The sequence below is a fragment of the Saccopteryx bilineata genome, chromosome 3 (assembly GCF_036850765.1).
Source record: "Saccopteryx bilineata isolate mSacBil1 chromosome 3, mSacBil1_pri_phased_curated, whole genome shotgun sequence".
Classification (NCBI taxonomy): Eukaryota; Metazoa; Chordata; class Mammalia; order Chiroptera; family Emballonuridae; genus Saccopteryx; species Saccopteryx bilineata.
In genome coordinates, this window is record NC_089492.1 from 144,919,972 (window position 1) to 145,059,405 (window position 139,434).

General features: G+C 47.5%; 8 protein-coding genes and 1 pseudogene across 10 annotated transcripts; 6 read left to right on the forward strand and 3 right to left on the reverse strand.

The window, feature by feature from the left end:
• Positions 1-859: 859 nt before the first annotated feature.
• On the forward strand, positions 860-4,007 carry VAMP8 (vesicle associated membrane protein 8). The gene is made up of 3 exons (XM_066264804.1): positions 860-1,008; positions 2,356-2,514; positions 3,561-4,007. The coding sequence occupies exons 1-3, from the start codon at positions 1,006-1,008 to the stop codon at positions 3,699-3,701; spliced, it is 303 nt and encodes a 100-aa protein (XP_066120901.1). The 5' UTR covers positions 860-1,005; the 3' UTR covers positions 3,702-4,007.
• Positions 4,008-7,523: 3,516 nt separating this feature from the next.
• Positions 7,524-17,491, forward strand: VAMP5 (vesicle associated membrane protein 5). The gene is made up of 3 exons (XM_066267596.1): positions 7,524-7,610; positions 14,425-14,562; positions 14,963-17,491. The coding sequence occupies exons 1-3, from the start codon at positions 7,608-7,610 to the stop codon at positions 15,170-15,172; spliced, it is 351 nt and encodes a 116-aa protein (XP_066123693.1). The 5' UTR covers positions 7,524-7,607; the 3' UTR covers positions 15,173-17,491.
• Positions 17,492-18,867: 1,376 nt separating this feature from the next.
• RNF181 (ring finger protein 181) lies at positions 18,868-20,701 on the forward strand. 2 transcript variants are annotated; one of them, XM_066267598.1, is made up of 5 exons: positions 18,868-19,018; positions 19,640-19,770; positions 19,956-20,065; positions 20,240-20,326; positions 20,559-20,701. In XM_066267598.1, exons 1-5 carry the CDS (start codon positions 18,933-18,935, stop codon positions 20,616-20,618), a joined length of 474 nt encoding a protein of 157 aa, XP_066123695.1. In that variant the 5' UTR covers positions 18,868-18,932; the 3' UTR covers positions 20,619-20,701. The 2 variants fall into 2 exon arrangements, with proteins under 2 accessions (XP_066123695.1, XP_066123697.1); XM_066267600.1 differs by having other exon boundaries at positions 20,240-20,314.
• A 585-nt stretch (positions 20,702-21,286) lies between these two features.
• TMEM150A (transmembrane protein 150A) lies at positions 21,287-25,621 on the reverse strand. The gene is made up of 8 exons (XM_066267597.1): positions 25,517-25,621; positions 24,785-24,967; positions 24,301-24,348; positions 23,876-23,962; positions 23,108-23,175; positions 22,654-22,781; positions 22,249-22,426; positions 21,287-22,031 (listed from the first exon to the last, which is right to left on the reverse strand). Exons 2-8 carry the CDS (start codon positions 24,847-24,849, stop codon positions 21,793-21,795), a joined length of 813 nt encoding a protein of 270 aa, XP_066123694.1. The 5' UTR covers positions 24,850-24,967; positions 25,517-25,621; the 3' UTR covers positions 21,287-21,792.
• Positions 25,622-27,521: 1,900 nt separating this feature from the next.
• Positions 27,522-32,806, reverse strand: C3H2orf68 (chromosome 3 C2orf68 homolog). The gene is made up of 4 exons (XM_066267601.1): positions 32,612-32,806; positions 32,410-32,528; positions 31,414-31,565; positions 27,522-31,049 (listed from the first exon to the last, which is right to left on the reverse strand). The coding sequence occupies exons 1-4, from the start codon at positions 32,716-32,718 to the stop codon at positions 30,927-30,929; spliced, it is 501 nt and encodes a 166-aa protein (XP_066123698.1). The 5' UTR covers positions 32,719-32,806; the 3' UTR covers positions 27,522-30,926.
• Positions 32,807-38,190: 5,384 nt separating this feature from the next.
• USP39 (ubiquitin specific peptidase 39) lies at positions 38,191-80,624 on the forward strand. The gene is made up of 13 exons (XM_066267602.1): positions 38,191-38,573; positions 45,079-45,148; positions 49,338-49,432; positions 50,438-50,574; positions 53,258-53,410; positions 56,005-56,230; positions 59,168-59,245; positions 62,337-62,404; positions 62,896-63,084; positions 66,176-66,318; positions 75,817-75,952; positions 78,821-78,907; positions 80,131-80,624. Exons 1-13 carry the CDS (start codon positions 38,303-38,305, stop codon positions 80,176-80,178), a joined length of 1,701 nt encoding a protein of 566 aa, XP_066123699.1. The 5' UTR covers positions 38,191-38,302; the 3' UTR covers positions 80,179-80,624.
• A 6,863-nt stretch (positions 80,625-87,487) lies between these two features.
• SFTPB (surfactant protein B) lies at positions 87,488-96,210 on the reverse strand. The gene is made up of 10 exons (XM_066264805.1): positions 96,147-96,210; positions 95,290-95,420; positions 94,994-95,065; positions 94,477-94,602; positions 93,779-93,931; positions 93,468-93,557; positions 88,989-89,172; positions 88,685-88,845; positions 87,993-88,073; positions 87,488-87,550 (listed from the first exon to the last, which is right to left on the reverse strand). The coding sequence occupies exons 1-10, from the start codon at positions 96,208-96,210 to the stop codon at positions 87,488-87,490; spliced, it is 1,125 nt and encodes a 374-aa protein (XP_066120902.1).
• An 8,891-nt stretch (positions 96,211-105,101) lies between these two features.
• On the forward strand, positions 105,102-106,436 carry LOC136329899 (fibroleukin pseudogene; annotated as a pseudogene).
• A 25,434-nt stretch (positions 106,437-131,870) lies between these two features.
• On the forward strand, positions 131,871-135,861 carry GNLY (granulysin). Of its 2 annotated transcripts, none has more exons than XM_066264807.1 (5): positions 131,871-132,001; positions 132,871-132,974; positions 133,431-133,532; positions 134,566-134,734; positions 135,685-135,861. In XM_066264807.1, the coding sequence occupies exons 1-5, from the start codon at positions 131,929-131,931 to the stop codon at positions 135,687-135,689; spliced, it is 453 nt and encodes a 150-aa protein (XP_066120904.1). In that variant the 5' UTR covers positions 131,871-131,928; the 3' UTR covers positions 135,690-135,861. The 2 variants fall into 2 exon arrangements, with proteins under 2 accessions (XP_066120904.1, XP_066120903.1); XM_066264806.1 differs by having other exon boundaries at positions 135,690-135,861.
• The last annotated feature ends 3,573 nt before the right edge of the window (positions 135,862-139,434 follow it).

Genomic DNA, 139,434 nt, shown 5'->3' on the forward strand with positions numbered 1-139,434 from the left:
GAAGAGAGATAGGAAGCATCAATTTTCAGTTTTTCATTGCAACACCTTAGTTGTTCATTGATTGCTTTCTCATATGTGCCTTGACCACGGGCCTTCAGCAGACCGAGTAACCCCTTGCTCAAGCCAGTGACTTTGGGCTCAAGCTGGTGAGCTTTGCTCAAACCAGATGAGCTCTCAGTCTCGAACCTGGGTCTTCCGCATCCCAGTCCGACGCTCTATCCACTGCGCCACTGCCCGGTCAGGCTAGAAACCTTTGATTCTAGGAAACTCGGATAAGTCAGTAGCTTTGTGAGCACTGAATGAGTGGGTTTTGGAGCCCAGTGTGTTTTTACTTGCCCGCCGGGTGCAAGCTAGGATTAAAGACGATGGTCCACCAGTTCTTGGCTCCATTGTTTCATTACCGTCTGTCTGAATCTAATGCGAACCTGCATGGGCTAGGCGGCTGTGATGGTGGCTGTGCCCACTGGCCTTACAATGGCACTCTAGACTTTGGGGGAATAGTGCTTTCTGCCCACCCATGGACATGGGAGCAAGGGTTGTCCAGCAAGAAATGTGTATATATGCTTTCTGCTTCCATGTGAACTAGGTTGGGCAGGGTGTTTACAGTTGGTTTCAGTCTCTAGATTGGGGTCGGACACTAGGACATAAAAAAAAAAAAAAAAAAGAAGCCGGCTGCCCTTTCTACATCAGGGGTCCAGCCTCAGGAAACCTGGGAGGGCTGCTTCCACTTCCTTCTCTGATTCCTGACAAGTTAGAAGACTTTGGGTACCATGGACCCTGTTGCTTTAAGCCTAAACCTAGGTTTGCTAGGAGACTGGGAGGGCAGCAGAGGGTGCCCGCCTACCTGGGGAACCTGCAGTGAGGTGTGGCTGCAGCCGCCCGGGATGCGAGGTAGGAGGGGGCGGGCTGAAAGTTGGAGCAAGCAGGAAGTGAACCCAGGGCCGCCCAGAGAGGAAACAGACCAGGCGAGTTCTGCTGCTGCTGACAGGCCTGAGCCGCTGAGACATGGTGAGCGAGCTGGGAACTAACTAGGAAGGGGCTCATTTAAAGACAAGCCAGAGAGGGCTGGGGATCAGGAAAGGGGAGTAGGTGGCAAGTTAGAGGACTGGGCCGGTGCTGACTGTGACCTCTGTTTGACAACTGGATGCAAATAGCTCTGAGCTGCCCAAGCTGGTGTTCCTGTCCCTTCTCTACTCCTTTCCTCCCATGACCTCTGTGCGGGCTGGAGCAGGGCTTCCGTGGGGGTGGGGAATCCGAATTCCCGGCAAGGAGATGCCTGAAGGGCCCTTCATCTCCTCCTCCAGTCCCCCGCCACCCGGCCCCTCCACTCCGCCCAAGCTCGGTGTTGTGACATTCCTGGGCAGCGCCCCTGCTGTTCCCAGTGCAAATTCCAGCCCAGTGAAGCTCTCCCCTGTGCTTTTCACTTTATCCCATAGAGAAACCCAAAGAATTTGTCTCTGAATCCAAGGAACTGGCCTCTTCTCTATAAACACAAGAAAGAATAAGGGTTTGAAACAGAACCAGAGTTGGTTCTCTGTTATAATTTACTTTGAACCCACACCGTGCTCTGTTTCTGGAGAGCCAGTGGGTCAGGGGAGGGAGGAGCTTACTAACGTTTTTCCCTCCTTGTTCAAAAACCTTATCTTGAAGTCTGGGGATGAAGCTTTAAGCCGGGAGACCTTGCCCTCCATTTCCCCCAACGCCCAGGCTGCTGTTTTTTTAATTTAATATCTGCTTAACTGGTGGTGGCTTGGTTCCTGCACATGGTGCTAAGTGGGGGGAAGAGGGAGAAGCAGAAGTTTGTGGCCCAACGGCTCTCTCATGGGCCTGTGAGGAACTTGGAGGCTGGCTGCTGGTGCTCTGGGTCATAGCAGTTAGGCTGCCCAGGAGGCCAGTGCCCAAGAAGGGCCTTTTCAGCTGCCTTCTTGGAGAGAGGGAGGGTTGGGCCAGGTAAGGGTATGCTACTGGCCAGCACAGTCATTTTTTTAATGAAGGCCCTGTGAGATCTGGTAAATAGTGGTGGAGTTCTGCATTGGCTGGTGGAGATGCCAGCCCAGCCAGCTGTCTTCTCTGAGCAAGAAAGGAGTGGGGAGGCATTCAGCGGTGTGTTTCTTTTCATGGTCAGAGGTCCTGAGAACCTGAAAAGAAGTGTGATCTAGTCTAGTAGCATCAGGGGCTTAAAAATCCATTTATTTTTAATTACATGAGTAGTACATGAAAACATTCTCTTTGTAAACAGTTCAAGCATTACAAAAAGTAAAGCTAAAGTTCACCCTAAACCTTCCCCTCCTCTGGCCTCTGGTGCTGTGTCTCAGTTCCTCTACCACTTGGCTTAAACCCTGTGTTGCTGCCCAGGAGGAGGCGAGTGGAGGTGGAGGAAATGACCGAGTGCGGAACCTGCAGAGCGAGGTGGAGGGAGTCAAGAATATTATGACCCAGAATGTGGAGCGGATCCTGGCTCGAGGAGAAAACTTGGACCATCTTCGCAACAAGACAGAGGATCTGGAAGCCACAGTGAGATGCGGAGCCCACTGGAGACAAGAGGAAGAGAGGGAGGGAGGACCTTTGGGGATTTGGGGGTTGGTAGTATAGGGGGCAAAATGATCAGGAAGGAAGTCTGCCTCTTCACCTGTTTTGGGAATTGATGTAAGCTGAGTCCCCATTTCTGATCCTTTGTACTCCTCTGATTAGTATGAGTCAGGAAACGAGTCCAATGACTGGGGTTGGTGGGTAGGAGCTGACCCACGGAGGCATTTTCTGACATAGAATGATGGTGCAGTGAATCCAGGCTTCTTAGTCTTTTCTCCTATGAAACGGATTTTTCCTTTGAAGACTGCCGTTGACAATCATTTGAAACTAACCTCCCCAGGGCAAAATATTGGCTTTGGAAAATCCTCCTAGGGCCTTTGACTTTCTCCAGGGGTTATTAGATAGGGGGTGAAAAACTGTTAAGAGTCTTGCTGAGTCAGCTTTAAAAAGAAGCTGAGAAGAGCAGTTCAATTCTTTGATGGGGTCCCCTGCTAGCTAAAGGCACGAAAAATACCTCCCACACATCTTGCTAGACCTCATTCTTTTCTCTCTCTCCAGTCAGGGGCAAAGCCAGGTGTTCAGGAAGGGAGTAACTAAAGTTCAACAAAGGCTGGAGGCTAAAGTCCCTTGTCCATGGGGAGACAGTGTGGCTTTTTGAGTCCTGTGCCTGTGTGTAATCTTGGGCATAGCTCCTTTGTCTCCTTGGGACTTACTGCTTCTTTCCACAGCCTAACCTGGGGAGCATGGCACAGTGAAATTTAGTTTGAGCATGTGTAAAAGTCCCTACAAGGTGCATGACAGTGCAGGGGTGAGAAGAGAAGAAGGCAGGCATGGCGCTAGGGAGAGCCCAAGATTTCTAAATTCAAAGATGGCCCACCAGATGGTTATGAAAATATATTTGTTAAGGTAGAAAGACAGGGCATTTTCTATTTAACAGTCTGTTATCTCAATTTATCACTTAAATATTTAGATGTATGGCATGTGGACCTGTGTTTATATTCTTCTGAGTTACTCTAACTTATCCCCTGCAGTCCGAGCACTTCAAGACAACATCACAGAAGGTGGCGCGAAAGTTCTGGTGGAAGAACGTGAAGATGATTGTCCTCATCTGTGTGATTGTTTCTATCATCATCATCTTCATCGCACTCTTTGCTTCTGGTGTCATCCCCTAAGGAACTTAGGGGGCCTCCCACCCTGCCCTCCTCTTTGAGGCATCCCTCCATGGGGAGCATCAAGAGGGGCCCTCTCTCCCGTCCTTCTCTACGGAGTATGCTGCTCAGTCCTCTGGCCCCTCACTCTGAGGCCCCTCTGTCACACTGTCTGCCCAGGGAAGTACCTTGGTCCCCCAGAAGGAGAGAGCTGAACTGTGGCTGCCTTTCACGGTCCTCAAGAGTTGGTTGGAGAAACCCAGAGAGCTCAGCATCTGGCTGGGACACTGATGGTGGCTGGTAGGCAATAAAGACCCTTCAGAATCCCTACATTTGTGAGATGTTTTCTCTCTTTGCATTTGGTGTTTGGCCCTTTTCTGCCTGAGGACACCCTCTGGCTGAGATTCTCTCATTTGTGGCTAAAGTTGCTGGAGGGGCAGAGAGAGCATGTTTGGAGAAGAAAGACGGAGCCCCCTAGTTTTCTTTATTCCTCCTCCTTCCATTCATTGTCATAGGTCTCAAGAACAAAAATTTTCTTGGAGCCTTGGAACATGAAAATTTTTAAATCTTCATAGTATTTTATTTATTCATTTTTAAAGAGGAGAGAGAGAGGGAGAGAGAGATAGAGAGGGAGAGAGAGAGGAGGGGGGAGGAGCTGGAAGCATCAACTCCCATATGTGCCTTGACCAGGCAAGCCCAGGGTTTCGAACAGGTGACCTCAGCATTTCCAGGTCGACGCTTTATCCACTGCGCCACCACAGGTCAGGCAATCTTCACAGTATTTTAAGGTGGTATGCAAGACTCCTACGTGTTCAACTTGGGTCTTGCCATGTTGCCTTATTACTTTTCTGCTGCAAGTGTTAACTGAGACATGAGGCCTACGTGGACCAAGCGTTCAGGAATCTGGTTAAGGGACTCCTGCCCCTCCCATCACTGCCATTTCTCTCCTGTGGCCCTCTTGTAGTTTAGTGCAGGGGTTAGAGGAACTGGACTGCTTTTCCTTCTTTTGTGGTTCTGCAACTTCTGTTTGTCTTTTGTCTGCTCCTGACTTTCTGAGGTTTAGCAAGGACTCTGGGTCTTAGCTGTCTTAAGTGAGTGGGCATTTCCCTCCCATATCCCATGGCAAAGCACAGTTAGTATCACAGGACAGAGCCTATGGCTCTCCTTCCCCTCCATGTACAACGGGACTCTGTTTTAAGCCTTCCTCCCCACCAGGTTCCATCGTCATTGTCACTTTTCAGTGCCCAATCTTCCTTGGTTTGGGGGAAGGGTTTGAGCTATCTCTGTCCCTATTTCCCCCATAGGCTTTCCAAAATTGAAAATAACCTGTTTTTGCCTGACCAAGTGGTGGCGTAGTGGGTGGAGGGTTGACCTGGAATGCTGAGGACCCAGGTTTGATGCCCTGAGGTAGCCAGCTTGAGCACGAGGCTCACCAGCTTGAGCATGGGGACGCTGGCTTGAGCGTGGGATCATAGACATGACCCCATGGTCGCTGGCTAGAGCAAGAGGTCACTTGCTCGGTTGTAGCCCCCTGGTCTATGCACATATGAGAAAGCAGTCAATGAACAACTAAAGTGCCTCAGCGATGAGTTGATACTTCTCATCTCTCTCCCTCAAAAAAAAAAAAATACCAAAAACAAACAAACAAAAAAATGAAGAAGGAAAGAAAATAACCTGTTTTGGGGAGGGACAGGGTTGAGAGACAGAACTTGGAACTAGTACTGTCAATCAGGTTCTGGAATCCTGCTCTAGAAACTGGGGAGGGAAGAGGAAAGCACAGAAGAGACTCTCTGGTAATCTTTGCCCTGGCAATGTCCATCCTGTCTCCTCTGTCCACTCCTGAACTTCAGGGCCAAGTAACTGGGGTGAAACCTCTTCCTTGGGAACCAGACCGTCTAGGATGAGGTTTGGGTCTGTGTTTACAGGGGCTCAACCCCAGGGAGGGAAGCTTTCAACCCTCTTCAAAAGGGCCCATATATGAGATGGGGTGGCATGGGGTATGGTGAACAGGTAGCTATTGACTTCTGTGCAGCAATGAGGAGAGGATGAGGATGGGAATATTCACCTCAGGAAGGCTCTGGAGAGCCAGTAAACACACCAGCCTCACACATCTTCTAACTGATGGGCAGGATTATATCAGGCCAGGGCTGTACTTGCCCTCCTGGGGAATACAGAAAAGCTAAAGCTGGCACCTTCTCATGATGCTCTGTTTTCTATTTTAATTGAGATGAAATTGATATAACACAGATTGATCATTTTAAAATATACAATTCAGGACCTGTGGTAGCGCAGTGGGTAAAGCGTTGACCTGGAACGCTGAGGTCGCCGGTTCAAAACCCTGCACTTGTCTGGTCAAGGCACATATGGGAGTTGATGCTTCCTGCTCCTCTCCCTTTCTCTCTCTCTGTCTCTCTCTCTCTCTCACTCTCCTATCTAAAATAATGAATAAATTAAAATATACAATTCAGGCCCTGGCCGGTTGGCTCAGTGGTAGAGTGTCGGCCTGGCGTGCAGGAGTCCCAGCTTCGATTCCCGGCCAGGGCACACAGGAAAAGCGCCCATCTGCTTCTCCACCCCTCCCCCTCTCCTTCCTCTCTGTCTCTTTCCCTCCTGCAGCCAAGGCTCCATTGGAGCAAAGTTGGCCCGGGCACTGAGGATGGCTCTGTGGCCTCTGCCTCAGGTGCTAGAATGGCTCTGGTTGCAACAGAGCAACACCCCAGATGGGCAGAGCATCGCTCCCTGGTGGGCATGCTGGGTGGATCCCGGTCAGGTGCATGCGGGAGTCTGACTGCCTCCCCGTTTCCAACTTCAGAAAAATACAAAAAAAAAAAAAAAAAAAATACACACACACACACAATTCAGGGCCCTGATCAGATAGTTTGGTTGGTTAAAGTATCGTCCCAAAGTGCAGGGAGGTTGCTTGTTCAGTCCCTGGTCACGGCACATACAGGATCAAATCAATGTTCCTGTCTCCTTCCCTTCCTCTCTTGCAAAAATCAATAAATAAATTTTTTTTTTAAAAATCACAATTCAGTGGCAGGTAGTTCAGTTCTGTTGGTAGATCGTTGTCCCAAGATACCGAGGTTGCTATGGGTTCAATCCACAGTCAGGGCACATATGGAAAGCAGCCATTGGGAACAACAGGTGGATGCTTCTCTCTCTGTGACTTTATAATATCAATCAATTAAATAAATTTTTTAAGTTCAAAACTTTTTGGGGATCTGTTTTTCTTTATAGGTGAGATGCACTCACCAAGGTGGCAAAGTCCCTAACTGGCTCTTCAAGGTGTCTCTAGCACCTAGCACAGTGTACAACAATAGTGCTCATACAGTTTTTTTGAAAAACTCTTATTCATTGATTGTAGAGAGAGAAACGTCGATTGTTTCACTTATTTATGCATTCATTGGTTGATTCTTGTATGTGCCCTAACCTGGAGGATCGAACCAGCAACCATGGCATATTGGGTTGATGGTCTAATCAACTGAACTCCCCCGCCAGGGCACAGTTGCTTCTTTGGACAAAGGAATCCTGCCTCCCCAGGTCAGCCCCAATCTACCTGATCTGGGATGCAGCCCCAGACATGCCTCTCTGAGCCGGCTTCGGATCCCACTCCATTGAGCCCATTTCATAGATTGGGCCCCGAGATGTGGCCAGCGTGTAAGACCTGGTTCCTGGCTTCTCAGGCTTAGCCCCAATTAATGCACAAGGCTGGGAGTCACCCGAAGCTGGGTGCCCGCAGCCCGGGAGGAGGCGCCCTAAGAACCGTGGTCGCTGTAGCCGACTGCTTTCGATTTGAACTCGTTTCGGTTGTTGGGGAAGGCGGCCCCCCTCCGCCCCCGCCCCGCCCCGCCCCTTTGCTTCCTCCAGGGCTCTGGCACCAGGGCCGCCCCGGGCAGAGCAGCTGGACCCGGCCAGGCAGCGGCAGCAGCTATGGTGAGGGCAAGGGCTGGGTAGGGCAGACCGGGTGAGGGGCAGAGGGCGAGCGAAGTGGTGCGAGGCAGTCCGTCGGTGGGGGCGTCCTCCAGGACCCCAGGTCCCTAGCGAGGCGACAGCTCCAGGAGCATAGCTGGGGCCAGACTCTCCACTGCCCTTGAGGCTAGGGAGGGAAAGTGTGGCGTGAGCTTTATCAGGGCTGCCAGGCAGCCTGCCCCTCAGGGAATAAGCGGGATTTGGCTTCCACTTACCTGAGCCAAGTGCTTATGAGCATGGGCCTCAGAGTCATGCTGAGAACCTGGTAGGTCCACTTATTGGCTCTGTGACCTTCCTAGGGCAAGTTACTTAACCTCCCTGAGCCTCCTTTTCCTCATCCATGAAGTGGGGTCAGCAATACCTGCCACCATGCTGGGTCCGTGCGAGGTTAAAGGAGATAGGATGGCAGATATCTACCTGGATGGCACTCAGAACATGCTTCTGAGAAGCAGTAGGTAATATGATGACCTCTTCAGTCCTTCCTGGGGCTGTGAGGAGTTGAGCCTGGCCTGGGAGTTGGAAACCTGAGCAGGTGGAATGGTTGGAGATTGAGCCAACCATGGCATGCTGTTAGAAGGATAAGAGAAAGGAAGATGTTTACTATAAAAGTTCCACTGAAGTTATCAGACTGTGGCATAGGCCCGACTCCCTCCTAACCCCTATCTGGGGACACATTCCTGAGTTGAGTCATCCACCGCTCGGCTGCAGATTCCAGCCTCTGCCCTCACTTGCCATCCACAAGGCAAAGGTGTCAGGAACAGGTGGTGCCAGTTGCTGTCCCCCCCCCCCCCTTGGGAATATTCCAGAAGGAAGCAGGCTTGGTGCTTTAAGATTCTGCTGTAGAGAAGCTGGCAGAGATGTGATGGAAGGGCCTAGCTTGGGGTTGCCATGCCTGGATGGCCTCTTCTCCAGGGAACTGGAGTCAGGAAGAGGAAGCTGGGCAGGAAGGCAGTGCTCAGCTCTACAGCCATGCCAGGAAACTGAGGGAGGCTCTGGGAATGGGACAGAATCCAGAGCCCACTTCCCAGTGTGCAGGGCAAGAGATTAGGCAGGGACAGGGACAGCTCCAGCTGGCCCTTTGCATTTGGGGAGAAGAAGAGACTTCTGAATTGAAGGCAGAGGGAGGGATAATTTATGGTGGGAAACTGGGAAACTCTGGGACTCTCACAGGTTCATTGAGGCAAAGAGTAGATCAGAGCTTGGGAAAGGTCCATTGATCTCTACCACCGACCTCCTATCCTCACTCCACTGTTCATTCACTCTTACCCCTTTTGCTGACCCCAGGTCTTTCTCAACTTCCCATTCTCTTTCCCTACCTGGTCCTTCTTCCTTTCCCTTCTCCTCTTTTCTGATTCATTCAATCAAATATTTCTTGTGTGATTCCTTTGTGCCAGCTATGGTGATGGATATTAGGGGTAGAGTAGGAATAGTGATGGGAAAGATAGAAATTGAATGGATAATGACTTGAATTCATTCATCTTGTAGATGTCCTCTCTCATGTACTGTCCAAATGTTTTGGGTTTTGGCCTCCTTCATATGTCCACAAGTTGAGTTGGCAGTATCAAAAAGTCTGGTGAGTTTTTAGCCAGCCAAAGCATTCAGTTTAGCACAGGTGTTAAGAATGTGATCTCAGCCTGACCTGTGGTGGCGCAGTGGATAAAGCATTGACCTGGAACACTGAGGTCACCAGTTAAAACTCTGGGCTTGCCTGGTAAAGGCATATATGGGAGTTGATGCTTTCTGCTCCTCCCCCGTTTCTCTCTCTCTCTCTCATTCTAACTCTCTCTCCTCTCTAAAATGAATAAATAAATTAAAATTAAAAAAAAAGAAAAAATAATGTGATCTTGGAGTCTATGTTGGTTCAACTCCCAGGTCCTCTACCCCCTGGCTCTGTGACCTTAGATGGGTGAGCCTCAGTTTCTTATAAAAACTGGAATAATAGTACTGTTCTCAATAGACTGTTGTGAAGATTATATGAGATAAAGTGAACATACAGCTAGCAGCACAGTGCTTAGCTCATAGTAGTGTCGATTGAATGGTGGCTGTTGTTATTGTCAGGATGTAAAACCTTCTCAACAGCCTATAATTCCTGATGGCAATAAATTAGATGCAGGTCCTCAAAAGCCCATGGAAAGTTCTGCACTTAGATTAGAAACAATTAAGGACACAATTTGACCATAAGGAAGAGCTTGCTTGTCTGTGTAGTTTGTAAAAATATCTAAAAGGTTGTATTGTGTAGTTTTGGGCATCTGGCTGCTAAAGAAAAAGCTAGGGAAAGTTCAGCTAAATCAATAATAATAGCTATTATTTACTGAGCATCTAGTATGTGTCAGGAAATGTGCTAAGCACTTTATAATATGTCACATGTCTTTGCTAACATTATAGTAGATATTATGGTCTGGTCACCACTTTTTAGATGAGAAAGTGGGAGGTCAGAAAGATCATGTCCTCAGTTTTCATTCATTTAGCTGGTGCGTAGCAGAGGCAGGATTTGAAAGAACCCAGTGCTGCAATGCAGAGAGCCCTAATCCTAGTCTCTGAGCTGGTGAGTTCTTTCCAGGAAGGAGTTGATACACTGGTCGCTGACCAGGTCTCTCTGACTACAACGATAATAGCTACAATAAGGTTTCTTAGACACTAACCAAGAGAGGCAGGAAAGTTAGGAAAGGGAGGTTTTGAGATCTTTGTTCTCAGAAGAACCAAGAGCATTTGGCCTGGAAGAACCTGAGGGGACATTTGAGCATCAAAGGAGGGGTATTCTGTACAGAGGATCGCTGTCAAGAACATTTCCTATATAACTGCTGCTCCCCTCTCCTCTGGTTCACAGCCTCAAGCTCTCAGGCTCCTGGCAGGGCTGGAAAGTGCCTCTTTCTCCCATCCATCCTTTACATTCTCTACTCTCTCCAGCCTGGTGGACATCTTACAGCCTTGCTGATGGCACTTCTCATCCCTTCTGGCTGGCCTCTCTGCTATAAGTTTTCTCACTTTATTTTCTTTCTTTCTTTTTTTTCAAATGAGAGGAGGGGAGATAGTGTGACAGACTCCCGCATGCACCTCGACCAGGATCTACCCGGTATCCCAGTCTGGGGCTGATGCTTGAATCAATCGAGATATTTTTGGCACCTGAGGCTGATGCGCTTGGACCAACCGAGCCAACCTCAGTGTCTGGAGCCACACTCAAATCAATCGAGCCACTGGCTGCAGAAGGGAAAGAGGGAGAGAAGGAGGAGAGAGAAGCAGATGGTTGTTTCTCCTGTGTGCCCTTACAGGGAATCGAACCCGGTACATCCATATGCCAGGTTGACGCTCAATCCACTGAGTCATTGGCCAGGGCCAGTTTTCTCACTTTCATCCATGCCAGTCTACCACCAACAGAGAAATTGTCCCAAAGCACTGCTACAGTGTTGCCCTTGGCTCTGAAACCTATACTATTTTGTGTTCTATCCGTCCCTCCAAGTGAACTTCTCTTCTTGATTTTTACTGCTTTCTCTGGGCCACCTTGCCCCTCCACCCTTACCCTCTGCCTGGTCCTTCCCTGTCCCAAGTGTGTCTCTGACTCTCTATGCCTAGAATGCTCCAGCTCTACCCCATCCTTCAAGGGCTCACCCCACCCTATAATGGAGATTCTCAGGGATCAACCCTCTGCTGGCATCGCCAACACTCATTCTATGTATCTCCCAGTATAACTCCTTACTCTTCTCTAATTGTATTCTATTTGTCTCTTTCCTCAGCCTTTGGGGATTTTCTTCAGAACAGGCACAATTCATTCAGAAAATATATTCCAGGTGGCTTCTGTGTGCAGCAGGCAGCTTGACCTTGACCTCTGGCTCCTACTTCCTTCCACATCCTGTAGTTCTTTAGTTGAGTGTGGCCAAGTAACACCTGAGGTTGATGCGCTCGGACCAGCCAAGCTATCCTCAGCACCTAGGGCCACGCTCAGACAAATCGAGCCACTGAGTCCAAGAGTGGAAGAGAGAGAGAAGGGGGAGAGGGAGAAGGAGAGAAGCAAATGGTTGCTCCTCCTGTGTGCTCTGACTGGGAATTGAACCTGGGACGTCCATACACTGGGCTGATGCTCTATCCACTGAACAACCGGCCATGGCCACTCCTGCTCTCTTTGTAATTCCTCTTTGTTCCTCAGTTACTGCTTCCCCTGACCTGTGAGCACAACTGTCTACCATGGTTTACCTGTCCCCTCTTGAAGCAAATATTGCTTCTCTAGCTTATGAGCAAAGGTTGGCCTACTTGTATTTCAGATGCTACTCCTAGAAGCTCCTGCTGGAGTAGATAAACACACTGGGATAACAGCTTTATTTATTTATTTTTTAAATTTTATTTATTCATTTTAGAGAGGAGAGAGAGAGAGAGAGAGGAAGAGAGAGAGAGGAGAGAGAGAGAAGGGGGGGAGGAGCTAGAAGCATCAACTCCCACATGTGCCTTGACCAGGCAAGCCCAGGGTTTTGAACCGGCGACCTCAGCATTTCCAGGTCAATGCTTTATCCACCTGCGCCACCACAGGTCAGGCCGGATAACGGCTTTTAAAAATAAGAGTTGCTGCCCTGGCTGTTTGGCTCAGCAGTAGAGTGTCGGCCTGGCGTGCAGAAGTCCTGGGTTCGATTCCCGGCCAGGGCACACAGGAGAAGCACCCATCTGCTTCTCCACCCCTCCCCCTCTCCTTCCTCTCTGTCTCTCTCTTCCCCTCCCGCAGCCGAGGCTCCATAGGAGCAAAGATGGCCCGGGCGCTGGGGATGGCTCTGTGGCCTCTGCCTCAGGCGCTAGATAGAATGGCTCTGGATGCGACAGAGCAACGCCCCAGAGGGGCAGAGAATCGCCCCCTGGTGGGCGTGCCAGGTGGATTCCGGTGGGGCGCATGCGGGAGTCTGTCTGACTGCCTCCCTGTTTCCAGCTTCGGAAAAATGAAAAAAAATAAAAAATAAAAATAAGAGTTGCTTGTGGTAGAGCGTCGGCCTGGTGTGCAGGAGTCCCGGGTTCGATTCCTGGCCAGGGCACACAGGAGAAGCACCCATCTGCTTCTCCACCCCTCCCCCTCTCCTTCCTCTCTGTCTCTCTCTTCCCCTCCCACAGCCAAGGCTCCATTGGAACAAAGTTGGCCCGGGTGCTGAGGTTGGCTCCATGGCCTCTGACTCAGGTGTTAGAATGGCTCTGGTTGCAACAGAGCGAAGCCCCAAATGGGCAGAGCATCGCCACCTGGTGGGTGTGCCGGGTGGATCCCGGTCAGGTGCATGCGGGAGTCTGTCTGACTGCCTCCCCGTTTCCAACTTCAGAAAAATACAAAAAAAAAAAAAAAAAGAATAAGAGTTGCTTTTGGATAGGCTATAATGCAACTGACCCACTCACTGAGTCCTTGCAGTCATCAGGCCTCCCAGGGCTCTGATTCCAGGCAGACAAAGGAAGGGCACTGGGCCCTGCCCTCCCTCTGGAACCTTTTGGCCCAGTTGGGGTGTTAGGTCTCATGAATTTGGAATGCCTAGAGGTTATGTGCAAGGCACTTATAAAGATTCTGAATGAAGATTTTTGCCTGAGTAGGAGGTGGCTCTCTATGACCAACAGATCTCTTCCCTTTCTGTGGTTTTAAATGCCACAGCGTCTGCTGCAGACAATGGGCAATATGGTATGGCAGAAAAGGGAGACTGGCCACTGCTCTGTGGGGAGGAGATGAGAAGAGGGATGGACTTGGGGGGGCTAGACTAGGAGGAGGGAATTGTGGCTTGTTTTCTTCTCATACTCATCTCCCTGATCTGTCCCTGGACCTAGTCCTGGACCTCCTGCTTGCCCCAGGATCTCCTGTCCCAGGTCTCTCTTGGTTACATGTGTCCTGTGTCCATAGCTCAGTTCCTTTCTTGTTTGTGACCCATGTAGTTTTCCTCTCCCCTGTCCTCTTAAAAATCCCCAGCCTGGGCCCTGCACCCTCCTTCCCAGTCCTCTGAAATATGCTGGGGTACTTTAGTCCGGTAAGGCCACTGCTCGGGCTGGGAGATCCAAGGCTTGATTTCATGTGTGACTTGGATACAAGTGAAGATCCTCATGAGCTAGAAGGCTGGAGATCAGAGGCCAGAAAGGTTGAGATTCCAGGCAGAAAGGAAATAAACTTTGAGCATTGATGTGGGAGCAGGTCAGGCCAGGAGGCAGAACTGGCCTGACCAGTCAGAGGCTCAAGGAGGGAAATCTGATCTCAGTTTGTGTCTGTGTATGTATTTGTGGGTTAGGCAGAGGCTGACGTATGATGGTCCAAAGCTGCCTCTCTAGCTAGCTCTGTGAGGTGGATCTTTCTGTCTGGCTTCTAGCCAAGTAGCTTAGTTCTCCTTTGCTGAGGGAAGCCACAGAGCAGGTATGCATCGGTTAGAGGCCATCCTAGAGCAGGTGAACAAAGTATCTGCTTTGTGTGTGTGTGTGTGTGTGTGGGTCCTGGGAAGGTCCCATCCCGGGTCACCGTAGAGGAAGTGGAGATGTAGAAGCCAAGGCTGACCTAGGACCTTTCTTGATGGGCAAGAGGAGGGGCCTGTGAAACCCAGGTGAGCCACACACACCAAGGAGGCCAGCCTTTATTCCACACATATTACATCCTTAATGAAATGCTGCTTCCCCTACTATACATTACAGAGGCACACACACACACACTCACACACACACACACTCACACACACACACACTCACACACACACACACACAGTGGGAGCAAGGAGACCTCCTGGTCTCAGGACCAGGAGAGGGCAAGGTCGGGGCTTCATTTAACCTTGACCTTGGCCTTGGTACCCAGGCAGGGAAAGAGTTGGAGCAGTGCCAGCGGCAGGCAGACGAAGTGACGGAAATCATGCTGAACAACTTTGACAAAGTCCTGGAGCGTGATGGGAAGCTGGCGGAGCTGGAGCAGCGTTCAGACCAACTCCTGGACATGGTGTGAGGCCTGGGGAAACCGAAGGGGGTGAGGCTAGGAGGAGCCCTCAGAGGGAGCTTAGGCTGAGCTTGGCCCCTTGGTGGGGTCTGGGGGCCTTTGTGGGGCCTGTGGGTTTCTTGGGGCACCACTAGCTGAGATATGCAATGGACATGCCTTGGTTTGAAGCTTTGGAGCTTCTTAAAGGTTGAGGACTGGCATTGTTAACTGGGGATGAGCCCCATAAAGCTGCAAGTCAAGGGCTACACCAGCATCTGAGCCCAGGAGTGAGGCTGGGAGGGTTTTAAGGCAGGCTAAGTGGGGAAAGGTAACATGTGGAGGGAAAGGGACAGGGTTGGGAGGAGCTGGCTCCGGGGCTCTGGGGAACTACTAACTCCCATCCTGTGTCTGGGGGCGTCCACAGAGCTCAGCTTTCAGCAAGACAACCAAGACCCTGGCCCAGAAGAAGCGCTGGGAGAACATCCGTTGGCGTACCTACCTGGGGCTGGTGGTGGGCGGCGGCTTGCTCATCATCCTGATTGTGTTGCTGGCCATCTTTCTCCCACAGAGAAATGAGGGCAGCAGTGCCCCACAGGCCCAGGACGCGAGTGCTGCCTCGGGGCCGGGTGACTGACCCAGTTGGGCCTGGAGGAGAGACCAACTGGCCGCATTGGCTAGTTCTGGTCTCCAAAGAACCTTGGCATTCACTCCCATCTGAGCCACCCCAGTGAGCGCCTAAAGGGCAGCCCCGAAGTGTGCACCTTTGCATCTCTTATCACGCCACAGACTGGCCCTTGAGGGCAGGCTATTGCACTGACCATGCAAGGTCAGCTCCACTTGGAGCTCAGTAAACTCTGCTGCTTGGTTAAAAGCTGCTGTTTGGTTAACAGCTGGTGTGTGTGTGTGTGTGTGTGTGGGGGGGGTGTCTCTAGTTGATTCATTCTTCTCTGCCTCCACCCCTTGGGCTGCTTAGAAAGGCTACCATCTAAAGTACTCTGTATGTGGGAAGTGGCCCCTTCCTCTCACTTTCCTACTTGATTCAACCCTACACAGACAGAACCTTCTGGAGTGTCAGTGTAAAGACACAACAGTCCCCAAATCAGACCCTTCAACTAGTGCCCTCCCTGATAATGAAATTTATTATTCTGATGGCCTGGGGATGCTCAGAGAACAAATGGAACTCCAGATAGGATGACAAACAGGAAAGCACTTCAGAGATTTTTATATCATGAGGCTCTCACCTTCAGATATATTTTTTTGTCCTTTGAACACATCATCCTCCCCAATTTCTCTGCCCATGTTTATCCTCAAGCTTCACATCAGATCACAGATGAGGCAGGTGACAGTGAAACAGGAAGGGTTTCTGTGGTGCTGTGGTACAGTCACAAAGAATGATCTGGAGTTGGCTCGGTAGGAAAGAATTTGGGCTGTTTAAAGCTCTAGGGCCACACAGGGCCTAGTAGTCAGTGCCTCCAGGGCCACAGGAAGTATCACTGGGTAAAGGCCATGGAAGAAGGAAAGAGGCCTTGTCAAGACTACAGAAGCAGCCTGACCAGGTGGTGGCGCAGTGGATAGAGCATAGAACTGGGATGCCGAGGACCCAGGTTCGAGGCCCTGTGGTCACCAGCTTGAGTGCAGGCTCATCTGGTTTGAGCAAAGCTCACCAGCTTGGACCCAGGGTCACTGGGTTGAGCAAGGGGTTGCTTGGCCTGCAGGCCCATGGTCAGGGCACATATGAGAAAGCAATCAATGAACAAAGATACATGCATGCTCACACACACAATAAAAGAAAAAAAAAAAAAAAGACTACAGAAGCAGAGTAGCCCACGCCTGGCTACTTAATTGCATTTCAAACTGAAGTGTGGGTGGGAAGAGGAATTCAGGGTCACATGTGTAACATAAACAGTTCCTTGTTAGGTAGAGAGAGGGCTACTGACAGAGAAACAAGAACAAACACAAGAGTTGCATGGACTCTTCACAGAGCTTGTTACTTCTGAGGCAGGATAGTAAAAACTAGGAAAATTCCTTGGCAAGTGGAATGGGGAAACTGAGACAGCTGAACAAACTGGCTGAGCAATTTACAGCCAGACACAGAAGGTTACCATGGCAGAAAGCCTTAGGTGCCCAGCAATGGGCAAAATGTGCTGGCCCCCAGGGTGGCCTTTCCTCCCCTGGTGTATTCCTGGCCATGTAGTTTAGACCCCCAGACCTTTCATATCATTGATCATGATTCAAATCTCCCCTTGACCTCTCCTGCCTAGAAATAATAACTAGGCCTCAGTTGTATTTCAGCTCCAGGTCCAGAAAAGCAACAAAACCAGGCAGGTGACACTAGGACTAGCTGTGATGACTAATGACCTATCCCCTGGTGCCAACCATTCAGTGGGGACCATGACATTGAAAGGATACACCCTGAAAAGCTGATGAATATTCTATTAAGATCATTCCCTAAAACTTCCCCTAATATCCCAGCCTTTAAAAATCCTCAAAATGGCCTGGCCTATGGTGGCGCAGTGGATAGACCTTTGGCCTGGAATGCCAAGGTTGCCGGTTTGAAACCCTGGGCTTCCCTGGTCAAGGCACATACAGCAAGCAAGCAACGAACAACTAACATGAAGCAACTATGAGTTGTTCCCATTCCATGCTCCCATTTCTCTCCTGTCTGTAAAATCAATAAAGTATTTTTTTTTTTAAATCCTCAAAATGCAGGTCCCAGTGCACACTCTCCCAGAAACATGCGCAAGCTTTTCCCTCCCCACTCTTTTTCCTGCACAGGTGTGTATCACCTAAGCTCTAAGGGACCACACAGACTTGCAACCAAGGGCTCATTTCTTTCCCATGTTTCTGGAAAGCCAAAGCAACCCTGCCTATGCTCTCTTTGGTTGCTTCTTCCATCCTAACCCCTTCCTTTTTATCACTGCCCCCAGCTTTAATAAACATACTCTTAAAATCACCTGGACTCAAGTTGTCAAATCTTTCCTGATGAAGTCAAGAACCCACATGTTACAGGCCAACCGAAAGCAGACCTGCTCTGGGGCTGTCTCTGTCCAGTAATACCATCACTGGGGTCATTACCATCTTTCTTTTCCTGAGGAAGATGGAAGAGAGCACTTGGCCTTCACTTAAAGACCATCTGAATTCCGGCAAGCCACTTACCTGACTTGGGTTTTATGTAAATAAAAAGGGATAATTATACTTAGCTCCCAGGACTATCATGAGGATTATTTATATTGTGTGTAAAATAGCCATCAAAGTCAAGTTTCTAGATGCCATGTGATTTAGTGCTGTGGTTCTCAACCTGCCTCACGTTAGAATCACATGTAGAAGTTATAAAAATACCATACCGAGGCCTAGATCACTTAAATCAGAATCTTTGAAGGTTAAATATCAGACTTCTTTTGTTCCCTGAAGCTGCAACCCCTCCTTTCCTCTCTCCAGGAGATTTCTGGGTAGATAGGGAAGCTACCCAAGGCAGTAGTCCTTCAGGAGCTAAGTGACAAGCTGAGTAAAGGGTTGAAGGTCACATTGATAGCCCTATGAGCAAGTCAAGCCCCAGATTCCCCAGCAAGGACCCTCCCACTCTTGGTTGGGGATGTTTGCCCCGCCCTTTACTTTTACACCCAACGCGGAAGAAATAAGCAGAAAGTTTTTGTATTTGGTGAGTCATGAAGGAATCAAAAGCCAACCCCTGAACCAACTAGAGCTCAGGGTGCATTAATGCCCCGTGGGCCGTAGGCAGAATAGCAGGAAGTGCCCTAACTCCAGGCCGCCCCCCCCCCCCCGAAAACCCCTGAGCTCCGGGGGCCAGGGCATCCCTCTCTGAGGGGCACTTTTTTTTTTTCCTGCCTGAGAGTCCTTTTTCACTGTCTGTCTGAGAAACCTTCAACATCAGCATTGCCGAGGCCCTCTGAGCCCTAGAGCTCAGTCACTGGGCTTTTCAGGGAGCTACTGATGCAGTCCACACATTCCCATGTACTTATCTACCCTAGGCACACAGCTCGAACTCCAAAAGAGGAGTTTTACTTTATTTTTAAAATATTTTAATTTCAGAAAGAGGAAGAGAGAAAGGGGGGGCAAGCCCCGGGCTCCAAACCAATGACCTCAGCATTCCAGATGGATGCTTTACCCACTGCCCACTGTAGGTTAGGCAAAACAGAAAATTTCTGATCAACTCCCGTCCTCTGCTATTGGCGTTAGCCTTTGGTCACCTGACTTAGTCGAGCCAATGAGAGCTGACAGGATTAATACTTCCGCTTTCTGTATGTCTAATGAACCACTGCTCTGCTTTTCGGGTGCTATGATTGGCTATTTTCTCTCAACTCAGCAGTTTATTGGCCAGCACCGCAAAGCCGCAGTCCATAGGGTCTGAGGGCTGCTGTGTCAGGCCGTCTGCCATGGCGTCTTACTTTGATGAGCACGACTGCGAGCCGCTGGACTCCGAGCAGGAAGCCCGAACCAACATGCTTCTAGAGCTCGCGAGGTGGGTGCGCGGGGCTGGAAGGTGGGGCCAGGTAGCAGGTGTCTTGAGTTGGGTCTGGCTGGAGAAGGAGAATTACCTGGGTTGGCATATTCGGGAGAGGACGGATGAATGATCTGGAGAGTTAGTTCGGAGGCTAGATTGGACAGGAAGTCGGTAATTTGGCTCGTCCTTGCGACCCCCCGGGTAAGGGGATTCTGGGAAAGACTGGAGCTGGGTGGGGTTGGGGAAGTCGGTGGCAGGAGGGCAGTGGGTTCTATTCTAGAAGGTACAGAAGGCTAGCCATGGGGGAGGAGCAGGAGCCGTGTGGGTGTGAGTAGGTACATTGGTTAGGAACACCAGTTCTCACACTGCCACTGGAATCTGGCTTTACCAGGTCATCCCTGTGTGGCCTGAGTAACTTCTCTGAGCCTGTTGACTCCTATGTAAAATGGGAATAAACAGCCTGTGTGCTTGGGAGTGTCTTGGGGATAGCAGCTGGAAACCATTTCTCATTCTGCTTTTAATCTAGTGAGCACTACTGATTGGGGTAGCTATTATTACTACTAGCTGCACAGGGTATTTACCTGTTGATGCAAAGAGAAAGTATGGTTTTCTTTGGTTCTGACCTTGTGTCCTTCCCAGATCACTTTTCAATAATATGGACTTTGAAGCCACGGGATTGGTAATAGATTGGGATCACCACCTGCCTCCACCTGCTGCCAAGACTGTGGTGGAACACCTCCCCAGGACAGTCATCAGGGGCTCGCAGTCTGGTGAGAACACTAATTCTTTCTGCTCTTTGGGGCAAGTCTGCCAGACTCTCTCCCTCCTTCCCCACTCCCACAAGCCAGACAGTTGACTGGCACTTCAGTTTTCCATGCCAGGTTGGGGCAAATGTCCTTTAGGAGTGGGAGCTGGGGCCTGTAGCAGCTGTCCTGATCAGCACTCCCTCCTAAAGAGCTCAAGTGCCCCGTGTGTCTTTTGGAATTTGAGGAGGAGGAGACTGCCATTGAGATGCCTTGCCATCACTTCTTCCATTCCAACTGCATTCTGCCCTGGCTAAGCAAGGTACTGCTTCCTTTCTCCCAGCCCTCACCCTGTCCAGTTCTCAAGTCCCTTTCTTTTTATGAACTCTTGGGGGATCAGAGAAGGAAGAGGGTCAGGGTGAGAACTGGGAGCAGAGGATGAATATTAGCTTATAAAGACCAGATCTGGTCTGGAACACTGCCCTGTTTTTCCCAGACAAATTCCTGCCCTCTCTGCCGCCATGAGCTGCCCACTGATGATGACACTTACGAGGAGCACAGACGAGATAAGGTAGGAGCGGAGGTAAGTGGGTGGTGGTGGTGGTGGTAACGGGGCTCCCTCAGACTGTCCTCTATGCTCTCATCTCCCACCTCAGCAAGGCTGAGTGGGCCTCAGGTCTCTGGGCTGTGTTCCCAGTGACTTTGGTGAGGGGCAACGCAGATGCCAGAGTCTGAAAACAGAACCAGCTCCATGATAGCTGCCCCATAGCTTCACCCAGAGGCCTTCAGATACAGTTCCTGCCTCTTTCCTAAAGGCTCGCAAGCAGCAGCAGAAGCACCGACTGGAGAACCTGCATGGAGCCATGTACACATGAGGCAGCTGAGGCTGAGCTCTGGCCCTCTACACCTTCCTCTGGAACCTCAAATCCTCATTAAAGGTTTTTGTTTTTTTTAATAAGCCTGCACCTGCATTGCTCATAGGCTCTGTATCCCCCACCAGGGCCCTACTGCTACTGTGGAAGGTCGGCCTGGACTACAGAAGGCCCAGGCTACATAACCTTCCCTGCCAAGCCTACTGACCTGAGAACAGTGAAGCCCAGGTCAGGAATCTGGTCACTGAACCAGCCAGGGCTTGGGCCAATGTGTTCATGGCCAAAAATCAAAATTTGTCATGGTGCGGCACCCCGTAGATATTTAAAGATGCATCCCTCTCCCCCTGTAAATTTTAGTCAACCTTGGAATCCCAGGTGCTTTTTTTTTTTCTTCCAACATTTTAAAAGTGCTCTTTACACATGCCAACCCTCCTCCCCCATCTCCTTATACTAAGGCATCAAACCAGATGCTGAGTGGAGGTGAAATGATCAGTCAGTTCTGAGGGATATTTGACTGGTACTTGGCTTTCTTTGTTCCTGGCAGCCCTGCTCTCAAAGAGCACTGGGCACTCAGGACTCTCCCTAGTGACAGGGGCTTGCTCCCATTCTTTGCCTAGGAAGAGCTGACCTGAATCAGGCCTTCTGATTCTCCAGAACAGACTACAAACATGCAAATTAGAATTCTTTTAATAGATATATATATAAAAAAGTACTAAAATACCCATGTGGTTCTGCTGTTATTTGCCCTAAAGAAAGTAAGGAGCAGAGTGAAGAATCCCAATGCAGTTCAGTGGGCCCCAAAGTGGGCCTTCCCACAGACTAAGGCATGCTCACCGCCCCCCCCCCCACTGCTATCCCTCTCATCCCCAGCCCCAGTTCCTGCAGCAGGAAACCCCAGTGGTCTGGCCTCAGCACTGGGGAATAGAAGGCACCTGAAGGGTTGGCTTGGGTGGCGGAGGATATGTGACCTTGAAACAAAAACAACACTGCAGAGTGGAGAGCAGGTCATGCAGCTTGGGCAGCTGCCAGGACCCGCTCCTCTATGGCACAGGTGTGTGGGATGGCTACTCCTCTAGGAGCGAGGAAGCCAACAGAATACTTTCTCAAAATTGTTTTTGGTACAAAAAGAATGCAAAGAAGACATGGGGTGGGAGCAGTGGAGCCTGCTCCCCAGACCTCAGATCATGGCTATGCTCTCGGGGGCACAGTTGAGGTGAGTGGAGGTGCTACTGCTCCCAGAGGACTTGCAGGCCCGACCAGCAGGCTGCAGTGCAGCCACCAGTGTCTCTGAGGAGACTGCCCCAAACTCATAGCAGAAGGTGCCGTAGAAAATGAGGATGTCGATGACAAATACCCACTCGCACAGGGCGGCCCCGTGCTGCAGCTGAGAACTCTCATGAATGAAGAAGATACCACCTGGAATGGGGCTAAGGAAATGTTCAGCAGGATATATCGGAGACTGGTGACACACTCTCTGCCTTCCCAGATATATAACTAGGCTGGGGCAAAAACCCAGGCCTGACCTCCCAGGAGAGAGAGTAGAAGACCACACTGGGCAGCATTATCTGGAAGGTGTGCCATTCTGCCCGCCTCATCTTGGTGAGAGAAGGGCTGGTCTATCTTGGAAGGATACTGAGGATCAGGACGACAAAGGCAATGGCTGCCAGCACAATCCGCAGGTAGGCCATAGCCAGGTCCTGAGGGGCGGTGGCCCCATGGTAGGAGAGGACACAGTGCAGGCAGACAAACAGCAACCCAGCAGGGAAGGCCACACCAGCTCCAATGTAATGAAGAGACTTAGCATGATCCACCTGAGCCCAGAGAAGGGCTGATCAGTGAGGCAGCCCTGCTCCTCCAACCAACCCCCTTCATACCTTTTCTCTGTCCCTCTTCCTTCTTTCCCCTTTCTCTCCCAGGCCCTTCTTCCCCCACCTCAACCATGAGGGGCTGCCCCTGCAGCTTGGGTCAACCCTCAGAAGACTGAGGGTCTCTGTAGACAGCCATGGCCTTACAGGGGAAGTTCAAGAGGTGGGTATACCTGAAAGTTTCCGACCACCACAAGGCCTGCAGCATTGGTGCAGCCTGTGATGAGTGTTGTGGTGTTAATCCAGGAATGCCGACTCTGTTCCAGGAGCTGCCCATAGAGTAGGAGGCAGAGCAGGGCCACTGGGGAAAAAAGCATGGGTAGAACCAGCATTAGTGCCTTCCTCTGGCCCAATCCTGCCCAGGAGCCCACTCTCACCCCTCCAGACACTGAGGGCCAGATGGGAATAAATGGACAGGGGCGAACTAGGTTTCTTCAGGCTCCAGCCAGCAGGGTGGCTGTGTAGGAGTCGGCTTCTGGCCTTCAAGGAACAGGGAGAGAAGTGGCCTCTTGCTTTAGCCCTTGGTTGAATGGACTGTCGAGCAAGGGCTTCCTGGGTCCTTTTGGCAGGGAGGGTGTGTGGGGTGGGCTGGACTGGGCTGACTGGGGGGCTAAGCGCACAACTCACCCATGAAAGCACCCACGTTGCCAATGAGGCTGAAGAGGCAACTCTCTGGGGGATATGTGCCGCACTTGCTGAGGGGAGGGGGGCAAGGACAAAGTGAGAGGGAGCAAGGAGCAGCAGAGGGCCCTGTTCTGGCCCACTTGCTTTCTATTGCTTTATCTGTGCCCAGTTTAAGCCACCGATTTATGAGAAGAACCAGTGTCTCTCACAAATAACTGGTCCCTGGCTGGTATCCCCTCCTTCCAAAAAAAGGGGAGCTCATGTGTGTGACAGGTTAGGGAGTAACCAGGATTGCTCTACAGACCCCTGAGACTGTCAAGGCCTGTAGCTGGTCTGGCTTTCCTTGAGCCAGAATTTGGGCTGGGCAATCCGAGGGCTTGAGCTTAAATCCAGGTATCTCCACTTACTAGCTGTGTGATCTAAATGGATGATATAACTGTTTCAGTTTCCTTGCCTACAAAATAAAACAATAGCTGCCTCAATGCTGGGAGGATTAAATGACATTATGCATATAAAGCATTCAGCACAGAGCCTGGCACTTAGTAAATGGTAAGTAGTACTGTTATTAAGTGCTTTTAATATACTGCTCATAAAAATTAGGGGATATTTCAAAGTGAATATGAATCGATAAAATATCCCCTGAGTTTTGTGAGCAGTATATATAATTATTATTCCTATGAGATCCTTTGGGACAGGCCTTTGCTTGAGAAGCTTGGTTGGGAGTCTGTCAGGGCCTTGGGTCTCTCTGATCTGCCAGTTTCCAGGACTTACCTGATGAGGGGGACATCATCCAAGGTGCAGCAGGTCTTGGGACCCCCTTGCTCAGCAGGGCCAGGAGAGCAGGACTCGTTGTAGGACCTGGAAGGCAGGACAGAGTAGATTGGGGGGAAAGGGGTCCCCTAACCCCTTGGCCTGTTCCTCAGACTTCTCAAAGACCATCTTCCCAGACCTCCCTTATCAGGGGGTAAGGGGGCCCACTTCTCAGGGCCCGCCTGAGACAGAAGCCAAAGGGGCAGAGGGGTGGTGGGAAGCAGGTAAGTGGGCACGAAGCCATGCCTGGGGAGGGGCAGGCGCGCCAATGTCAGAGAAGAGCAGTGAGGCCCAGGGTCTCCGTCTGGCTTGCAGCAGCCCCGGCCCAAGAGGGAACAGAGATGAAGGGAGCTTTAGAGTGAAGCTGTCTGCAGAGTGCGCCATACCAGTTCTCCACAGGGCACACGTGGTGGTTCATCACGGCCATGGCGTACCTGTGGAAGCAGAACTGTCACCCTCATACCCCTCCCAATCTGGCCCAACCTAGCCTTCCCCTACTGACTATTCTCTCTTGATTCTGGCCCCATTCAGCCTCATTGTCTTTGCTAGGGACTGAGGTTGGGGTGGCCCTAAGGCCTGATGTCACATCAGAACACACAACAGTGGCCACAAACTAGAGAACCTCTGGAAGTATGTCTGTCAGGGCCACCTTTCTGGACAGTAGGTGGTGCCAGCTTGTCCCAAGGGACTGTGTTTCCAGGCACCAGGCCAGGCTTTGCAGACAGCCCAAGTGACCCTGGGTATCACCCCAGGGCCTGAATCAGGACAAGGGACTTTGTGTGTGCCATCAACCTCCTGGTGGGTGCTGTCCCTCTCAGCCTGGGTCCATTTTGTACCCTAGTTGTCTTCCCCCTCCCCGTCTTTACTTACACAGTCCATAGGCCAGTGATGGAGAATGCTGATAAGCTCACAGGAAGGAGGATCCAGGCGGTCATGAGGGAGGGGAGCCAGGGTGGTAGTGGTGTGGGAGGGATGACGAGGTAGGTGGGGGAAGAGGGGACAGGCCCAGCTACCTTTTAAGATACCTCGCCAAAACCATCAACTGACCCCGGCCTGGTGGAGAGAGACAGGTCAAAGTACAGGGTCCAGTGAGTGGCCAAAGCCCCGGGGAGAGTGTGTGTGGGGGGGAAGGTGGTCATCACCTGATTGGGAGCTCCTGCCAGGCTCACATTGTGGGCTCAGCCCATACCAGGACATGGCCACCCTCTGACACCCACCGGCGGCCTCCGCGTCCCACCCGAAGCCACTGGCTTGCTCAGGGACTTGGGCGGCGCCATAACATCTGGACAGGGAGTGACCCTCCCTCGCCTAAGGGAACTGGCCTAGGAGCCATGCTGCAGTCAAAGGGCCAAGCTAAAGAAATCCCGGAGGGCTGTGTGTGTGTGTGTCTTAAGTTCGGTAGAGGGGCGGCCACACGCAGGCGACCACCGCATTCCAGTGAAAGGAGCGCTCAAGCGGGAACCCCAGCCCGTCCCCGCCCGTGTGGACGCCAGTTGACCGGGGCCGGCGAGTATTCGGTCCCGGGGAACAAGCCTTCTCCTGTGATTCCTGCGGGGCGGGGTTTGGGGGGGTATCTTGGGAAATGAGGGGCCCAGTACGCACCTCCCCGGAGTGCCCTGCGGCTGCCGCGCTCCGCCCAGCCCGCGCGTGGCGCCGTCCCCGGCTGCGGCCCTCAAAGCGGCCCTGTAGGTTTAAAGGGCCGGCGGCCACGCCCCCACCCTAGGCGGCGCCGCACCGCCCGCCGGGACCTGGAGTCCACGCCGCGCTGGTCCGGTGGCCCGCGCTCCGCTCAGAACTACAATTCCCGAGGCCCCGCGCCCAGTGCGGGTGGAACGGGAGTGGCGCACCAGCTTCGGGGACCTGGGCGCGAGTTTTGTGGTGTGGGACTAGAGCGGCAGCTCTGACTTCGAGATGCCAAAAGGATAGTCCTGTTGCCCCTGTTCCTGCGGTGGAAGCTTGGGGGAGGGGGGGAAACGGGGGTTTGCACCACCTTCCTGCTTAACCTGTGTTCGTCATGGTGCACGTGGCTGGGAGGAAGCCTCCCTAGCCGCTGGACACATTCTGCAGCAGCCGGCCGACTAGTGAGACTTCCGGTCATCTTCCTCCGCAGAGCGCCCGCTGCCTGCTTCTGTCTTAGGCGAGGCGGTCCGTAGAGAGAAGCTTTAGCTGTTCCTTACATTCAAGTGTCCTGGATTTGGCTTGTGTTTCCCTCGACTCAGCAAACTTTGGAGGATGCTACTTGCATCGGATACATTTCAAGGGTACAAGAACACAAAGTACTACTGTCCATAAGTCAGTGCCCAAAACACGTTGCCCGACTGCTCACCACTTACTTAAAACAGAGCAGCAGTGACCAATGGATATCCATTTTTTTTTTTTTTTTTTTTTTTTTTACACAGAGAGATTGAGTCAGAGAGAGGGATAGACAGGGACAGACAGGAATGGAGATGAGAAGCATCAATCATTAGTTTTTTGTTGTGACACCTTAGTTGTTCATTGATTGCTTTCTCATATGTGCCTTGACCGCCGGCCTTCAGCAGACTGAGTAACCCCTTGCTGGAGCCAGCGACCTTGGGTTCACGTTGGTGGGCTTTTGCTCAAACCAGATGAGCCCACGCTCAAGCTGGTGACCTCGGGGTCTCGAACCTGGGTCTTCCGCATCCCAGTCCAATGCTCTATTCACTGCGCCACCGCCTGGTCAGGCTGGATATCCACTCTAAGTAGACACGCGGCCAGGTGTTGGTAGGCAACAGAGGAAGGTGGGAGACCGAGTAATATGGGAAAAGGAAGCACTATGATAGTGTGCAAATAAATTACCCACCAGCTTCACCGAAACTCACAGGCCAAGAGTGCCCTCCTGGTTCCTTTCCTAATTAAAAGGGAGTGATACTTGCACAAACCAGAATGTGCCTAGTGTTCTAAAAGGAAGCCCAGCATCTGTTGGGAACCCTTGTGGGGCCAACACATCATGGACCTGAAAGGAGCATAGGGCCAGGCAGCCAGCAGGTGGGAGCTGAAATTTCACATTGGTGAGGCAAAGGTAAAACTGCTGATACTGTGAGGGAAATGGAGCATGGTTGGACAATGGTTTGTCAAAGGAGAAACCTTTTTAAATCCAGTGGCAGTTAAAAACGGTAAGAGGAAGCCTGTTGGCAAATCCTTTTCCAAATTGCTTCAGGACAAACCACTAAAAGTAGGGCTGTACTGAGAGAACTATTCAGATTCTAAACTGCCTGTTTTAACATGAAGTGGTATATAAGCGCTCCAGAGCAGTGACAAGGAGGAAGATTTTGGCGTAATATGATAGTTATGAGTAGTCCTTAAAATAGAATTACCCCGAGATAGAACTCCCTATGACAGAAGAGCTCTTCATGGGTAGTTGGTAGGGGGAAACAAGACCAGATGTCTTTAAAAGTCCCTTCCAGCTCTAAAACCACGTGAGCCTAGATGTTATGCTCTCACCAGGTCAGTTCTTAAAATAGTCAGGCTAAGCAAGAGATGAGATTTCAAGTGCTGACTTTGTAGTGCTGAATGACATTAGGGGTAGGCATTAAATCTTCACTTCCCTTACATACACAAGTGATTTTATTACTCTTGGCAAAAACAGTGCTGTAAAAATAAGTTTATTGGTTTAAAAAAAACAGTCTTTAAAAGTACCTCTCTTCCAGGATTTTCAAATAATTTTCATACTTCACTTTATTCATACACATAGCAGAAACATTAAAATGAGAAAACAGAAGACTGTATGGCTTTTTATACATTTAACATCACGACTTCACCAGTGCAACCAATCTCATTCTGGTGGCTCTAAGAAGGCAGAGGGCCATTTACTCAGGTTTTTATATCTATCATGATTCCCATCACTGGGGGAATCGGGTGGATGGTTACGGCTTCTTGGACATCTAATTCCTCAGGGATAAGATAGGAATTCAAGGAGGGGGCTTAAAATGTTTCAGATAATTTTCAGTATTCCATGGTGATTCTCCCAAAGGCTCAGAGGTATGAAAATAATCTGTCCTTATTCCTCTTTACATTTGGAAAGGCTTCATTTATATTTGTGAACCAGCTGGGAATCCACGACCTGTCCATCAGCAGATCTCACCAAATGCACAGCAGGTTGGATACCCACTACCCCAAAGGTTTTTTTTTTTTTAGTATCACAGGCTAAGCTCTAGTTGGCAGTGCCCCTCAGGGTAGACCATGGAGATGGAATGTCCCTTTCAGAGGCTCTTCCATAGGGAGCATTTGTTACTGCCCATGCTGTTTCTTCCCAGTCTGGCCGGGCTCCGCAGCCTCCTATTCTTTCTCAGTCAACACAAAATGCTTTACAATCTTTTCTTGCTTTATGTTCGTCAAAGATTTCCATGCTTGCCACCTGGCTGGCACTCAGGCTTTAATGTTCATTTTTGCACAGCCCAAGCCCCTGCAAACTTCAGCTTCCTTCTATTTGTAACATCATCCACTGTGGCTCAGGACACACAGAACCTTAAAATCCAAGGCTTACTCCCAGTAAGTAAAGGAACACTTCATTTTGGATGGACAAGAGGTATGCCTATCAGGCTACCAGACTTTCTTTTTAGACAGTCAATAATTTACTTAGGTAGTGTTGAGTCTGAAGCAGCCTACAAGAAAGCTCCAGCTAGTCCAACACTGTTCCTACTGTACTATACAGCAGGGGACAGTCCCCTTTGGCACATATCTAGAGCCTGTGGGAAATGTTATTCACATTTTCCTTGATGGCAAAGCACCAACTTTTGAAATCAGCTGAAAGATGTCTGGAGGCAAGTCTGTGAATAAACTGGACAGTACCACCAGATGATTGGTGGCAATAGCAATGAGCCTGTGCTAGAAAGCTGTCCACTGACCAGAGCAGCATTGCAGGCACGCCCAGAGCAATGGCAGCCTCATCACCAACAGTTCTGCTCTGATGAACCTGTTAAGTATTAGGCTTAGTGCTGCATATAGTCACACTGTATAAGTTAGCTAAAAATTAAAATGCTTTCTTGAGTGGAAAATATTTTATATGTACTTGATAAAGTGACTCAAATTTTACAAGCGGGGAATTCCCATCAGTTTCTTACCTGAGTGTATGAGAATTGCATGACAAACACATAAAGACTATAGGTACATGCTTTCCTTTTCACAAGACAGGAATGGAGGCTAAAATTTCAGGTGTTATGCCCCCAACCTCTTCTGGGTTGCTGGAAGCAGGCCATCCAGCTGTGAGAAGATGGGCCCCCCAGAGGTATTTCCAGACTGGGAAGCCTAAGAGTTCCAGTGAAATCCTATGTCCAGGTCAGAAGATCAGCTGAAGAGCTGGAAGCCTAAAGGACCAGTCCTGGGAGCTGCAGGGTGATTGGGGCGAGGTCACAGCCTCCTTGACCCAGGGGGGCTGGAGGGTAGTTAACATTTTAAGTCAAAAGGCACTTGGAGTCCAGCTGAATAAATACAGTAAAAGTAAAATACAGACTTTCTCCTTTAAAAGTAGAACTGAGCCCAGAACTGGCAAGTTTAAGGCCTCTAACCTTGGGCCGGCTCTATAGATCAGGGGCATTCTGGTCCCTTCATAACCAGGCCCTTCTAATACAGCCACCTCACTCACTTTCCTGACATTCCGGTCACTGCAAGCTGTGGTTGGCTGCACTTTAACAGTATAGTTTAAGAGTGCCCTCAGGTGTCTTTCGAAGAGAACAACTGCTGAGATGGAACAGCCATACTGATCTTGAGACAGATGTGGAGAAACCCCTGGGGCAGGAGAACTTTGGTTCCAAGAAGTCTCAGTGCTCATGGGCTCACGTAAACCCCGTATTTCAAGTCACTGAAGTTAGGTAGACCAATGTGCTGGAAAACTGAAGTGGCTTGGAATTGCAGTGCACAGGATGCCTTGTGGATTTCTCAAAGTTGAGCCAAACCTTGCATTAGGAAAAATGTTCCCTTTGGTAAAAGCACTGATATGTTCCAGGATCTTTATTCTAAGGATCTGCTGGGATGTTATACACTCTTGGGAGGCAGGAAAAGAGAAAGAATGGGGCAGATGAGAGAGGCTCATTTCACTTCTTCTGGGGTACTGTTTGGGCCTTTTTTTCTTTGCAACTAGGTTCCAAGCAGGCAATTATTGCTGTTGAATTTCTCTTTGTATGTACGTTCAAGACTGTTAAGTCACATTTGGAGAGGCAGTTTCAAGCATGTTTTGATAATTCCCCTTTAGGGATGAGGTTGAAAGCTAGAATGTCATAATCCTAACCAAGGCAGGTTTTGCTGCAAGAAATCCTTGCAATTTAGTTTTGGCAACATCTTCCTATGTAATCTTATCAAGACAGAGCAAAGCCATTGGGCCTGACAGAAACTTGGAAAGTCACTGAAGGGGAGGGAGACATGCTTGCAAGTTGGCCTCAAAAACAAACCTCTTTCACTGTACTGGTACCAGGATTACTGGAAGAGACTGTCAGAAAAGTGGGACCCTGTACCTCCAAAGTCTTGAACAGTTGGAGGTAGGCAGTCATATTGGGAGGGGCAGGGGGAGGGGATGTGGAACTGATGAACTCCAAGACAAAAGATAAAGAACAAAGAACAGCTGTAAAGAAAAAGATCTAGGAAAACATGAATGAAAGTGAGCAAAAGCACGGTAGAAAGGAGCCATAAAACAAACATGGCTGTGAAGCTGGGTGGAGTAGCAGTGGACAGGCGTCCCCGGCACATGAACTCAGTGAGAAAGCAGCAAACTGCCATAAGTTTCATAAACCCTGGCTTTCCTTGGAGTCTCTGCTTCTAGAACACCGATCTAAATTCTCAAAAATTCCAAATGAGGATGGTCAAATGGGCCAATATACAAGAAAGAATGGTTGCAAGGAAGGTTGTCAGGCATAGTCCCTGCAACACCCTTTCCTAGCAGCTCTGGGATGGGTCTGTATTTGTGTGCCTCAAGAGCCTCCAGACTGGTCCTGGCATCCCTGAACTAGGGGTGTGCTCTCTGGGCAGTGACTCCAGCCTGGAGGGAATGCCTGCAGCCTGGTCAGTGTCGGCTCTGGCGCTTTGCAATCTCCTCCTTGATGCGCAACTTCAGGGCCTCTCGCATGGGTGGATCCAGAGGCGTGTGTGCTGACACCTCCTCACTCACCCTTCCTGGATCATCGTCCTACGTGGAGGAAGAGTCAGGAAGCTCAGGGCCTGGCCTCTTCTGGAAAGGCGACCTGCCCGCTCCCTAGTCAGCACTCTCAAAAGAACTGCAATTGACTCCTAACTTCTTTGCCACTGCCTGCCATTTCCCAGGTATCCCTTGTTATAGTGATTCTCAACTGAGAGCCATAAGCCCTCCCTGTTGCCTGCCGAGAATCACTACGTGATGGGAGTTATGCTCAAAAGCATTGCCCAGCAGCTTACGCGCCCATGTGGAGCAAACACTTCCCTTTGACCCTGATGAAAACAGTGGCTTGGGGTCTGGAAGTGATTTCTACCAGTTCCTAGGACCTTCAGGCTGTAGCTGTTGCCACCAGGCATACCTGATACACGATAACTGATGTGACCTCTCCGCTGTCCGCCTCATATTCTAAGCAGAAGAGCTGATGGCCAGAAGGCTCAGGCTCCAAGCCGCCACTACTGCTGCTTTCACCGGACTCCTCACAGTCTGGGTTGCTTGGGTGGGTAGAACCATCTGGAAGGATGAACCAGAGTGAGAGGGAAGACGGGAAGGCTGCTGGAGGTCCTGACCACAAAAATAAAAGCCCCAATCTTTCTGTGAGTGTGCTTATATGAGAAATGTAGTGCTGTCAGTTTATTTACCTTTGTATCCCTGTTGCAGGGCCAGTACAGTCCTGCTTGTTATAAAGCAGGTATACAATACACATCTGTCTAGTAAATAGGGTCAGAAAGTAGTAGAGAGGTGGAGAGAGCTCTGCCTGGGTTCAAATTCAGACTGTCATTTATTTACTAGCTCTGAGGTTTTGGGCATGTGACTTAACCCCTCTGTGCCTGTTTTCCTTATTGTGAAACAGCAACAGCTTCTACCTTAGAAGGTCCTACCACATCTATGACAATGTACAGAAGACCTAACAACACTTTAAATATTGTCATATGTTAATACTGTGGTCTCTAGGTCACAGGGAAGCTGGGGGAAAAGGCCCTTTGTTGGGTTTGGGCTTCATTCCACAATTACGTCCCAGTCGCCTACTACAGCTGTGCCGCCCCTTCTCTCTGTTAGTGGGAATACGAATACACAGTATGATTGGGGGGAACTGGCGGACAACTTCTTGCAGGCTCCCAAGTATGTCCTGTAATAGTGACGTTTAACTGGGGGCCACGAGCCCTCCCTGTTCTCCAGGAAGAATCACTTAGCCGAGATTGTGGAGCGTCGAGGCGGAGGTGCCGGGAAGGGACGAGAAGAATTGCGCCTTAGGAAGTGTGTTTTCCTTCCACATAGAGAAAGGGAGAGCGTTGAGGCAGAGGGCCCCGCGCCGGAGGGCGCGCGAGCTGGAGGCAGGCGGGGCGGACGGCCTCACCTCGGCGTCGCGGCAGGTACACCTGCAGGTCGGGCTTGCGGGGCCTCGTCGGCGCCGGCGTGTGCCGTCTCCTCGACTTCTCCTTGGCCGCCTGCTTCACCTTCTTGTCGTAGTCGTCCCTGGGGGAGCCGAGCGGGAGTCAGGGAGAGCCGGGCCGGGCCGGGCAGGGGCGGGGGGGATGGCAGCGGGGGCGGGACGGTACCGGGCGAGCTGATTCCGTCGGATGTGGTGCACGAAGCCATGGCTCATGTCCAGCCGCCCGCCAGGTTTGCCGCAGAGACCCGGCTCTGGATCCGGCGCCGCTTCCATCTGAAGGCCTGGGCGTGGAGCCACCGTCACCCTAACGGCCGCCTCCGAGTTTGGCAGGGTCCTAAGCTTGTCTTCCTTCCGGCCTCACGCCCGACTTTCCGCCCCGACAGGGCTGCTGGGCCGAGAGGCATCGTGCGCGGAGTTCCTAGTGCGGTGGGCAGTGGAGCTTTTCTTTGAGACACTATATTGAAGAGCACGGATTTAGGCTTACTGCTAATAGGTCAGGCAATTCAGCACCCGTGACACCATTCAGCGTTCTGTGCTGAGCCTTCCCCTCCTTGCTCTGGGGATAGGTCCTGTGAAAGTTAGTCATCAGCTGCCTGATCTCTGCTGACTACTGAACTCCATTGTGCCTCAGTTTCCTCTTTTTGAAACCGGAAAAATATTCCTGTTTGTGCTGTCTGTCACCAATCAGCCAAATACATAGAGACAAGGATTGGATCATTATGGGCACTTTATTCAGATGGCCAACAATCTCGGGAGATGGGGTGGGGGTTTGGTACCAAAAACTGTCTTCTTTTTTAATTTAAATTTTTTTTTAATTTTATTATTATTATTTTTTACAGAGACAGAGAAAGAGTCAGAGAGAGAGATTGACAGGGACAGACAGGAACGAAGAGATGAGAAGCATCAATCATTAGTTTTTCGTTGTGACACCTTAGTTGTTCATTGATTGCTTTCTCATATGTGCCTTGACTGTGGGCCTTCAGCAGACCGAGTAACCCCTTGTTTGAGCCAGCGACCTTGCGTCCAAGCTGGTGAACTTTTGCTCAAACCAGATGAGCCTGCGCTCAAGCTGGTGACCTCGGGGTCTCGAACCTGGGTCCTCGCCATCGCAGTCCGACGCCCTATCCACTGCGCCACCACCTGGTCAGGCCAAAAACCATCTTAATACCTCATCTCAGCCACCTTTTTTTTTTTTTTTTTTTTTTTTTTGCGTTTTTCCGAAGCTGGAAACATGGAGGCAGACAGACTCCCGCATTCGCCCGACCGGGATCCACCCGGCACACCCACGAGGGGGCGATGCTCTGCCCAGCCCGGGCGTCCTTCTGTCGCGACCAGAGCCACTCTAGCGCCTGGGGCAGAGGCCACAGAGCCATCCCCAGCGCCTGGGCCATCTTTTGCTCCAATGGAGCCTCGGCTGCGGGAGGGAGAGAGACAGAGAGGAAGGAGAGGGGGAGGGGTGGAGAAGCAGATGGGCACTTCTCCTATGTGCCCTGGCCGGGAATCGAACCCGGGACTCCTGCATGCCAGGCCGACGCTCTACCACTGAGCCAACCGGCCAGGGCCGCCACCTTTTTTTTAATAAATAAATTTTTATTTTAATGGGGTGACATCAATAAATCAGGGTACATATATTCAAAGAAAACATGTCCAGGTTATCTTGTCATTCAGTTCTGTTGCATACCCATCACCCAAAGAGAGATTGTCCTCCGTCACCTTCTAACTAGTTTTCTTTGTACCTCTCCCCCTCCCCCTCTCCCTCTCCCTCCTTCCCTCCCCCCGCCCCCCATAACCACCACACTCTTGTCCATGTCTCTTAGTCTCGTTTTTATGTCCCACCAATGTACGGAATCCTGCAGTTCTTGTTTTTTTTCTGATTTACTTATTTCACTCCATATAATGTTATCAAGATCCCACCATTTTGTTGTAAGTGATCCGATGTCATCATTTCTTTTTTTTTTTTTATACTTTTTTTATTTTTTATTTATTCATTTTAGAGAGGAGAGGGAGAGACAGAGAGAGAAAGAGAGAGAGAGAGAGAGAGAGAGAGAGGAGAGAAGAGACAGAGAGAGAGAAGGGGGGAAGAGCTGGAAGCATCAATTCCCATATGTGCCTTGACCAGGCAAGCCCAGGGTTTCGAACTGGCGACCTCAGCATTTCTAGGTCGACGCTTTATCCACTGCGCCACCACAGGTCAGGCCCGATGTCATCATTTCTTATGGCTGAATAGTATACCATGGTGTATATGTGCCACATCTTCTTTATCTAGTCTTTTTTTTTTTTTTTTTTTTTACAGTGATTAAAGCCTTGAAGCAAACTCTTGGCCAGTACAGCAAGAATCCATAAAAGAGTAGTGTCCTTAACATGTTCACCAAGTCCAAGTTGGCCCCAACACCATGCCAAATCCCTGAAAAATGCAACCCAACCCCAGTTCAGTCTGTTATGAGCTGTCACAAGGAGCAGGAGTCCAGGAGAAGTCCACATCCAGGAAAAGTGCACATGGCACTGGAATTGTCACAATTCTATACTTTGCAGCTCACTCAGCCACCCTTTTTTATAAGGAGACAGAAAGCAATATGGGTAAGGGGTTTGGAATTTAGCGAGAGAAGTTAGATAAAAGTTAAAGTCTAGGGATTCTTATAGCGTTTTTCCATCTGCTGACCAGTACTTTTTCCATATGTGCCTTCCCAGTCACCTCCCAGTTCCAGCTCCATCTGGTCATCCCCTGCGCCACCACAGGTCAGGCTCATTGTACTTCTTTTTTTTTTTTTTTTTTAAGATTTTATTTATTCATTATAGAGAGGAGAGAGAGAGAGAGAGAGAGAGAGAGAGAGAGAGAGAGAGAGAGAGCGGGGGGGGGGGGGAGGAGCAGGAAGTATCAACTCCCATATGTGCCTTGACCAGGCAAGCCCAGGGTTTTGAACCGGCAACCTCAGCGTTTCCAGGTTGACGCTTTATCCACTGCGCTACCACAGGTCAGGCCTCATTGTACTTCTTTATCTGCGTCTTGTCAGCGGGCATTCTGCCCTTGGAACACCCAGGCTTAGATACCACCTTGCTTGTGGATCTCCTGGGTCTGGGGCACAAAGGTGGATTGCTTGCAACCTCATCAAGCATGTAGGCCTATTGATGTATCCAGCTCCTGGAACAAAGCATTTTACTTGCATTAATAATTAAGCCTACTGATTATAACTAAAAGCTATTTTACTAAAGCTAAATTTCTAACTCTTGAGTTCCCCTATCAGTTTGTGTATGGGGACCAGAGAGCACCTACCTCCAAAGAGCTTGTGAGAGGTCAGTGCTCAGGCAGGACACCCAGCGGTGCCCCGGAGGCCTAGAGCTCGCCACCTCCTGTCTGGATGACCAATGACCACTGATTGATATCTTAACTGCCCCTGCGGGAGGACCCAGGGCTTTTCAGCTGTCTGAGCATGTGCCATTTTTGAATTTTCCTTTAAAAAAAGAAAGAAAGAAAGAAAGCCAAGACTAGAAATTCCTGACTAGAACAGGGGCAAACAGTGGTGCACCCACACAGTGGAACATGGCTGCCAATCCAATGGAATGTGCCGTTGACTCTATGTGGATGAATCTCAAAATAAAGGCGGCAGAGGGAAAGGGACAGCCTCTGAAAGCATTGTCTGTGTGCTTATGACACTAGAAAATGCCAAGTACCCTGGAGTGACACAGCAGACACCTTTGGGGCTGGTGGGTAGGTTCAGCATCTTGATCGTGGTGATGGGTTCTGAGTGTGTACATTCAGCCGAGAGTTTTGAGACAATTGCACACTTCAAATGTGTGGTTCATTGTATGCCCCCAATACCTCAGTAAAACTGTGCAAATGAAGTAGTTCTGGGTCGTGAAAGGCACAGGCCCTAAAGTCTCAGCTTTCTCTTTTTTTTTCTTTATTTCTCTGAAGCCGGAAACGGAGAGAGACAGTCAGACAGACTCCCGCATGCGCCCGACTGGGATCCACCCGGCACACCCACCAGGGGCAACGCTCTGCCCACCAGGGGGCGATGCTCTGCCCCTCAGGTCTGCCGCGACCAGAGCCACTCTAGCGCCTGGGGCAGAGGCCAAGGAGCCATCCCCAGCGCCCGGGCCATCTTTGCTCCAATGGAGCCTTGGCTGCGGCAGGGGAAGAGAGAGACAGAGAGGAAGGGGGGGGGGAGTGGAGAAGCAAATGGGCGCTTCTCCTATGTGCCCTGGCCGGGAATCGAACCCGGGTTCCTCGCACGCCAGGCCGACGCTCTACCGCTGAGCCAACCGGCCAGGGCCAGCTTTATGAGCACCACTGCAAGTCCCCTCTGTTTCATGTTTTCGTTTTCTTTTCTTTTTCCTGAAGCTAGAAACGGGGAGAGATAGTCAGACAGACTCCCGCATGCGCCTGCCCGACCTGGACCCACCGGCACCCCCACAAGGGGGAGACGCTCTGCCCACCAGGGGGCGATGCTTTGCCCCTCCAGGGCGTCGCTTTGCCGTGACCAGAGCCACTCTAGCGCCTGGGGCAGAGGCCAAGGAGCCATCCCCAGCGCCCGGGCCATCTTTGCTCCAATGGAGCCTCGGATGGAGCCTCAGCTGCGGGAGGGGAAGAGAGAGAGAGAGAGAGAGAGAGAGAGAGAGAGAGGAAGGAGAGGGGGAGGGGTGGAGAAGGAGAGGGGGAGAGGTGGAGAAGCAGATGGGCGCTTCTCCTGTGTGCCCTGGCCGGGAATCGAACCCGGGACTTCTGCACGCCAGGCTGACGCTCTACCGCTGAGCCAACCGGCCAGGGCCTCATGTTTTCGTTTTCGAGTGATAACAAGAATAACCTTCTGCCCTGGCCGGTTGGCTCAGCGGTAGAGCGTCGGCCTGGCGTGCGGGGGACCCGGGTTCGATTCCCGGCCAGGGCACACAGGAGAAGCGCCCATTTGCTTCTCCACCCCCACCCCCTCCTTCCTCTCTGTCTCTCTCTTCCCCTCCCGCAGCCAAGGCTCCATTGGAGCAAAGATGGCCCGGGCGCTGGGGATGGCTCCTTGGCCTCTGCCCCAGGCGCTAGAGTGGCTCTGGTCGCGGCAGAGCGATGCCCCGGATGGGCAGAGCACCGCCCCCTGGTGGGCAAAGTGTCGCCCCTGGTGGGCGTGCCGGGTGGATCCCGGTCGGGCGCATGCGGGAGTCTGTCTGACTGTCTCTCCCCATTTCCACCTTCAGAAAAAAAAAAAAAAAAAGAATAACCTTCTTAATGTGGAATATGATAGATACCAGGTTGCTGCAGGCAGGGGATGATTTGGGAATGTCGCCTGGTTCTTCCATAGAAGGGCATCGGTCCCCAAAGAGTGGAGACTGTGGAGATTAACCCCAATTTTGGTTTCATGGCACAGTGTATCTTGAAGAAATAGGCCCAATGAGAGCTTTTGTTGAATTAAAAAACTTTTAAAAGTTGATTTTGAGAGCAAGAAAAACACTGATTCATTATTTCACTTATTTATTACACATTCATTGGTTGATTCTTGTATGTGCCCTGGCTGAGGCTCAAACTTACAACCTTGGCATATGGGTAGGATGCTCTAACTAAGTTAAGCTACTTGGCCAGGACAACAGCTTCTTTTATCCAGAAATTCCGCAGCCTGTAAAAAGTTCCAGCCTCTTTAAACTAGAAATTTCGGGTAAGGTGGCAATAGGCCCACAGATCGTTCTCAGCTGCGCACGCAGCCACAAAGAGGCCGTGAAAGGCGCAGTACTTCCCAGTTTTCTGTGGTGCGATTTGTCCCTATCGGCCACTCGTAGAGAGCCTTGGGCTGGATAACAGCGCTGCTTCTGATTGGTTACTTGACGCGCGCTCCAGCGTGCCAGGCCCCTACTTGGGGCAACTCTACCCGTAGTGGCGATGTCCGGCCGGGCCAAGCGGGAGTCTCGTGGTTCTTCTACCCGCGGGAAGCGCGAATCCGAATCACGGGTCAGCTCGGGTCGCGTCAAGCGGGAGCGAGATCGGGAGCGGGAGACCGACGCGCCGAGCTTCCGGGGCAGCCCTGTGCGCGTGAAGCGGGAGGTCGAGCCGGCGAGCGCGCGCGAGGCCCAGGCGCCGGTTCTGCCGGCTGTGCGGGTGAAGCGGGAGCGCGAGGCGGAAGAAGACTCCGAACCTGAGCGGGAGGTGCGAGGTGCGCGGGGCCGGGCTGGGCTCGGGCTCTCCTATCGTTCTTCTTTTTTCCTCTTTCCAACCTTTCCAACCCGGGGAAAATCCACACTTCACCGGTATCCGCGCCACGACTCGCGACTGCGTCTTAATGAGGATAGCGCGTCTTAATAATAACCATGGTTACAGTGTTTTATAACAACAATAATCTCAGTAGCTTTCCTTTATCGAATGCCTAAGGCGGGCCAGATGTTGTGATAACTATTTTACAGGTGTCGTCTTCTTTAGTTTTTACAACACATCTGAGAATTGAGTCTTCATATAATTTCTGGAATTAGACTATTCAGACCGAGAGCCTGAACGCTGGGGACCTGCACCTGTTATCCCGGCTGCAGCAGCCAGGTCTGGATTCTAACCCTGACTCTTGAGACTGAGTCACTGTGGTTTGGGAAAGTGAGTTTCACATGTTTGTTTCTCTGCAAGTTGGTGGAAGTAGTGCTGGAATTCATGACTTTTGAGAGTCTTTCTAACAACTGCCAATGTCTCTCCCCCCACCCGCCCCCTATGGCTGCACCCCTTTCCTTTGTACTCGTTCAGCTTCTCTTGGTAATTTCCAATTTGTTGACATTGTACTAATCATTATACTGGTTTCTACCACCTCTGAAACTTTTCCTGTTTATCTCAGGTACATCTTTTGCTTCCCTGAACTTGGAACTCTTGATTTGAACATACAGTGTGTCCGTAAAGTCATGGTGCACTTTTGACCAGTCACAGGAAAGCGACAAAAGACGATAGAAATGTGAAATCACCAAATAAAAGGAAAACCCTCCCAGTTTCTGTAGGATGATGTGGCAGTATGTGCGCATGCGCAGGTGATGACGTAACACCGTGTATACAGTGGAGCAGCCCACGGCCCTGCCAGTCGAGATGTGGACGGTACAGAGGAAAGTTCAGTGTGTTCTGTGGCTTGCTAAATTTGAATCCATGACCAAAGTGCAACATGAATATCAGCGCGTTTATAATGAAGCGCCACCACATAGGAATAACATTACTCGGTGGGATAAGCAGTTGAAGGAAGCCGGCAGTTTGGTGGAGAAACTCCGTTCTGGTAGGCCATCAGTCAATGACGAGTCTGTAGAGGCTATATGGGATAGCTACCTAAGGAGCCCTAAAAAATCTGTGCGTGAGCCCACATCGATCTGCACTGAATAGGTATGAAACTGGGAGGGTTTTCCTTTTATTTGGTGCAGATTTCACATTTCTATCTTTTGTTGCTTTCCTGTGACCGATCAAAAGTGCACCATGACTTTACGGACACACTGTATTTCTATATACTTTTTTCCTGTTGAGTTCGTAGGACCCTACAGAAGTAGCAGATGAATGGTGTTACCAGGTTGGCCACCTGCTAAGATCAGGGTTTGGTAGGGAGGTGTTTCTCATTCTTCAAGATTTTATAATTCTGCATCTGGTCTTGGTTTTCCAAATGTGATTATAGTCTTACAGTAACTGTTAAATTTCTTGCTCAGGGTTCTGTGTTTTGACATATTTTTGCATTACATACAGGATTCAGAGTAGTACCTTGCTCATAGAAAGTGCTTGATATTCTCTGAATAGATAATAATTTCAGGGTATTTTCTGTTTACTGAAATACTCTGTCAGCCTTAGGACCACACACTCATTTTTTTAATTCTGGGAACGTAAATTGTGTCTTAGATATTTTGTGTAGTTGTGGTATGGAGATTGTTTTCTATGGGACACACTAAGATCCCAGTTGCTGTCACTGTTTTGTCTTTTTCAAAAATTTTCCTTTTTCTGCAGTAGATCGCAGATACTAAGATGGACTGAATGTAATGCAGAAGTACAATGTAAAGAAGAGTGGATGTACTTTTGAATCTACCATTTGTCAAGAGTTAGTTAGGCAGGGTCTCTGATTTTACGCTGTTTTGCAATCCACCAAAGTAGCCCGTCACAGTTTCATGGATGCTGAAGGAAGACATGGGAAGGTTGGGCCTCAGACAATATATTACAGTAGTAACAGTAGCCAGAATATATAATTGGGATAATTTCCCAGTCATTTCCCACAGTGCAATAGGAAGGGAACCCAGTGGTACCTCTGCAGGAGAGGAACTCTGAATTTTATTTATTTATTTATTTTTTACAGAGACAGAGAGAGAGTCAGAGAGATAGACAGGGACAGACAGACAGGAACGGAGAGATGAGAAACATCAATCATTAGTTTTTCATTGCGCATTGCGACACCTTAGTTGTTCATTGATTGCTTTCTCATATGTGACTTGACCTTGGGCCTTCAGCAGACCGAGTGACCCCTTGCTTGAGCCAGCGACCTTGGGTCCAAGCTGGTGAGCTTTGCTCAAACCAGATGAGCCTGCGCTCAAACTGGCGACCTGGGGGTCTTGAACCTGGGTCCTCCGCATCCCAATCCTACACTCTATCCACTGCACCAACGCCTGGTCAGGCGAGGAACTCTGAATTTAGAGGGTGTGATCTTATTTTTGTGATGGAGACAGAATCAGAGAGAAGGGACAGACAGGAAGGGAGAGGAGAATGCTTCCTTCCTATCAATGGTTCGTTGCAGCTCCTTAGTTGTTCATTGATTGTTTTCTCATATGTGCCTTGACCAAGGGGGCTACAGCCGAGTGAGTGACGCCTTGTTCGAGGCAGCGACCTTGGTTTTAAGCCAGGAAATTTGGGCTTCAAGCCAGCAACGTTGAGGCTCAAGCCAGTGACCATGGGATCATATTCATGATCCTACTCTCAAGCCAGAGACCCCATGCTTAACGTGGATGAGCCTGTGCTCAAGCCAGTGACCTTGGGGTTTTGAACCTGGGTCCTTTGCATTCCAGTCCAAAGCTCTGTCCACTGCACCATTTCCTGGTCAAGCTGATCTTTTTTTTATTTTTTTAAAGGGGGGAAGAGAGAGAGAGAGAGACAGACAGACAGACAGGAAGGGAGAGAAATGAGAAGCATCAACTCATAGTTGCTTCAGTTCAGTTCTTTGATTGCTTCTCATAGGTGCCTTGACTGGGGGACTCCAGCCAAACCAGTGACCCCTTGCTCAAGCTAGCAATTTTGGGCTTCAAGCCAGTGACCTTGGGATCATGTTGATCCTGTGCTCAAGCTGGCAAGCCTGCACTCAAGCTGGATGAGCCTTGCTTAAGTCAGATATCTCCTGGTTTTGAACCTGGTACCTCAGCGTCCCAGGTCAATACTTAAGAGAGCCTGAATCTTTACAGAGACAGAGAGAGTCAGAGAGAGGGACAGACAGACAGGAACGGAGAGATAAGAAGCATCAATTATTAGTTTCTCATTGCGCATTGCTACACCTTAGTTGTTCATTGATTGCTTTCTCATATGTGCCTTGACTGCGGGCCTTCAGCAGACTGAGTAACCCCTTGCTGGAGCCAGCGACCTTGGGTCCAAGCTGGTGAACTTTTGCTCAAACCAGATGAGCCTGCGCTCAAGCTGGCGACCTTGGGGTCTCGAACCTGGGTCCTTACACATCCCAGTCCAACACTCTATCCACTGCGCCACTGCCTGGTCAGGCGAGCCTGAATCTTTTATGAGCTAACATTGAGATTGCCTCCCCTTTGCTCTGTAGGGAGATACTATCTCTGTCTTCCAAAGTGGTTGCTCTACAAACATACTTGACAAGATAGTCTGTGGAGAATTGTTTCCTAATACTGTTCAGCTTAAAAAGTGGGTCATCTCCAGAAATGTAGAAGCTCTCATAGGCCCCTTCCCAGTTGTATTTGCCTTCTTTGTTTAGGTAATCACTTCTGAATTTTTTTCTAATCACTTCTGCTTTTATTATAGTTTTATTTCATATATATATATATTTTTGTGTGTGTGTGTGTGACAGAGACAGGGACAGATAGAGACAGATAAGAAAGGAAAGAGATAAGCATCAATTCTTTGTTGTGGCTCCTTAGTCCCTTAGTTGTTCATTGGTTGCTTTCTCATATGTGCCTTTTTTATTTATTTATTTTTTATTTTTATTTTTTACAGAGACAGAGTCAGAGAGGGATAGATAGGGACAGACAGACAGGAACGAAGAGAGATGAGAAGCATCAATCATCAGTTTTTTGTTGCAACACCTTAGTTGTTCATTGATTGCTTTCTCATATGTGCCTTGACCGTGGGCCTTCAGCAGACCGAGTAACCCCTTGTTTGAGCCAGCGACCTTGGGTCCAAGCTGGTGAGCTTTGCTCAAACCAGATGAGCCCGTGCTCAAACTGGCGACCTCAGGGTCTCGAACCTGGGTCCTCCGCATTCCAGTCTGATGCTCTATCCACTGCACCACTGCCTGGTCAGGCTATATGTGCCTTGATGGGATGGGGGCTACAGCAGAGCAAGTGACCCCTTGCTCAAGCCAGTGACCTTTGGGCTCAAGCTGGTGACCATGGGGTCATGTCTATGATCCCACGCTCAAGCTAGCAACCCTGCGTTCAAGCCAGCTGATCTCGGGGTTTTGAATCTGGGTCCTCTGCGTCCCAGTCCAACGCTCTATCCACTGTGCCACCGCATGGTCAGGCTTATGTATGTATTTTAAGTAAAACTTTTATTTTGTGTTTGATATAAATGGAATCACACAGTATGTAGTCTTCTGATTTGCCTTTTTGTTTTGTGAGCCATATTTTTGGGATTCATCTAGATAGATGTTCACAGCTACATAGTGTTCCATTAATGATATTACAAAATATATTTCTCCATTTTATTTGTAGTGAACATTTGGATTGTTTCCAGTTTAGGCTCTTTCAAATATTGCTGCTGTAATATTTTCTTAAACTTTTTTTTTTTTTGTATTTTCCTGAATTGAGAAGCAAGGAGGCAGAGAGACAGACTCCTGCATGCGCCCGACTGGAATCCACCCATCATGCCCACCAGAGGGCAATGCTTGTCCCATTTGGGGCGTTACTCCATTGCGGCCCGAGCCATAGCACCTGAGGTGGAGGGCATGGAGCCGTCCTCAGTGCCGGGGCCAACATTGCTCCAGAGGAGCCTTGGCTGCGGGAGGAGAAGAGAGAGAGAGAAAGGAGAGGGGAAGGGTGGAGAAGCAGATGGATGCTTCTCCTGTGTTCCCTGGCCGGGAATCGAACCCGGGACTTCCATGCACCGGGCTGATGCTCTACCGCTGAGCCTACCCGCCAGGGCCTAAACATTATTATTATTTTTAAGATTTTATTTATTAATCTTTTTGGAGAGGGGTGGGAGAGAGTGAAAGAGAATGAAAGAGGGGGAGAGTGAGAAAGAAGGGGGAGAGGTGGGAAGCATCTACTCATGGTAGTTGCTTCCTGTATGTGCCTTGACCTGGCAAGCCCATGGATTTGAACTGGCAACCTCAGCATTCCAGGTTGACCCTTTATCCACTGTGTCACTACAGGTCTATAATTTTTAGTAAAATATTCCTGGTACATGTGTGCAAAAATTTCTCTATGGTATATAAACAGAAGTGAGATTTTCTTCTGCATATTTTCAGCTTAGCTTTGATCTTGCTCTGCTGTTTTCCAAGAGGTTGTAACAATTCTCACTCCCACCGGCTGTATATGAGCTTTCTCATTGCTCCACATAGTCGCCAACATTTGGAATTTTTTAATTTAATTTTTTCTTTTGGTAGATATAAGGTGGTATATCATTGTGCAAGGAGATTTGCATTTTCTTTTCTTTTTTTAAAAAAAGATTTTATTGATTTTACAAAGATAGGAGTGGGAGGGATAAGAATCAACTCATAGTCGCTTCACTTTATAATCCGTATTTTTTTAAAAATTTTATTTATTTTTTACAGAGACAGAGAGTGAGTCAAAGAGAGGGATAGACAGACAGGAACGGAGAGAGATGAGAAGAATCAATCATTAAGTTTTTTATTGCGCATTGCAATACCTTACTTGTTCATTAATTGCTTTCTCATATGTGCCTTGACCGCAGGCCTTCAGCAGACTGAGTGACCCCCCCCTTTTTTTTTTAAATTTTATTTATTTATTCATTTTAGAGAGGAGAGAGAGTTAGAGTGAGAGAGAGAGAGAGAGAGAGAGAGAAAGGGGGGAGGAGCAGGAAGCATCATCTCCCATATATGCCTTGAGCAGGCAAGCCCAGGGTTTTGAACCGGTAACCTCAGCATTCCAGGTCAACGCTTTATCCACTGCGCCACCACAGTTCAGACCCGAGTAACCCCTTGCTGGAGCCAGCGACCTTTGGTCCAAGCTGGTGGGCTTTTTGCTCAAACCAGATGAGCCTATGCTCAAGCTGGCGACCTCGGGGTCTCGAACCTGGGTCCTCCACATCCCAGTCCGACGCTCTATCCACTGCGCCACCGCCTGGTCAGGCCGTATTTGTTGGTTATATGTGTTTCAAACATATTCTCTCAGTTTGTGGGTTGTTCCATTAGTGGGCTTTTTTGGGTGTTGCCAGCTCACATGTATAGGAGCTCCCTTGATTGATTAATATTTTCCCCTTTCTGTTTCTTTGTTTTACTGGTATTAACACTGAGTATGGGTTTCCAATTTTCCTTTTAGCAAAGAATGGCCGCGTGGATTCTGAGGACCGGAGGAGCCGCCACTGCCCGTACCTGGATACCATTAATAGGTCAGTAGGACGGGAAGGCTGAGGGCGGCGCAAGTGGAATCTATGCAGGAAGCTCTTTGTAATGCCCATTGAACAGCACATTAAAAATTTTATTTCTTTTTAAAGATTTCTGCCCAGAAAATTGTGCTTCACGTCATGTTTATTAATCTTCACTCTTCAGTTATAAGTATCAGAGGGCATGTTTTATGGTGGGCATAGGCATAAAGAGCCTTTAGTGCCTGACCAGGCAGTGGCGCAGTGGATAGAGCGTCAGACTGGGATGCAGAGGAATGAGGTCCGAGACCCCGAGGTCTCCAGCTTGAGCGCGGGCTCATCTGGTTTGAGCAAAGCTCACCAGCTTGGACCCAAGGTCGCTGGCTCAAGCAAGGGGTTACTCAGTCTGCTTTGGCCCCCCCCAGTCGGGGCACATATGAGAAAGCAATCAATGAACAAGTAAGGTGGCCCAGCGAAGCATTGATGCTTCTCATCTCTCTCCATTCCTGTCTGTCCCTATCTGCCTCTCTCTCTGACTCTCTATCTCTGTCACAAAAAAAAGAGCTTTTAGCTCATTTTCAATTGGTGTGATAAAATAATGGGATACATGGTATCAATGACAGTAGCAAATTTAAATATTTATTGAGCGCCACTGTGTGCTAGATACTACTCTAGGTGCATGGGATTTGGCAGAGAAAAATAGACAAAAATATATCCTAATGCAGAGGTAGCTACCTTATCCTGGTACTTTTTCTCTGATTCCAGATGATATCTTGAGGCTTTTTTTTTTTTTTTTACAGAGACAGAGAGTCAGAGAGAGGGATAGACAGGAACAGAGAGATGAGAAGTATCAATCATTAGTTTTTCATTGCGCATTGCGACACTTTAGTTGTTCATTGATTGCTTTCTTATATGTGCCTGACTGCGGGCCTTCAGCAGACCGAGTAACCCCTTGCTTGAGCCAGCGACCTTGGGTCCAAGCTTGTGAGCTTTTGCTCAAACCAGATGAGCCCGCGCTCAAGCTGGAGACCTTGGGGTCTTGAACCTGGGTCCTCGGCATCCCAGTTCGATGCTCTATCCACTGCGCCACCACCTGGTCAGGCTATCTTGAGGCTTTTTAATTTACAGATATCTAGAAGCTGTCCATTGTTATAGGCACAAGCCACTTGTGGCTGTTTAGCATTTGAAATATGGCTTTAGGAAGTGGACTTTAAATTTAGTTTTAACTATTTTAAATTGAAATGTCAACAGTTACCTTTTTTTTTTTTTTTTTACAGAGACAGAGAGAGGGACAGACAGACAGGAACGGAAAGATGAGAAGCATCAATCATTAGTTTTTCGTTGCGCACTTGCAACACCTTAATTGTTCATTGATTGCCTTCTTATACGTGCCTTGACTGCAGGCCTTTAGCAGACCAAGTAACCCCTTCCTTGAGCCAGTGACCTTGGGCTCAAGCTGGTGAGCTTTTGTTCAAACCAGATGAGCCCGTGCTCAAGCTGGCGACCTCGGAGTTTTGAACCTGGGTCTTCTGCATCCCAGTCCAACGCTCTATCCACTGCGCCACCACCCAGTCAGGCTCAACAGCTACCTTTGACTAGTGGTTCCTTTAATGGACAGTGCAGCTTTACCAGGACCATAATCAATTAATTAGTTTATATTTGAGAAGGAATTTCTTTGTCATCTGTGGATGTAGTGGAGGTAAATCTTTTTGTCCGTTACTCTCCCAGAACTCAAGTACCATTACTTTGAGTACGCTTGAACAAGTAGATCTATTTGTAGTTATTTCTTTAATATCTTTCTGAGACTAGAGGAGATCAGGTGAATTCAGGTTGGTATGGCCATAGATTATTTCCCTAATATTATTTTATTTTATTTTATTTTTTGACAGAGACAGAATCAGAGAGGACAGATAGGGACAGACAGGAAGGGAGAGAGATGAGAAGCATCAATTCTTTTTTTTTTTTTTTTAGACAGAGACTCAGAGAGAGGGATAGATAGGGACAGACAGACAGGAACAGAGAGAGATAAGAAGCATCAATTATCAGTTTTTCGTTGCGACACCTTAGTTCACTGATTACTTTCTCATATGTGCCTTGACCGTGGGGCTACAGCAGAGCCAGTGACCCCTCATTCAAGCTGGTGAGCTCGTTCTCAAGCCAGTGACCTTGGGATTTCTTTTTTTTTTTTTTTTTTTTTTTGTATTTTTCTGAAGTTGGAAACGGGGAGGCAGTCAGACAGACTCTCATATGTGCCTGACTGGGATCCACCCGGCACACCCACCAGGGGGCGATGCTCTGCCCATCTGGGGCGTTGCTCTGTTGTAACCAGAGCCATTCTAGCTCCTGAGGCAGAGGCCACAGAGCCATCCTCAGTGCCCGGGCCAACTTTGCTCCAATGGAGCTTTGGCTGCGGGAGGGGAAGAGAGAGACAGAGAGGAAGGAGAGGGGGAGGGGTGGAGAAGCAGATGGGCGCCTCTCCTGAGTGCCCTGGCCGGGAATTGAACTCAAGACTTCTGCACGCCAGGCTGACGCTCTACCACTGAGCCAACCGGCAAGGGCTGACTTTGGGGTTTCAAACCTGGGTCATCTGCGTCCCAGTCTGACACTACCCACTGTGCTCCCACCTGCTCAGGTTCCTTAATATTCTTTAGGCTTCATTTTTACTCTTATAGGTAAAAATAATTTTTTCTTTTCTTTTTTTTTTTTTTATTAAGTGAGAATGTGAGTGGTGGGGAGGCAGAGAGTCAGACTCTTGCATGTGCCTCTACTGGGATCCACCCAGCAAGCTCACTAGGTGATGCTCTGCCCATCAGGGATTGCTTCTCTGTTGCTTGGCAACTGAGCTATTCTAGTGCCTGGGACGAGGCCATGGAGCTATCCTCAGTGCCCAGGCCAACTCACTTGAACCACTCCAGCCATGGCTACAGTGTGTGTGTGTGGGGGGGGGGGGTGAGAGAGAGAGAGAGGGAGAGAGAGAAAAGGGTGGGTGGAGAAGCAGGTGGTCGCTTCTCCTGTGTGTCCTGAGGGAATTGATCCCAGGACTTCCACATGCAGGGCCAACGCTCTACCAGCCAACCAGCCAGGGCTTAATTTTTTTTTTTTTTTCAGAGACAGAGAGAGTCAGAGAGAGGGATAGACAGGGACAGACAGACAGGAACGGAGAGACGAGAAGCATTAATCATTAGTTTTTCATTGCGTGTTGCAACACCTTAGTTGTTCATTGATTGCTTTCTCATATGGGCCTTGACCACGGGCCTTCAGCAGACTGAGTAACCCCTTGCTCGAGCCAGCGACCTTGGGTCCAAGCTGGTGAGCTTTTTGCTCAAACCAGATGAGCTTGCGCTCAAGCTGGTGACCTCGGGGTCTCGAACCTGGGTCCTCGACATCCCAGTCCAACACTCTATCTGGTCAGGCTTAATTTCCCTTTTTTTTTTTTTCTTCATTTTGTTTTTTTTTCCAAAGCTGGAAATGGGAAGGCAGTCAGACAGACTCCCGCATGCGCCCGACCGGGATCCACCCGGCATGCCCACCAGGGGACGATGCTCTGCCCATCTGGGCCGTCGCTCTGTTGCAACCAGAGCCATTCTAGTGCCTGAGGCAGAGGCCACAGAGCCATCCTCAGCACCCGGACCAACTTGCTCCAATGGAGCCTTGGATGCGGGAGGGGAAGAGAGAGACAGAGAGGAAGGAGAGGGGGAGGGGTGGAGTAGCAGATGGGCGCTTCTCCTGTGTGCCCTGGCCGAGAATCGAACCCGGGACTCCTGCACGCCTGGCCGATGCTCTACCACTGAGCCAGCCGGCCAGGACCTTAATTTTCTTTTATAAAAAGGTTTATTCACCTTTTTATGTCTTTCCACCCCTTGTCTTTTATTTTGGAATTCTGCTCTGGTCCTACTACTTTACTTCTATGGCTTTCCGTCCAGAGGAAGTGACTGCAATGGAATGTTCTCAACCGGTTATAAGTACTGAAAATAGGGTACCTGGCTCTGTGTGTGTGGTGGAGATGCCTGGACACTGCTCCGGGGCTTGATGCCTGTAGGCTCTATATTACAGGTCTAGGTGAGGAGTAGCTAATATCCCCATGGTTTATATGGTTATTGAACCGTTCTCAGGATGTTCTGTGAAATTGTGGACCATGGAGCCAGTGCTGCTTCACTTGGGTGCTTTCCTAAAGGTCCGTCTCTATGAATTGCCTGTTTTGTTTTGGTTTTCCTAGGAGTGTGCTGGACTTTGACTTTGAGAAACTGTGCTCCATCTCCCTCTCTCACATCAATGCCTATGCCTGTCTGGTGTGTGGCAAGTACTTTCAGGGTAAGTCAGTGTTTGCATTATAAACTTACTAAGCTCTAAGCACTAGCCTCAGGTCTGCGCTGGAGAGATATTTTTTAAAGAAACTAAGCTACTGTTTAGAGTCATGTTTAATAATCCCTATCTTTGTTCCTAGGATATTGAAATGCTCTTAGAAAATTAATAGAAGGTTGTCTGGTTGGTCAGAACCTGAATCTATATGAAAAGGGGAAAGAGTTATGTGCATATGTTATATTAATATATAGTATGTACAGAGTTATCCCTAATTGCTGACAATATATGAATTTAACTTGTATGTATATAGACATGCACACACACACATGTGTACTGCTCACAAAATGTAGGGGATATTTTATAATGAATATGAAGCGATAAAATATCCCCTACTTTTTAATTTTTTTTACAGGGACAAAGAGAGAGTCACAGAGAGGGACAGATAGGGACAGACAGGAACGGAGAGAGATGAGAAGCATTAGTCATCAGTTTTTCGTTGTGACAACTTAGTTTATTGATTGCTTTCTCATATGTGCCTTGACCGTGGGCCTTTAGCAGACCGAGTGACCCCTTGCTCAAACCAGTGACCTTGGGTCCAAGCTGGTAAGCTTTGCTCAAACCAGATGAGCCTACACTCAAGCTGGTGACCCCGGGGTTTTGAACCTAGGTCCTCTGCATCCCAGTCCAGCACTCATTCCACTGCGCCACTGCCTGGTCAGGCTATCCCCTACTTTTTGTGAGCAGTATATTTCATATTCATATGTAAGAAATTGGTTTCCCCACCAGTGTCTCATGCCATCTAGGGAATAAATGAACTATTGTGCCATCTTTCTTGCTAACTTTTGTATGAGAAAAGTTCATGTGGGAGATTTATTTTCTGGATGGTATAGTATTGATATATACTTTGTTTTTGCTGATTTAACACATTCCTGCACAAAATAATGAAAGGAAAATCAAGCTTGGTCTCTGCTTTCCTGGAATATGCCCTTTACAGCTTTTCATTCTTCCTTACAGGCCGGGGTTTGAAGTCTCATGCCTACATTCACAGTGTACAGTTCAGCCACCATGTCTTCCTCAACCTCCACACCCTCAAGTTTTACTGCCTTCCAGACAACTATGAGATCATTGATTCCTCGCTGGAGGATATCACGGTGCGTGTCCCGGGGGATGGCTTGCTGCCAGTTCTGAGAACCATTGCAGGTATCCTGGGATCTGTTCTGCCTAGGCAGGGATCTCAGCCCCTTCGTCCTTTGTCTCAGTCTTCTTTCCCTTTGGGAGGAAGTGGGGAAACCAAGTAAGGTCAGGATTCGTAGTTATGTCCTGTACTGTGCAACCTAGCCATTATTCCTGCTTTTACTGTCCATGTTAGGGCTGTAACAATACTGGTTACTTATTGATTGGAGTCAAAGCATTTTTATGGATAAGTTATCTTTCACAGTTGGAGTAAGGATGTGAATTGGGCTGGGCATAGGACATTGGATACCAAGCTGCATTCCCGTTCCTAGCTACTTTTGACATGATGTGGCTAGGGTGGCCGCCCTGTCCCATCTCTGGGCTCCTGTTTGTGACCTGTGCCAAGAGTGACTGAACTTGAGTGGAAAGTTCTCTTGGCCTTTGATTAATGTTGGAACTTTTTTTTTTCTTTCCAAGTGAGAGATGGGGAGATAGAGAGACAGATTCCTAAGTGCGCCCTAATCAGGATCCACCCAGCAACCCCCATCTGGGGCCGATGCTCAAATCACTTGAGCTATCCTCTGTGCCTGGGCTGATGCTCAAACCAGTAGAGAGGGGAAGAGAGAGAGAAGGGAGAGAGGGAGGGAAAGAGAAGCAGATGGTCGCTTCTCTTGTGTGCCCTGACTGGGGATCGAACTTGGGACATTCATACACTGGGCTGACACTATGCACTCAGCAAACTGGCCAGGGCCAGTGTTGGAGCTTTTGATTATTATCTTTTTGAGCAAGTGGCTCTATATTCATTGTGCTGAATGCTCTGTTCTTTCTTTGTTTTTTATAGTATGTTTATTAAACTTGGGGACAGTGAAACAAGGAAAGGCTTAAGATAGAAGAAGCAACAGGCTGCTTTGGCTCACTTGCAAGTCAGAGGAAAAGGGGCTTTGGATTCAGGTTCTGGGGGTCAGCCTGGGATGAGCTGCTGCTGCCCTTGCTCCCCTGGCTGCAGGTCTTGTCGGGACCATTGGAGTTTCAGAGATGCACAGCTGTGGGGGAAGAGGAAGAAGGGAAGAATAGGGGAAAGGAAAGGCATGGGCATGTTCTCAGAGGGAGAGCTGCTGAACAATATGTTTTTTAGGAAAGCTTGTTCAGTGTTTGAAATATTCCTTATGCTACTTTTATAACTTTTATAGATATACTAATAGTTGAAGTTAAAGTGGTTATGGACAGTATTTACAGAGGGGGAAACTTAGATCAATTCAAGGTTTAAAAGGGAGTTAGTGGCAACCTCTGTCCAACCTGTGATGTGACACATGAAGCTCTGGGACTGGGAAGGGTCTGATCCTGCCCCTGCAACCCCAGGGAGTCATGAGGTCTCGGTCCTGCACCCTGGGGGGAGGCGCTCCTGCTTGGCACTGGGTCCCCATGCGGGCTCTGTGAAGGCTTACTCTAGACTCAGTCCCTTCCTGCCACAGAGACTGGAGTGTCCTGTCTCTTCTGACGGGGCTTTATCATGGGGTTGGCTGAACCTGAGGTTTGAGGAAAACCCCGAGATTCAGTGATTTTGGATCAAACATGGAGTTGCACTTCTCGATTAGTGAAGTGGAGATGGCCTATTCTATGGTGCATCAGTCTTTATACCAGTTGTTGGGAGCTCTTTCAGTGTGTGGTGAGATGTTTATGACCAAAGGGTTTTTAAATTTTATTTATTTATTTTGTATTTTCCTGAAGCTAGAAACCGGGAGAGACAGGCAGACTCCCGCATGCGCCCGACCGGGATCCACCCGGCACGCCCACCATGGGGCAATGCTCTGCCCCTCTGGGGCATTGCTCTGTTGCGACCAGAGCCACTCTAGCGCCTGGGGCAGAGGCCAAGGAGCCATCCCCAGCGCCCGGGCCATCTTTGCTCCAATGGAGCCTTGGCTGCGGGAGGGGAAGAGAGAGACAGAGAGGAAGAAGAGGGGGAGGGGTGGAGAAGCAGATGGGCGCCTCTTCTGTGTGCCCTGGCCGGGAATCAAACCTGGGACTTCTGCACGCCAGGCTGACGCTCTACCACTGAGCCAACCAGCCAGGGCTTTTTATTTATTTTTATTTTTATTTTTTTGTATTTTTCTGAAGCTGGAAACGGGGAGAGACAGTCAGACAGACTCCCGTATGCGCCCCACCGGCATCTACCTGGCACGCCCACCAGGGGGCGATGCTCTGCCCACCAGGGGGTGATGCTCTGCCCCTCCGGGGCGTCGCTCTGCCGAGACCAGAGCCACTCTAGCACCTGGGGCAGAGGCCAAGGAGCCATCCCCAGCGCCCGGGCCATCTTTGCTCCAATGGAGCCTTGGCTGCGGGAGGGGAAGAGAGAGACAGAGAGGAAGGAGGGGGTGTGGAGAAGCAAATGGGCGCTTCTCCTATGTGCCCTGGCCGGAAATCGAACCTGGGTACCCCACACACCAGGCCGACGCTCTACTGCTGAGCCAACCGGCCAGGGCCTATGACCAAAGGGTTTTTTTGTTTTTTTTTTTTTTTTTTTTTTTGTTTTTTTTGGTTTTTTTTTTTTGGTTTTTTTTTTTTTTGGTTTTTTTGTTTTTGGTGGAACTTGCTGTTCTACTTATATTTTGTGAACTCTGCAAACAACCCTAAAACAACTTAGAGTTTTCTTTTGCTTTGCAGTATGTGTTGAAGCCCACTTTCACAAAGCAGCAGATTGCAAACCTGGACAAGCAAGCCAAACTGTCCCGGGCATATGATGGCACCACTTACCTGCCAGGTATTGTGGGCCTGAATAACATAAAGGCCAACGACTATGCCAACGCTGTTCTTCAGGTAGGATCAAGATGGGAACATGAGGGAGAGGCGTAGCATGGGGATACTGCAGAAGCCAGCCAAGAGATGACTGCCTCTGATAGAGTGCAGTCAGATGGTTCCGACCCTGTCTTACTGAGGACTCTAGTTCTGCACTGAGTAGAACATTCCTATGTCTGCTCAAGGTGCTGCTGCCAAATGGTGAGGCGTTTTCCAGCCTCTGGGCTCAGGGCCTCTGGAGCTGTCAGGAAATGAGAGCTAGAATCTCTGTGTGGCCTCGCAATACCCAATAAAAAACATGCATACTAGGTGATGCTTTTTTTTTTTTTTTTTTTTACAGGGACAGAGAGAGAGTCAGAGAGAGGAATAGATAGGGACAGACAGGAATGGAGAGAGATGAGAAGCATCAATCATCAGATTTTCGTTGCAACAGCTTAGTTGTTCATTGATTGCTTTCTCATATGTGCCTTGACTGTGGGCCTTCAGCAGACCGAGTAACCCCCTGCTGGAGCCAGTGACCTTGGGTCCAAGCTTCCAAGCCGGTGAGCTTTTGCTCAAACTAGATGAACCTGCATTCAAGCTGGCGACCTCAAGGTCTCAAACCTGGGTCTTCCGCATCCCAGTCCGATGCTCTATCCACTGCGCCACCGCTTGGTCAGGCAGGTGATGCATTTTTTTATATTGCAGATGTTCATTGTGCCAGCTGTCAGATGTCTTGGTCCTGCCTATTGCTTAAGTCCTGAGGTGGGAAAGGCAGAAAGTGGAAGTTGTCCTATTTGCAATTAAGGTTCTTATTTTAAAAATTATATAAGCAATATGTATACATTTTAGAAAAATTAGAAAATATTGGTAAGCATAAGAACATTTAAAATAATCCTGCTATACCAAAAAAAATTGATTAAAAATTTGTAAGCATGAGCCTGACCAAGCGGTGGCACAGTGGATAGAATGTCGGACTGAGACATGGAGGACCAAAATTTTGAGGTTGCTGGCTTGAGTGCAGGCTCACCACTTGAGCACAGGGTTGCTGGCTTGAGTGTGGGATTATAGACATGACCCCATGGTATAGGCTTGAGCCCAAGGTTGCTGGCTTGAGCAAGGGTTCACTCACTTTGCTGGAAACCCCCCCATCAAGGCAATCAGTGAACAACTAAGGTGCTTCAGTGAAGAATTGATGCTTCTTATCTCTCTCCCTTCCCATCTGTTCCTCTATCTCTCTCTGTCTTTGTCTCTTTTGTAAAAAAAAATTGTAAACACGAATACTTCTTGAGGGGGAAAAAGATGTAGAAAGTATTAAGTGAAAGCGTAATTCCTTTCTTTCCTAGTACTTTGTCCTGGGAGAGTTTACAGTATATAGATCTCTAGAACTTTTTTCTAAACATACACACATACATGCATAATATGTATTTTGTCATGTGGTAATATCGTTATTTGGCTATTCCAAATTGCTAGATAAAAATTTTAACTTGTCTCATTTTTTTATTACTAGTGTTACAGTGAGCATCCTTCTACTTCTAGTCTTGTACTTTATGTGACAGTGTTATATTTTGTAGTATTTTTTTTAACTTTTACTTTTTTTTTCTTTTCCAAGTGAGAGGAGGCGAGATAGACTCCCACATGCACCCTGACTGGGATCCACCTGGCAACCCCTGTGTGGGGCTGATGCTCTGCCCATCTGGGGCCAAGCTCACAACTGAGCTGTTTTTAGCACCTGAGGCTAAGGCTCCATGGAGCCAACCTGGGGCCGATGTGCTCAAACCAGTCGAGTCTTGGCAATGGGAGGGGAAGAGAGAGAGGGAGAGAGAAAGAGTGAGAGGACAGAGGGAGGGGTGGAGAAACAGATGGTTGCTCCTCCTGTGTGCCCTGACTGGGAATAGAACTTGGGACATCTACATGCCAGGCCAATGCTCTATAATTGAGCCAACTGGCCAGGGCTGATTTTAATATTATCTTAATGTGCATTGGAGAGATGGGGTAACTGTGGGTCCATATAGTTATCTCTGCCTCAGCCAAATGGGTAATGAAGAGCATTTGAGTTTCTAGCTTTTAATTCATTTTGAATCCAAACATGGTCACAGGCTTAGTTAGTGTAAACAAAGGAAATTATTAAATAAGCTGATCAGTGGGTAGGAATTTGAGTACCTTTAAAAAAAAACAACTCATTTGTCCTATTCACATTAACGAAGTGTGCAGAATAGGACTTTGTGTGAAACTCAATATGAAAGATGTTGCTGTAACATGAATTCTGAATGTCACTGTTGACTTCTGACTTTTTTTAAAATTAATTTTAATGGGGTGACATAGATCAATCAGGGTACATAGGTTCAGAGAAAACATCTCCAGGTTATTTTGACATTTGATTCTGTTGCATACCCATCACCCAAAGTCAAATTGTCCTGTCACCGTCTATCTGGTTTTCTTTGTGTGTTCTCCCTCCTCGCCTCCCCCCCCCCCAACCACCACACTCTTGTCCATGTCCCCGAGTCTCATTTGATTTCTGACTCTTGAAGGCTGTTGCAGGCACAGCTCTATTGGAAGAACTTTAGTTGGAAGAGTTTGGCTCTCACAGGCCTTGCAAAGGGGCATTAGATTAATCAAGAGTGTTTGATTTCCAGGCTCTGTCTAATGTCCCTCCCCTCCGGAACTACTTCCTGGAAGAAGACAATTACAGGAACATCAAGCGTCCTCCAGGGGATATCATGTTCTTGTTGGTCCAGCGTTTTGGAGAGCTGATGAGAAAACTCTGGAACCCTCGAAATTTCAAGGCACATGTTTCTCCCCATGAGATGCTTCAGGCTGTTGTCCTTTGCAGCAAGAAGACATTTCAGATCACCAAGCAAGGTAAGGAGCAAGGCATTCATATTTTTTTACTTCAGGGCAACAAAACTAGTTTGATGAACAAATTTACTTCCAGTTCACATCAAACCATATAGTAGCTAGAGTGAGTGTCCAGTGGATAGCTTGGTTAGGTTCCACACTATTTTTTCATCAGCCTGCCCTGGTCAGGTTCCCAAGACAGTTCAGGTGGCTAGAAAGTCTAACTTGGAAAACTAACATGTATGGCTCAGGTGAAGAGCAGGAGGCTGGGAAGAGACACCAGCCCTTCCTAAGCACCTGCCAGCTTTGCTCCTCATTTTGTTTTGTTGCAGAATAGAATATTCTGGTGAACTATTCTGACTGTTTTCATCCCTCCAACCCCAGTTAGGTTTTGCCAGATGAGTGAAGTGGACACTTTGTAGCTCTTATTTATTCTTTTTTTTTTTTTTTTAGAGAGGAGAGGGAGAGACAGAGAGAGAGAAGGGGGGGGGGAGGAGCTGGAAGCATCAACTCCCATATGTGCCTTGACCAGGCAAGCCCAGGGTTTTGAACCGGCGACCTCAGCATTTCCAGGTCGACGTTTTATCCACTGCGCCACCACAGGTCAGGCTTTGTAGCTCTTAGTACCTAGATCTGTGTAGTGTCCTCTAGCATTTAATGTCAGTTATTTGCCATTCATTCATTGCCGGGGTCCAGCCCCGGGGGGGGATCCAGGGGTCCCACAGGAGGAGACGGCGTCGGCGAAAATGGAGTGAGAGAGCCGGATTCTTTTCTTTCTCTTTATTCTCTGGTTAGCATTTACTGCCAGGCATCTCTGTCAAATGCTAGTATAGCTCCCTTTTTATACACACACACTGAGTTACAATTACATGGTGTTAATTATTGCTTCTGTTTCACTGTGTTTACATGTTTCCGGATAACAGTTAATTTATTTCTATAAATTACAAACCAGGTAGCAAATCATTCAAAGTATAAAATAACTTGAATAGTGATAACAACATCGATAAAAGCTTTTAAGGTATTAGTACTAATAGTTAACTAACTTTACTGCTGTTGTGAGTTAAGGGGCAGAGAGAGATTAGCAGACGAGATTATTAAGGACTAACAATGGACCACCATTTGCTCAGGTAAATGGCTTTGAGTTTAAGCAGTGTCCTACTTTTTCTCACAAGATTCTAAAAGGCTTGCCTATAAAGAAATTGACATAACATTAAGAGTAGCTTTCACCCAAAGATATACAGAGTGCACTTGCAAGATAGCCTAGTAGCAACATAAGACTGTTATTACTTCTATGGATTTTCCTATGGATTTCTCTCATTATCAAAGAATTTTGGAAAGTATGTAAATCTTATGAGAACATCTCATTGAGAAAGCCTAGCAATTGCCTTTAGTCAAAAGACAATTCTCTTAGTAAAACATTCTTTTCTTGCTGACTACGCTCTCATCCTAGGCCACACAATGGGCCATTCTACTATACCTTACCTAAGATACTATTGTCTAGTCAAATATTACTTATTTATTATATTTAAACACTAGTTAAGTTCTGACTCTATTCTTCTCAGAGTATACCACTATCTGCAGATCAAATAAGCAAGAAGAAAGGAATGTTTCTTTACTCTATCACATGAAAAGGCTAGGGAGGAAAAATGTTGAATTAAGTGAAGGCCGAAAGGTGCTCTGTGCACAGCCACTGCCTCCTACCCATTCACAAGTCACAATCTATTCTTTCTAACATGATTAAGAAGGAATTCTCCTACAGACTTAACCCTTTACGAGGGATATCATAGCCAGCCTCTTATGTCTATGAGCCTAGTTCAAGGGGCTTACAGGCTTTTCTGTGGAACTCACACCCTCTGTCTCATTTCCAAAGAAATCACTACGAATCTACAGGGAAAGCACGGTACTATTATCCCTGTGCCATAAATAATAGCACACACCCAGAAAAGGGGGGATATAAGGCCAGATTAATTCAAAAAGTCAAAGGGGGAAGTATCGTTGTGTCTCTCTGGTTGACTTCGTCAACCCGCAGCCATTGGTCTTCTCTGCTGTGATTTTGTCAATCAGCAGTTTTTGATCTTCTTCTGCTGTGACCTTGTCAGCCAGCAGTTGTGGGTCTTCTCCTGCTGTGACCTTGTCAGCCAGCAGTTGTTGATCGGCTCCCGACAGTTCATGTTGCTAGTAAGTTCTGGAGTTGCAGGGGTAAGAAACAATTTTTCTCTTCCAGAAGCTCCCATCACAGTGGGGAAAATAGTTGTGTAAAAAGGTGTTTATAGGGTGTTGAGTGCTGAGGAAGCAAAGTGTGCTGTGTGGGAGGGAGCATGAAACAGGGACCCCACTGGAATTTGTGGGAGGTGTGCTGGGCATCAGAGAGGAGGAAGAGATGGCTGAGTTTTAGGTAGAGGGGAGGCAGGTCTGAGGCATTTCAGCTAGAGGGGATGCTGCTGACAGATGCATGGAAGTGCCTGGCCCAGGCAGAAGACTGCAGTTAGCTGGATTCCTGGACTCCCAGGGGAAAATGAGTGGAGGTGGGGAGGAAGGGGTCAGATTGTTGGGTTTATGTACCACTTGTAAGGAGCTTGGATATATCCTGACAGTAATAGGGAGTCAGTGAAGACTTTTAAGCAAAGGTATGACATCAGATAAATGTTTAAAAACATTATCCTGGGTGAGGAGTGACAGAAGTTCAGTAATGGCTTTTGGTGGGTGATGAGATACAGGTTTGGAGTAGAGATGATAATGGAAAGTCCTGGTTGGATCAGAGAGCCTCAGAAGAGAGTAAAGATTGGAAGATGAAGAGCTTGACCTTGAACATTTAATGGCCAGATGGAGGAGGATGCCCAGGGGATGGGATGGCATGGCCCTGAGGAAGGAGGAAACCAGGAACATGGAGCAGGCCGCAGTGCATGGTTTGGGCTGTCATATTGCTTCCCAGCCTCAAAACGTTCCTCTCTTCTTTTCCAGGAGATGGAGTCGACTTTTTGTCCTGGTTTCTGAATGCGCTACACTCAGCCCTGGGGGGCACGAAGAAGAAAAAGAAGAGTAAGTCATTGCATTTTGTAAAAGAGAGCTCTGTTTTGTTTGCTTCCTTTTAAGAACACTTTGAAGCTTCCTATCCTTTTATTTTTATTTTATTTTATTTTACAGGGACAGAGAGAGATAGAGGGATAGACAGAGACTGACAGGAACGGAGAGAGATGAGAAGCATCAATCATCAGTTTTTCAGTTTTTTGTTGCGACACCTTAGTTGTTCATTGATTGCTTTCTCATATGTGTCTTGACCGCGGGCCTTCAGCAGACCCAGTAACCCCTTGCTGAAGCTAGTGACCTTGGGTCCAAGCTGGTGAGCTTTTTTTTTTTTTGCTCAAGCCAGATGAGCCTGCGCTCAAGCTGGCAACCTTGGGGTCTCGAACCTGGGTCCTTCCACGTCCCAGTCCAACACTCTATCCACTGTGCCACCGCCTGGTCAGGCTCCGATCCTTTTATAATTAACTATCTTTTTGTGCAGGGGTGATATTATGGACATGTGGGCTAAATTTTGTTCTTGAATAGGTCTCTATTTTTCTTTTTTTTTTTTTTTTCTTTTCTGAAGCTGGAAACGGGGAGAGACAGTCAGACAGACTCCCGCATGCGCCCGACCAGGATCCACCCGGCACGCCCACCAGGGGCGATGCTCTGCCCACCAGGGGGCGATGCTCTGCCCCTCCGGGGCGTTGCTCTGCTGTGACCAGAGCCACTCTAGCGCCCGGGGCAGAGGCCAAGCAGCCATCCCCAGCGTCCGGGCTATCTTTGCTCCAGTGGAGCCTTGGCTGCGGGAGGGGAAGAGAGAGACAGAGAGGAAGGGGGGGGGGTGGAGAAGCAAATGGGCGCCTCTCCTATGTGCCCTGGCCGGGAATCGAACCCGGGTCCCCCGCACGCCAGGCCGACGCTCTACCGCTGAGCCAACCAGCCAGGGCCTCTCTATTTTTCTTTATTAGAATACATACAGCTTACAAAAATTAGGGGATATTTCAAAATATCCCCTAATTTTTGTGAGCTGTATATTTCTAGCTAATAGAATTTTTTTTTTTTTTTGGTATTTTTCTGAAGCTAGAAACGGGGAGAGACAGACAGACAGACTCCCACATGCGCCTGACCGGGATCCACCCGGCACGCCCACCAGGGGGCGACGCTCTGCCCACCAGGGGGCGATGCTCTGCCCCTCCGGGGCATCGCTCTGTTGCGACCAGAGCCACTCTTGTGCCTGGGGCAGAGGCCAAGGAGCCATCCCCAGCGCCCGGGCCATCTTTGCTCCAATGGAGCCTCTGCTGTGGGAGGGGAAGAGAGAGACAAGAGAGGAAGGAGAGGGGGAGGGGTGGAGAAGCAGATGGGCGCTTCTCCTGTGTGCCCTGGCCGGGAACCGAACCCGGGACTTCTGCACGCCAGGCCGACGCTCTACCACTGAGCCAACCGGCCAGGGCTAGACTTTTTTTTTTTTAGCGAGAGAGAAAGAAAGAGAGAGAGAGAGAGACACACACACACACACACACACACACACACACGAGGGACAGACATGGACAGACAGGAAGGGAGAGAGATGAGAAACATCAATTCATAGTTGTAACACCTTAGTTGTTCATGGATTGCTATCTCATATGTGCCTTGATTGAAGGGCTCCAGCTGAGCCAGTGATGCCTTGCTCAAGCCAGCAACCTTTGGGCTCAAGCCTATGATCCTACACTGAAGCTGGTGAGCCCACGCTCAAGCTAAGCCTACACTCAAGCCAGGTGAACTCTCACTCAAGCTGGTGACTTCAGAGGTTCGAACCTGGGACCTCAGCATCCTAGGTTGATGCTCTATGCACTGCAACACCATTGGTCAAGCTTGATGTTTTTTTGGTGTGGTGTGCTATTTCTTCTACTACGTGGCTTTGCACCTCTATTAAGTGTCCTCAGACTATGCACACCTGCTGAATTTTTTTTTCTCTTGAATTCAGTGAGAGAAGGGGAAGCAGAGAGATAGACTCCCATGTGCACCCTGACCGGGACCCACCCGGCAAGCCCACTATGGAGTGATGCTCTGCCCACCTGGAGCATTGCTCTGTTGCTCAGCAACCAAACTCTTCTTAGCACCTGAGGTGGAGGCCATGGAACCATCTTTAGTGCCCTGGGCCAACTTGCTCCAATCGAGCTATGGCTGCAGGAGGGAAAGAAAGATGGGTGCTTCTCCTGTGTGCTCTGACTGGGAATCAAACCTGGGACATCCATACACCAGGCTGATTGATACTCTACCACTGAGCCAACCAGCCAGGGCGAGTTTTCTGACTTGTGTCCTTGAGGACTATAGAACTCTGTTGTGCTTTTTATTTCATTTCTTTGATTCTGCTCTGCTCCATTCTTAGTTTGTCTTTTTTCATTTATGTCTCATGCATGGTAGACATTTTCTCCCTTTGTAGGGATTATGTGGTAATGGGAAGTTCTTGGGTGTGCAGTTGGCTCTTGAACAACATAGGGGTTAGGGGCACTGACCCTTTGTGTAGTTGAAAAATCTGTGTGTAATTTTTGACTCTCCCAAAACTATTAATTGCCTACCATTGACCGGAAACCTTACCAATAACATAAACGATTGAATAACCCATATTTTGTGTCTTATATGTATTATATTCTGTATTCTTACGATAAAGGAAGCTAGAGAAAATAAAGTATTATTTAGTAAATCTAAGTCATAAGGAAGAGAAAATACATTTACAGTACTGTACATGTTTATTGAAAAAAATCAAATTATAAGTGGATCCATACAGTTCAAACCTATGTTTAGGGTCAACTGTACTTTGTTTTACTTATGGATTTTTTATGATTCAAAAACCCCAGGCTCTGTAAATTATTAATTTATTTCAAACGCACTTAATTTTTCTCTTATGAGCCAGGCTCTTTGCTGAAGGGTCAGAGGCTGTTTTGTGAAGACAGACAAAATTGTTTACACAGTTGTAAAGGTACTATGGTGGTTTACAATACAAAGGTACTTCTGTGTTTAGTAACAGCTTTGGGTCTTATGCTGGGAGATGTTGGTTTGTTTCAGAAATTTAGAAGTTATGACTGTATTTTGGAAATGCTTTCTAACCTGACAGAATTTTCATTTTGATTTGTTTGTGCAGCTATTGTGACTGATGTTTTCCAGGGGTCCATGAGGATCTTCACTAAGAAGCTTCCTCATCCTGATCTGGTGAGTGGGTTGAACCTGAGCCTCAGACTGATATATTGTTGGAGTGGATTGACAAAGAGAAGCTTAGAGAACCATCATGGCCTCCTGCCCCAGGAAGAGGTTCTATAGAACACCTGCCAAATGGTAGTTCCCTTGGGTTCTTAGCCTATTAGTGTGCTTAAGTTTTGGATTTAATGTTTGGATAGGGTTTGCTGGTTTATGTGGTCTGGCCATTGGGTGGTGCAAGTGTGTTTTCAGAAGCTCAGGTAAGCTTTCTACATCATTTAAAAGCTTTTAAAATAATCTGCTATTTAAGTAAAAATCTTTGAAGATGTAAGCCTATTCATTCTTGCATTACTTTAACCAGGTGGTAAAACTGTCCAGTGTATTGTATTGACTTCATTTCAGTATAAAAGGAAGCACAGTGTAAATGTAACAGAAACATTGTTACATTGTGGTGGTCTCTTGCTGCTCACACTCCTTCCCTCTCTTTTTTCTTCATTAATTTTTAGCCAGCTGAAGAAAAAGAACAGCTGCTTCATAATGATGAGTACCAGGAGACAATGGTGGAATCCACCTTTATGTACCTCACCCTGGACCTTCCTACTGCACCCCTCTACAAGGATGAAAAGGAGCAGCTCATCATCCCCCAGGTGCCACTCTTCAACATTCTGGCCAAGTTCAATGGCATCACTGAGAAGGTAGCCCATTTGTACACCTGCTCTGCTACCCTTTCTCTCTCTTGATTTTTCAGTTTTCTTTTTATACTTGGAAATCGCCACATGTATGTAATGCATATATTATCTTAGGTGAGCCTTCCAGACCTCATGCTGTTTCTAGCTGATTGCCCCCCCCCAACTCTTCACTTGTATTATAGTGCCCTCTCTTGTACTACTCAAATGTTCTTTAAGCCTGGCCATGTGGTGGTGCAGTGGATGGAGTGTCAGCCTGAGATGCTGAGGACCCAGGTTTGAATCCCAAGGTCACCAGCTTGAGTGCAGGGTCGCCGGCTTGAACTTGGGATCCTTCTGCCTCTGGCCTGACCAGTGGTGGCTCAGTTGATGGAGCATCAGCCTGGGCTGCTGAGGTCTCCAGGTTTGAAACCCTGAGGTCACCAGCTTGAGCCTTGGATCATAGACATGACTGCATGGTCACTGGCTTGAAGACCAAGGTCACTTGACTGAGCAAGGGGTCACTGGTTTGGCTGGAGCCCTCCAGTCAAAGTAGGTATGAGATGCAATCACTGAACAACTAAAGTGCTGCAACTGTGAGTTGATGCTTCTCATCTCTCTTCCTTTCTGTCTGTCTCTCATGCTAAAAAAAAAGAATAAAATACCTAGAATACATTTAATCAAGGATTAGAAAATTTGTACTTGGAAAATTGTAAGACACTAAAGAAGATATACACTAGTGGAAGCATGTACTGTGTTCATGGACAGGAAGAATTAACTTTTTTTTTTTTTACAGAGACAGAGTCAGAGAGGGATAGACAGACAGGAATGGAGAGATGAGAAGCATCAATCATTAGTTTTTTGTTGCACGTTGCGACACCTTAGTTGTTCATTGATTGCTTTCTCATATGTGCCTTGACCGTGGGCCTTCAGCAGACCGAGTAACCCCTTGCTCAAGCCAGTGACCTTGGGTCTAAGCTGGTGAGCTTTGCTCAAACCAGATGAGCCCACGCTCAAGCTGGAGACCTTGGGGTCTTGAACCTGGGTCCTCTGCATCCCAGTCCGATGCTCTATCCACTGTGCCACCGCCTGGTCAGGCAAGAATTAACATAATTATAAAATATCCATATTACCCAAAGCAGTCTACAGATTCATTGTAATCCCTGTCAAGATATTAATGGCGTATTTATAGAACTAGAACAAATACTCCAAAATTTATATGGAACCACAGAAGATGCCAAAAAGCAGCAACAATCAAGAAAGAAGAACAATGTTGGAGGAATCATGTTACCTGATAGCAAGCTATACTATAAAACTGTAATAATCAAACAGCATGGTGCTGCCATTCTGTCTCCCTTGGGCGATTACCCTCTGTGAGCCCGTGGGGAGGATGTGCCAGTCCTGAGAGGAGTTTTTGTCTCACTGTGTTAGGAGAGAAAGGAAGGTATAGGTTTTGGCTCAAATACCACAGACTCTGATTTTTTTTTTACTTAATTATAGAGTTTTTTAGTAACAACTTAGAGAAAAATATTTTCTTTTTTTAATTAAGAAAAAATTTTATTTATTGATTTTACAGAGAGAAAAGGGGGGCGGAATGAGAAGTATCAACTAATAGTTGCTTCATTTTTGTTCATTGATTGCTTTCTGTATGTGCCTTAACCCGGCAAACTAAGGGTTTTGAACCGGCGACCTCAGCATTCCAGGTTGATGCTCTGTCCAGTTTGCCACCACAGGCCAGGCAAAAAATATTTTCTTCAGTAAATGTTTTTTCATTTGCTCTATTTTGAAGACCATTTCAATAGAATTTAAATGGTGGTGGTGCTGGTGGCTTTTTAAAATAATTTTCACCACTGTTGTTGGTGAGCAGCTCTTTGGTGCTCCTGATGTTGTCATGCTTAAAGTGAAACTTACTTGATGGTTTAGAGCAGTGGTAGTCAACCTGGTCCCTACTGCCACTAGTGGGCGTTTCATCTTTCATGGTGGGCGGTAGCGGAGCAACCAAAGTATCAATAAAAAGATAGATTTAACTATAGTAAGTTGTTTTATAAAGATTTATTCTGCCAAACTTAGCAAAAATCCGACATAAAGTACTTGATAAGTAATTATTATTATATGCTTTAACTTGCTGTAACTCTGCTTTATAAAGTAAAGTTACTTCCCTACTTTATAAATCGCCATTACTGTGGAACCGATGGGCGGTTAGAAAATTTTACTACTAACAGAGATACAAAAGTGGGCGGTATGTATAAAAAGGTTGACTACCCCTGGTTTAGAATGTCATCATCTAGGTGATTTTAGAGTATGTGTATCCTAAATGTTCTTTAATCTTAATTTTAAATTAAAATAAATTTTTGGAAAACATGGGGTCACTGAGGGGATCTCTTGTTACTTCTGGTTCTCACCCACTCCAGAGAGCAGTGTTTTTATTGGTGTTTCCTCTCTGGTTATGGTTAGTTTTTCACTCCTATCTTAGTTTTTACTCTACTAAATTGTGTTTTGTTAAAGAAAAATAAATTTATGTACACTATCTTTTAAGTCTCTTGGGCTGGGTAGGCTGTCCTGTGTCCTTCACTGTCCCCTCAAACATGCTGAATGAGTCCTCAGTAAATGTTGCCTGACAGATTGCACTTGAACCCCGAGACTTGAGACCTTTGAGGGGGAAGAAACATTGGCAGAGTGTTGACAGCTCTGTGGGAATTCCCTTTATGATGAGGGCTCCTCACTGCTTCAGAAGAGCCTGGTTCCTTGGGTACATGCAATGGTCAAGAGTTCCTTCCTTATTTTGGAAGTGAGACTTTTCATGATTGTAATTCTGTGCCTTTTAACCAATCCTCTTTTTCATTTGACATTTTTGTTTTATTTGTAGAAACACACACCCACACATTACTATGGTTAGAGTTCAACAGCATGCTCGTGCTGGCTGAAACACAGCCCACAGTTGAGGTGATGTAGTCAGCTGGAGCCAGTCCTCTTCCTAAGCCTGTACGTGGTTTCTGGTGTCAGGTGTCTTGTGAATTCTAAGTGTAAGGCAAATTAGATGAAAAAATTCAAACCACAACAAATCTCATGCCCCTGCTCCAGTACTCAAGCATTAATTTGATAATTTTCTTTTTGTTTCTAGGAATATAAGACTTACAAGGAGAACTTTCTGAAGCGCTTCCAGCTCACCAAGCTGCCTCCATATCTAATCTTTTGTATTAAGAGATTCACTAAAAACAATTTCTTTGTGGAGAAGAATCCAACTATTGTCAACTTTCCTATTACGTGAGTATTATGCTGTTACACCTTTTTTTTTTTTGTGACAGAATCAGACAGAGGGACAGATAGGGACAGACAGAGGAAGGGAGAGAGATGAGAAGCATCAATTCTTCGTTGCGGCACCTTAGTTGTTCATTGATTTCTCTCATATGTGCCTTGACGGCCGGGGGGAGGATTATAGCAGACTGAATGACTCCTTGCTCGAGCCAGCGACCTTGGGTCCAAGCTGGTGAGCTTTGCTCAAACCAGATGAGTCTGCGCTGAAGCTGGTGACCTCAGGGTCTCGAACCTGGGTCCTCCGCATCCCAGTCCGACACTCTATCCACTGTGCCACTGCTGGTCAGGCTCCACATTCTTTCAGTGGGAGTGAGCCTGAATTTCTTTTCATATTTTTGTATCACTGTTAATTTTGGACTGTTTAGTTCTCATATTTTTGTATCACTGTTAATTTTGGACTGTTTAGTTCTTAGGGAATCTTAGGGAATAGAGCTTCTCTACACTACGTAAGTTAAGAGTTTTTATTTGAAGGCTATAAATATTTCAAAGCCTCAAGGATAGATGTTTACCTGGAAGCAATTCCCCCTTTGCCTCCTTTCCTATTGCTTGCTGGGAATTGTAGTCTTTTCCTTGTAGGAAAAAACAGTTGATGAAATGAGGGTAGAACAGGTAGGAGTCTGCTTGGTTTTGGAAATAATCCTGTGCAGTTAATCCTGAGAGTTCCTCCATCGCTGGTCATCACATCTTCTGCACACTGTAGTTAGGCGTGAAAAGTGGGGATGACTACAGATTTGTTTTCTCCTCTTGGGGTCCTTCTATCTAATTTTTTCTCTAGAGGGTGGAATATGTCTAAAATCTTCCTATTGATGAGGAAGTTATAAATTTTTTAGGAAGTTATAAATTTTGATGTCTTATTTTTAATTAATATTTTTAGCGAGAGAGAGACAGGAAGGGAGAGAGATGAGAAGAATCAGCTCGTAGTTTTGACACTTTTTAGTTGTTCATTGATTGCTTCTCATATGTGCCTTGACCTCTTCCTTAAGCCAGTGACCTTGGGCTCAAGCCAGCAACGTTGGGATCACATAAATGATCCCATACTTACGCCAGTGACCCTGCACTCAAGCTGGTGAGCCTGTGCTCAAGCCAGTGACCTCAGGGTTTCGAACCTGGGACCTCAGTGTTCCAGGTTGATGCCCCATCCACTGCACCACCACTGGTCAGGCTTATTTTTAAATTATTATTATTATTATTTTTTTAAATTTATTTTTTATTTATTCATTTTAGAGTGGAGAGGGAGAGACAGAGAGAGAGAGAGAGAGAGAGAGAGAGGAGAGACAGAGAGAGAAGTGGGGGAGGAGCTGGAAGCATCAACTCCCATATGTGCCTTGACCAGGCAAGCCCAGGGTTTTGAACCGGCGACCTCAGCATTTCCAGGTCAACGCTTTATCCACTGCGCCACCACAGGTCAGGCTTTAAATTATTTTTAAACACAACCGTGCAGTTTTCTTTTTGTGAACATTTATGAATATTTTAATGCAAAATTAGGATGTGTACCAGGTATTTTTTTTTTACAGAGGCAGAGATAGACAGGGACAGACAGACAGGAACGGAGAGAGATGAGAAGCATCAATCATCAGTTTCTCGTTGGGCGTTGCGACTTCTTAGTTGTTCCTTGATTGCTTTCTCACATGTGCCTTGACCGTGGGCCTTCAGCAGACCGAGCAACCCCCTGCTGGAGCCAGCGACCTTGGGTCCAAGCTGGTGAGCTCTTTGCTCAAGCCAGATGAGCCCGCGCTCAAGCTGGTGAGCTTGGGGTCTCGAACCTGGGTCCTTCCGCATCCCAGTCCGACGCTCTATCCACTGCGCCACCACCTGGTCAGGCTGTACCAGGTATTTTTAATTTGCCACCTTCTCAGAAAGCTCCTTCAAGGTCCTTTTCAGGGTTGGCAGTTGGCTTTTTTTTTTTTTTTTTTCATTTTTCTGAAGCTGGAAACAGGGACAGACAGCCAGACTCCCGCATGCGCCCGACCGGGATCCACCCGGCATGCCCGCCAGGGGCGACGCTCTGCCCACCAGGGGGCGATGCTCTGCCCATCCTGGGCGTCGCCATGTTGCGACCAGAGCCACTCTAGCGCCTGAGGCAGAGGCCACAGAGCCATCCCCAGCGCCTGGGCCATCTTTGCTCCAATGGAGCCTTGGCTGCGGGAGGGGAAGAGAGAGACAGAGAGGAAAGCGTGGTGGAGGGGTGGAGAAGCAAATGGGCGCCCCTCCTATGTGCCCTTGTCGGGAATCGAACCCCGGTCCTCCGCACGCTAGGCCGACGCTCTACCGCTGAGCCAACCGGCCAGGGCAGTTGGCTTTTATTTCTCAAGAGACATGGTTTTTCACCTGCTGAAATAGGTATCTCTGAGAACGTAGAGAAACCTGGTGGTACAACTGGCAGGAGGAAATGTGGGTCTCTGTGTTGGCTTTTAGCTAAGGTAACAGTTTCTTTTTTTTTTTTAACAGATAGAGAGTCAGAGAGAGGGATAGACAGGGACAGAAAGAGATGAGAAGCATCAATCATCAGTTTTGTTTTTTTTGTATTTTTCTGAAGTTGGAAACGGGGAGGCAGTCAGACAGACTCCCGCATGCGCCTGACCGGGATCCACCCAGCATGCCTACCAAAGGGCGATGCCCCACCCATCTGGGGCCTCGCTCTGTTGCGACCAGAGCCATTCTAGTGCCTGAGGCAGAGGTCATTAGCCATCCCTAGCACCCGGGCCAACTTTGCTCCAATGGAGCCTCAGCTGCGGGAGGGGAAGAGAGAGACAGAGAGGAAGGAGAGGGAGAGGGGTGGAGAAGCAGATGGGTGCTTCTCCTGTGTACCTTGGCCAGGAATCGAACCCGGGACTCCTGCACGCCAGGCCAACGCTCTACCACTGAACCAGTCGGCCAGGGCCAGTCATCAGTTTTTTGTTGCAACACCTTAGTTGTTCATTGATTGCTTTCTCATATGTGCCTTGACTGCGGGCCTTCAGCAGACCGAGTAACCCCTTGCTTGAGCCAGCGACCTTGGGTCCAAGCTGGTGAGCTTTTGCTCAAACCAGATGAGCCCACGCTTAAGCTGGCGACCTCGGAGTCTTGAACCTGGGTCCTATGCATCCCAGTCCGACGCTCCATCCACTGTGTCACTGCCTGGTCAGGCAACAGTTTCTTATTGAGAAGGATTTGGATGGATATATGATAGGACTAACACAATGTTTAGCTTAGTAGTATTGTTTTGTTTTTTTTTTTGAACCTTTACAGATGAGTATGGGACTGTAATGGACAGATGCCATCATCTTCTTTTCTTTCTCCCTCCATCTCCCTGCATTACCCAGCTGCCCAAACTGCTAAGACTGCCACTCTTCTCCTTTGGAAATAGTTTCGGTTCTGAACTCTCTGTAGTGTTGACAAGGGTACTGTGAAATTAAAGGGGTCTGAGTTCTGGGCTGTCCTACCTGTGTGTTTTCTAAATGTTGTCTTATAGATAAAATGAGAGGCTTTAACTAGATGGCCCCATGGTCCATGTGTAACATTTTATCATTTTTGGTTCCATGATTACCAACAATCTGAGGACAGTGCGGGGTAGGAATAGGAAACCTGGTTAGAAATGCAGTTCTTTTTCTCCTTTCCCATATTTTTCTTTACTAGCATCTTGTTTGTGTGACAATTAGAATGAAATTGGGGGGTGTAGAGGCCAGCTTTCTGCTGCCCCAAGAGGAGATTTCTTTGAAAGTCTACACACCAGGGTTTTATTTCAGAATCGGACTCTTGTGAATTGCCTCAGTCACCAGTCTGTTCCTGGTAGGACGGAACACTTGGAACTCCAGGGCAACTTCAGGGCAACTCCAGGGATGGAGAACTGTGTGTGGGTAGTAGTTGCTGCTCAGTCACCATGGAAATTTCCTTACTGCATTGGTTCTTTTTTATATGGGGCCTGGAATATGTTTATTTTGCCATCAGTTTCATTTGTATTTTTGGTAACTGACTTCAGTGGTTTGCTGTTCAGAAAGCTTACTTTTTTTTTTTTTTTTTGTATTTTTCTGAAGCTGGAAACGGGGAGAGACAGTCAGACAGACTCCCACATGCGCCTGACCAGGATCCACCCGGCTTGCCCACCAGGGGCGACGCTCTGCCCACCAGGGGGCGATGCTCTGCCCCTCCAGGGCACCGCTCTGCCGTGACCAGAGCCACTCTAGCGCCTGAGGCAGAGGCCAAGGAGCCATCCCCAGCGCCCGGGCCATCTTTGCTCCAATGGAGCTTTGGCTGCGGGAGGGGAAGAGAGAGACAGAGAGGAAGGAGGGGGGGTGGGGGGTGGAGAAGCAAATGGGCGCTTCTCCTATGTGCCCTGGCCGGGAATCGAACCCGGGTCCCCCGGACGCCAGGCCGACGCTCTACCGCTGAGCCAACCGGCCAGGGCCAGAAAGCTTACTTTGGACAAGTTGAGAAAAAGGTTACAGCTGACCTTTATTTTTTATTTAATTTAAATTTTTTTTTTAGCAAGAGAGATGAGAAGCATCAAGTCTTTGTTGTAGCTCCTTAGTTCTTCACTGATTGCTTTCTCATATGTGCCTTGACGGGGGGGCTTCAGCAGAGCAAGTGATCCCTTGTCAAGCCAGCGACCTTTGGGCTCAAGCCAGTGAGGATGGGGTCATGTTTATGATCCTATTCTCAAGCCAGCAATCCCACACTCAAGCTGGTGAGCCTGTGCTCAAGCTGGTGACCTCGGGGTTTTGAATCTGGGTCCTCTACATCCCAGTCCAATGCTCTGTCCACTGCGCCACCACGGTCAGACCGTAGGTGGGTTTTTGACTGCACAGGGGATCATTGTTCCAAACTTCCACATTGTTCAAGGGTCAGCTATACCTCTGCCTAATCAGCCTTTATGAGAACATCAAATTGTGTGACTAATTCTGGAAACTGCGTTTTCATTACTCTATGTACTTTAATTACTTTTAGAGTAATTTGGTTTTGGATTAGCAAAATCCCTATTCTTGAAAAGGACCCTTTTCATATCTAATTCTTCTCCTGTGTTTTATTCATAGCACATCTTTTTATCAGCATTTATGACACTTGCAGTTAGGTGTTCTCTGCTCATTTGGAGATAGGGTTTTTGGAGCATAGATTTAAAGTTTTTTTTTTTAATTTTTATTTCTTTAATTTTATTCATTTTAGAGAGGAGAGAGAAGGGAGAGAGAGAGAGAGAGAGGAGAGAGAGAGACAGAGAGAGAAGGTAGGGAGGAGCTGGAAGCATCAACTCCCATATGTGCCTTGACCAGGCAAGCCCAGGGTTTCGAACCGGCGACCTCAGCATTTCCAGGTCGACGCTTTATCCACTGCGCCACCACAGGTCAGGCAGATTTAAAGTTTTACTTCTAGCTAACTAGATGTTCTTTAGTTTTGACCATTCTCATTGGGAGATGAGTGTGGTTTGCTTCTTTGGTTATTTTCTTTTGTTTTTTTTGTGACAGAGACAGAGACAGAGAGAGGGACAGATAGGGACAGACAGGAAGGGAGAGAGATGAGAAGCATCAATTCTTTGTTGTGGCACCTTAGTTGTTCATTGATTGCTTTCTCATATGTGCCTTGACCAAGGGGGCTACAGCAGACCGAGTGATCCCTTGCTCAAGCCAGTGACCTTGGGCTCAAGCTGGTGACCTCGGGGTTTCGAACCTGAGTCCTCTATGTCCCAGTCTGACACTCTATCCACTGCACCACTGCCTGGTCAGGCTCTGACTATTTTCTAAAACAAAATGTTGTAATATATCTTCATTCCCTTTTGCCACTTAAAACAGTTTTGTTCAGCCATGAGAACTTGATTATAGATACTCCAGAAGATTTCTCAGGGACTCTTTCAGACAAGTCTGCATAGCTGTTAAAGCAGAGGAGAGCAGAACCTGGAGAGTCAGCTCTTAGCAGCTGGCAGGCACTGTGGCTCTCTAGGTCTCGCATGGATTCCTTAGGACTCATATCTAAACTCTCTTAAACATTGACTATGTATTGCAGTTTATATGGTGTAATGCCGGTGGCTGAGGCCAGGCAGGTTCACATTGGATATGGGCAGATGGTGGAGGAACTGCAGAGCTGAAAGCGTTGGGCCATTCCCATTTATTAGATTCCCACATGGTGGGCAAGCAAACAAGGCAGGGGAAAATCTCTTCTTGTGGTGGTGGGCGAGTAATCTGCCAAACGGCCCCTCGCAGTGGCGGGCAAGCGATCCACAATCAGCCCTGAGGTAAAGCACCTATAGCCTTAATGCAGGCTACATACACGTGGCCCTGCCACATGCTCCTGCACTAATCATACAAAGTGCAAGCAAGCAAGCCTAACACAGCTGTTTTCTCTACATGAGTACTATCAACCTGAGAAATAGCTAACACTAACACATAGAAAGCTACATAATGTAATTAGAACAAAGTTTCATATTTGTTTATAATTACATTGTTTACATTGAAAAGGTTTTGTATTTTTTGACATGTAAAATGTATTAACAGTCTGAAATTCAGAGGGAGATATCTATCCAGAAGTGACCATAACCACTGTTAGCATGTCCTGTGAATCCTTTCAGAAGTGCCATTATCATATTTCCCGTTATGAGTGGCGGCACAGCAGACAGTTCTACATAGATTGGAAATATGATAATACAATCTCTCTTATTCTACCTTGTATTATTTAAAGTTTTATAAATATTTGTAAGCTAAAAAGAATTTATTTTCCTTAAAATTATGTAGTTAACATATGTTCTTAATGTTCACATTAACTGTCAATCTATTTCCCTATTTAAATATTTGAAAGTTATTTTTTGTTTTTTAAATTTTTTCATTGATTGAAAGAGGGAGAGAAGCATCAACTTATGGTTCCATTTAATTGTGTACTCACTGATTGCTTCTCATACATGCCCTGACTGAGGATCAAACCCGTGACCTCAGTGCACTGGGACAATGCTCTATCCACTGCGCTACCTGGCCAGCGTTTGAAAGTTCTTCATAACTGTCTTGGCACAGTCTTCACAGCCAGCATTTTTTTTTTTGTGGGAGAGACAGAGAGAGGGACAGATAGGGACAGACAGACAGGAAGAGAGAGAAATGAGAAACATCAGTTCTCGTTGCGGTTCCTTAGTTGTTCATTGATTGCTTTCTCATATGTGCCTTGACTGGGGAGCTGCAGCAGACCGAGTAACCCCTTGCTCAAGCCAGCGACCTTGGGTCCAAGCTGGTGAGCTTTGCTCAAACCATATGAGCTCGCCCTCAAGCTGCGACCTCGGGGTCTTTTTTTTTTTTTTAAGGATTTTTTTTTATTATTTATTCATTTTAGAGAGGAGAGAGAGTCAGAGGAGAGAAAGACAGGGGGGAGGAGCTGGAAGCATCAACTCCCATATGTGCCTTGACCAGGCAAGCCCAGGGCTTCCGGCGACCTCAGCATTTCCAGGTCGACGCTTTATCCACTGCGCCACCACAGGTCAGGCGACCTCGGGGTCTTGAACCTGGGTCCAACGCTCTGTCCACTGCGCCACCACCTGGTCAGGCAGCCAGTATTTTTTTTGTTTTTGTTTGTTTGTTTTTTACAGAGACAGAGAGAGAGTCAGAGAGAAGGATATATAAGGACAGACAGACAGGAACAGAGAGAGATGAGAAGCATCAATCATCAGTTTTTCGTTGCGACACCTTAGTTCATTGATTGCTTTCTCATATGTGCCTTGACCATGGGCCTTCAGCAGACCGAGTAATCCCTTTCTCGAGCCAGTGACTTTGGGTTCAAGCTGGTGAGCTTGACTCAAACCAGATGAGCCCATGCTCAAGCTGGCGACCTCGGGGTCTCGAACCTGGGCCCTCCGCATCCCAGTCCAATGCTCTATCCACTGCGCCACCGCCTGGTCAGGCTGCCAGCATTTGTAATAGCAAGTTCTTTGCAATAACCAGTATTCATTTATACTTCAACCGATGGCTAGAGTTCAACAAAACACAAAAAGCAATTTTATTCCAGGTACAGCAAGAATTTTTTATTTAATATTTGAAAGTGAGTGTTCAGATATTAAAAATAAATTTTCTGTTTCTAAGTCCCAACCGAAGGAACCTAGTGAGTAGTTTCTCTTGGCAACTAGAACTGAAATTGGGGGCCTGGAGGGTAGCTGAGGTGGGTCGCATAAAGGAGGAAAAGCCAGCTGCAGAAGGAAGGAGAAGAATGAAGCTGACATCAAAAGCAGGAAGGAGGGCCTGACCAGGCGGTGGCGCAGTGGATAGAATGTTGGACTGGGATGCGGAAGGACCCTGGTTTGAGACCCCGAGGTTGCTGGATCGAGCAAGGGGCTACTTGGTCTGCTGAAGGCTCGCGGTCAAGGCACATATGAGAAAGCAATCAATGAACAACTAAGGTGTCGCAATGCATAATGAAAAACTAATGATTGATGCTTCTCATCTCTCCGTTTCTGCCTGTCTATCCCTCTCTCTGACTCTGTCTCTGTATAAAAAAAAAAAAAAAGTAAAGACATTTCAAAATATCTAAAAAAAAAAAAAAAAAAAAAGGCAGGAAGGAGGGCCAGTAGCTCTCTTAGATCCTGCTTCTTCTGTGCCTTGTTCCAGCTGAATTTCCTAGTCTGAAAACCTTAAATAAATTCCCCTTTTGTGCTTAGCTGCCTTGGATTGGTTTTTATTAATTGCAACTATTCTGCTTAGCTAAAAGAAAGAAAATCAGATAAAGAAGCAAGATCCCAGAAAATCAAACGAAAATCATAAATCGGAATGCCTAATTTGCCATATTGGAATTATTACTATAATTACATGCAGTGGCAACCCACATAATCGTGTGGTCAGGCCTTCCATAGCCTGAGACCAGAGGCAGGTATGGACCAAACCCTGCAGCTGCAGCAGATCCCAGGCCATGCAGAGGGCGAGGCCGTTACACCTATTCTCTCATTGAATTCTCACCATCTCAGAGATAGTGACTCTCTTTGCTCATCATAGAAGAGCTTCAAAGTTATATATCCTGCTCAAACTCACACGTACTTCAAAGTGGCAGAGCCCTGATTCTAGTTCAAGTCCGAATGGGCCCTACACTGCACTTTTGACTGCTAGAGATGCTTATAAAATGTACTTTTAAAATGTCCCATAGTTCCTGACCTGTGGTGGCGCAGTGGATTAAAGCATCAGTCTGGAACACTGAGGTCGCTGGTTCAAAACCCTGGGCTTATATGAGAGTTGATGCTTCCTGCCCCTCCCTTGCTCCTTTCTCTCTCTCTGTCTCTCCTCTAAAATGAATAAATTATTTTTAAAAAATGTCCCATAGAGCCAATCTTTCTAGTTTGACTAATTTTTATAGCAGATTATGTGAATTTCCACAAACCTGGGCTTCCTTGGGTCTGTAAGCCTACCTAGATCCAGGGTCCTAAAATAGGTTTCAACAACTTTGTGGTCCGTTTGTGTAGGACAGTTTTCCTAACCGGGTAGCCTTTGTCTGATCTTCTGGCTTTATGTTTATCATCACCAGAAACGTGGATCTGAGGGAGTACTTGTCAGAGGAAGTGCAAGCAGTACATAAGAACACCACCTACGACCTGATTGCCAACATCGTGCACGACGGCAAGCCCTCCGAGGGCTCCTACCGGATCCATGTGCTTCATCATGTGAGTGGCGCTGACTTCTCATGGCACAGGGTGACAGAAACAGGTGTTTCTTTGGCATCTTGGAGGGCAGCTTCCTCAGTTTGTTCTTTCTTTACCCTGACTTTGGGACTCTGCGAATAAAGCTGTCAGTTATTGCCAGACCAGGTGGTGGCACAGTGGATAGAGCGTCGGACTGGGATGCGGAGGACCCAAGTTCAAGACCCTGAGGTCGCCAGCTTGAGCTCATCTGGTTTGAGCAGAGCTCACCAGCTTGGACCCAAGGTCGCTGGCTTGAGCAAGGGGTTACTCGGTCTGCTGAAGGCCTGCAGTCAAGGCACATGTGAGAAAGCAATCAATGAACAACTAGGGTGTTACAACGCACAATGAAAAACTAGTGATTGATGCTTCTCATCTCTCCGTTCCTGTCTGTCTCTCTCTATCCCTCTCTCTCTCTGACTCTCTCTCTGTCTCTGTAAAAAAAAAAAAAAAGCTGTCAGTTATTGAGTTTAAGGCAGTGGTTCTTTGTTTTGGCTGCACATTGGACTCATCTGGGGAGATTTAAAAATTCTGATATTTGGGCACTATCTTAGGCCAATTACATCAGAACCAGTAACTTGTGCCTGTTGGTTTTCAACTGTGGTAGAGGTCAGGGTTGCTGGTAAATATTCTAGAATGCACAGGCAGCCCCCACAGCCAAGAATTATCTGGCCTACAATATCATTCAGGATTAAGACACTGCATTAAAGTATCTGAAGGTGGGGACCAGGCATCATTGATGTTTTAAAGTTCCCTAGGAGAACCTGTCCAGGCAGTGGTGCAGTGGATAGCATGTCGGCCTGGGACCCTGAGAACCTAGGTTCGAAACCCCAAGGTTGTGGCTTGAGTTTAGGCTCATCCGGTGTGAGTGTGGGATCATCGACATGACCCCATGGTTGCAGGCTTGAGTCCAAGGTTGCTTGCTTGAGCGAGAGGTCACTGGCTCGGCCCAGAGCTGTGCCCCCCATCCTCTGTGAAGGCACATATGAGAAGCAATCAGTCAATACCTAAGTTGCCACAATGAGAAGTTGATGTTTCTCATCTCTCTCCCTTCCTGTCTGTCCCTGTCTCTCTCTCTTTTTCACTTAAAAATATAAGTTCCCCAGGATATTCCACTGTGTAGCCTGGTTTGAGAACCACTGTCCTGGGTTAGAGCCTCCCCATTGAAGGTGGAGTCCTTGGACCAGCAGCACTGACGTCATAACAACATTAGAGAGGCAGAACCTTAAGCCCCACCCAAACCTGCTGAATCAGAAGCTGCATTTTAACAGGTCTTTTGACTAACAGAATTAAAGTTTATGAAATACTTGTCTAGAAGTTCTGTTTCAGCTAAATTTTGTGAATTTGACTCAAGCTGAAAGTGGATGAAACATGTACTTCAGATATATTTGGTATTGCACAGATTATTAGCACAGATTGTTCTAATAGTTTTCTAGGACTGTTCTGTTTACCGGGTGCCCTGCTGTGCTCTGGAAAGTATTCCAAGTACTCAGCATATGTTCACCTCATTTATTTTCATAAAACACATCTCCAGGACGGGTGTTAATACCATCGTTTTACAAATGAGGAAACCTGCAGGACGGGTGTTAATACCATTGTTTTATAAATGAGGAAACCTGCCCTCATAGTTCGAGTCATTTATGTACTGAAGGCAGTAGAATTGGGGTTTAAATCCAGGTGTTTGGTTTTACTATGTTCTTAACCAGGCCTTGAACTGGGAATGGCGACTTGATTATGTGATCCTAAGCTTGTATGTTTCCTGTATTCTGAACTATTGGAGTATCTGGAATGACTCTGTTCTTTTTTTTTTTCATTTTTCTGAAGCTGGAAACAGGGAGAGACAGTCAGACAGACTCCCGCATGCGCCCGACCGGGATCCACCCGGCACGCCCACCAGGGGCGATGCTCTGCCCACCAGGGGGCGATGCTCTGCCCATCCTGGGCGTCGCCATGTTGCGACCAGAGCCACTCTAGCGCCTGAGGCAGAGGCCACAGAGCCATCCCCAGCGCCCGGGACATCTTTGCTCCAGTGGAGCCTTGGCTACGGGAGGGGAAGAGAGAGACAGAGAGGAAGGAGAGGGGGAGGGGTGGAGAAGCAAATGGGTGCTTCTCCTGTGTGCCCTGGCCGGGAATCGAACCCGGGTCCTCCGCACGCTAGGCCGACGCTCTACCGCTGAGCCAACCGGCTAGGGCTTGGAATGACTCTGTTCTGTAGTGTGTCTCTTGGCATTTCTTAGAAGTTTGGATGGATGAGGCAGGTGAGCTTCTGGAAGGGCCTCTGCCATGATCCAGAAACCTGTTTTCCTTGTTTATGGAAACATCAAGTGAGGTGGGGTTTGCTGTGTTGGCAGCACTAGTTCTGTAGGCCAAAGGGGATGAGTTAGTTCGATTAGCATTGTCCACTAAGGATGCTTTTTCTTGACTATTGCTGTGTTCTGTGGGGTGGGGGTGGCAGTGTGTATTTTTAGATATTTTCAATAGTTGACACTGTACCTTCTTGGTCCTTGTGTCTAGTCTGTCATTTCTGAGCAGCAAAGAGACATCTTAGGTGAAGAGTAGAGGACTTTTCCTTTTTCTCTTTGTTGGTAACCTAAATTCAATAGGTGTAGAGTGTTTGGGCTCCATTATACTTAAGGAATCTTTGGCAGGACTTGCTTTGCCAAGATCAGTACCTCAAAAGCTCTTTAAATTGAAGGATGCCTAGCAGAGGTCATGCACCCTTTTATTTAGGACTCTTTCTGGGGGATGGTCTTGTGGCTGTTCGGGTTTTTCTAACTTTTTACTGTGTTGCCTACCTTGTACACCTTTCGGTTTTAGGAGGCAGATTAATTCAGCCCTTCATACTTTTTGCAGGGGACTGGCAAATGGTATGAATTACAAGATCTCCAGGTAACTGACATCCTTCCCCAGATGATCACGCTGTCGGAGGCTTACATTCAGGTGGGTTGGACACAGACTTGGTCAGCGCCAAATAGGGGGTGTGTGGGGTCAGCGAGAGGAACGATGGGTGTGAAGGCAGGAAGTGGTTGTCTAGAGCCTTTGTTAAGCTGGGTGCCTGTTGGGATGCACTGAAGAGGAAGATCACGTGGCCTTGAAAGTCCAGGAGATTTTCAGAGAGAGAAGAGCGGGGCGTATGGAAGATTTATGAGTGAGCAGGGAGGTTCTATTTATGCCCAGGTTAGCTTTAGATTGTATGATCTGATTTCAAAGAGGAGCAGCCTGGAATCCTCAGGACACCAGTTAGGAGTTGGTTCTGAAGCTTTCCCCGGTTCTCTAGGCACAGTTAGCACTCTGCGTGTCTTCATTGGAGCACCAGTATTATTTTAACTGTCTTTTCTATTGGGGTGAGAGCGGGGGGAGCAGAGTATCTCTGTCTTCTCTTCATAACTACTCTGGTGCCTGGTGAAGAAGACTGACACTAAGAAAAAGCTATAGCTTTATAAAAAAGAGAGCAGGCACTTCTTGTTTAGAGTTACATTCTAGCAACTTTGTTTAAGATTATAGGCTTGACTATGAGTTATTTTTATTTATTTATTTATTTATTTTTGTATTTTTCTGAAGCTGGAAACAGGGAGAGACAGTCAGACAGACTCCCGCATGCGCCCGACCGGGATCCACCCGGCATGCCCACCAGGGGCGACGCTCTGCCCACCAGGGGGCGATGCTCTGCCCCTCTGGGGCGTCGCTCCGCCGCGACCAGAGCCACTCTAGCGCCTGGGGCAGAGGCCAAGGAGCCATCCCCAGCGCCCGGGCCATCTTTGCTCCAATGGAGCCTTGGCTGTAGGAGGGGAAGAGAGAGACAGAGAGGAAGGAGGGGGGGTGTGGAGAAGCAAATGGGCGCTTCTCCTATGTGCCCTGGCCGGGAATCAAACCTGGGTCCCCCACATGCCAGGCTGACGCTCTACCGCTGAGCCAACCAGCCAGGGCCGAGTTATTTTTTAGAAAGGGAGTTTGGAATGGAAATTAGGAAAAAGGGGGATATATGGAAAAAATATTGAATGAAAAGGAATTTTCTGTAAGATGAGTTAGTTTCAGGGGATTTGACAGATATGTAAGTTGAGTCATAGGCTATTTATTGCCTAGGGTAAAATAGGTATTTTATGAATATTTGTAGATTGAATGCCTGCCACCTTCTAAATATCTATTATGCTCATTTCTAACAGATTTGGAAGAGACGAGATAATGACGAAACCAACCAGCAGGGGGCTTGAAGTCGAGAAGTCAGGGCTGTGCTTCCATGGGGCTTTGGACAAGTAACTGAACAATGGCTGACTGGCACATTCCCTGGGCTGCCCAGCTTTTATGGGGTTTGGTTCACACCAAAGCTCGGGCCTGCCCGCCTGGGATGGCTCTGTGCTATCACCCAGCAGCCCTTTGATCAGTTTATTGTAGATTGATCTTTCTCCTTCCTACCTAGCTCCCCTCTAGCTTCAGCAGGCCAGAACTCTTACAGATGTATGTAATTTATTTTTGAGTAGCCATGAGTATCTGAAGGACAAAATAATTTCTTCAAAGCATCAAAGCCTCAGGATTCTAGGAATGAGACCCTAAAACCACTAGCAGCCCCTTTTCATCATAGTATGTTGTTTTCCTGTGGGTCTCATTATTTCCTGATATTTTTTAGAATGAATTAAATATTTTTCTGTTTTAAAACCAACCTCATGTTTTATATCCTTCCTTTTATATCCTGTCTTTATTTTTTTATTTTTTAAACCTCAGAAACTATCCTGTAGTCTGTCATCTGGTTATGTCTTCCTATCAGCTTGTGGGTGATGTCTGTTAGGATGATTTGTCTCTAAGTAACAGAATATCTGACTAAAAGTGATAAAGTATGATTGTTCTGAACGTGAAGTCCAGAGGTGAGTGGTTGAGGCCCTCAGTGCAGGGCTGCAAGGGCAGAGGACGGGGGCGGCCGGAAGAGCATCTGACTGCCCCGCAGCGTGGAGAGTCTTGGCCGCTCCAGCAGGGAGCCCAGGCAAAGCTGGCTTGTTTGAAGTATCAAGCAGAAGCGGCTTCCATCAAGCCCAGCCATTGATCAGGAGCAGTTTGGAGAAGTGTGACCTTGGCCTGAGCACTGTGTCCAATCTGAAGATGTGGAAGAGCAGCTGGTGACAGCCAGTCAGCACAGCAAGTCCTCTGAAAGGGTGGTGGGAGCTGTGCACTTCGGGCTGCCACCCTTTACTTCTGGGACATGGTACTGTCCTTGTTTCCCTCTGCCTCTGACAGCTTCAATATTTCCTCTGTCCAGCTATTAAAAGTTGGGGTTTCTCAAGTTAGGCTCCCTCTTCTCACTGGTTACTTGGGGCATTTCAACTATGCTTGTGGGCTTCACTTGTCACTTTAAGGGAGAGGACTCCAATCTTAATATCAGACTTCTCAATTCTCAGATTCAGAGCCAGCTGCCTACTTGATATAGTTTGGGTGTCTTAAAGTCAGCTCAAACTCAACCTTGTTCAAAACAGCTGTTTTTTCTCCTCATACTTGACCCCTTTCCAGTAGTTTCTATGTAGGTGAAGGGTTATATACACTAAAAATTATCCTTCCCCCACCCTCACTTCCGCTGTCTAATCTATTACCAAGTCCTGTTGATTTCACTTAGTGTTTCTTGAGTTTTCCCACTTCTTTACATTCTCTGCCAATGTCTAGTCTAATATAGTGTCAGCTTAGTCCAGAGCTAATCGGGAGAGATAAAGTATATACTAATTTCATCAGGGGGAAATATTTAATGAATTATTAACTATAATGGGATTGGAGTCCCAGGGGTTTGCTGATAATACAGAATTCTAAAGGATGTGGGAGTGGGAGATACAATGAGCACCTACTACCACCAGGTCTGATATGCATCATCCAAGGCTGAGATCCAGACCTGGCTGAAAATCTTATGTTACCCCTGGAACTTGTCAGAAGTCTGCTCTCACTTCGCTACCAAACTGCCTGGGGTGCAGGATGTGGGGCATGTCTCAGGGACCCTCTGACTCAGTGGTTGCTACTTCTCGCCAATTCTCTCCTCCCACTAGCTGGTCAGCTCCTGACCTTTTTTAAAAAAACTTTTTTTGTTTTAAAATTTATTCATTTTGAGAGACAGAGAGAGAGAGAGAGCGTGCGCGCGAAAGAGAAGTGGGGAGGAGCAGGAAGTAAAATCCCTGTAAGTGCCTTGACCAGGTGAGCCCGGGGTTTTAAACCAGCACCTTCAGCATTTCCAGGTCAATGCTTTATCCACTGCGCCACCACAGGTCAGGCAGCTCCTGACCTTTTGAGTGAGGGCTCTTCCATTGTCAGCAGCTCATTCCCACACTTGCTTGTGTAATCTATTAATGCTGTAAAGCCAGTAGCCACGGCCACCGCCACAGCCGCCTGGCCAATGCAGGCTTGCATTGGGTTCGAACAGACGGTAATGAAACAGTCCGTTGTTTTATTCCAAGAACTGGTGGCCATTAGCTTTAATCCTAGCTTGCACCTAGCGGGCAAGAAATACACACAGTGAGAAAACACTTCCCTTTTCATTCAGGGCTCCCAAAGCCACTGACTTATCTGAGTTTCCTAGAATCAAAGGTTTCTAATCACCAGTCTTATTCACACCTCTGTTCCCCATCTCCTTCTCTCTGCACAAACTGGCTTCTCCCTCAGCACTCTGCCATCTTGGCTGCCTCTACTCTCCTCCATGTGGCCTTTCTCTGCTCTCCTCCAGCATGGGCTCCTCTGCCCCATTTTATGTTTTTTATTTTTTTAATTTTTTTTTATTCATTTTAGAGAGGAGAGAGAAAGGGAGAGAAAGAGACAGAGAGGGAGAGAGAGGAGAGAGAGAGAGAGAGAGAGAGAGAGAGAGAGAAGGTGGGGAGGAGCTGGAAGCATCAACTCCCATATGTGCCTTGACCAGGCAAGCCTAGGGTTTCGAGCCAGCAACCTCAGCATTTCCAGGTCGACGCTTTATCCACTGCGCCACCACAGGTCTGCCCCATTTTTTTAAAAAAATATTTATTTATTTATTTATTACAGAGACAGAGAGTGAGTCTGAGAGAGGGATAGACAGGGACAGACAGGAATGGAGAGAGATGAGAAGCATCAATCATTAGTTTTTCATTGCGTGTTGCAACACCTTATTTGTTCATTGATTGCTTTCTCATATGTGCCTTGACTGCGGGCCTTCAGCAGACCAAGCAACCCCTTGCTGGAGCCAGCGACCTTGGGTTCAAGCTGTTGGGCTTTTGCTCAAACCAGATGAGCTCGTGCTCAAGCTGGCGACCTTGGGGTCTCGAACCTGGGTCCTCTGCATCCCAGTCCAATGCTCTATCCACTGCGCCACCGCCTGGTCAGGCGTCTTCCCCATTTTATAGTGTAGAAATCAAAACCTTTAACCCAATATACAAATAAGGAAGTCTCTCATACAAAGTCACTTAGGGTGGGAGAGGCTTAGTCTTAAAACTAAGCCTTAGGCTATAATGACCCTACCTGCTTATAGCCTGTCCCCCACACCCAATACAAATATAAGTGAGCAAACATATACATCATATTTGCAAACTTATTTGACCAACAAATGCCTCCCCTCCTTTACAGTATGGCTCTTCATCTTCCCAACCAAGCTTTTAAAAAAAAGTTTAAAATATTCTATGTTAAGGTGCCTTGGTATTGCAATTGCAATAATGGCTTTCAAGATAATAGTCTGCTACATGTTTGCAAAAGTCTACTGGAGAGTTTAAACTCGGAGGCTGAGGATGTGTGTGTGTTGGCCTGGCATAGGTGGCCCTGGCTGGTTGGCTCTGTGGTAGAGCATCGGCCTGGCATGTGGAAGTCTCGGGTTTGATTCCTTGCTGCGGACCAGTGCAGCTAGTAATTCCAGGTCCTGAGGGAGAACGGTGTGGAATTAAGGAAATAGACTCACCGAGAAAAGAAGATGGGATCGGGAGGCCTCTTCAATGCTAAAGGTAATATCAGAGAGAGTGAGCCCCCGGTCTTTGCTTTATTATATAGCATAGACAAAGCCTTTAATCCAATATACAAATAGGGAAGCCTGATACAAAGCCGCTCATCTGAGGCATACATTGGATTCCTTATAAGAGTGCACCACTCTACATCATGCAACAGTCAGTGGTGTGGAGAAAAGCTTAGTGTTGAAAGGATCTTAGTATTAAAAGATCTTAGTTATAAGAGTGGGAAAGGCTCAGTCCCAAACCAAGCCTTAGGCTACAACGACCCTACCAGCCCACAGCCCGTCTCCCACAATTCCTGGTGAGGGCATACTTGAGAAGCAACTATCTGCTTCTCCCCCATCCCCTTCTCTCCCTCTTCCTCTCCTATAGCCAGTGGCTCTATTGCTTCGAGATTGGTTCCAGCGTCTCCCTGGGCACTGAAGATAGCTTGGTTGGAGTGTATCAGCGCTCAGGTTCTAAAAATTGCTTGATATTCAAGCATCCACTCCAGATGGAGTTGCTGGGTGGGTCCCTGGCGGGGTGCATGCGGGAGTCTGCCTCACTATTTCCCCTCCTCTCACCTAAAAAAAAAGGTTGTCTAGCAGGCTCCCTCTTGGTGCGTGAGTGGTGGAGGGGATAGAAAAGGGATGGAGAAGTCTATATCCTGCTGTAGTGCTCTGCTGGGACGGGTGAGATTGTGGGATTCCCACTCTTGGTCTGCAGTATACATGTATTTATTTCTTTTATAATAGAAAACATAATAACAAAAGTTCTTTTGTAAATAAAAGGACACTTTGATTTAGGTCTTTAATGCAAAAGGTTTACTTGTTTTTCTATATATTTTGATTATTTGGAATGTTAATATTCTCACTTCATCCAGTGATGGACTCTTGGGGGGGGTCGAGGTGGGGGCCCGACTGGGAGCAGTGATAAGATGAAGAGGTGATACGCACCTCTACTTAATCAAGGAGGGGCATGAGGCAGGCCCCTAGTCACTGCCTTCACTGGAAGCCTGTGGTTTCTGCAGCATCTAAAAGAATAGTGTCTCTTTCTTTTTAGTACAAGGAAATAAATAGGATTTTATTAGCATTGTTATAGGCGTTGTATTATGTTGGAACTAATCCTTTTTTTTGTTAAGAGAGAGGTGGGTAGACAGACGTGTCCCGACTGGGATCCGCCCTGCAAACCCCCTACTACCAGGTGATGCTCTGCCCGTCTGGGCCACTGGAGCAATTGAGCTATTTTAGTGGGTGAGGTGAGGCCATGGAGCCGTCCTCAGTGCCTGGGGCCAACTTTTGCTCGAATCATTTGAGCCATGGCTATAGGAGGAAAAGAGAGAAATAGAGAGAGGCAGGGGGAGAGGATAGAGAAGCAGATGGTTGCTTCTCCTGTGTGCCCTGATTGGGAATTGAATCTGAGACTTCCACACGCCAGGCCGCTGCTCTACCACTGAGCCAACCAGCCAGGGCCACCTAGGAACTAATCTTTAGCATGCACAACACCAGCTGAGCTTTAAGGAGATAAATTATAGCAGAAATTGAATAGACCTAGAGTTTCAAATAAAAATTGGAAGTTTACTTTACAAAAAGATGAAAAGAAAACCCCTTTTTGCAGCTCAGGCAGTAGAGCATTCAAATATGAAAGTTTGCCCAGTTACCTTCCCATTGTGCTTGAGATTCCTGATTGTTTATTTTTTTTAAAGCTTAAAGATTTCATATCTATTTTTTATGGTACTTTATGTTCTTTTTTTCTTTTTATTTTTCTGAAGTTGGAAACAGGGAGGCAGTCCGATAGACTCCCGCATGCGCTTGATCAGGATCCACCCAGCATGCCCACCAGGGGGCGATGCTCTGCCCGTTTGGGGCGTTGCTCTGTTGCAACCAGAGCCATTCTAGCACCTGAGGCAGAGGCCATGGAGCCATCCCCAGCGCCCGGGCCAAGTTTGCTCCAATGGAGTCTCGGCTGTGGGAGGGGAAGAGAGAGACACAGAGGAAGGAGAGGGGGAGGGGTGGAGAAGCAGATGGGCGCTTCTCCTGTGTGCCCTGGCTGGGAATAGAACCCGGGACTCCTGCACGCCAGGCTGACGTTCTACCACTGAGCCAACCGGCCAGGGCCATATGTTCCACCACCATTTTTTATTGTACTCAATTTTGAATTTTGTGAAAGTGTTAGCAAAAATATTTGTAAAAGCCAGGATCTTGTGTGTGTGAAGACCGAGTAAGGCAGGCGTGGTTCCTGTCCTTCTGCCTCCTGGAGCGGGGAAGGACTGCGTGGCTGACATGTTCACCCTGGCCCAGCCCTGTGGGGTCTGCGGGGGTCGGCTGACTCCGGTGGCGTGGAGAGGCTGGTCTGGGCTGGAGCCCCTTCTCACAGACATCCTGAAAATGCTGCCCTGGCCATGCCTCACACCCTGGGAGGAAGGAAGTGGCTCTGGTTTGGGACTGTGGTTATCGAAAGGATGGACAAGGACTGACACAAGACTGAGGGCACAAGTTACAATCATGGTCCACCAGTGCTGAAGAGAGGAGGTGAGCGTTGGAGTAAAGGCTTCTTTTCAGTGGGGGCAGGGAGCCTGCCCGAGCAGGAGCCTTGTCATGTGGAGGGCTCTGGAGTGCTGGCCATGGCCTCACTGGTCCTCACTTGGCTTCTGCTTTGCTGCTGAGAGTAAGGGCCAGTGAGAGGGCAGCATATCTTTGTTGGGGTCCTGTGGCCAGTTGATTGTAGAGTTGGGACCAGAGCCTAGGTCTCATGTCCCAACCCACTGGTTTTCCTGTTTAAACAGGGATGGTTGGCCCAGTTCTTCCTGGGAGCTGGGAACAGGTGGCTGCCTGTCTCCTGGGCAGCTCCCTGACCCTAGGGTCCTACTAGTTGTCATCATTAAACTGGCCATGTGGGACAGGTCTGAGCTGGGACAGACATTTCTTTCCCATTTTCTTCCCACCGCCTCCCATGGGAGCATGTGATTCTAGAAGGTTTCAGGAGCAGGCTGGGCTTCCCCCTCAGATGGAAGTGGTAGACTTGGGTGTGAGCTGTGGGAAGGGAAGGGGCTCACAGCCTCCGAGAATGTGGCCTGACTACAGAACACTCACTACATTTTTAAAAAGTGAGTGAATAAATGACCATTGTGTTAGTGGCTGGCTCTGAGCAGAATTGTGAAGTGGACCAAGTTAGCTTCCAGGGCACTTCGAGTCCTCTGTTGTGCCTATTCCTTTTAGGGCCACTTTCCTGCCCCGAGGCATTGAGTCACAGAAACTGCATGTGACCCACCCTAAAGTGCTAGGTCTGACTTAGACTGTGAGTGAAGTTGGAGAGAGGGAGAAAGGTGACTCAGGAGGGAGGGTCAGATGATGGTGGAGTTCCTGTCAACATTTGTGGGCAGCGAAGTCAGATTTCCCCTGAGTTTTAGGAAAGGTTGGCCTTGGTCTGAATGTATCAAATACTGAAAATCGGGGAGCCAGAGGGTGAGCTGTGAGGGACCCTCAAGAGCCTTGAGCTGTGGCCTGTGAGGAGGAGAATGGAGCAGCCAGCAGCTGTGGTTGCCTCCTCCTGCTTGGGTAGCAGAGGGCCCCCCTCCTGGGGGGTCTGGACTCACCTAGCACAGCTTAAGTTCTCATCAGAAGTTGGGGTCTTGGAGACACTGGAGAGGGCTGAATGTGGTCACACACACCCCCAGGGCCTGCCACAGGGATAGAATTAGGGCGTTAGGCCTTGTACCCCACACCCTGTTCCCAGCTCTGAGGTGGATGTGAGGCTCCCTCCAAAGGAACAGCTCTCACACCACCTGCCCCCTGGTGGGTGCTCTTGGTATGACAGGCCTGGGCCTTCGGGGTTTAGAGCTGGAGGAAGTGGGATGCTCATCCTAGGATGTCCACTCTGCACCCCCACCAAACACACACAGCTCTATGAACAACCCCATCTAATAACCAGACTCCTCTTTTTTCAGTCTACTGTGGCTTTTTCTTGACCTCTCTGAGCCTGTCTTTTCTGTTTTAAAACAGTGAAGGGAGGTGGCTGCCCTGGACCCGGAAGTAGGGTCTCTGTGGATCATAGGCCAGAGAGGGTGGGGAGCTCTGGAAGCTGGTGGAAGTCCTAGAACCATCTGGGAGGTGAGGGCCTACCTGGCAGGTGGTACGAGCATCCCAACCCCTGGACACCAGACTCTGAAGCCGCACCGAGTGTTGCTCCACAAACTGCTCACACTGAGGAAGGAGAAAGACACAGTGTGGGTGGACCCAGGCCCCCTGCGGGATACACCTGCCTTGCTGTCCTGGACTCTTCGTTTATCTGGGTCACTCCAGGGCTCCCGATGTAAGTCCAGGCCTAGGCCCCTGAGCATCTGGCAGGGACTGAAATGTAGGTTTCCGTCGGGAAACCCAGGCATAGGATCATAGCCACCACCATTTCCTCCCAAAAATTTCAGTTCTAGAAGGATTCTGAAAGCTCATCTGGTCCTTGATGTAGTGGGCAGTAGGTTACTGCCTCCTGGGAGCTGTCTTACTTTATTAAGTGCAGTTACTGTCATTGACGCATAGTCCTAGGACCTTTCCTTTCAGTGCTGATAGATAACTGGCCTCATACTTGGTCCATGAGGGAGGCCTGCTGGTCTTCTGAGCCCATGGCCTTTGTCCAGAGGCCACTCCTGATTGTAGCTTTTGCCCCATTACAATCTCGTCATTGTTTGGCCCACATCCTGTCTTAGCTCCTCAAGGGCGGAAGTCTGGTCCACTCTGCATCTCTGGGAAGCCTTTCCTGGGTCAGCCCTCTACTGTGGCAGGCCCTGGGTCCCGAGTCCCCTTTGGCTGCCCCACACCTTTTGCCTGTCCATCAGGGAACCAAGGCAGGCCTGGCGCATTGCCTGTGGCACAGCCTGCTCACTGCTGTTCCCTGCCTGGGTGGTCACGAACATGCAGAAGTGGCACTTGGAGTCTTGTGATGGCCATTGTCTTGGCAGGGACCCCAGAGCGGTGAGGCCTAGACAGGAAACATTCAAGGTCACCCTGCAGAGGTGTTCAGTTCCTGTCCTCTGGGTCAGTGCAGGGGGGACCAGAGAGGGAGGGTCGTGCGGGCTGGGGAGGATGAGTGCGGGCAATGGCAGGCTGGGGCAGCAGGCTCACCTGGGTCAGGGCTGTCCATGCTGGAGCACCGGAGGACAAGGCCGCAGACCAGCTGGGGCAGCATGCGGCCCAGCAATGCGTCCAGCAGGATGACAGTGTAGCGTTCGGCCAGGCACTGGCAGATGCCACCCACCACCATGGGAACCACGTGGCACACCTGGGCCACAGCCAGGGCCAGCACACCCTGGGGCGGGGCCAAGAGAGGGCGAGGTGGAACCTTTCCTTGCAAGATCTACTCTGTGCCGTCAGCAGCTGGGCACTTTGTAGACATTCCCTTCCGAGAATGATTATACTGATTACAGATAGGGACACTGAGCCTCAGAGAGTCCAGCGGACTTGCCCAGAGTCAATAAGTGAACACAGGGGTCAGGCTATGGTCCTAGCTCTGACTAAAGACTGAAATTGCTGAAAGCTAACCCAGAGATGTGGGTGCCACCAAGGTCACACAGCAGCTTGGGGTGGGGGTCAGGTGGTAAAACCACAACAGTGTCTTCTTTCTGACCCACAGGCTGGATCAGTTTGTGGCTCCTGCACATTTCAGGAGCTCCGGAGAAAGCCAGGAGTTTCCCCACCCCTCTCAATTTCAAACACAAGGTCTGACCTGAAAGGCAGGGTGGGAGGCAGCAAGTATGCTGGCTCACGCCTTCAGCCTTCATTCACTCAGCCATTGCATGGAAAGGACCTGCAAGCTGGCCTTGGCCCTGAGCCTGCTGGCAGCCCCTGCTGGGAGTAGGCACAGGGAGTGTGTGACTGTGATACCTTCCAAACGAGTTCATTTCACCAAATGTAACCACCTGCTTGCTTGGGAACCCACACTTGGCCTCCAGAGGACTCTGTCGTGCTGGCCCATCCCCTTGTGCACTGGGCTGCTCCTCCTTCACAGGTGTTTCACCCTATGGCATCCTCTCTCTCCTTCCTCACTACTCCCATCTGCCCAGTGATTGGTCTCAATGGCAAGGGAACATGCTAACACAGCTTTCAGCATTAAAGACACCCATTTCTGCTCCCTAACCCAGTAAAACTTTTTTTTTTTTTTTTTTTTTTACAGAGACAGAGAGTCAGAGAGAGGGATAGATAGGGACAGACAGGAATGGAGAGAGATGAGAAGCATCAATCATTAGTTTTTCGTTGCAACACCTTAGTTGTTCATTGATTGCTTTCTCATATGTGCCTTGACTGTGGCGCTACAGCAGACTGAGTAACTCCTTGCTCAAGCCAGCGACCTTGGGTCCAAGCTGGTGAGCTTTGCTCAAACCAGATGAGCCTGCGCTCAAGCTGGCGACCTCGGGATCTCAAACTTGGGTCCTCCACATCCCAGTCCGACGCTCTATCCACTGCACCACCGCCTGGTCAGGCCCAGTAAAAACCTCTTGAAAGAGTTATCCATACTGGCTGCTCCCTTCTCCCCAGAGCTCACTCCATTTGGTCTTCTTTCTGTCCCCATCAGTCCTCCAAAACAGTTCTCAAGGTCACAACAACCTCAGTTGCCAATTCGTGGCTCACATCTTGTGTTGATCTCCCAGCAGCCTTCAGCCCAGGTGACCACTTTCTCCTCCAAATGCCTTCTTTTGACTTTCATGACATCATGCATGGTGTCCCCCACTTCACTGACTGTCCCCTCTCAGGCTCTTTTGCTGCTATCTGCCTTTGCTTGGCTGAGCCTCCTCCTCCACTCTGTCCACACTGTGTCCCTGGATGACCCTACCTTTTTTTTTTCTCTTTTTTTTCTTTTTTTTTTTTGGGCGACAGAGACAGTGAGACAGATAGGAACAGACAGACAGGAAAGGAGAGAGACGAGAAGCATCAATTATTCTTAGTGGCTCTTTTAGTCTCCTTAGTTGTTCATTGATTACTTTCTCATATGTGCCTTGACCAGGGGCGGGGGGCTACAGCAGAGCAAGTGACCCCTTTCTCAAGCCAGCAACCTTCGACTCAAGCCAGATGAGCCCGCGCTCAAGCTGGAGACCTTGGGGTCCTCTGCATCCCAGTCTGACACTATCCACTGTGCCACTGCCTGGGCAGGCTGGATTTTTCATGGATTTAATCTTGCCTGTTGCTAGCGGCTCTCAGATTGATGTCTCTGACCTGACCTTGTGCCTAAGGCTAGCTGTTTGGCTGCTTGCTTGACATACACTCTTGTATGTCACACAGGCTTCTCCAGCTGAACATGGGTAGGAAAGAATTATCATTTTTCTGCCCAAGTCTGTTTCTTCTCAAATTTACCCATCTCAGCTGGTGGCATTAGCAAAGACCTGGTTCCCCAAGCCAAAGTCCTCAGAGTCATCACTAATTCCTCTTTTTTTTTTTTTTTTTTCTGAAGCAGGAAACAGGGAGAGACAGTCAGACAGACTCCCGCATGCGCCCGACCGGGATCCACCCGGCACGCCCACCATGGGGCGACGCTCTGCCCACCAGGGGGCGATGCTCTGCCCATCCTGGGCGTCGCCATGTTGCGACCAGAGCCACTCTAGCGCCTGAGGCAGAGGCCACAGAGCCATCCCCAGCGCCCGGGCCATGTTTGCTCCAATGGACCCTTGGTTGCGGGAGGGGAAGAGAGAGACAGAGAGGAAAGCGCGGCGGAGGGGTGGAGAAGCAAATGGGCGCTTCTCCTGTGTGCCCTGGCCGGGAATCGAACCCGGGTCCTCCGCACGCTAGGCCGACGCTCTACCGCTGAGCCAACCGGCCAGGGCTTCCTCTTTTGTCATCACTCCCCAAGTCCCATTACACCACGTCCTGTTGAGCTGACCTCCCAAACATGCCCTCAGTTTACCCTCTTAGTTCTGTAGTAATCTAATTCTTCCTTGCATTCTTGACCCTCATCTGCCCAATGCATCCTTCAAACAGCAGGAGAGTGGGCTTTCTAAAGTGTAAGTCAGATCATGGCATCCCCTGCTTGAAACCTTCACTAGCTGTAAATGGCATTCAGGATAAAATCCAGTCTTTCTTAACTTGGCTTGAGCTTCCCAGGTGTGCGGCTGTATCTACGCCGCTGTTCCCTTCTCCGACTGACCGACTGCTCTCCCCCCCCCCCCCCCCCCCAGCCTGCCTGCTGGAGCCACACAGGATTCCCTCAAGCTTTCCACTCTCATTCCTGATTCAGGCCCTTTGTCCATAAGGGCCTTGTTGACCTCTAGGTCTCGGCTTAATGATCACCTTAGAGACTCTCCCTGACTGACCAACCTAACTCTCACTCTCATGTCACTGTCCATCACTTCACTTTTTAAATTTTTTTGGCTGGACTGAGCAATCTGAGTTACCTTGACCGTGGTGACCCTCTTTCTATGGCCGCACCCAGCCATCTAGCTACCCAGCCATCTGCCCAAAGCCAGAACAACCCCAGCTGGTATCCTGCAGACCTGGGTTTCCCAAAGGGATCTCTTAGGTCCTAGAGTCCTGCAGCTGTGAGGGGTCACCATTCCCTGGTCATGGGTCACTAAGAAGGTGGCTGGCACTTAGTGTGAAGAGCAATAAGGAAAGCCAAGAGTCGAGGCGACTGGGGAGTTACTTTCTACGGGCTCCTTTCCTAGGTGGACCTATGTCACGGCTCCTAGCTATGGAGGCTGAAGGAGGGCGGCAGTGGGCAGCCCCTCCTGGGAGGACCTGCCACAGCTGCTAACATAGGTTGGGCTGTTGGCTCTAGCAGGTGCTTCCTCAGCCCAGCCTTGGTCCTAGAGTCTCCTGCTCGGAGTCTGACCCTTGTCCCCTCCTCTCCCACCAGCCTGCATCCTAAACATGCAAGCTGGCCCCTCCCCCTGCCTGGGCACCTGCCCATGGTTGCCCGCCCTATATGAAATCTTGGAATGGAAATGCTGAAATGTAAGCAGCCCGTTTGGAATTAGGGTGGGGCTTTGTATGTGGACAGGGATGTAGCTTGGGGTCTGCTCAGGGGCTTGCCCAGAATGGGGAACCTCAATCTGTTTTAATTTTCTGCTCTGGACTCATCCCTTTCTGAAAAAATTGTTCCGCCACAATGCAGACTTGGGGAAGCAGCGACCTTATCTGTAGCTGCAAGCCCTCAGTGACTAGAAGGCCTGCCCATCTCAAAAGGGCTGATGGGGCAGAGCTCTCTTACTCAGGCCCCATTTCAGGGCAAGACAGCACTGGGCGATGGTCACTACAGGTCTGGAAGGTTCCAAGTTTGGCACAGGGAAGGGCGCCCACCCGTGGAAGTTCTTTTGTAAAATTAGAGCACTTTTTCTACAGAGAACGCAGGGGAATCTTCATCAGGTGCTGAACTGCAGAGGACAAGAGTGATCTCATCTGTTTTTGTGCTTTGACACCTGCGTAGTGCCTGCCTGGCCCAGCAGGGGATTAGCATTTGCTGAGTGAACTCTCAGCCTGGCACCTCCCAGGCCTGAGCCTGAGCTCCAGGTCCCTGGGGTGGGGGTCATGCACTGATGATTCTCCTCCTAACTTCCGGCAGCCAGTTGGTCCTGGACGAGGACTGGCAGAGGATGGAGCTGGGGGCGTGGGTCTCACCTTGGGAATCACAGCCTGGATTCGATTGATCAAAGTCCGGCAGAACCAGCAATAGGGAAGGGGTATGGGGAGCTGCTGCTCAGAGAAACCCTAAGGGGAGAGAATGCAGGTGGGAGTCGGGTTGGGCACTGTGAGAAGGCACCTTCCAGGCTCTGCCTCCTCTGCCCCTCCTGCCTCAGGCCCTGCCTACAGCTGCTCATTTGTCTTAGGTCCTGACCCTGCCCAAGGGCACATAGGCCTGGGCTGTGTCCTAACTCTCTGGATTCCCACCTATCTGGTGTGAGGGGCCACCAGTATGGGGCCTCCTTTACCTGTGTCTGAGGCCCGGACCGCGTCTCAAGGGCCCTGGGCAGCACAGGAAGGACCAGCTTGTCCAGCAGAAGGTCTGACAGCTCTGGCTCTGGCCCTGGCTCTGGACGCCTGGGTCTGCACAGGCCTAGGTGCCCGCAGATGACCTTTGGGTTCTAGGGAATGGTGCAGGGGGAGGGGGAGGCTAGGTGAGGGAGGGACCCCCATTCCTGCTCAGGCTGGCTCAAGGACTCAGGGACTAGGGCCATTGTCTTTGGGCCTGGAATGGGGGGAGCAGGCTGGGTGGGGCTGTGGTTTGAACTTTGTGCTGGGGGTAAGGAGACAATAGGGCAGAGAAAGGGCCATGTGGGAACTTTGGGGCAGGTGCCTGGGAATGTATGAGAATGAGCGTGAGCATGTATGTTTGTGAGAATGAGTGTGTGTATGTGTGTGAGTGTGTGTGTAATGGGTGGGTTTGCGTGAGATGGAGTGTGTGTGTGACCAGGTGTATGTTTGTGTGAAGGGTGTGAGTGTATGTGTGGTGTTTGTAAGTGTGCGGGCCACCACGTACTGCTGAGCAGATGGGACCGTGATCTGGATTCCTGGGTGAGGGCACCGTGTGTCCTGGACCGGGTCTGTGTGTGGTGTGTGTGGTGGGCTGGGCACTGTGTGTGGGGGTGTCTCTGGGCCTGTGTGGGCAGGCAGGTGGGCAGGCCCTCACGATCTGGCTCTGGAAGTAGTCGATAACCAGCTGGAAGTAGGTGTCGAGCACGCGGCGGCACTGGGGCACCAGCAGCTTCAGGGGGAGGACGTCACACTCGTGCTCCAAGAACATCCGTATCATGTCCTGGGCGGCAGGCCGGAGCCAAAAAGGAGGCAGAAGGGACAGTCAGCCTGGCCTCTCTGAGGTCAGCCTCTGCCTGAGTCCCTGCACACGGGGTCACCACCTGGCAGACTGGTCGCTCTTTTCCCAGGGCAGCAGAGATTGGAGAGTGCCAAGCAGTTAAGTAGTTGAGCACAGGTAGGGCCCTTTCCCCTCAGGAGCACCTGTCTCTGGCTGTGCTGCTGAGCTCACTCCTGGAGCCCTGTCCTGGCCAGCAGGGGTCTGCTCCCCAGGCCACCTGAGGGCTTGGTCTTGGCCTGGAAATAAATGGCCCCTTTAAGGGGCTAACCTCTTCTTCCTGCTCTGCCCCTCATCTCTTGACCTCCAAGCATTATCCAGGGTCTGGTCTGATTACCTGGAAAACGGCCTCCTTGGCCATCTTGGTGAGGATGCGGATGATGTCGTTGCATTCCTGGCACAGGTCATCCTGGGGAGGAGGCCATGGTGGGGGACATGAATGGAGGGCATGCTCCAGCACAAGTAGGTGAGGTTCTTCCAGGCAGAGAGTGATGGGGCACTCCAAGGTACAGGCCACTGCCCACCATCCCATCCCATCAGCTATGGGAGCTCCAATCCTCCAAACCCATCCAGAGCCTACCCAGCACCCTCTCCCAGGCCTTCAGTCCCAGTGGATCTCTGGGTGGTACTCACAGCTCCTGCATGTCCCCAGACCTCCTGTAGGCAGTGCCCCAGGGCTCTGCACTGCACTGCTTGCTCCACACTTTGGCACCAGAACTCAGGGCCCTGGGCACAAGCCAGGGATGAGGTGGTCCCTACAGCTTCTGTTTGGGGACAGAGCAACCTTGGAATCCAAGCCACTCCTGGCACCCTGACCTTACCCAACCTCCAGACCCAGTTTTATTGGTAACACATAGCTGTTAAAGATGCTGGAGTCAGACGCTCTGGGCTCCAGCTGCTCTCGGGCCCACCAGCCGTGTGACATTGGACAAACCCTGGGGCCTCTCTGAGCCTCAGCTTCCTCATCTTTAAAATGAGGATAGGCCACGACCAGGTAGCTCAGTTCTTTAGAGTGTCGTCCTGATACACCAAGGTTGTGGATTCAACCCCTGGTCAGGGCACATACAAGAATCAACCAATGAATGCATAAATAAGTGGAACCACAAATCGATATTGCTCTCTCTCCCCTCCCTCTATCTTTCTGAAATCAATAAATAAGCTGGCCAGTTGGCTTAGTCAGAGCCTCATCCCAAAACGCCAAGGTTGTGGGTTCAATCCTTGGTCAGGGCATGTGTAGGAAGCAACCAATGAACACACAATTAAAGTGGAACAATAAATGGATTTGTTTCTCTTTCTACCTCTTCCTCTCTCTTTCTAAAATCAATTAAAAAATGTAATAAATAAAATATTTAAAAAATTTTTAAAATGAGGACAATATATAGAGCATAAATGCCTAGCACAGAGCTCAGTAAGTGATGGAGGGGGCCTTGATGCCCCTCAACACCTGGCCCTAGGTGGGAGAGAGGTGGCGAGAAGCCGGGGAGACTCACCAGCACCTGGACCATGGAGTGTGGGCAGCAGCAGCAGCCACAGCAGCAGGTGTGACTTGGCCATGACACTGCCCCAGCCTGGACGCTGCTTGAGATGAGGGCCCTTATAGCTGCGGTGAGGATGTGGGGGCAGGGCTGTGTGGGAGCAGGGCTGACCTCAGTATTTGCCTTTGTCCTGGAGAGCCCTTCAGGTGCTTTGATTCCACCTTTTCCCAGCAGTGACACTCCTGTTTGCCCCCCTGCCCCCCTCACCTGATGCCTGTTCCCGCTCCCTTTGCCCCAGCCCCAACTCTCACAGGCCTGGACACCTGTCTCCCTCCAACTGGGAGGCTCTTGAGCCTCCACATCTGGTCCTGTCTCTGAGCTATGGGAGAGAAACTAAGGCAAGGCCAGGGCAGCCAGCGTGACCTCCTCCCGTCCCTACTCCAGGCCTCTTGGGCTTGCTGTGCTTTTGAGCAATGCTCTTAAGAGCTTCCTGCCTGGCTCTTGAGCTAGGGCAAGCACCGGAGGAGGCAAACCAGGACCCTCCTAGGCCACATACCCCACTTCATCCTCACCTCCCTCCCAGAAAACTCTGTTTCTATAGACACATGGTTGGCCTTAGTCAGAAGAGTGTTTAAATGAAACAAAGAGGAAACTAAATGCCAGAGAGTCTGAGACAAAGATGTAGGGACTGACATTCCCAGAGTGGCTGTTGGACAGCCCTGTGCAGGGGATACTGCCTGCCTTCCGGGTAGGGGTTGGGGCACAGCTGGTGGTTCGAGAGGGAGAAACAGTCCTTTGCAGCTGCAGAAGCTCTCAGATTAGGCCCCCTAGGCTGGGCGCACTCCAGAGAAAGCACTGTCTGGCCTGACCAGGTGGTGGTGCAGTGGATAGAGCATCGGACTGGGATGCGGAGGACTCAGGTTCGAGACCTCGAGGTCGCCAGCTTGAGTGCGGGCTCATCTGGTTTGAGCAAAGCTCACCAGTTTGGACCCAGGGTAGCTGGCTCGATCGAGCAAGGGGTTACTAAATCTGCTGAAGGCCCGCGGTCAAGGCACATATGAGAAAGCAATCAATGAACAACTAAGGTGTCACAATGAAAAACTAATGATTGATGCTTCTCATCTCTCTCTGTTCCTGTCTGTTTGTCCCTGTCTATCCCTCTCTCTGACTCTCTCTGTCTCTGTTAAAAAAAAAAAAGCACTGTCTGACACTGGGGGGACACTATTGCCAGTGGAGGGAGGACAGTGTTGGCTCATTGCCACCACTGCTCGAGCAGTTTATCTGATGATTGAGGAGCCGTCTGGACTCTGGGGAGTGCTCTGATACTCATGCTGCAGTCAAGGCAGGAGTTAGCACCATGATGAAAATAGCTGGGCCCTGGCCCAGTAGCTCAGTTGGTTAGAGTGTTGTGTTGTCCTAATATGCAAAGGTTGTGGGTTCAATCCCCGGTCAGGGCACATACAGAAACAAATGGATGTTTTGCTCTAAAATAAAAAAATAAATTAAAAAAAGCTTGATCAGTGATGGCACAGTAGATAGAATGTCAGACTGGGACACAGAGGACCCAGGTTTGAAACTCCAAGGTTGCCGGCTTGAGCACAGGATCATCCAGTTTGAGTGCAGGCTCACCAGCTTGAGTGTGGGGTCGCTGGCTTGAGTGTGGGGTCAGTCTATGACCCAATGGTCGCTAGCTTGAGCCCAAAGGTTGCTGGCTTGAAGCCCAAGGTCGCTGGCTTGAGCAGGGGTCACTTGCTTTGCTGGAGCCACCCCCCAGTCAAGGCACATATGAGAAAGCAATCAATGAACAACTAAGGAGCTGCAATGATGAATTGATGCTTCTCATCTCTCTTTTTTCTTGTCTGTCTGTCCCTATCTGTCTCTGTCTCTGTCTGTTACACACACACACAAAAGTTGGACATGGTGGTCAAGTGACACTCTTAAGGTCAGGTGTGGCTTCAAGTTTCTGTTGACCACAGCCCTTGTCAGTATGACAAACACAGTTGCCATGATCAGAGTCAATCAAGAGTGTGTGTAAATGTTCAACCAAAGATTGGGAATCCTGTGAGTTGCATACAAGCTCCAGAAGGTGGGACTGAAATGTGCTTGTGGTTTAGTGTTAAGCCAATTGTATGCGGTGTGGATACCATCAGGCCTGGCTGAGCAGGGGAGAGAGGATTGGTGGATGACTGCCTCCAGGGCTGTATTGGTCAGGGTAGTCTAACTGCTGTAACAAAGAGCCCTGGAATCCACTCACTTTCCACAGTACATACTTACTTCTTACCCGTATCACAGTGCAGAACAGGCTGGCCTTGGGTGGTGAGGCTCTGGTTCACATAGTCACTCAGGGCCTCAGGTGCCTCCCTTTGCCTGTGCCGTGCTTCCCACCAGGGCCTGGAGTCCTCCCTGGTGCATCTGGTCAGCAGGGCACAGGGAGACAGAATGGTGGAAATGTTTTGGGTCCAGGCCTGGGAGTGGTGTCCATTTCTGCCTTCAGTTCATTGGCCAGAACTCAGTCACATGTTCCAACTAAACTGCAGGGAAGGCTGGCAGATGTAATGTTCCTGTGTGCCCTGGGGAAAGGAAAATCGAGTTGGACACATGGCATTGTCTCAAAACCATCAAACCAAATATAAAACTATGTATTTATGTGGAGTTTTTGGAAAGTGGTTCTATGACTCGCATGAGATCCTCAAGGAGGGATCAGTATCTCCACACAGTTGAGAGCTGCCATCAAAGAGCATAGAATAAAGGAAACACATGAAGTCAGCCATTGGTCAAGCTGCCCTGGCCATGGCCAGGGAGAAGGAGTCCCACCTCATGGCCCCTAGGTTGGGTCCCTGCTTCCCCTTGCTCTGACATTACCCTCACCACAATCTCTCGTGAAAATTTGGCTGCTTGTGAGGCATGACTACTTGGAGAGCCTGCACAGGTCTGCTCAACAGGCAGGCTGTCCTCCTGGCCCATCTTTCTTACTGTGAATTAATAAAGCAACAGTCTGAAGGCCTGACCGGGTAGCTTAGTTGGTTAGAGCATCATCCCTATAAGCCAAGGTTGTGGGTTTGATCCCTGGTCAGGGCACATATAAGAATCAGCCAATGAGTGCATAAATAAGTGGAACAACAAATTGATTTCTCTCTCTCTCTCTCTCAAAATCAATAAATAAAAATTAAAAAATGAAAAAAGAAAAAAGAAACAATCTGTAAAAAATTTCTCTTAGACTTCCTAAAGTCTGAGACTTTTGTGAATTTGACTTTAATTATAAGAAATGGCTCCAATCCTGGTATGTGGACAATTGACATTTCTGAGGGCCAGTTCCTTGTGACCAAGCTACAGATTTTGTGCTTCCTGCCCGGCACTGCACCTGAGCCCGTCTCAGCCTACACTGCACACTCCCTCCTCGTCTATCCCCGGAAACCCTGCCTAGAAAGTGACCTTACCGCATTCCCGGAAAGGGAAGACCTTGGACTGGCTGGTCACTGTGCCCACCCTGTCAGAGCAGGTTGGACCTGGTGTAGACACCTGAACCAAAAAGAATCAGTCCACAGACACCGCTGAGCCAATTGGGTTTTGAGTTGGAAGATGAGTGCTGACTCAGCTGGTCATGAGGAGAGCAGCAAGTATGTGAAAGTCAAAGTCAAATTAATGGTGTGTTACAAAGAGGATCCACAGCTACCTGCTGTAGAGTGACCTGGAGCCAATCTAGGATGGATATTACTAAAAAACCAGAAAACAAGTTTTGATGAGGATGTGGAGAAACTGAAGCCCTAGTGCATTACTAGTGGGAATGTAAAATGGTACAGTTGCTGTGAAAAGCACTTTGTGCAGAACAGTTCTTTAAAGAGTTGAACACAGAATTAATTACCTTATGACTCAGTAGTTCCACTCCTAAGCATACACCTAATAAGGATGAGAACAGGGACTACAGCAGATACTGGTATACCCGTGTTTGTAGCAGCATTCTTCACAATGGCTAAAAGGTAGAAACAACTCAAGTGACTGCCAGCAGGTGAATGACTAAAGAGAGTGTGGTAAATACATACAATGGAATATTACTTGCCTATAAAAAGGAATGAAGTGAAAAAGGACCCCCCCAAAAAGAGAGGGAGGGAGATTCATGGACACAGACAACAATGTGATTGCTGGAGTGAAGAGAGGTGAAGAAGGTATAGGGGGAGAAATGGTGATGGACAGAGACTTGAACACATAATACAGTGCACAGAGATGTGTTGTAGAATTGGGAACCTGAAATTATGTTTACCAGTGTCACCCCAATACATTCAATTGAAAAAGATGAAATTCTGACACATGCTACAACATAGATGAACTTGGAAAACATGATGCTAAGTGAAATTAGGCAGACACAAAAGGACAAACATAGTGTGGTTCTACTTACATGAAGTACCTAGAGTAGTCAAATTCATAGAAACAGAAAGTAGATTAGAGTTATCATGGGTTGGGGAGGGTGGAGAATGGGAACTTTACTGAGTACAGAGTTTCTGTCTGGGGTGAGGGAAAAGTTCTGGATATGAATGGTGGTGATAGTCATACAACATTGTGAATGTACTTTATGCCACTGAACTGTACATTTAGAAATGGTTAAAATGGAAATATTTTTCTTTTTTTGTGTCAGAGAGACAAAGAGAGAGACAGATAGGGACAGATGGACAGAAAGGGAGAGAGATGATAAGCATTAATTTTTCATTGCAGCGCCTTAGTTCATTGATTGCTTTCTCATATGTGCCTTGACTGGTGGGTTACAGCAGAGCGAGTGACCCTGTGCTCAAGCCAGCGACCTTGGGCTCAAGCCAGTGATCATGGGGTCATGTCTATGATCCCACACTCAAACCAGTGACCTCGCGCTCAAAGCTGATGAGCCCTGTGCTCAAGCCAGTGACTTTGGGGTTTTGAACCTGGGTCCTCTGGGTCCCAGTCCAAAGCTCTATCCACTACACCAATTTTTATGTTTTACATATTTTACCAACAATTTTTAAAATATGTGTGTGGGGAAATTATCTTGGCTGGGTAGCTCAGTTGGCTAGAGCATCATCTCAATACACCAAGATTACAGATTTGATCCCTGGTCAGGGCACATATGAGAATCAACCAATGAATACATAAATAAGTGGAACAACAAATCGATGCTTCTCTTTCTCTCTCCCTTCTTCTCTTTTTCTAAAGTCAATGAATGAAAACAAGTTTTTAAGTGTGGAGGGAGGCCTTGTGGGGGTGAGAGAGAGATAGAGAGGAAAGCCAAGCTGGGGGTCGTGACAGTTTTGTTTTTCTTTTTGTTTGTGAGAAACATGAGGCTCCAAAGTATAGGGCTTGAAGGAACTGGGGACTGAGGCAAAGGGGATCAAGGAAGTGTTGTTACAGGTCACGTATTAAAATCTCTTTTATGTCCTTTGGAAGATTTAAGTGAAGAGGAGAATGCCTTTTCTTTCTTTTTGTGGTTTGGGGGCCACATTTCTGTGATGTCGCTCTGGGATGGAACTGTCAGGGCCTGACTCTTCTCCCCTCTCTCACTTCCACCTTAATCTACCTACCTACCTACCTATCATCTATTAACTGTCTAGCTATCCTTCCCAGCAGTCCTCAGCTGAGTCACAAGGGACCCCATGTGACAGTTTTTTACTGTTAACATTTATTTTCTTTTATTAAATTTTTAAAAATTTATTGGTTTTAGCAAGAGAGGAAGAGAGATAGGAATATTGAACTGTTCCTGTATGTGCTCTGACCAGGAATCGAACCGGCAACCTCTGTGCTTTGGGACGATTCTCTATATATCAACCGAGCTATCTGGCCAGGGCTTTACTGTTAACATTTAAATAAACATTATGCTGTATGTGTATGTAAAAATGTAAATATATACTTATATGCACACATCCTATTGTGGTAGGCAGTTAGACAGATGTGAGCAGAGCAAGGACTATGGTCGGGGATACAGGTCACCAGGGTGGAAAGCCTCAGGTGACTAGCAACTGGCAAAACTGGGAAAACAAGAACCTCACTCCCAGGGTGATCTTTTCTCCTTTAAATGGTCATGCAGGTCAGAATCTCTCCTGCCCTTTCCTGCCCTGCCATGTAGCCAGTGCTGCAGGTCAGGCTCCCTTAGAGGGGGACCGAACAAGGGGGCTGGAGAATAGTGCTTAAGCATTAAGCCCCCGGGACAATGAGGTTCTGACCCACACCAAATACATCTAGTTGTGTTTCAGCTCCAGGCCCAGAAAAGCAGCAAAATCAGACTAGTGACTCCACCGCTGACATCAGGACCAGTTGTATTGACTAAGGACCCCATCTGGAGAGCTGATGAATAGTCTATTGAGATCCTCCCTTGGGACCTCCCCTATAATCCCCGCCCTTAAAAACCCTTAGGATGCAGGACCCAGCTCTCCCTCACTCTCCCTCTCAGGATCTCACCAGTGCCATTCCCTGCCCCCTCCCACACCCCCTCTCCCCAGCTGCAATTCTCCTTTTCTCCTAAACTCCAAGGACCCTTCTTCTGCCTCTGAAACTTGTTTACAGAGACCATTTGTTCTATCTCTGCGACTTTGTAAGTAAACTTTCTCTTATATTTTGAGTCTTGACTTTGAATTCTTTCCTAACCAGAACTCTGGTCTGCTCTGACTCCACCTGTCTAACACCTGATGCTATTTTTTGTTCTCACCGCTGCCTGCCAACACTGTTTCATTACCATATATCTGTTGATGTAAGGATGTCCAAACCTGTAGAGCAGGGGTCGGGAACATTTTTGGCTGAGAGAGCCATGAACGCCACATATTTTAAAATATAATTCCGTGAGAGCCATACAGTATGTTTAACACTAAATACAAGTAAATGTGTGCATTTTATGAAAGACTAAGACTTTTAAAGTACAATAAGTCTCTGAATTCTTTTTAATAACGTTGTTATGCGGATGCTAACCAATGATGAATAAAGTACTTCTTACCATTAATACAACTTCTGGTGCTGCATAGTTTTGCTGATGGCTTTGTAGTCTGGTTGATACGTGGTGAGGTTAAGCTTCATGCAGGCGTTGAGACTTCCATTCATTAAACGTGATCGTAGGTTGGTCTTAATGTTCTTTAGATGTGAGAAAGACTGCTCACATGCATACATAGAACCAAACATTGTCAGTACAGCAGTATTCACACGCTGCAGTGTGTGGTATGTGACAGGAAGCGCGTTCCAAGTTTTGACAATCAGCTGGTCTGCGGGTTGAAGTTTTTTCATTTATCCCCATTTATGTTTGCTCTCCAACTCTGCTTGCTGTCATGCAAGTCTTTCCAAATCTTCATTCAGTGACTTGAACTTATTCACCCACATGTCTGAGGTCTTCAGGCCAGCAGCTTGTAGCTCAAAATCTCTAACGGAGACACTGGGGATGTAACTCAGGTCGGCGCTGTCCACTGCACACTCGTGTGGATGAGTGATGAACTTGAAAAGACGAGTGCGCTCACAAAATTCTCCAAAGCGTGCTTTGAATGACTGCAGGAGATTAGATGTGAAGCCCGCTAGCTGCTGGAGATCAAGATGTTGAGCAGGGTCACTTGCTGTGCATGCATCTTTAAACTCTCCCAGTTTTTCAAAGTGTGGTAAACGACCTGTTTCAATGTCGGTGATGAAGAGTTCCAGCTTGTTTTCAAGTGCAAACACTGCTTGTTGAAGGGATAAGACTGTATTTCCAATGCCTTGCATTTTCACATTGAGCTGGTTCAGATGTTCAGTCATGTCCATAAGATAGTAAAACTTCAGGAGCCACTCAGTGTTAGCTAACTCAGGATGCTCGATGTTTTTCATTTCAAGAAAAGTCCGGATTTCACTTAGACAAGCTGCGAAATGGCTGAGCACCTTCCCTCTTGTCAACCAACACACATTGCTGTGCAGAAGCAGACCAGGATAATTATTCCCAACTTCATCCAGTAGTGTTTTAAACTGGAGATCATTTAAAGCTCAGACAACAATAAAGTTCACCACCCGAATGACCAGCAACATCACCTCACCAAGCTGCTCACCACACATCTGAACACAAAGCGCCTCCTGATGTAGGATGCAGTGAAAACTTAGGATGGGTCTCTTTTCATGTTCATGAAGAAGTGCTACAAATCCTCTTTTTTTCCCCACCATGCACGGAGCATCAGCAGTACACACTGAAATAAGTTTATCCATTGGTAGATTTTTTTTTTTTGCAAACTCAGTGAAAGACTTGAATAAATTCTCCTCTCCTGTTGTCTCTTTCATAGGCAAAACAGCAAGACTTTCCTCACGTAGTGTGTCACTGACAGCATACTTTGCAACCACACTGAACTGGGATAAATGGCTTATGTCTGTTGACTCATCCAAAGCGAGAGAAAAGAATGGTGCTGCATTTATGTCCTTCACTTGTGTTGCCTCAACTTGATTTGCCATCATGATGGTACAATCGTGAACAGTTCTCACCAACAGAGGCATGTCTTTTATTTGTTTGATTATCTTGTCTTTATTTGAAAAGTCGTCAAAAAGTTCATTGGCAGCATCAAGCATGAATGTTTTGGCATACTCCCATTCTGTGAATGGCTTTCTGTTTCTCACAATTGCTAAAGCACCAGCAAAGCTAGCCGAATTCCAGTCACCTTGTTGGGTCCAAAAATGGATTTGCTGCTGACTAGCTTGCACTCTGCACAGTAGCTCTTGACATACTTTCTTCCTGCTGTCCCCCGCTGGATATTTTGATGCAAATGTAGTATGGCGTGTGTTGAAGTGCTGCTTTATATTTGACCATTTTTTGATGCAATTTTATCATTGCATATTAGACACACTGCAGAACCTGCTCTCTCCACAAAGGCAAATTCCTCTGTCCATTCCTGCTGAAAAGTACAATACTCCTCATCTTTTTTTCTTTTAGCCATCTTCTTCGTCAAAAGCATTTCTGCAATTAGCTAGCTGACTACTTGATTAAAAGGAGCCACTTCCCCGCCTGTGTGCAAGGCCGAGATGAAGCTGGTGACCTGGTGTTGGCTGACTTCAGCTGTCCTCACTTATAGTGTTTTGGTTGCAGCAAACAATGAAACAGAAATCCAAGATGAACCAGCCAAGGACGCCTGCCCGATTAGACTGGAGAGCCGAGGGAAATGCGAGCAGGGAGGTGACTGCCCCTACCAGGTGAACCTGCCCCCGCTGACTATTCAGCTCCAGAAGCAGTTCGGCGGGATCGAGGAGGTGTTCAAAGAAGTCCAGAACCTCAAGGAAATCGTAAATAGCCTGAATAAATGTTGCCGAGACAGCAAACTGCAGGCTGATGACAACCGAGACCCCAGCAGCAATGGACTGCCACCGGTCACAGGAGCCCCAGGAGAGGCTGACAACAGAGTTACAGAATTGGAGAGCAAGCTTAACCAGCTGTCCTCTGACCTAAAGGATGCAAAGAAGGAGATCGATGTGCTTCAGGGCCGCCTGGAGAAGCTGAATCTTATAAATATGAACAATGTAGAAAATTATATTGATAGCAAAGTGGCAAATCTGACATTTGTGGTCAACAGTTTGGATGGCAAATGTTCTAAGTGTCCCAGTCAAGAACAATTACAATCACCACATCCAGTCCAACATTTAATATATAAAGACTGCTCTGAGTACTACACAATAGGCAAAAGTACCAGTGAGACCTACAGAGTCACACCGGATCCCAGAAATAGTACTTTGAAGTTTAGTGTGACATGGAGACATGGGGGGAGGCTGGACAGTGCTGCAGGCACATCTCGATGGAAGCACCAACTTCACCAGGACCTGGCAAGACTACAAAGTAGCTTTTGGAAACCTCAGGAGAGAATTTTGGCTGTGGAATGATAAAATTCATCTTCTGACCAAGAGCAAGGAAATGATTCTTCGAATAGATCTTGAAGACTTTAATGGTGTCAAACTCTATGCCTTATACAATCAGTTTTATGTGGCCAATGAGTTTCTCAGATACCGTTTACATGTTGGTAATTACAATGGCACAGCTGGTGATGCCTTACATTTCAGTAAACACTACAACCATGATATGAAGTTTTTTACCACCCCAGATAGAGACAATGACCAATACCCCTGTCGGAACTGTGGGCTCTACTACAGTTCAGGTTGGTGGTTTGATGCATGTTTTTTGGCAAATATTATCACCAAAAATACAAAAGTGTCCGTAATGGGATTTTCTGGGGATTTCCTGGTGTGAATGAGGCACATCCTGCTGGCTACAAATCCTCCTTCAAAGAGGTCAAAATGATGATCAGACCCAAGCATTTTAAGCCACAAACCACTAATGCTCATTCCTCTAAGTATTTGTTACCTAAATAGAGCAATTTAATTCCTTTTCCATGGTTAAAAAGTTGTATCTGAGCAGTGGGTTCTTGAGCTATACAGCATTTGCAATAAAGCTGAAAAATATACATTAAAAAAAAAAACAAAAAAAAAAGGAGGGAAGTTTACTTCCTGACCTCACAACAACCTGTGTACATTATGCATTATCCAATAAAAATTTGGTGTTGTCCCGGAGGACAGCTGTGATTGGCTCTAGCCACCCACAACCATGAAGATGAGTGGTAGGAAATGAATGGATTGTAATGCATGAGAATGTTTTATATTTTTAACTTTTTTTTTTAAATTAAAGATTTGTCAAAAAAAATATAAATTAAAGATTTGTCTGAGAAGACAAGATGGCAATGGAGTAGGCGGATGTACCAATTTCCACCTCCCAGAACCAAAGTGGATTACAAACTAATTTTAAGAACCATCATCTGGAAAAACCAACTTTGGACTAAACTAAGAGGACTCCAACCAAGGAACACTGAAGAAGGCACACTGAAACTGGTAGGAAAAGTGGAAATGCAGAGAGGGCTGCCCAGCTCCCCAGAGCGAATGGCAGCCAGGAAAGGCTTGTGTGGCAGGAATTGAGTTTAGCAGAGAGAGGAGGGTCCTGAGTCCCAGGAATAAAGCCCCAGCCTGCAGCCCCAGAGCCTACAAGAGGCGTATGGACAGTATTTAGCTGGAAACAAGACAGGATACTGTTTGTGAGAAAGAGACTGATTTCTCAGACCCAGGATTCTTCTTAAAGGGACTGTGAAGAAAACCTTTCTCACAACCACTCACCTGGGGCTCTGGGGGACGGGGAGAGAGGAGAGGACTGCAGTAACAGGAAGAGAGTGTAATCTAGGAGGCACAGGGAGAAGCATTTTGAGAGACAGCTACCCTAACCCCTGAGACGAGTCACTCTCCAAATCTGAAGTGACTATTTCCCCTGGAAACAGCAATAGCAGCAAAGGGAACCAGGACACCAGCCAAACAAGCTCTCCCGCGGCACTCAGAGCAGAGTCGCTTAGAAGGAGGGAGCCACCCTGGCCAGTTGGCTCAGTGGTAGAGCGTTGGCCTGGCGTGCAGAAGTCCTGGGTTTGATTCCTGGCCAGGGCACACAGGAGAAGCGCCCATCTGCTTCTCCACCCCCCCCTCCTTCCTCTCTGTCTCTCTCTTCCCCTCTCGCAGCGAGGCTCCATTGGAGCAAAGATGGCTGGGCACTGGGGATGGCTCCTTGGCCTCTGCCCAGGCGCTAGAGTGGCTCTGGTCGCAACAGAGCAATGCCCTGGAGGGGCAGAGCATCGCCCCCTGGTGGGCGTGCCGGGTGGATCCCGGTCCGGCGCATGCGGGAGTCTGTCTGACTGTCTCTCCCCGTTTCCAGCTTCGGAAAAATACAAAAAAAAAAAAAAAAAAAAAAAAAAAAGGAGGGAGCTTTCAGGACTACAGTAGTGAGTCTTAGGGTCTGAGCTGCAGCGCCCCCACCCACATGGCTGAGGGCTCACCCGAGGGCAGGCAGTGGCGGGACACGGAAGCGCGGTTCTGTTGGCAAGGGCAGAAGCTGGCTGGCCACCACTGAGGCCCAAGTGTGAGCTCAGTCTTGCCTGCCTGGGGAAGAGGGGATGTGCAAAAGTGGTCAAGCCCAGCTGTGGGCTGCCTGTAATCCAGCCTGTGGGGGAAGGGCAGGAGCCCCGGAAGGGGTGAAGATCTGCCCTTGAGCAAGGGCACAGTAGCACAGCCTTGCCCCACCTGTGGAACTGAGGCTTGTGGCCTGACTTGGGAGCCGGCTTCTCCCACAGGGGTGGAGCCAAAAGCCCAGAACAGGCAGAGTCCTGCTACTGAGTGTGGGCACGCAGTCCCACCCGGCCTGTGGAGCCAAGGCTTGCAGCCGTCCCACGAGCGGGCTCCTCCTGCAGGGGCAGGGCAAAAGCCCGGAATCAGGCGGAGACCCACAATTGAGTAAAGGTGCTCACCCCTGCCCTCAGGGCCAAGCATAACGCCACCCGTGCGGGTGGGATGAAGGCCAAGGCCACCGAGGCTTGTACACCCGAGCACGTGACCATAGCCACTCCCGTGAAGGAGAGGTGGAAACCACAGCAACAGCCCCAGTGGGCAGGCACCGGCAACGCCCATACCTGAACGCCCTAGGCAGCAACAGCACAGGGGGTGGCAGGCCTGCAGACAGACCACAGAGGCCACACCCAGTGGACTCCAGTGGCCAAAACCTTCTTTTACACAGACAAAATGAGAAGGCAAAGAAATGCAACACAAATGAATCAAGAGAAATCCCCAGAAAAAGACCTGAAAGAGTCAGATATAACCAAATTACAAGATGCAGAGTTTAAAATAATGATTGTTAGTATGCTCAAAGATATTAGAACAACAATAGATGGTCATTATGAACACCTAAATAAAGAGATAGCAAATATAAAAAAGGACATTGAAATAATAAAAAAGAATCAGTCAGAAATGACAAATACAATATCAGAAATGAAGAACACAATGGAAGGAATTAAAAGCAGGATGGATGAAGCTGAGAATCGAATCAGTGAGTTAGAGGACAAGATAAATAAAGGCATGGAAGCAGAGCAGAGAAAAGAAAAGAAACTCAAAAAGTCTGAGGAAACTCTAAGAGAGCTCTGTGACAACATGAAAAGAAATAACATCTGCATCATAGGGGTTCCTGAAGAAGAAGAGAAAGAACAAGGGATAGAGACTTTGTTCAAACATATCATAGCTGAAAACTTCCCTCAATTAAGGCAGGAAAATATCTCACAAGTTCAAAAAGCACAGAGAACTCCATTAAAGAGAAACCCAAAGAAATCTATACCAAGACACATCATAATTAAAATACAAAAGCTAAGTGATAAAGAGAAAATATAAAAGCTGCTAGAGAAAAAAAGACTATCACCTACAAAGGAGCCCCCATAAGGATGACTTCCGACTTCTCAACAGAAACACTTGAGGCCAGAAAGGAATGGCAAGAAATATTCAAAATAATGCAGAACAAGAACCTACAACCAAGACTACTTTATCCAGCAAGGCTATCGTTTAAAATTGAAGGAGAAATAAAAAGTTTTTCAGACAAAAAAAAAAAAAAACCAACTCAAGGAATTTACTACAACCAAACCAAGGCTGCAAGAAATGCTAAGGGGCCTGTTGTAAAATATCAAAGGAGAAAAAGAATATAGCAAAAGAGAAATACAGTTTTAAAGAATAAAATGGCAATAAACAATTACATATCAATAATAACCTTAAATATAAATGGATTAAATGATCCGATCAAAAGACATAGGGTAGGTGCATGGATAAGAAAACAGGACCCATACATATGCTGCCTACAAGAGACACACCTTAAAACAAAAGATGCACTTAGACTGAAGATAAAAGGATGGAAAAAAAATATTTCACACAAATGGAAATGAAAAAAAAGCTGGGGTAGCAATACTTATATCAGATAAGATGGACTTTAAAACAAAGGCTATAGTAAGAGATAAAGAAGGTCACTACATAATGATAAAGGGAGCAATCCAACAGGAAGATATAACCGTTATAAGTATCTATGTACCTAATATAGGAGCATCTAAATATATAAAGCAGACTGATGGATTTAAAGGGCAAGATCAACAGCAATACTATAATAGTAGGGGATTTCAATACCCCATTAACATCATTAGATAGATCCTCAAGAAAGAAAATTAACAAAGAAACAGCAGACTTAAAGGACATACTAGATCAACTCGATTTAATAGATATCTTCAGAACCTTTCACCCTAAAACAGCAGAATATATGATACATTCTTTTTAAGTGCTCATGGTACATTCTCTAGGATAGACCATATGTTAGGGCACAAAAGCAGTCTCAACAAATTTAAGAAGATTGAAATCATATTGAGCACTTTCTCTGATCACAATGGCATGAAACTAGAAATCAACCACAACAGAAAAACTGAAAACTACTCAAACACTTGAAAACTAAATAGCAGGTATTAAATAATGAATGGGTTAACAATGAGATCAAAGAAGAAATTAAAAAATTCCTAGAAACAAATGATAATGAGTATATATCAACTCAAAATATATGGGACACAGCAAAAGCAGTCCTGAGAGGAAAGTTCATAGCATTACAGGCATACCTCAAGAAGCTAGAAAAAGCTCAAATAAACAACTTGACTCTGCATCTAAAAGAACTAGAGAAAAACCTGACCAGGACGTGGCACAGTGGATAGAGCATTGGACTGGGATGCGGAGGACCCAGGTTCGAGACTGTGAAGTCTCCAGCTTGAGCATGAGTTCATCTGGTTTGAGCAAGGGGTTACTTGGTCTGCTGAAGGCCCACTGTCAAGGCACATATAAGAAGGCAATCAATGAACAACTGAGGTGTTGCAACAAAAAACTGATGATTGATGCTTCTCATCTCTCTTCAGTTCCTGTCTGTCTATCCCTCTCTGTCTCTGTAAAAACAAAACAAAAACAAAACAATAAAAGAACTAGAAAAAGAACAGCAAGTAAAACCCAGAGCTAGTAGAAGGAAGGAAATAATAAAGATCAGAGCAGAAATAAATGACATAGAGGCTAAAGAAACAATACAGAGGATCAATGAAACCAGGAGCTGGTTCTTTGAAAAGGTAAACAAGATCAATGAACCTTTAACCAGATTCACCAAGAAAAAGAGAAAGGACTCAAATAAATAAAATTAGAAATGAGAGTGGAGAAATAACAACTGACACAACAGAAATACAAAATATTGTAAGAAAATACTATGAAGAACTGTACGCCAAAAAACTAGACAACCTAGATGAAATGGACAAATTCCTTGAATCATATAATCTTCCAAAAATCAATCTGGAAGAATCAGAAAACCTAAACCGACCAATTACAACAAATGAGATTGAAACAGCTATCAAAAAACTCCCAAAAAAGAAAAGTCCTGGGCCTGATGGCTTCACAAGTGAATTCTACCAAATATTCAAAGAAGAACTAACTCCTATCCTTCTCAAGCTATTTCAAAAACTTCAAGAGGAAGAAAGACTTCCAAGCTCTTTTTATGAGGCGAGTATAATTCTGATTCCAAAAACCAGGCAAAGACAACACAAAGAAAGAAAATTATAGGCCAATATTCCTGATGAATTTAGATGCTAAAATCCTCAACAAAATATTAGCAAACCAGATCCAGCAATATATGAAAAAAATCATACACCATGATCAAGTGGGATTTATTCTTGGGAGGCAAGGCTGGTACAATATTTGCAAATCAATCAATGTGATTCATCACATAAACAAAAGGAAGGAGAAAAACCACATGATAATTTCAATAGATGCAGAAAAAAGCATTTGATATAATCCAGCACCCATATATGATCAAAACTTTCAGCAAAGTGGGAATACAGGGAAGATACCTCAACATGATAAAGGCCATCTAAGACAAATCAACAGCCAACATCATACTCAATGGCAAAAATTAAAAGCAATCCCCTTAAGATCTGGAACAAGGAATGGGTGCCCCCTTTCACCACTCTTATTCAACATAGTTCTGGAAGTCCTAGCCACAGCAATCAGACAAGAAAAAGAAATAAAAGGCATCCAGATTGGAAAAGAAGAAGTAAAATTGTCATTATTTGCAGATGATATGATGTTGTATATAGAAAACCCTAAAGTCTGAGTAAAAAAATTACTAGACCTGATAAATGAATTCAGCAAGGTGGCAGGATATAAAATTAATACTCAGAAATCAGAGGGATTTTTATACACTAACAATAAACTGTCAGAAAGAGAAATTAAGGAAACAATCCCCTTTACCATTGCAACCAAAAAAATAAAGTACCTAGGAATAAATTTAACCAGGGAGATTAAAGACTTGTACTCAGAAAATGATAAAACATTGATAAAAGAAATCAGGGAAGATACAAACAAGGGTAAGCATATACCATGCTCATGGTTAGGAAGAATAAACATAATTAAAATGTCTATATTACCCAAATCAATTTATAAATTTAATGCAATACCAATTAAAAAATACCAATGACTTACTTCAAAGATATAGAACACATATTCCAAAAATTTATACGGAACAAAAAGAGAACATGAATAGCCTCAAGAATCTTGAAAAGGAAGAATAAAGTGGGAGGTATCACACTTCTGAATATCAAGTTATACTATAAGGCCATTGTACTCAAAACAGCCTGGTACTGGCATAAGAACAGGCATATAGATTAATGGAACAGAACTGAGAACCCAGAAATAAACCCACACTTTTATGGACAACTTATATTTGACAAAGGAGGGAAGAGCATACATTGGAGTAAAGATAGCCTCTTCAACAAATGGTGTTGGAAAAATTGGACAGCTACCTGCAAAAAAATGAAACTAGACCACCAACTTACACCATTCACAAAAATAAACTCAAAATGGATAAAAGACTTAAATGTAAGCTGTAAAACCATAAGCATCTTAGAAGAAAACATAGGCAGTAAGCCCTCTGACATCTCTTGCAGCAATATATTTGCCAATTTATCTCCATGGACAAGTGAAATAAAAGACAGGATAAACAAATGGGACTATATCAAACTAAAAAGCTTCTGCACAGCTAAAGACAATAAGAACAGAATAAAAAGACAAACTACACAATGGGAGAATACATTTGACAATACGTCTGATAAGGGGTTAATAACCAAAATTTATAAAGAACTTGTAAAACTCAATACCAGGAAGACAAACAATGCAATCCAAAAATGGGCAAAAGAGATGAATAGACACTTCTCCAAAGAGGACATACAGATGGCCAATAGACATATGAAAAAATGCTCAACATCACTAATCATTAGAGAAATGCAATTTAAAACCACAATGAGATATCACCTCACACCAGTCAGAATGGCGCTCATCAGCAAAACAACACAGAATAAGTGCTGGCAAGGATGTGGAGAAAAGGGAACCCTCAGCATTGCTGGTGGGAATGCAGATTGGTGTAGCCACTGTGGAAAACAGTATGGAGATTCCTCAAGAAATTAAAAATCGAACTGCCTTTTGACCCAGCTATACCACTTTTAGGAATATATCCCAAGAACACTATTGCACTGTTTGAAAAGAAGAAATGCACCCCCATGTTTATGGCAGCATTGTTCACAATAGCGAAGATCTGGAAACAGCCCAGTGTCCATCACTGGACGAATGGATTAAAAAGCTTTGGTACATATATACTGTGGAATACTACTCAGCCATAAGAAATGATGACATCGGATCATTTACAACAACATGGATGGACCTTGATAACATTATACTGAGCGAAATAAGTAAATCAGAAAAAACTAAGAACTATATGATTCCATGCATAGGTGGGACATAAAAATGAGACTCAGAGACATGGACAAGAGTGTGGGGATTATGGGGTGGGAGGGGGTTGGGGGAGGGGAGGGGCACAAAGAAAACCAGTTAAAAGGTGACGGAAGACAATTGGACTTTGGGTGATGGGAATGCAGCATAATCAAATGTCAAAATAACCTAGAGATGTTTTCTCTGAACATATGTACCCTGATTTATCAATGTCACCTCATTAAAATTAATAATAATAAAAAAAGATTAACTGCAAGCCAGATGCAGCCATCAAAAGAGCCACATCTGTCTTGCAAGCTATAGGTTCCCAACCCCTGATCTAGATGCACAAGAATAATGAATAGGGCTGGCTTAAAACCTCCCACTAAAAAACTATAGGTCTGGGGTGTGACTACTCACCATCACCTGCCTGGTTAGGAATTTATGATTTATTATTGCTTTTTTATAATTTTCCCATGTCAATATATAAACTGCTACTTTACCATTGTTTTCTCCCATCACCCTCCACCTTTATTCTCTTTGGCCATCATCAGCTCGCTCTTTATATCTATGGGTCTGTTTCTGTTTTGCTTTTTGCATCTTACTCTTTCATTCGAATTTATTTGAATGTGGTTTCTGGGTTTGGGTAGAACGTATGGGAATATGAGGCAAATGCCACCTTGGGAGGCCTCTTGGCAGCCTTTTCTTTTTTTTTTTTTTTGTATTTTTCTGAAGTTGGAAACGGGAAGGCAGTCAGACAGACTCCTGCATGCACCTGACCGGGATCCACCCGACACGTCCACCAGGGGGTGATGCTCTGCCCATCTGGGGAGTTGCTCTGTTGCAACCAGAGCCATTCTAGCACCTGAGGCAGAGGCCATGGAGCCATCCTCAGCGCCCAGGCCAACTTTGCTCCAATGGAGCCTTGGCTGTGGGAGGGGAAGAGAGAGACAGAGAGAAAGGAGAGGAGGAGGGGTGGAGAAGCAGATGGGCACTTCTCCTGTGTGCCCTCGCCAGGAATCGAACCCGGGACTTCTGCATGCCAGGCCGATGCTCTTCCACTGAGCCAACTGGCCAGGGCCTTACTTTCTTTTAAAAGAAGGCCTTTCCCCTGGGAGGGGGAGGGAGGAAGAACAATGAAACTTAGAGTTTATAAAGAGCTTTCACTCATTCATTCATCTGACCAGATGACAGCTAGTGATCTGGGACTTAGGTAACTGCCCTTATGGACTTAAAGTCTCTTGGGAGCCACAGACTGGTAGTCCAAGTAAGGGCACTGGGCAGGCCTGGGGAGAGAGAGGAAACTATCAGAGGCATGGACAGCTGAGCAGAGATTTGAGGAAACATAAAAGTTGGCCTCATAAAATGAGGAGGCAGAATGAGAATAGGGCTCCAGGCTGAGGAACTGGCTCAGAAAAAGCCCTGCGAAAAGGGAGCACATGAGGCTGGGGCAGGGTTATATGCTCCCAATTTGATGGAGGAGGCCACTGAGGCTCTGGCTCACAAATAGTTCAGAATGGTGGGGCTCACTGGGACCCACACCACCAGCTTGCTGGTTTATTCCCGAGCAGCCCAAATGGCTCTCACCCTGGACATCAGTGAGCACCAGGTTCATCCCCTTTTTTCCCTCTGTCTCTCCAACTCTCCAAGATTCTGATGCTAACAGCCAATGGCAGGATTTGGCAATGTTGGCCTTGACCTTTCTTACATTCCTTTTCCCCTTCTCCGTTACCCTGATGGTATGGGTTGAATTGTGTTCTCCCAAAATTATGTTAAAATCCCAACCCCTGGTAGCTGTCAATATTATCATATTTGGAAATAAGGTCTTTGCAGGTGGAATCAAGTTAATAAGGTGACCAATCGTCCTCCTTTAGAGAGGACACTCCGTCTTTTGTAAGTTCTGTTCTCCCTTGAAAAGTGTCCTCCTAAATGTCATCCTTTTTGATATTGGAAGACTAATCTGTAAATGTCTATATTTGATCAATGCAGAGCTGATCCATTGCGTGTGATGTGATGTATTTGTATTTGACATGATGATTCGTCAAGGATCAGTACAGTGTGGTGAGATGTGATTATGAGACACATGTGCTCCACACGAGAGACCTTGAGAGAGAGCACGATATATCGAGCACGCAAATGGCTTTGTGTGCTTCTTACTGAAACACGACACGGCACATACAACATTGTAGACTCACGATTATTTCTTTCTCAGTGAATATTCAATCATAGACAGGTAAGCACAATTCACATTTTATTAATTCATTATCTATTTAATAATTTCCAAATACGTATAATTTTATTTACAAGTATTTTCCTGAAATTTGAGTTTTAAAGTGGAAATTTAACCTCAAACCATATGTATTAATGACGCATTTTGATTAAATAGTTGCATAAAACAGACGTTTTTTAATTAGAAAATGATAAATACACCTGAATATCACTCCAAATTAGTGGTTTTGTTTGATATTTAGTTTTAATTTAGCTTCTGGAAAATTCACCTACCATGATATAACGTTTTCAGTTCCTAATGTGCTTGCATCATTTGTGTAGCTCTATATTTTATTTTATTTTTTTAAAAATTATTTATTTATTTATTTATTCATTCATTTTAGGGGGGGAGAGAGAGAGAAAGAGAGAGAGAGAGAGAGAGAGAAGAGGGAGGAGCAGGAAGCATCAACTCCCATATGTACCTTGACCAGGCAAGCCAGGGTTTTGAACCGGCAACCTCAGTGTTTCCAGGTCGACGCTTTATCCACTGCGCCACCACAGGTCAGGCTATATATTTTATTTTTTATTTTAAATTTCATTTAAGGGATGGAAAGATAAAAAAAAGAGAAAATGCCATTTCAATGATAAATTGAAAAAGGAATTTTCATTCCTCATATCAAAGAAAGATACCATTGTTTTCTGCAATATTTGCAGCAGAGAATTTTGTATTGCAGTTGGGGCAGAGCAGCGATAACGAAACACTTGACCACCAACAAACATAAGCAATCATTAGATGCATCAGCCTCAGTTGTAAAGTAACAAGGTTTTTTAAAACTTCAAATTATTCTGAAGATGAAAAACAGTTGGCTGCAATGGAGGGAACATTTGCATTTCATACTATTATTCACAATCAAAGTTTTCATAGTATGGATTGTACAACTAAATTATTGAAAGAGTTTCACAATGCAAAATTTTTATGTGCCAGGACAAAATGCGAGGCTGTTTTGAAATCAGTATTTAAAAATTACTCTGACAAAATACTTACAGAGGACTTGGAAACTGCAGCATTTGTAATGATTTTATCTGATAAATCAAATCATAATGAAATTAAATTGTATCCAATAATAGTAAGATATTTTAATGTTACCAAGGGCATTCAAATAAAAAATTTAAATTTAGAACCCATTGAGGGCGAAACTTCTGAAATTTTGTCAAACCATCTATACAGGGTAATGAATGAAAACAATTTGAAATCCAAAGTTGTTGCACTAACAGCTGATAATACAAATACAAATTTTGGTGGGCGAAGACGCAAAGGGGTGAATAATGTGTATGTAAAATTACAAGAGTTACTCCAAAAGAAAATACTAGGAATAGGTTGTAATGCACATATTTTGTCAAATGTCAATGTGCCATGCCAGTTGACATAGAAGTAATAATAACTACAATTTATTTGCATTTTAGTGCATTGAGACACGAAACCCAGACCTTCCTTGGGGACTCTGCTATGGTCAAATGGCCAGATGCTTTGGTCACAGAACACACAGAGACACACACACTGACCAGCACTGTGTGTGCCATGTACACAGCAACTGTTAATGCAAGTTTGAAAACTGGGCGTGGGCTTGTGCTCGTGCTCGTGCTGTGGAGAAGGGGAATGAGGTGGGCAGCCGTGTCAGTTCCCTAGGCTTGCCATAACAAATTACCAAACTGAGTGGCTTAAAAAGAAAAAAATAAATTTATTCCCTCACAGTTATGGAGGCTAGGAAGCCAAAATCAAGGTGTCCTCAAGGCCACACTCTCTCTGAAGGCCATAAGGAAGGAAGGGTCCATCTTTGCTCCACCAGCGTCTGGTGGTTGCTGCTGTTCTTGGTTATCCTTGGTTTATGGCTGCATCACTTCCATCTCTGCCTCCATCATCACATGACATTCTGTCTAAGTCCCATCCAATTTCCTTCTTGTTATAGGGACACCAGTCATTGGATTGAGCCCATCCTAATCCAATATGATCTTATCTTAATGTTACCAGTCCAAAGAACACATGTCTAAAGCTTCGAAAAGCCAAAACACAAAACATCAGAATTTTGAGTAAGGAAAAGTTTATTGATCAAGAAGGTGCCAACCAAGAAGATGGGAACTCTATCCCCTGTGTCACCACCATTCATGCTGGAGGTGACTTTTAAGGGATGAAATTCTTGCACCCACTGACTTCATTGTTAAGCCCATGTTATGATAACTTAAAGAGATAATGGTTCTATTTACTTATTCACTTTTTATTCATGCACTAAATTAAAAATATATAATTGACAATGTGTCAGGCACTATTCTAGGCACTGGAGACACAAGAGTGAACAAACCTGACAACATTTTTGCCTGAAGGGAGCTTCCCTCTTCACTGGTGCTGTTGAGGGAGGTAGGTGTCTCTCTCATTGAACTTTGGGTCTAGGGGGCAGAGATCTCACCTAATTTATATCTTAAGCTCTCACAGGACCCTTGAGGGAGCTTTACCATCGTGGGTGTGCAAACATGCTTCCTCAATGAAGTGGTCTTGATGGATTAATCCTGCTCAAGAAATTACAGCCTAACGTGAACATCTGCCAAGATGATACTTTTGTATTTTATTCAGAAACAAGAACAATCTTAGGGCAAAGGATGAGTTAAAATCAACTTGCAGGCTTTCCTAAAGCTAACAAGAAAAAGTTTGGCTTGCCTGAGCAGTGGTGGTGAAGTGGATAGAGTTAACCTGGGTTGTTGTCCCAGGTTTGAAACCCCGAGGTCACTGGCTTGAGTGTGGGAACATAGACATGATCCCATGATCACTGGCTTGAACTCAAGGTTGCTGGCTTGAGCAAGGGGTCACTGGCTCAGCTTGTGCCCTGACCAGGGGTCAAACCTCCAGCCTTAGCATTTCAGGGGGATGCTCTAACTGACTGTGCTAACCAGTCCAGGCTATAGTAACCATTTTTAAGTGTACAGTTCAGTAGTGCTAAGCAAGATCACACTGTTGTACAGCCATCACTACCATCCATTTCTAGAACATGTTCATCTTCCAAAATTAAAACTCTGTATCTATTAAACCACAAGTAACTTTTATTTACCCTAGCTCTCGGCAGTGACTTTTAATTCCTGCCTCTAGGATTTTGACTACTCTAGGCACCTCACATGAATGGAATCACACAGAATTGTGTGTGTGTGTGTGTGTGTGTGTGTGTGTGTGTGTGTGTGTGACATTTTATTTTTGGAATTGTGAATCTTTTAAATATCCCTAAAATTGCACCTATAGGTTGTGGCTGCCATTGGTTTGGAGGGGATTTGTGTCCATTGTTAGTTCTTGCTCTTTTCTACTTGATTGGCCCAGCCCCCAGTTGTCTGGGCTTTAAAAGGAAGAAGTCCAGAGAGGCCTCTCATAGGCTCCTGAGTCTCCTTTCAGCAGGAAGAGGAGCTTCACGTCTTCCCTCTCAGTCTCCCCACACAGGAAGGCACTTCAGGTAGAGCCCCAAAGGGAACAGGGTGTCTATGCAAAGTACTGAGGGAAGATGTGGAGCCTGAGGAAAGTGTCCTGAGGAAGGAGAGGCTGAGCGGAAGCAGATACTCAGCAGCCAGGGGGAGGAGGGAGGCCCCAGGGAGCCTTGCTGGAGCCACCTCAGGACAGTGTATGCGGGGGGTAGTGATAGCAGCTTCAACAAATGGGAGACACCTGATTCTTACTGGTAGGGTGCCAGCCACTATACTACAGGGACAAGTGGCTTTCCTGGGGGAGGGTGGACAAGTCGCTGTACCTGACAGAGCCTTGGCTGTGTGGTCAATGTTGTGATGGGCACAGGGTGGGGGGTAAGTTGAGGACAGCAGCTGCTCTCAGGACTCTGGCGGTCTTTTTTTTTTTTTTTTTTGTATTTTTCTTAAGCTGGAAACGGGGAGAGACAGTCAGACAGACTCCCGCATGCGCCCGACCGGGATCCACCCGGCATGCCCACCAGGGGCGACGCTTTCTGCCCACCAGGGGTGATGCTCTGCCCACCAGGGGGCGATGCTCTGCCCCTCCGGGGCGTCACTCTGCCACGACCAGAGCCACTCTAGTGCCTGGGGCAGAGGCCAAGGAGCCATCCCCAGCGCCCGGGCCATCTTTGCTCCAATGGAGCCTCGGGAGGGGAAGAGAGAGACAGAGAAGAAGGAGAGGGAGAGGGGTGGAGAAGCAGATGGGCGCTTCTCCTATGTGCCCTGGCCGGGAATCGAACCCGGGTTCCCTGCACTCCAGGCTGACGCTCTACCGCTGAGCCAACCGGCCAGGGCTGACTCTGGCGGTCTTAATGAGAAGACACAACAAACACACCCTTCATCCACCAGGAAGCTCAATCTCAAGAAACTGACCACAAAACTCCCAAACTTAGTGGCTTAGGACCTCAAATATATGTCTCTTGCCCGAGCTCATGTGAGATGGGTAACCAGGGCTCTGTTTTTTCATAGTTACTTGGGGTGCAGGCTGACACCCAGCCACCATTTGACATCGTGGCTCACCATGCCAGGGGAAAGGGAGCTCCGGAATGTCTCATACAGGCTAAAAAATGCTTGATCTGGAAAGGGACATACTTTCCTTCTGCTCAGGGGCATCTTTCAGGCCGCACAGGGCCCCCACCTACATACAAGGTGGCAGGACATGCAGTTCCACCATTGACCAGAAGGTGGAGACAGGAAGTGAGGTGCAGAAGCAGTGGCACGAAGCTCTGGCAACCCCTTACTTCCATACTTGGCTTTAATACCCCGAGCCTGAACACTTCAGGGATCCAGTCTCTCTGCACCCCAGGCCCCACTCACTTACCGATGTTGCTGTGTTCTGTTGAAGAAGGTGTTCCTTCATTACAGGTCGATTAAAAAAACCCAACTTCCTATTATTTCTTGCAGCACCAAATACCTGGGTTTTATAGCATCTTAACTATTGTTTCTTACTATTTCCACTTATTTGTGTGATTGTTTCCCACTGGAACATAGGTTGTATGAGGATAGACACCATGTTTGGTTTTACTCACCTTCCTGTCTTCAGTGCCTGTCGGAGCACCCGGCATGGAGTTCAGGCATTCAATTAATATTTGCTGAATACATGGATGTGGCCTGAGGCTGGGTTCTGGCCAGGGTGTGCCCCGCTGACTTGTTGAGGGGACTGTCCAGGAGACCATCTGAGCAACTGCTGGGAGAGACCTCCTCCTGGGGGAAGAGGAACGAGCTCAGAGCTTGCGCCTGCTGCAGAGCCCCAGCGTTTGGGGCTGCCCCACATGTGGGACAGTTCTAGAAACAGCCAGGTAAGACCTCAGCCCAGACCCCAAATTCCCATGAAGAGATATCTGTGTGTAAACACTAAGAGATGCTTCAGCCAAAGACATGTTGGTTCATGTGGTCAAACAAATTGAGAAGCCAGAGTGACACAAGGCTTCTTCTCATTTTAGGATAGAACCCTCAGTGCTTTGGGTCTCAGGGTGCCAGGGGGCACAGCCCTGGCAGAGAGGGCCACATCCAGCAAGACCTGGTGGCAGGGCAGAAGGACAGTGCTTATCACCAAGTACACTTGGGCAGAGGTGTTGCCTGGTGTTGCCACACTGCACCTGGCCTGACTTTTAGGTGAATGAGTCATAGATATAGTTGGAGGGCAACTTGCAAGAAGTATGAGGCCCTGCAATGGCCCACATAAGGTGAGAGACAATAAAATATGGTTAAATGTCACTATCCTTAATTTACTCACGTGTTGGTGGTATTCCTGGATGAACTTGGGTTAGCAATGAAAAAGTTGTTAATACAGGTAAAAGATTGGCAGGAAGTATACCAGGTGGTTGATAATGACTATTTCTTGGTAGAATTAAGTGTGGTCATTACACATTGTTTCTGTACTTAAAAAAAAATAGGCCTGAAAAATAAAAGTAAAAAGGAAGGAACACTTCCCTCCTTCCTCAACTATCCATGCAAACAAGGAGATTTTAGAAAACAATTCAAATCAGTATAGATGTTGTCCTATTTTGGTTGTGTGGTGAGGCAGGGCTGGGGGCGGGTGTAGATCGAACAGTACTAACGGGGAAGCAAGAATTCCGAACATGGAGGGTCAGGCTGGGGAATAAGATCCCGTAGGGTGAGGGCAGTGACCCCAGTCTGGTTACATGAGGTCACATTGGATGTGACAGGGTCTGGTACCAGGATACCCAGCACTGGAAGCCAACATCCAAGTGAAGCTTCGGGGGGCATCTGGGATGGAGCTAGTAGGTGTGAGGTGGTTAAAGGGAGAGGTGAGGGCTCAGAGGTGCCTAGAGGAACTCCTAGAGGAACTGCATTTTGAAAGCCTCTGATCCAAGGTCTTGTCAACTCTAGAAGCCAGGGATGGAAGTTGCCATGACTTTGGAGCTTCTCAAAAGAGGGGACCATGCAGATGTGATATTAAGACGGGAGAATTATAAGAAGTTAAGAGAGGAAGAGCAAAAGATGGGCATGAAGGAGAAAAAGTGATATAAGAGAATTAAGGTTTGAGAGCAGAGACTTGAATGAGAGCTGGGCCCCTTTTGTGGCTTGGAAACTTGAGATACTGGCCATGGGCAGAGGTTTGCTAACCCCCTGAGAAACTATTGACCTCCTTTGTGTCACACTCTGAAGTGTGACTAGTTGGGGTTGGTCTGTGGTCAGGAATGAGTCCTCATTTCTGATCAGTAAGGAGAGGTTCAAGAGTCCGTCTTCACCATTTGATCTGGATTTTTTTTTTCTTTTTGAGAGAGGCAGGGAGAGAGAGACAAGGAACATCGAGCTGCTCTTGTATGTGCCCTGACTGGGAAGTTGAACTGGCAACCTCCGTGCTCTGGAACAATGCTCCAACCAACTAAGCTATCTAGTTAGGGCTTAATTTAATTTTTTTTTTTTTTTTTTTTTTTTTTTTTTTTTTACAGAGACAGAGAGAGAGTCAGAGAGAGGGATAGACAGGAATGGAGAGATGAGAAGCATCAATCATTAGTTTTTTGTTGCGCATTGCAACACCTTATTTGTTCATTGATTGCTTTCTTATATGTGCTTTGGCCGTGGGCCTTCAGCAGACTGAGTAACCCCTTGCTCAAGCCAGCGACCTTGGGTCCAAGCTGGTGAGCTTTTGCTCAAACCAGATGAGCCTGCGCTCAAGCTGGTGAACTTGGGGTCTCGAACCTGGGTCCTCTGCATCCCAGTCTGACGCTGTATTCGCAGAGAGACAGAGAGAGGAAGAGAGAGAAAGGAGAGGGGAAGGGAAGCATTCCTTTGCTGTTCTACTCAGTTGTGCATTCATTGATTGCTTCCTGTGTATGCCCTGACCAGGGATCGAACCCACAACCTTGTCATTTTGGGATGATGCTCTTCACTGACTGAGCTAATCAGTCAGGGCCCTGATCTGTTTCTAGTTGGCCATAATGGTGCATTTTCTGTCCAAGACACAAAACAGGTATGTCTGCCATTTCTCAAACACCAGGCAAGCTTCCAGGCTCATCAGGCTGACTAAGTACCAGCATGAGCCCTTAAAGTTAGTTGATGCATGAACTATCTCTGTAACATGTTTAAGGAGATATCCAAGGAGGTGCATTCAAAATGGTGGGAGGAAACTATACCATACGAGGGTCCTTTTAGTCAACCATCCATTTATTCCACCCATCATGCAGATTTCCTTCCTTCATTTCTTCCTTGCAGACCAATTTCATCTATCCATCCAAAAGGACACAAGGTGATGGGCATGTTCACTTTCCTGACTGCTGTAATGGTTTCACAGTTGTATACATGTGTCAAAACTCATAAAGTTGTACACTTTAGATGTATGCGGGAGAGTGTACTTTAATCGTATCTCAACAAAGTTGGAAAGAAGGAAAGTAATTAGTGTGTATCAGCAGGTCAAAACTGGTAACAACTCAGGCATCTATCACCTGGAGAAAGGCTGAGTTATGAAATATTCACACAATGAAATAATGCTCAGCCATGGAAAAGAACAAACTTTCACACACACAACAATAGGATGAATCTTGCACACATTAATGGTGAACCAAAAAAGTCAGACACAGGAGAATCCCTTCCTCTATGATGCTATTTACATACATTTCAAAACCAGAGAAAGTGGAATTATAGTGTTTAAGAGTGTGTGCTAGATGGTAGATGGTAGAACTATAGAGAAAACCAACACGTGCCTATCATTCAGGTAGAGTAGTGTTACCACAGGGAGAAGAGAGGAGAAATGGAAAGGGCTTCTGGCTGCTGGTAGGCTTCTTGGCTAGGGTAATGGTTACCTGAATGTTTTGTGCTCATTTCTGCATGTGTTTTAGATTTTACAATTAAGAATGGAGCAGTGGGAATGCATGCTTATATGAAAGATGAAAAAGGAAATTAAAAAAAAATTTTTTACACTAAACTATTTTATTTTATTTTTTTATTGCTTTAGATTATTTTTTATTGCAGTCTCGGTGTGGTTTCTTCTGTGATCCTTGGTTATAGAGTCTTCTTCGTTTAGTCCAAAGTTGGTTTTCCAAGATGATTCCTCTTAAATTAAGTTGTAATCCAATTTGGTCCTGGGAGGTGGCAGTTGAAATGGCTGCCTACTCAGTCACCATCTTAGAATCTCTAAAAATTTTTTTAGTTAATTGATTTTAGAGAGAGAAAGGGAAAGAGAGAGAGAGATAGAAACATTGATTTGTTGTTCCACTTACTTATGCATTCGTTGGTTGATTATTGTCTGTGCCCTGACCAGGGATCAAATTCACAGCCTTGGAGTATCGGGACAATGCTCTAACCAATGAGCTACCTGACCAGGGCTGAAAAAAAAGTTTTAACAGTTGTTTCCTCTGAGGGGGGAGACTATGAAATAATGGGAAGGTGGGGGCTTATATTTGTTTTCCTTATGCCTTTCTTTTTTAATTTTCCTTTAAAAGATTTTATTTATTGATTTTAGGGAGAGAAGAGGGGGAGGGAGGAGAGGGGAGCAGGAAGCATCAATTTATGGTAGTTGCTTCTCGTGTGTGCCCTGACCAGGCAAATCCTAGAGTTTCTAACCAGTGACCTTAGCATTCCAGGTTGATGCTTTATCCACTGCACCACCACAGGTCAGGCACCTTATGCTTTTTCATAAGTAAAAAAGTAACTTTTACAATGCTGTTCATAAGTAAAATTCAAAAACTTAAATCATAAACTCATGGATGGTAAAGCAAGGAAGGGCCGCAGTGGGGACCCAGGCAGCGGAGAAGACAGAACAGGCAGGATGGCTGTGTGCACACGTGAGTATGAGTGTGCGCAGGGAGGAGAGGAAGATCAGGTGGAGGGGACTTCAGGGAGACCCAAAACATCAGAAAGACTTCATCTGCTATTGCTGGCTTTGAAGATAGAGAGGACAATGAATCAGCTTAAGCCCAACTATAGAAGCCTTTTGGTACTGGGAACGCTCCTGCCCCTCAACCTCACATTCCCATGACCTTACTTGCCAGCAAAAACAGAAGGGGATGATAGAGTATGGCCTTGGGGTCAGCCTTTCAAATCCCTTGTGAGAGTGTCTAATTGTAGACCCTGATTTCACATTCAATTTGCAATGATTTCTGGGCAGTGTGAGTGGAACTTCCCAGCCTCTCCAGCTAAGGAAGGAAAAATGGAAGATGAGAGAGTCTGACTATAGTAGCTACCTGAACGTCTTATTTTCCGTCTTGCTTTCCTCTCCAACATTTATATTTTGGGTGTTAGCTGCTGCTGAGAGTTCTTGTGTGTGTTTTTATTTAACTTGATAAAAAATATTTAGTTAAGTTTGTATCTTAAAGTTGGCAGTGCCTGACCTATGGTGTGCAGTGGATAAAGCATTGACCTGGAATACTGAGGTTGCTGGTTTGAACCCCCGGGCTTGCCCAGTCAAGGCATATAGGACAAGCAATTAATGAACAAGTAAAGTGAAGCAACTTTGAGTTGATACTTCTTGCTCCCCCACCCCCTCTCCCCTCTCTGTAAAATCAATAAGTAAAATCTTAAAAGAAAAATGTTGGTAGTGAATCTCAGTTAACATAAGTTGGCATCCTGTAGTTTTCTGGGTAACAAAGGTCAGTATGGCCAAATGTTAACTCATTTCCCTTTTGTCTTAATAACAAACTAACACTTGTAATATACAATGTTCCCAAACAGGTATAAACACTTTTCTTGGAATTATTTTTTTAAATTTTTAAATTTAAAATTTTAATTTATTGTGTTAACATGGATTCAAGTGTCTCACTCAATATAACACTCTCACCCCCCAACAACGTGCCCCCATTACACCCCTTTGCTCCCCTCTCCCTGACTCTCTCCCCCACTTCCCTCTGGGATTTGCTGTCCTGTTATCTGTATCTCTGTGTTATGTATATATAATTTCACTAATCCCATCACCTTCTCTGATCCCATCCCCTGATCCTCCTTCTCTCTTACAGCTGTCCCTCTGCTCCCTGTGACCCTCCTCCATCTCTATTTCATTCCCCAGTTCATCTTATTTATTAGATTCCACATATAAATGAGATCATATGATATTTGTCTTTCTCTGCCTGGTTTATTTCACTTAGCATAATAATCTCCTGGTCCATCTATGCCAGTGCAAAGGGTAAGATTTTCTTCTTTTTCATGGGCGTGTTGTATTCCATTGTATATCTATTAGTTTCAGGTGTACAACATAATGATTTGATATTTGTATGTATTGTGAAATGATCACCACAATCAGTCTAGTTAACATTTATCAGTATGTGTAGTTACACATTGAATGTGAACTTATAAGATTTAGTTTTTAAGCAATTTTCAAATATGCAATACAGTATTATTAACTATAGTTGGCATGCTGTACATTACATCTCCAGGATTTACTTATTTATAATTGGAAGTTTGTATCTTTTGACCACCTCTACTACCAACATGCTCTCTGTTTCTGTGAGGTTGGTGTTTTTTCTTTTTTTAGATTCCACATATACGTGAGATCTTATCTTTTTAATATTTATTTATTTATTTATTTATTTATTTATTTATTTATTTATCTTTTCCAAGTGACAGGAAGGGAGATAGATAGACTCCTGCATGCGCTCTGACCAGGATACACAGGGCAACCCCATCTGAGGCCGATGCTTTGCCCATCTGGGGTCATGCTTGTAAACGAGCTACTTTTAGTGCCTGAGGCAGAGGCTCCATGGAGCCATCCTCAGCGCCTAGGACTGATGAGCTAAAAAAAATAGAGCCATGGCTGCAGGAGGAGAAGAGAGAGAGAGAGAGTGAGAGAGAGAGAGAGAGAGAGATGGGAAGTGAGAGGGGTGGAGAAGCAGATGGTCACTTCTCCTGTGTGCCTTGTCTGGGAATTGAATCTGGAACATCCTCATGCCAGGCCAACACTCTACCACTGAGCCAACCAGCCAGGGCCGAAATCTTTCTTTCTTTCTTTTTTTTTTTTACAGGGACAGAAAGAGAGAGAATCAGAGAGAGGGATAGGTAGGAACAAACAGGAACAGAGAGAGATGAGAAGCATCAATCATCAGTTTCTTGTTGCGACACCTTAGTTGTTCATTGATTGCTTTCTCCTATGTGCCTTGACCATGGGCCTTCAGCAGACCGAGTAACCCCTTGCTTCAGCCAGCGACCTTGGGTCCAAGCTGGTGAGCTTTTTGCTCAAGCCAGATGAGCCTGCACTCAAGCTGGCGACCTCGGGGTCTCGAACCTGGGTCCTCTGCATCCCAGTCCGACACTCTATCCACTGCGCCACCACCTGGTCAGATGAAATCTTGCCTTTTTTAAAAAAAATTTATTTTAAGACTTAATTTATTCATTTTAGAGAGGAGAGAGAGAGAGAGGAGAGAGAAAGGGGAGGAGTAGGAAGCATCAACTCCCACACGTGCCTTGACCAGGCAAGCCCAGGGTCTCGAACCGGCAACCTCAGCATTTTAGGTCAAAGGCTTTGTCCACTGCGCCACCACAGGTCAGGCAAAATCTTGTCTTTTTAATTGTAGTTATTTTGATGCCATTATCTTACAGTTTTAATATAAAATTTTCTCATGACTTATGATATTGAGCACTTTTTTATGTGTTTATTGGTTAATCTTATCTTCCTTTATGAATTAACTGTTCAAATATTGTGCCCATTTAAAAAGTTGTATTGCTTTATTATTAATATTGAAGGAGTAGTTGCTACAATAGCCCCACATTTATACAGTCAGTTGATTTCTGACCACGGTGCCAAAGCAATTCAGTGGGAAAAGGAAAATGTTTTCACAAATTGATCTGAAACGAAGGAATCTCAGTCCAGCTCATTTGAGATGAATCATAGATGTAAATGTAAAAATTAAAACTGTAGATCTAGAAGGAAACAAGAAGGTATTTTTTATGACGTTGGAGAAAGCAAAGAGTTCTTGAAGAAGACATAGAAAATGAGAACCTTCACACAGGAGCTCGTGGGGACCTGGGCTTGCCTCACAACGTGCCAGTCCACAGACCCCAGAGTAGGAAGGCAGTAGAACCAGCCTAGGTGCTCTTCATTTGGGACCCCCGAGGCCTGGGTGGAACTTATGACTAACTATGGAGACTGTATCTTGTACCCCTCAACATCCCAGGCAAGGACTTACCAGAATATGTGGTCTTACTGAATATGCCACAACAAAGAAAGACATGAGTCATCTTCCGGGGCCTTTCCCCCCTAATTAATGTGGTCTTCACACATTAGACCAAGGTCTCCACAAGTGCTTAGAGCAGAGGAGACTTGCTGACAGAGAGGGGTGTCGTCTGAGCTAGTGCAAGAAGGGTAGCAGCTCTGCACTGGAAACCTAAAGATAAGAACAATGTGGAGCAGGGGGAAAACTTGGAGTCTGATAGGCCTGGGTTCAAATCCTCAGTCCTATCTTTTTGGAGTTGTGTGTTCATGGGCAATTCACTAGACCTCTGTGAATCCTGGTTTCCTTGTATGAGGTGAACCAAGTTCGACATCAGTCAACCATTCAGTCTGAGGGCTGTTTCAGGCGTGGTGGGGAGATCCTGACAGCAGAGGTTGACTGCTGTCTAGAGTAGAGCTACAGAGAGCGGGACACAAGTGTAATTTCTCAAACCCACCTTTCCCCAAACAAGTTCCTTTGTCTAACTTTCCTACTTCACGACCAGTCCCTCAGCCTCCCAGACCCCAAACACTGTCAAACTTTTGCTTCTTTCTTCTGTTTCCTGTATCCAATTAGTTACAAATTCCTATCAGTTCTTCCTTTAAAATGCCTTTTAGCAAGAAGCCCCCTTGTAGCCGATACTGCTATTGCTGACCTGATTCCTATTCCTTCTCATTTTTCTTGGCAGAATTCCAGTTGTATTCTAGGTGGCAGCAGCAGTCCATTAAAAGGCTTCCTTTCTTAAAGCCCTTTGCAGTGAGGGAAGCTACTGAGATGTATTAATGAGATGTAAGCTGAAGGTTTCTAGGCAAAATTTGCTTTTCTTATATTGGTACCATCCCTTCCTGCTTCAAACTCTCTTTCTACTTGGGATGAGGCCCTGAGGTCTGGAGGAGCCTCAGCAGCCACCTTGAGATCATTAGGCGCCTGGTCTGAAGGTGCTCCTATCACTTGCCCAGGCTAGGGCTCTCCCGGTCCCTCTCTGCAAGTGGAAGCATCAAAGTGCTCACATGAGTCCCAGAGTCAAATAACTCCAGGTGTGGTTCATTCCTAAAGTGCAACATTAAGCATCCAGTGGGAATGATGAAGAAAATCCGAATTGACTGACATGAACAGGTATTCCTGATATTTTCTTAAAATTGAAAAGCTTTTAAAAAATAGCTCTTTAGCCTGGCCGGTTAGTTTAGTCAGATAGAGAGTTGTCCTGAAATGCCAAGGTTGTGGGTTTGATCACCGGTCAGGGCACAAACAGGAAGCGACCAACGAATGCATAGCTAAGTGGAACAAATGAATACTTCTCTCTCTTTCTCTCCCTTCCTCTCTGAAGTCAATCAATCAGTTAGTTTTAAAAATCATATACTGTATAGTTATACATAAATATATACTTACTTATAAATATATATATTTAAAAGTATAAAATAAATATTTCTTAAAATGTTTAACAGACTTATTTATATCTATTTGGTGAGCTTGTAAGTGATTTCATTAATTTTTTTCTTACTTATCTGATTAAATATATATATTTTTAAGTGAGAGGAAGGGAGATAGTGAGACAGACTCCCGCATGCACCCCAACCAGGATTCATCTGGCAATCCCCATCTGGGGCTGATGCTGGGACCAGTTGAGCTATCCTCAGCTCACAGGACCACTCTTGAACCAGTTGAGCCACTGGCTGTGGGAGGGAAAGAGGAAGAGAAGGGGGAGATGGGAGAGAGGGAGGGGAAGAGAAGCAGATGGTCGCTTCTCCAGTGTGGCCTGACTGGGGATTGACCCCAGGACATCTGTATGCTGGGCTGATGTTCTATCCACTGAGCAAACCAGCCAGGGCCCTGATGAAATATTTTTTTAAATAAAAATAAAAATAAGAGAAAAACAGTGCTTAAAATACTTAAAATCTATACTACTTAGTTTGGCATTCATGACTTCCACAATGGGCAGAAATAAAGGTGATGTGTATATTTGTGTGAATTTGGGAGTATTTGAGAGTGTGTGACTATTAGTATATGAGTGCATATAAGTGTGTGGTAGGTGTTTGGGAGTGTGTGTGTCTGAGTGTTTATGAGTGTGAATTTGTGTTTGTGTTTGAGAGTGTGTGACTGACTCTGAGTATGTGCGTGTCTGAGTGTCTGAGTGTGTGCGGCTTCTTGAGTGCTCTGGAGAGTATGTGACTGTGAGTTAGTGTGACTGCATATTAGCAAGTGATGTGAGTGTGTGTGTTGAGTGTGTAAGTATGTCTGTTTCCCTGGGGTTGGGGTGAACAGCCAGAAAGGATTCGGGGCCCTCCACTCATCTCAGTTCATCATGAGGTCCAGCAAGACTGTTTTCCCCAGCCCTCCACTCTGTCTTCACTTGAGCAGGAAAGGAGGTGAGAATGAGGAGGACCCCTAGTCTGACTCTGGGGAAGGGTCCGACGGCCTGGTTCTTGTTTCTATGACAGCTGCTGCTCAGGCTCCAGTGGCTGCTAGGCCGGTAACCGTCCTGCTCACACCAGCCTGAGAAGGTGACCAGATCAGCTATTGTCACTCAATCTTTAAAGGAACTCTTTGACCAAATGTTTTTGTGGCTGAAGACATTTAGGAAAGGCTGAGAATTCAGCTTCTGGAATCCACAACACACTGGCATGTTCAAGGGGCTGCGAAGTCCCATGGAAGCAGACCTGGTGAACCCTGCTGGCCCAGTATGTCCTCCTGAGGACAGAGACCCTCTCTTCTCTCCCCAGCAGTACCTTTTCAGCTTCCTCAGAACCAGTTTTCACAGAAGCCACTGTGGGGAACCTGCACCATGAAAACACTGGGCCGCACATGGTAGGCTCGCGTGCACAGAACATGCCACCTTGGTGCCTGCGACAGGCAACACTGCCCTCATTTTACAGACAAGGGTCCTGGGATCCAGGAGACAAAGCACTGTGCTCAAAGTGCCCCCACTTTTAAGAGGCCTGCCTGCCTTGGGACTCCATCCTCTTTCTTACTCACAGAAGCTGAGTGGAGAGCAGGGCCCTAGATGGGCTCAGAAAAATGCAATGTTTTAGACAAGAAGGCTGGGCTGAAGCTAAGGACTCACATGATGGGACTCCTGGGGAGGTGGATGGGCTGGAATAATTAGCGATGACACTGAAGGGGCCAGCTGGCCCTGCTGGGTGCCCCTGCTATCTTGGCAGCTGAAGTGAAAGACCCCAAAGCTGGATTCTGGTCCCCGCACCCCCTCAGTTTAGTTAGAAGCTCTAACAATGTGTGGAGGGGCAGAGGGGAGGTGCTACTTGTCCCCACCCTGCCCCCAGTTGGTGTTTGTGGTAAACTCTGTGACGTGGGAAGGTGTTCACCAGAGTGAAGGACCTGGAGGGCCAGACAGCCAGCTTCCCAGCTTCCACACCCAGGCTGTGAGGATGCCTCAGCAGCTGCCCCAGCATGGCCTCCAGGCCCTCCCACTCCTTGCTTTGGTGCTTCTGGGCTCCCCAGGTAAGGACAGTCCTCTCTGTATAGATACTGACCCTCCTGCTGTCCCTCCCTGGCTTTCTTGCCATCATCACGGAAGCTCTTTCCTCAGAACCAGGTTCAACCCCAGCCTGTCAGTGACAGTAGGGAGAGACAGTGCGTGGGAAGAGAGTGAGCCCTGGCCGGGGCTCTAGTCCAACTGTGTTGTGTGGCCTGGGTCCCCCTTCTCCCTGGGCTCTGACTCTTCACCTGTATCACGAACGTTGCTGGCCCTGGTCCGGAGGCCTGATGTTTCATCCGGCACACACTGACCCACACTGGCCCACACTGGCTTGCATTTTGACAAGGCTTGTGAGTGGATGGAGGCCTCATACCGGTCAAGCTCATTTCCTGCTCCGCATACCCTCTCTCTCTCTCCCAGGCCCTGGGGTCATTTTAAATTCCAAGGCCTCAGCTGAGGGTAAGGACCCTTCTGGGAAGGAGAGTGGGCTGAGACATTGTTTTGGAAAGACATATAAAAAGAAAGACAATCTCTTAAAAGCCGAGTTTCCTTTTAGATCAACCCCCAAATCTCTCTCTCTCTCTCTCTCTCTCTCTCTCTCTCTCTCTCTCTCTGTGGCAGGGTGGGGTATATGAGTAGGGGAGAGGGGAACAGTTTTTTCCTTCTCACTTTTCAAAAGGAACTTGAGAGCATGATTTTGTTTTGTTCTGTTTTTGCTGCACGTGGGTAGAGCAGCCACAGGGCAGAGTGGGAGGAGAGGGCCGGCTGGACTCCTCACAAGGCCCCTCCTGTCCTAGGCCCCGGGGTCCCCTGGGCTCCCCACCACCCAAGAGAACTGACTTTTCCCCCTCCTTCCACCTGTGGAGGAATGCTGATGATGTTTCTTCCCCAGGTCTGGCTTTTTGTAGTCTGACCCCTGAGTGCCATGACCTAGTGACGGCCACCCTGTGGGAGGGAGAGCAGCTCGGCCAGGACTTCGCCCAGGAGGGCCCCCAGGTACTCAGGCTCCTACTCAGTGCCCACACAGACTCTCTCCTTTCTCTCCTCCCGGGATAGTGCCAGGGGCAAGGGCTGGAGGCCTCCAGAGGAGGCGAGGGCGGGGAGAGGCTCTGGGCTGAAGAAGCTGTTTCCTCACAGCCACGCTTGGTGGGCGGGGGCTGCATGAGTCTGGCTGGACTCTCCCTGAGATGGTCCCCTGGGGTCTGACAGAGGAACAGAGGTGGGGTGCCTGCTGGGCTGGGAGAGGTGTTGTAGACCTCCAGCAAGTTCCAGGGTCTCTCAGCCCCTTCAAGGCTGGCGGAGGGTGGGTGGGGGCCAGCCAGCCGCGTGCAGGCCCTTAAGGACAGAAAGATCATAGATGCTCCTGCTGGCCTGGGAGAGCCCCAGCAGGAGTGTTCCCAAGGGCCCTGGACCGTCTGAGAGACCACCTCGAGGGGCTTCCTTTCCTGACAGGCTCACCTGCTGACCATGCGAGAAGGCCAGAGTGGCCGCTGTTGGTTCTGCCAGAAGATAATCAAGAAGTTGAGGAAAATAGTGGGCGAGCAGCCTAACAAGGTAAGGCTTGTGGAGCCTTTGGCCTGCTGGTCAGTGGAGTGGGCGACATGGGCGCCCAGCGCAGCCGGCTCAGAGGTGGATGCCGGGTGAGGGCTGGTCTTTATCCAGAGCTCTCTGCAGGGAATCTGTGGGGCTCCTCGCATGTCTGCAGATGGACTTCAGAGAACCTGGGCAGATGACACTCTGGGGGTGTATAGGTGGGAAGAGTGGACATGATTTCTAGGCAACCCTCAGGGCAGGGTTTTGAGAGGCTGGTCCCAGGGGGCCTGAGTCAGCATTGGAAAATTTCAGATCTGCTGCTGGCTGCATGGCCTGAAATGTCATTAATGTGCTCTGAGCCTCAGCTTCCTCTTCTGTGGAATGGGATAATAATTCCCACCTGGCAAGTTGCCTAAGCCTTTTAAAGGAGCAGAAAGGTGGGATATGTTCCACACCAAGTCGAGCACTGAATATGCTTAACAAGTTGACCTGTCACAACCAAGAGCCATTGTTTCACCCTCTCTCTCCTTCAGTCCCCCACCCCGCTTAGCATCTCAGCACTGCAGGGCCACCTCCAGGCCTGGGTACTCAGATTTATCTTTCTCCACTGGGGAGGCCGTAGAAGATATTTTAAAATCATATGTGCCAAGGCTCCAAGCTCTGGTCCCCTCCCAGCCTTCCCTATGCACCTCCTGTAGATGGAGAACCAGCCAGGCCCGCACCCAGGAAGATGCATAGGCAGAGCCGGGAATGTGGGGCTGGCAGCTGCGGCCCCATTCTCCACACAGACATGGGGCAGAGACCATGGCAGGGATAAATGTCCTCTTAAGAGCCCCTATTGGCAAGACTTTGGCCAGGCCCTTGGGGACAGGGAGTAGAGGCTGGGCCCTGTTTCTCCGGTCTCTGATCCCATAGCCGTCTGGCACCAGCCCCTCCCACCCAGCACTCCCGTTGCCTGAGCTGCCCAGGGGTCAGAGCTGCTGGACCTGCAGGCTGGCAGAGCTGGGCAGGGCTCCCCTGCTTCTTGTGTCCCACCATGTTGCTGCCACTGCAGGACACCATCGCCCAGGCCGCGTCCCGGGTATGTAACAGGCAGGTTTTGCTGAGAGGCCTCTGCAAGAGGACCATGAAGACATTTCTTCGATGCATTTCCAAGGACATCATGGCTGGCAAAACCCCCCAAAAGGTCTGTGTGGACATCCGCATGTGCAAACCTCAAGCAGGTGAGTGCAGAGGTGACAGCAGGGACCCATTCCTAGAGGGGCCTAGGCGTCCTCCCTGGATGCATGTGGTTAAAACCACAAAAATACATAGAAAACGTCATAAGCAGGTCATATGTGTCCCTCCATGTTTCCTTGTTGTGACACATCGGTTCTCTCACTTCCAACAAGGGAAAGTTGTGGAGAAGTTGGGAAGGTCGGCTTCAGCTAGACATGTTTGAGAAACACTCATTAAGAGCTTTTAGAAGTACTATACTCATAAAATCTTGGGGCTTTTTACCCCAGGTAATCCTGGTATAAAATCAGGTGTCCATCTTGCCTCAGCTGTGTGACCCTGGGCAAGTAACTTAACTTCCCTGAACTCCAATTTCCTCATCTGTGAAGAGGGGATAATAATTCCTATTTCTGAGGCTGGAATGAGGATGAATGCAATCATGATGCACTGAGCTTGACAGCAAGGAAATTCTCTTGGACCGAGATATTCAAGAGACATCAGAGCCCTGATCAAACTCCAGTTCCCAGCCCTGCACAGGTCCTTGGGGGAAGGATCGAAGCCACATCCTTCCCGTGGCCCTGAGGGCCTGAGAGTGGGCTCAGGGAGGGCTCTCCCAGTCTCTCCTCTGGAGCTTTCCAGGATCTGCTGGGAGAGAACAGGCCATGGCTGCTGGGAATGAGGTTGGGAGGGACCCATGATCAACTCTTGCAGCTTCTCCAGCCCTCACTGATGCTTCAGACTGGCTGCTGGCAGATACAGGGGTCGCCCCATAGTGTGCTGTCCCCATTGTTTCCTGTGATTAGAGCCTGTGGCTTTTATCTTCAGAGCCACATGATCCACACAGGTTCCTGACTGGCTTCCAGGATGTGGCTGTGGTGTGTTCAGCAGGGACAGAAGGCTCTGAGTCCCCGTTTCCCCTGTGGACCCCATGCATCCCACAGCTGGCTCTTCTCTCCAGTCTAGGTCTCATGTGAGCCTCAGGAGGCCTCCAGCTGTGGCCAGGGAGACAATGCAAGTGCTCAAGCATCGTGGCTGCTCCTTCCTTCCCAAGTCCAGAGTCAGCCTCCAGCTTTTCTCACCTCCCTCCACTGTGCCCCACTCCTGCCTCCCTGCCTCAGGAGAATAAAATGTCTGTCAATCAAGGTTTTAGCACAGCTTCTCTCCTTCAGTGGACTTGAGGGGTGTCTCAGAAGCATGATGGATGATTCATGAGGAATGTTCATTCAGTGAGTGTGTGTTCTGTGGCCCCCCCTGCTCCAGAGGCCGGGGAGTTAGTGCAAACAAGGCCGCCTCAGCAGCTCTCACATCTGTAGTCGTGAAACTCTCACTGAGCACACACTAGGGCCACAGGTCACCACAGAGGCTGGGGTCCACAGCAGGTATTCCCCCAGAAGCCTTCAGAGTGGCTGGGGAGACCAGCAGGTCACAGTTAGAGTCCTTTTGGTCATAAGGAACTGAAACCCATCCTGCTTCTCTGGGCAGCCAGCCTTCTTTTGTGTTTGGGTGAGGGTATTATTTAGGATTCATTTGGTTTCAAGCAACAGAAGTTGTAGTTCACTCTAGCTTAAATTAAGAAAAAAGGAATTTATTGGCTCCCATAATTAACCAGTCCACAGAGAGCTTCAGGCACAGAATGATCCAGACATGTGTGGTGCCACCAGCACTCCAGGCCTGCCCCTCTGCCATGCTCTCCCTTCTTCTCACCTCCACACAGTGAAACTGACTTCAGGCTACCTTCCTTCTTGGTAGCAGAAATGGCTGTATTGGGTCAAAATGTTATGACTGACCTATGGTGGTGCAGTGAATAAAGCGTCAACCTGGAACGCTGAGGTCACCGGTTCAAAACCCTGGGCTTGCTGGGTCAAGGCACATATGGGAGTTGATGCTTCCTGTTTCTCCTCCCTTCTCTCTAGCTTTCTCCTTCTACCCTCCCTAAAATACATAAATAAAATCTTTAAAAAAATTACTAAAAAAAAAGTTACATCTATACAGTACCTCATCAGGAGGGAGAGAGAAATCTTGGGTACCTTCTCTTCCAGTAGCTACGTTGGGAGGGAAAAGAAGCTCTTTTCCCAGGAACCCCATCAGATTTCTCCTTGGCTCTCATCAGCCTGAGTGGGTCAGGTGCCCACTTGAATCAGCCAAAACCTCCAGGAGCACGGGATACACTGATTAACATAAAGCATGTCAAGGCACAGTTCTGGGGCTGAGGTGGGGTCCTTGTCACCTTAATCATTTGGTTGGTAATAGACATGACAATCTGGGAAGAGACTGTTGCCGGAAAAGGGAAAATAGAGTCTGGCCATCACAAAGAGCAATGGTGTATCAGTCAGCGCTCAATAAAACACAAAAACAAAACAAGGGACAAGGACTCTCATTGGTGAAATCTGGGACAATTTGGCTATCAAAACAGTTAATGACAATAATAGATTATAACCCACCAAGTAAATTGGAATCTACCAATTTATATAGTTATAAATAAATTAATAAATAAATAAGAGATAAAGAAAAGTGTTACCTTTCAGTAGATGTCAACTAATAAATGTAGACATAGTTGCAAAGTGTATCTCCCCAAAATACTTACTAATTAGTTCATATTAATGAATAAATTTCATTATCAGTTAACCTGACAGTGGAGAAACCAGGCAGACAGATGATGAATGTTAACACCACTACTAATTGGACAAATCAGCCTCATGAGCCTCATGATATAACACACTGAGAGAACATAACACTTTTCTGTTGTTCTTGATAAAAATGCATAAATCACAAGCAGACATCAGATAAACCCTAACTGACATTCTATGCAACAACTGGCCTGTACTCTTCAGAAATGCCAAGGTCATGAAAGACAAGGAAAGATTAAAGAACTGTTCCAGATTGAAGGAAACTAAAGAGGTACCTTGATCTAATTGCAACAAGGTATCCTGGTTTGGATGTGTGTTACGTGCTGTTGAGTCAGCTCTGACTCCTGGTGACCCTATGAATGAGTGGTGCCCACAATGTCCCATCTTCAGCAGCCCTGCACAGCTCCTGCAAGCTCAGGCCTGTGGCTCTGTTCTTCCCCAGGAGTCTTCCGACCCAGGAGTCTTCTCTATCTGCATGTTCTCATATTTCATTTTGGATTTGCTTATCACAGGGTTTTCAAGATAAAATGAAAAGAGAGAGAGAGGGAAAATCTAAACTGCATGTGCTCCTGTCCTTGGCGTTGCATCACCCAATGCCTACAATAATGTAGGCACCCTTGTGGGTTTGGCTCCGGCCCTATAAAGAACATTATTTGGGGGCAAGTTATGAAATGTGACTGGAGTCTGTGATAATGTGTCAGTGTTACCTTTCTGAGTTTGATGGTTATACTGGGTAATGTATGAGAGTGTCCTTCTTGAGACAAAATACGCACTAAAGTATTCAAGGGGTAATAGGTGTACCAGGTCCGCAGTTTACTGTCAAATGATTTAGAAGAAATGGTAATATGTACACAGAGGAGGACTGTGATAAGGCTCATAGCATAAACCTGTGGTAAAATGTTAACAGTGGGAGAATCTGGTTAAGGTGAACAGGAGCTCTTTTACTAGTCTTGCAACTTTTTTCTTTTTCTATTTATTTATTTATTTTTTTATTCTTTTTTTTTTTTTTTTTTCAAGTGAGAGGAGAGGAGATAGAGAGACAGACTTCTACATTTGCCTTGACCAGAATCCACCCGGCAACTCCCATCTGAGGCCGATACTTTGCCCATCTAGGGCCATGCTTGTAAACGAGCTATTTTTAGCACCTGAGGCGGAAGCTTCACGGAGCCATCCTCAGGGCCTGGTGCTGATGCGCTCGAACCAATGGAGCCATGGTTGTGGGAAGGGAAGAGAGAAAGAGAGAGAGAAAGGGGAGGGGAATGGGAAGAAGCAGATGGTTGCCTCTCCTGTGTATCCTGACTGGGAATGGAACCCTGGACATCCATGTGCTGGGCCAATGCTCCACCACTGAGCCAACTGGCCAGGGCTGCAACTTTTTTCTAAATTTGAAATTATTTTAAAATACAAGTAAATGACTTGTATTAACTTGATCTTAACAAGTGGATAGATGGCGGTGACTTTACTGAGGTAGGGAAGACATTTGGATGTGTGGATTTGGAGGCAACAATGAAGAGTTCTGCTCTGGCCGCATCAAGCTTATCTGTCAGATTTCCAGGTAGAGATAGAGATGTCAAATAGGTCACATGGTTGGGAAGGAGCGACTGGGCCAGGACCCACATCTGGAGTCCTGAAAATAGGATGAGATGGCCGAGAGCAGCGATTTTCAACTTTTTTTTTTTTAATCTCACGGCACACATAAATTAATTACTAGAATTCTGTACCACCCCGAAAATATGTATATTTGGCTGATCTGACAAAAAGTAAGTATAATTTTGATTCAGTCACACTAGATGGCTATTATCATGTTGGCTTTTGTCGTTTCTTTATTTGACACGCTAAGGGAAAAGAGATCATTGCTCTTGACTCAATAGTCAGGTATCTGCATGTTTTAGAAATTCTGCGCCCACCTGTCACAGCACACCCTGTTGAAAATCACTGGCTGGGAATGAGAGCACAAGGATAAAGCCACTGTCTGAGGACAGCTAGTCAGCATGTGGAGGCCTGGGCGGTGGAGGCCGAGCCAGCACGAAGCTGGGGAAGGAGGGAACAGCGAGACAGGAGGAAAACCAGCCATGGAGCCA

Excerpts from the sequence above, each read along its gene's own strand:
- VAMP8 (XM_066264804.1), top strand. Across the intron at positions 2,515-3,560 it reads CAGAGGATCTGGAAGCCACA|TCCGAGCACTTCAAGACAAC; the intron begins GTGAGATGCGGA and ends TATCCCCTGCAG.
- VAMP5 (XM_066267596.1), top strand. Across the intron at positions 14,563-14,962 it reads CAGACCAACTCCTGGACATG|AGCTCAGCTTTCAGCAAGAC; the intron begins GTGTGAGGCCTG and ends GGGCGTCCACAG.
- RNF181 (XM_066267598.1), top strand. The coding sequence starts at position 18,933 with ATGGCGTCTTACTTTGATGAGCACGACTGCGAGCCGCTGGACTCCGAG. Across the intron at positions 19,771-19,955 it reads CATCAGGGGCTCGCAGTCTG|AGCTCAAGTGCCCCGTGTGT; the intron begins GTGAGAACACTA and ends TCCCTCCTAAAG. Across the intron at positions 20,066-20,239 it reads TTCTGCCCTGGCTAAGCAAG|ACAAATTCCTGCCCTCTCTG; the intron begins GTACTGCTTCCT and ends TGTTTTTCCCAG.
- TMEM150A (XM_066267597.1), bottom strand. The coding sequence starts at position 24,849 with ATGACCGCCTGGATCCTCCTTCCTGTGAGCTTATCAGCATTCTCCATC. Across the intron at positions 24,349-24,784 it reads ATCACTGGCCTATGGACTGT|GTACGCCATGGCCGTGATGA; the intron begins GTAAGTAAAGAC and ends CTGCTTCCACAG. Across the intron at positions 23,963-24,300 it reads GTGTGCCCTGTGGAGAACTG|GTCCTACAACGAGTCCTGCT; the intron begins GTATGGCGCACT and ends CCTGCCTTCCAG.
- C3H2orf68 (XM_066267601.1), bottom strand. The coding sequence starts at position 32,718 with ATGGAAGCGGCGCCGGATCCAGAGCCGGGTCTCTGCGGCAAACCTGGC. Across the intron at positions 32,529-32,611 it reads CGACGGAATCAGCTCGCCCG|GGACGACTACGACAAGAAGG; the intron begins GTACCGTCCCGC and ends CGGCTCCCCCAG. Across the intron at positions 31,566-32,409 it reads GTACCTGCCGCGACGCCGAG|ATGGTTCTACCCACCCAAGC; the intron begins GTGAGGCCGTCC and ends TCATCCTTCCAG.
- USP39 (XM_066267602.1), top strand. The coding sequence starts at position 38,303 with ATGTCCGGCCGGGCCAAGCGGGAGTCTCGTGGTTCTTCTACCCGCGGG. Across the intron at positions 49,433-50,437 it reads GTGTGGCAAGTACTTTCAGG|GCCGGGGTTTGAAGTCTCAT; the intron begins GTAAGTCAGTGT and ends TCTTCCTTACAG. Across the intron at positions 62,405-62,895 it reads AGCTTCCTCATCCTGATCTG|CCAGCTGAAGAAAAAGAACA; the intron begins GTGAGTGGGTTG and ends ATTAATTTTTAG.
- SFTPB (XM_066264805.1), bottom strand. The coding sequence starts at position 96,210 with ATGGCCAAGTCACACCTGCTGCTGTGGCTGCTGCTGCTGCCCACACTC. Across the intron at positions 95,066-95,289 it reads TCTGGGGACATGCAGGAGCT|GATGACCTGTGCCAGGAATG; the intron begins GTGAGTACCACC and ends CCTCCTCCCCAG. Across the intron at positions 93,932-94,476 it reads ACTACTTCCAGAGCCAGATC|AACCCAAAGGTCATCTGCGG; the intron begins GTGAGGGCCTGC and ends ACCATTCCCTAG.
- GNLY (XM_066264806.1), top strand. The coding sequence starts at position 131,929 with ATGCCTCAGCAGCTGCCCCAGCATGGCCTCCAGGCCCTCCCACTCCTT. Across the intron at positions 132,002-132,870 it reads GGTGCTTCTGGGCTCCCCAG|GTCTGGCTTTTTGTAGTCTG; the intron begins GTAAGGACAGTC and ends TTTCTTCCCCAG. Across the intron at positions 132,975-133,430 it reads TCGCCCAGGAGGGCCCCCAG|GCTCACCTGCTGACCATGCG; the intron begins GTACTCAGGCTC and ends CTTTCCTGACAG.